This window comes from Hylobates moloch, unplaced genomic scaffold (assembly GCF_009828535.3).
Source record: "Hylobates moloch isolate HMO894 unplaced genomic scaffold, HMol_V3 SCAFFOLD_10, whole genome shotgun sequence".
In the NCBI taxonomy this organism is placed as follows: Eukaryota; Metazoa; Chordata; class Mammalia; order Primates; family Hylobatidae; genus Hylobates; species Hylobates moloch.
In genome coordinates this window covers 15575153-15719331 of record NW_026652285.1, presented here as the reverse complement: position 1 = coordinate 15719331, position 144179 = coordinate 15575153, and the positions used below count along the sequence as shown (strand labels likewise).

General features: G+C 40.7%; 2 protein-coding genes and 1 non-coding gene across 4 annotated transcripts; 2 read left to right on the top strand and 1 right to left on the bottom strand.

Annotated features, from left to right (window-relative positions):
- Nucleotides 1-766: 766 nt before the first annotated feature.
- On the bottom strand, nucleotides 767-19113 carry TMIGD1 (transmembrane and immunoglobulin domain containing 1). The gene is made up of 7 exons (XM_032162590.2): nucleotides 19056-19113; nucleotides 17116-17222; nucleotides 14275-14553; nucleotides 9221-9499; nucleotides 3218-3321; nucleotides 1612-1652; nucleotides 767-1109 (listed from the first exon to the last, which is right to left on the bottom strand). The coding sequence occupies exons 2-7, from the start codon at nucleotides 17195-17197 to the stop codon at nucleotides 1106-1108; spliced, it is 789 nt and encodes a 262-aa protein (XP_032018481.1). The 5' UTR covers nucleotides 17198-17222; nucleotides 19056-19113; the 3' UTR covers nucleotides 767-1105.
- Nucleotides 19114-45537: 26424 nt separating this feature from the next.
- LOC116475979 (U6 spliceosomal RNA) lies at nucleotides 45538-45641 on the top strand. The gene has a single exon (XR_004250067.1). It is a non-coding gene; the product is annotated as a U6 spliceosomal RNA (small nuclear RNA).
- Nucleotides 45642-63545: 17904 nt separating this feature from the next.
- CPD (carboxypeptidase D) lies at nucleotides 63546-136186 on the top strand. 2 transcript variants are annotated; one of them, XM_058445217.1, is made up of 21 exons: nucleotides 63546-64775; nucleotides 70044-70291; nucleotides 89750-89892; nucleotides 90573-90742; nucleotides 91581-91930; nucleotides 92408-92599; nucleotides 96280-96447; nucleotides 100660-100769; nucleotides 108475-108577; nucleotides 109055-109197; nucleotides 110549-110718; nucleotides 112417-112746; nucleotides 116284-116479; nucleotides 118444-118579; nucleotides 122081-122212; nucleotides 123004-123099; nucleotides 123210-123274; nucleotides 128353-128484; nucleotides 129046-129231; nucleotides 129857-129956; nucleotides 130149-130428. In XM_058445217.1, the coding sequence occupies exons 1-21, from the start codon at nucleotides 64045-64047 to the stop codon at nucleotides 130166-130168; spliced, it is 3921 nt and encodes a 1306-aa protein (XP_058301200.1). In that variant the 5' UTR covers nucleotides 63546-64044; the 3' UTR covers nucleotides 130169-130428. The 2 variants fall into 2 exon arrangements, with proteins under 2 accessions (XP_058301200.1, XP_032018994.1); XM_032163103.2 differs by lacking the exon at nucleotides 130149-130428 and adding an exon at nucleotides 132089-136186 and having other exon boundaries at nucleotides 63547-64775.
- The last annotated feature ends 7993 nt before the right edge of the window (nucleotides 136187-144179 follow it).

Here is a 144179-nt window from a genome sequence, read left to right as displayed (position 1 = left end):
GCACAGAAGAGACATCAAAGATGATTCTGGCCAAGGCTGCCTCCCCACAAGCTCCCCAGTTGTGTGGGAAAGAGAAGCATAAACTCTTATGGGGAAAAAATGAAGAAAGAATGGAGATGGGGAAAGTCAATGATAAATTATAAGAGAGCTGTGGTTTAAACGGGAGAGGTATGAGAAAAGTACAGGCTGACTCATAATTAGTACAGATAGTGTGACACAAATGACCATTTTCATTGCTCTTTGAACATTCATTGCCACACAGAGCTCATAAATTTTATGACCATGTCAACTACAATGAAATGAGAAAAATAAGAACATATGCTGAGTTTTTCATAATACTAAATTTATTCCATTTAAAGGAGCATCTTATATTTCAAGATTATAGTCTTCTTTCTTTCTTTAGTCCTAAAACATTTCTTTCATGAAATGACAGTGAAGGTAGACAATAATTGATTTTTTGTTTGTTTGTTTTTGAGACAGAGTCTTGCTCTGGCGCCCAGGCTGGAGTGCTGTGGTGCCATCTCAGCTCACTGCAACCTCTGCCTACCAGGTTCAAGCAATTCTCCTGCCTCAGCCTCCCAAGTAGCTGGGATTACGGGTGCACGCCACTACGCCCGGCTTTTTGTATTTTTAGTAGAGATAGTTTTCACTATGTTGGCCAGGATGATCTTGAATTCCTGGCCTGAAGTGATCTGCCTGCCTCAGCCTCCCAAAGTGCTGGGATTGTATGAGCCACTACAGCTGGCATAACTGGTATTTTTTATATGCTTCCTGCACCAATTTGTGAGACCCAAGTATCTCCTACCTAGAAAAAAACACACTAAACAGTAAATGATTACCAACCTATTTGGAACAAATCTCAATTAATTAACATAGACCTCAATGAGAAGCCTTAACGAAATCTTACTTTTCATTCTTAATAGCTCTTTCCATAAAAATGTTCCACAAGTGTATCAAATTAGTCCTAACAACTACTGTTAAGTGATTAATGAAACAGAAGTGACTGGAGTGAATTTAATAATAGCAATAAATACAGATGGGACTACATAAATTGTGGAGGTCCTGATGCAAAACTCTCTCTGTATTCGATGGCATCTCAGCTTTCTCATCTGAAATGAATGAAGAAATTAATGATAATGATGCTCATAGCAATAAGAAAAAAATTCAAAACAAAACCCATACTCTCTGACAACATGCCTTTGTTCTTATTACCCGCTACCCACTTCACATATGCTAGAAGCGCTAAACGAAACTGCAAAGAGAAGGCAGTATGAGGATGAATGTGGTTCCTGGCCTTGTTGTAAAGCAGTATGGAGCAGTGACTTCCTCCAGAGCATTTGTGTTGTGTGGCAATAAAATGCAGTTGCACAAACGTTGGACAAACTCACTTAAAGAGGGAGCAGGCTTAGGACTAAAGGTGTTCTCTATTCTAGGCAACTTTTCAACCTGTCTTCCTCTAAAGTGGAGGCAAATTTTCCTCCACCTTCTATTCTCCTTTGAACCCCTTCCCCTTCCAGCACCTCCCATCTCTGGAGTTTGTCTAGAGTGATGCATATCACGGCTATTCATCTGCTTATTTAAAAAGCACTGGTCCCGGCCTAGAGTACTTACAGAGCTGTTTCCCTGTGAGGGTCTTTATCCTTCATGCAGCGCTAAAAGCAAACATGGCAGTAAATTAGCCTGCTTTTTAAGGCCCATGGAGAAATATTTTGAATGCATTAAGATGGCTCGAGGACAGGTGAGTGGAAATACAGCCACCTCTGCACTGGCTCAGGTGTCGTTTTTGGGGCCACACTAGTAGTTTTTATTAAACGCAGAGAAGATGTAACTCTTAGTTAAGATGCTTCCAGTGTCTTAGATACTTGAGTGTTTACTTTTTTATAGAAAAAGAATGCGCTGAGTGCAGTGGCTCACGCCTGTAATCCCAGAACTTTGGGAGGCCAAGGCTGGTGGATCACTTGAGGTCAGGAGTTCAAGACCAGCCTGGCCAACATGGTGAAACCCCGTCTCTACTAAAAATGCAAAAAAATAGCCAGGCATGGTGCCGCGTGCCTGTAGTCCCAGTTACTCTGGAAACTGAGGCAGGAGAATGGCGTGAACCTGGGAGGTGGAGCTTGCAGTGAGCTGAGATCGTGCCACTGCACTCCAGCCGAGGTGACAGAGCAAGACTCCATCTCAAAAAAAAAAAAAAAAAAAAAAAAAAATGCTTTGTGGCTGGGCGTAGTGGCTCATGCCTGTAATCCTAGTGCTTTGGGAGGCTGAGACGGGCAGATCACTTGAGCTCAGGAGTTCGAGACCAGCCTGGGCAACACGGCAAAACCCTGTCTCTACAAAAAATACAAAAATTAGCCGGGCACGGTGGTGCGTGCCTGTGGTCCCAGCTATTAGGGAGGCTGAAGTAGGAGGATCACTTGAGCCCAGGAGGTTGAGGCTACAGTGAGCTGTGATCATGGCACTGCACTCCAGCCTGGGAGAGAGAGTAAAGCTCTATCTCAAAAAAATAAAAAAGAAAGAAAGAAAGAAAAGAAACCACAACAAAAGTATGCTTGGGATTGGAATAGGGGGTGGAGTGAATTGCTTCTTGAGAGACATGGCTGCCCTGTTACTCTGTGTTCCAAGGAGAATGCCCCTTGCTGAATGATGAACCCAGCCTAGGGCTTTCTGCCATATTTGCTCTCCTTTGGCACTGAATTAGCTGGCAGAGTCAAATGCATGGCATTAACCTAAGCATGCACGTATTCTGAATCATACCAACCAATGAGGATAACCACTTTATAATTCAAACACCAGTCCACTGCAGCCAGGGCATGTGGCTATAGTCCAGAGGTGAGCAGCCAGTGCCATCTTTTTCATGCAGCTCTCTGAATCTAGAGCAGATGTTCCTCCCTATATTTATTTAGTATACCACAGGTACCATAGCAACAATAAAAGGAAATTTAAAAGGAAGGAAAATCAACCCCCAATTGCCTACCCCTGGCAACACAGCTATTTTCAATTCAGGCTTTGCCCATGTGTACTTCTCTTCTTCGTAAATCTGTACTCATAATATACATATAATTTTTATTCCCTTGAGCAACTGTATTTTAGATCTCATGGCAGAAACATCAGATTCGACTTTGCCAAGAAGGGTTCCTAACTGAAGTCACTTATATTTCTAGCTTTCTGCCTTTATTCAGATGATGGCTTTTTACTTAAATAGCTCAGAATACTTAGATACCTTCATTATTTTCTTTCTTCTAGCAATCAGTCCGAAGCACAATGTCAGAAAGATCACAACACATGCAGCAATAATGGGCTCTACTGGTACACGCACAGTTTTATCTGTTGGAAATGCAAACACAGGGAATAAGAATGAACATTTATATACTTCCAATAAGTCCCAGCAATGGTGCCTTGAACTTTATGTATATCATCCCCTTAATTAAACCTTCTCAACAATCTCAAAAGGTAGGTATGATTGTCCTCATTTTACAGGTGAGGAACCAGGGGATTTGAGGGGTTAGAGTGCTTGTCCAAAGTCATAGAACTAGGCCGGGTGCAGTGGCTCATGCCTGGAATCCCAGCACTTTGGAAGGCTGAGGCGGGCAGATCACTTGAGGTCAGGAGTTCAAGACCAGCCTGGCCCACATGGTGAAACCCCATCTGTACAAAAAAAAATATATATATATATATATATAGCTGGGCATGGTGGCGAGTGCCTGTAGTCCCAGCTACTTGGGAGACTGAAGCAGGAGAATTGCTTGGTCCCGGGAGACAGAGATTGCAGTGAGCCAGGGTCACGCTACTGCACTCCAGTCTGGGTGGCAGAGCAAGACTCTCTCTGTCTCCAAAAAAAAAAAAAAAAAAAAAAAAAAATAGTCACAGAACTGGTAAATGGTAGAGGCAGGTTTTGAATCAATTCCTTTGTGGAATAATAATTTATTGTAATATGAGTAACTCCCCTAAAACAAGTAGACCATTTTGTGCTTCCTTCACCCACAGTTTTTGCCACACACAGAGCAGAAGTAGATTGAAGTCAATGGTTTTGCCTGGATTTTGAAAAGCCCAAAATATATTGGGAAGTATCCGGGGGTGGGTGAGGGAAGAGAGGGAGGAAGGCTTTGAGAGCAAGAAGAGAAAGGGTGGAGAGCTTTCTGGACTAAGAAGGAGAGAGAGGTCTGTGGGCCTCAAAAGCAGTGGGGAGCCTTGTACCTGTACTGCAATGGTGCCCCAAGCAGGTGACAAGACATTATAGAAGGTAGGTGGCTGCATAGTGTCTCAAGGGAAGTAGGACTCTAAGCATTAGCCTTCCCAACCTTGGCAAATGTTTCTGCATCTCTCTAAATGCCATGCAAAGACAGAGAGCCTACTTCTAACTTGGACTAGGAAGAGATCAGCAGCAACCATGACAGCTTGGAAGTGAAAGCCTACCCCTTTATTTTCTAAACGCCAGGTCAATTGAGAGGTATTTTTTTTTTTTTTTTTTTTGAGACAGAGTTTTGCTCCTGTTGCCCAGGCTGGAGTATGGTGGTGCAATCTCGGCTCACTGCAACCTCTGCCTCCCAGGTTCAAGTATTTCTCCTGCCTCAGCCTCCCAAGTAGCTGTGATTACAGGTGCGTGCTACCATGCCCAGATAATTTTTGTATTTTTAGTTGAGACAGGGTTTCACTGTGTTAGCCAGGATGGTCTCGATCTCCTGACCTTGTGATCCACCTGCCTTGGCCTCCCTAAGTGCTGGGATTACAGGTATGAGCCACCGCACCTGGCCAAGAGCTACTTTATTTATCAGTCACTGTAGGCATAGTGCCTGTGTTTGCAAGCTTTCTAAGAGCCTATGAAAATATTTGAGACCCAGAAAAAAATGATTGGCCCCAAGATATGAAAAGAAAGTAGCAAAATTAATCAAAATTAATCAATGTTTCAGCATCTGTAAAATGCAACCTGGCATCAACTCTAACCCAATTGTTAAATAATAATGTTTAAACCTCAAGAACCAAATGAGTAACTTATTTATAACAAAATTCAAAATCTATACAAGTTATAAAAATTCTTTCAAAAATTTTACAGCAGAAAGCACATATAATGTGCTTTGTTTTAATATCTTTGATATGATATGGAATGAAACTCTCAAAAGTAAACGTGAAAGCCAGGCTGGGTGGTATACCTGTAGTCCCGGCCACTTGGGAGGCTGAGGCAGGAGGATTGCTTAAGCCCAGGAGTTCAGGGCTATAGCACCCTATGATTGCACCTATGAATAGCCACTGCTCTCTACCCTGGGCAACATAGTGAAGCCCCTTTTTTTTTTTTTTTTTGGCAGAATCTTGCTCTGCCACCCAGGCTGGAGTGCTGTGGCTTGATCTCAGCTCACTGCAACCTCTGTCTCCTGGGTTCAAGCGATTCTCCTGCCTCAGCCTCCCAAGTAGCTGGTACTACAGGTGTACACCACCATGCCCAGATAATTTTTGTATTTTAGGTAGAGACAGTGTTTCGCCATGTCAGCCAGTCTGGTCTCGAACTCCTGACATCAAGTGATCTGCCTGCCTTGGCCTCATAAAGTGCTGGGATTATAGGTGTGAGCCACCATGCCTAGCCAACCCTACTTTTTTTATTTTTAGAGATGGAGCCTGGGTATGTTGCCCAGGCTGGTCTTGAACTCCTGACCTCAAGCAATTCTCCTACCTGGGCCTCCCAAAGTGTTGCAATTACAGGCGTCAGCCACGGCATCTGGCAGGACCCCATTTCTTAAAAAAAAGTAAAGTAAAAGTGCTTCAAGTCAACAAAGGTTTTAAAGTGACTTTGTCTGAGCCCCATTCTGATGCCACCCAACGAGGGAAAGGAGCTTCAGTCATGGCTTAAGTAACATTTTAGGCATTTAAAGGGAATTGAGCATGTGCTATTTATCGCACAATTGAGTTTATGAATTGAGGTGCACTCAACAAATATTTACTGAGTGACTAATGTGTGTTCAGCTCTGTAAAAAATAGGACAGGTGTAGAAGGCTCCTCTGCCTTCATGGAGCTCATCTTCTAGTGGGGGAGACAGACATTAAACAAACAGATACTACAGATTAAGTATTAGAAAGGAAACAGGGTCATGAGTTAGCAAGTGAAGGGCAAAAGCCAGGGAAGAGGGGAAGAAGTGACTTTAGGTAAATTTAATTTCAAAGCCCAATCCCTATATACCTTAAGATTATGAAATAGGGTTTATCTCCCCTGTCCCCATAACTGTGTAACACACTAACCAATTATTATTATTATTATTAGTATTATTGGAGACAGGGTCTCACTCTGTCACTCAGACTGGAGTGCAGTGGCATGATCATGGCTCACTGCAGCCTCGACCTCTAGGGCTGAGATCCTCCTACTTCAGCCTCCTGAGTAGTCGAGACTACCAGTGCGTGCAACCACACCCAGTTAATTTTTCGATTTGTTGTAGAGCCAGGGTTCCAATACATTGCCTAGACTGTTTTGGAACTCCTGGGCTCAAGCAACCCTCCCACTTGGCCTCCCAAAGTCCTGGGATTACAAGCATGAACCATCCCACCCAGCCTGTAATTACCTTTTTGCCATTTCCTGCTCTGGATGATTTTGGGAAATACATGGATTACATTTTTGCCCCCTCTTAGCTGTTTCTAAAGATTATTCTCACGAAGGTATGGGTCACATCACCCCATGGAGAAACTTTGCTCAGTGAGCCTTTTTCTTTTAAGCCCTGGTTCTGTGCTAGCCAGCTCTGGGACACACCAAAGGCCCCTCAACTTACCGGGGAGGCCCTCTATTTGCAAGATTCAAAACAAAGGGGAAGTAAAGGTGGGACAATAAGAAAAAGAAATCAGAATTCAGTCACAGGTTGGAATATTTTTACCAAGCTAGGTAAAATGAAGCCCCATGTGACAGCTCTTACTCTATTTTTCGTTTTTATTTATTTATTTTTTGAGACAGAGTTTCACTCTTGTTGCCCAGGCTAGAGTGTAGTGGTGCGATCTCGGCTCAGTGCAACCTCTGCCTTCTGGTTTCAAGCAATTCTCCTGCCTCAGCCTCCCAGGTAGCTGGGATTACAGGTGCCTACTGTCACGCCCGGGTAATTTTTTTTGTATTTTTAGTAGAGACAGGTTTCACCATGTTGGTCAGACTAGTCTCAAACCACTGACTTCGTGATCCACCCGCCTCGGCCTCCCAAAGTGCTGGGATTATAGGTGTGAGCCACTGCGCCTGGCCGACAGCTCTTATTCTATACACAAACTGAAGTAAACTACCTTACCCATTGGCTTACTTTGGATTCCAAATTTCTGTTGAAAGTGACTTTGGTCTGGGCATGGTGGCTCATGCCTGTAACCCCAGCACTTTGGGAAGCTGAGGTGGCAAATTGCTTGAGCCCAGGAATTCAAGACCAGCCTGATCCACATGGCAAGACTTCATCTCTACAAAAACAATTTCTTTAATTAGCTGGTTGTGATGGCACGCACCTGTTCCAGCTATTCAGGAGGCTGAGGTGGGAAGATGACTGGAACCTGGGGGGATAAGGCTGCAGTGGACTATGATTACACTACTGCACTCCAGCCTGGGTGGCAGAGCGAGACCCTGTCTCCGAAAAAATCAAAGAAAAAGAAAGAAAAAAAGAGACTTTGGCAAGGGTAATTACATAACTGCGCCTCTCCCCTGATCCTGTTTTATGGTCTCATTTGTAACCAGACCTGATATTTCCCTCCTATATTCATCATGGTTAAATAATCCCAACACATGGGCTAAATCTTGTGCTCAAGAAAAGATCTGTGATGTCATTTGTAGCTTTGCATGGCCTCATTTAGGTACTTCCTCACTGAGCCGTGAAGCCAGGAGAGGACTCATGAAAATCTTGGCATTTAGCCCGAGCCCCAGCAGCAGAGAATTTATGCCACCAGCCGTGGGAAGTAGCTAAGCAAGAAGAAATAAGAAAAACAAGTTGGTTTGGAAGAGCCCCACCCAAAACAAGTTTCTGCCCACCTGAAAGCCAATTTGCTAAGCTAGCATCCTGATTGCCACACAAGCTGTATTTTTTTTTAATGTGACACAGAACAATTACGATTTCTTCTTAACCAGGAGGGATATAATTCCCTGGCCTCCAAGTGTGGTATTCATAGTCAGGATGGCAGGGCATGAGGCCCACCCTTCCAAGCTTTTGTGGTCTTGGGGCAGGTAAATAGCCACAAAGCTTTTTTCACTGCTTCTATCTCATGGGTACTCAGGATATTTGTGGGTTTGGTTTTTAAAACAAGTAGCCCCTGAGCAATTGTTAGTGCTCTGCAGGACGAATTACTGATCATTCCAGGAATCACAGTGATGGGCATTCAACCACCAGTAACTCTTCTTCCCCACTAGCCACTCTTTTCATATCCCATAACCCTTCCCCCCAAGGGGAAGGAAATAAGATGTCCTATGGTTACATCACCACAGCACTTCTGGCAGGGATTCCGTTGGCTTCCTAGGGACTGACAAGACTGGCAATGAGTGAGCACAGGGAGGCAAATGACAAAGTGAATAATGTTCTAACAAGATATTGGAGTCTCAGCTTGTTGGGCTGCTCCTGGTGTGCTAGCATGAGAGCAGACCATGTGTGAATGAGCATTTTTGGCATCTGCTACCCCAGGTATTTTGCTTTTCTCTTTTTGTATGAGCAAGAAATATGAGGAGGGAAAACCCCACAGAGCGTCATTTGTTCTGTCATTGTGGAGGTGATAACCCTGGGTAGACGAGGCATGAATCCAAGAGAAAGGGCTTTTTTTCCCCTTATTTTTTCCTACTCTCTCTGCTGATTACCCTACAGGTTAGAATTTGAGTTAGGAGTGATTGTAGAGATCCATTTTCTTATCTAGTCCTAATTTCTCTTCTCTGTGTGTTTTTTACTTCTCTTTTGTTAGTTATGAACCTGTGAACTCAAAAGTCCAGTTGCTACACACCTTGTTGCCCAGAAGAATTCATGGAAATACTCTTCCCTAAAAGCCAGGCAGAATTGTTTCCTATATTTGGTTCTAAGAAAGGATTCTTGCTCAAAAAACAGTGTCCTGTATGGAATGGGCATGATTTCCCTAAAAGGATGGACTAGAATTCTTAGTGGAAAAATCCTTAGATGGGGATGATTATCCAGAGAAAATCCTGGCCACTAATCATAGCTGTTATTGTCATTTATTGTCACCAAAAATATTCACTGAGCATCTGGTGTGAGTTTTGCACTGTGCTGGGTATTACTTAAAAAGAGTGTTACCTTTAACAATCAGGTGAAAGTCCAAGCTCTCCGTTTTCAGAGATGACTTTGCAATACAACTGTAGGTTCCGTTGTCAGATTTCTCGACTTTGGTGATTGACAGCTGAAAAGACTCACTTGTCTGTTGGATTTGGTGATGGCTTTTCTCTAGATCCAGGAGACTACTGTTTTTGTACCACATCATTTGAGCCTGGGGGTTGGCTTGCACATTGCAAACCAACTTCACGTTACTGCCTTCCTCAACTGTTTGGAAGTCGTTTCCACTTAGGAGAGGAGGAACTGCAAGACTCAAGCATTTAGATTTAATTAGCAGATAAGCAATAGTTCACTGTCAGAGTTCAAAGTCTTCCTTCAGTCTATCTCATGTGGTCATTTATTCATTTGACAAAAATTTATTAAATACGTATGGTGTGTCAAGCACTGGGGTAACAAGGGCAAATAACACTTCCAGTTCCAAATCTCATAGAACTTTTAATGTGATGAAGAAGACAAACCATGAAACAATATATGATTATGAGCATGATATATATAGTAATGATCTATGACAAGCAGACGATTTGTAACACTACCCAAGAGTATAAGCCTTGAGTCTTTCTTCTCTGAGAATTAATAAACCAACCTGTGCTGGTGTTGCACAAAACAGTACAAAATTAAGAAGGCATACATTGCAATTAGACCTAATTCCATCTACACCATTTACTGTGACTTTGAGACAGTTAACTAACTGCTAAGGCCTCTGTTTCTCATGCAAAAAAAAATTGGGATAATCATACATCTCCTGAGATGCTGTAAAGATTAAACAAAATAATCCCTGTAAAGAATTTGCCACAGTGCTAGCCATTATTATTATTACGGTGGTGGTGGTTTTGAGGGTTACTCCCACCGTCTGTTTTTGCATTTTATCAAACCATTGCCTTGGTAACATATTCACCAATGCATCTTTGCGTTTTCTCAGTGGTGCTCTAGAAATAATGTCCTCCTCCCAGAAGGTGTTCTTTTTTTTTTTTTTTGAGACGGAGTCTCGCTCTGTCGCCCAGGCTGGAGTGCAGTGGCGCGATCTCGGCTCACTGCAAGCTCCGCCTCCCGGGTTCATGCCATTCTCCTGCCTCAGCCTCTCCGAGTAGCTGGGACTACAGGCGCCCGCCACCACGCCCGGCTAATTTTTTGTATTTTTTTTTAGTAGAGACGGGGTTTCACCGTAGTCTCGATCTCCTGACCTCGTGATCCGCCCGCCTCCGCCTCCCAAAGTGCTGGGATTACAAGCGTGAGCCACCGCGCCCGGCCAGAAGGTGTTCTAAGCATGAGAACTCTGGCATCTGTGGAAGGCAAGTGAGTCCCTCTCATCCCTCTGTGTGAGCAACTCCTTTTTCCCTCTACAATAAGGGCAGTTGTAGACCCATAGACAGTCAAACACGTATATCACTGTGCATATTCTGGCAGAAGTGCAGAATAGTAATGAAATGGTTGGAGAGTGGGAACTAGGAAAAAGAGACGGAGAAGGAGGAAAAGAGAGCTTGTATAATCTGCACACTGAATAATTAGACCTTGAGTAGGCTGTGCTATTAATAACTCTCTCAGAAGAATGACATTTTGTTGCTCTTTGGAATGAGCTTGAATTCTGTATCATATCCAACAAGGATGTTATATGGTATTCAGATATGCAGGAAGCTGCTGGAATAGAGAACATAATTGCCAAATAGAACAATTCCATTTGTGGACAGATTCTGTTAGTGATTTCTTTTTTATTTAAATATTTGAAATTAATTTAAGCATATCAGTATATGTGAATATCCCCTCTGTAAAAATTAGAACATTTCAGATAAAGCTAAGATCCAAGCTGGTCACTTCCTGATCCCCAGAGATATCCACTACTATGAGTTTGGTGTAAATCCTTCCCTATATTTCTTTTTTCTTAAATAGTTTTCTATACATATAGTGTACCCATAGGAAATATATCATATTATTTTAGGGACATGGGAAGGATTTACATAAAATACTTCCTTTCTCTCAATAACTTGCATGTTTTTGAGATATGTTCATATTGAACCACAGAGATCTAGCTTATTGCTTTTAGAATGCTGTAGTATTATAATGTATGACTTTATTCATTTGATGTAATTAAGTTTTGATGGGCTTTAGGTTGTTTTCATTTTAAAATGTTAAACAATGCTACAATAAACATCCTTGTACATATCTCTTTATGCTCATGTGCATGTATTTCTCCAAGGTTAACATCTAGAAGGAGAAATGCTGTGTCATAGGATATGCACACTTTAAATTTTGGTAAGTATTTTGAAAGAGGTGTTCTCAATTTAAACTTTCAGCAACGATGTATGAGAGGACCTGTTTCTCCACATTCTCCCCCAAACAGTGTATTTTCAAGCTTCCATTTAGTTCTGGATTCTGCTATTTATAACAATAATGGTCCTGCCTTTGAAGGGTACATAATATCCTTGTCACTTTTTTTTTTTTTTTTTTTTTGAGACGGAGTCTCGCTGTCGCCCAGGCTGGAGTGCAGTGGCAGGATCTTGGCTCACTGCAGGCTCCGCCCCCCGGGGTTCATGCCATTCTCCTGCCTCAGCCTCCCGAGTAGCTGGGACTACAGGCGCCTGCCACCACGCCCGGCTAATTTCTTTGTATTTTTAGTAGAGACGGGGTTTCACTGTGTTAGCCAGGATGGTCTCGATCTCCTGACCTCATGATCCGCCCGCCTCGGCCTCCCAAAGTTCTGGGATTACAGGCGTGAGCCACCGTGCCCGGCCCCTTGTCACGTTTTATGAGCTCATTTTGATTTATTGGTTAATGACTTTGTGTCAGTACTGTCATTATGGATTACTGAGCAATTAACTATACACACACACACGCACACACACACACACACTTAGCAACAATGATATTTAGGAGATTGTTATAAAGAGAATTTAAAAAGTGGATTGAGGCTGGAAAACTGAAAACAATTTCTTTGTCATCAAATCACATTGTTGGCATTTCTGCCATGTCTCCCTTAAGAGGGTTCCATCAGCCTGGACAACATAGCAAAACCCCATCTCTACAAAAAATATAAAAATCAGCTCAGCGTGGTGGTGTGCGCCTGTAGTCCCAGCGACTTGGGAGGCTGAGGCAGGCGGATCACTTGAGCCTGGGAGGCAGAGGTTACAGTGAGCTGAGATTGTGCCACTGCACTGCGGTGTAGGTGACAGAGTGAGACCTTGTCTCAAAAAAAAAAAAAAAAGTTTCATGGAATAAGCACTTAAGCACTAGGTTAGAAGCTTGGGAATTAGTGTTTTGTTCTCAGCTGCAGCTATGATTTGAGCCCCTAGTCCCGGCCTTAGTTTCCTTAGCTGTCTTTTTCTTTTCTTTTTTTCTTTTTATCTTTTTTTTTGGGACGGGGTCTCACTCTGCTGCCCAGGTTGAAATGCAGTGGTGCAATCACAGCTTGCTGAAGCCTCAACCTTCTGGGCTCAGGAGATCCTCTAGCCTCAGCCTCCCAAGAAGCTGGGGCTACTGATGTGTGCCACCATGCCCAGCTAATTAAAAACACACCTTTTTTTTTTTTTTTTGGTAGAAATAGGGTCTCACTATGTTATGTTTGTAGAGATAGGGTCTTTCTACCAAATCATACTGCTTCTTTATACCTCACCCATTGCCATACCATCCACACCATTCTCATGCAGAACCAGCTTTTCACCCAACGACCCATGTGATCATCTACATTGTTTCACTTGACAGTCCCCTAAGCCTATACAGTTCCACCAATGGGTTACCAATACCTGGAACCCAGTCATTGAAGAGCTTCACCTTTTTTGATTTTAAGGTGATGTTTAAAGATTCCCTAATGAAAATCTTTTTTTTTTTTTTTGAGATGGGGTCTCACACTGTTGCCCAGGCTAGAGTGCAGTGGTGGCATCTCAGCTCATTGCAACCTCCGCTTCTTGGGTTCAAGCAATTCTCCTGAGTAGCTGAGATTACAGGTGCCTGCCACCGCACCTGGCCAATTTTTGTATTTTTAGTAGAGGCCAGGTTTCGCCATGTTGGTCAGGCTGGTCTCGAACCCCTGATCTTAACTGATCCATTTGCCTCTGCCTCCCAAAGTGTTGGGATTACACGCGTGAGCCACTGTGCCAGGCCATGAAAATCTGTCTAAGCAGAACACAAAAGCTAGGCACTACAAAGGAAAAGACTTGTAGCTTTAAATATATAAACATTTAAAATTTCAGTATGGCAAAAAAGAACTATAAAAATTTTCAAAAACAAATAGGAGAAATACTTACAATTCAAAATGACAAAGGACTAATTTCCTTAATCTACAAAGCCCTTTTACAGATTAATGAGAAAAAGGCATAAAACCCAACGGAAAAAAATGAGTTGAGTATACAAGCAGGCATTTCATGGAAACAAACAAAAAAAAGACCAATATGTTTACACGAAGGTGAACACCTTCATTCTTAATTTAAAAAATGAAAATACGCTGGGCGCAGTGGCTCACACCTGTAATCCCAGCAGTTTGAGAGGCTGAGGTAGGTGGATCACTTGAGGTTAGGAGATCGAGACCAGCCTGGCCAACATGGTGAACCCCCCCGTCTCTACTAAAAATACAAAAATTAAAAATTAGCCGGCGTGGTAGTGGGTGCTTGTAGTCCCAGCTACTCAGGAGGCTGAGGCAGGAGAATCGCTTGAACCCGGGAGGCGGAGGTTGCAGTGAGCCGAGATTGCACCACTGCACTGCACTCCAGCCTGGGCAACAAAGTGAGACTCTGTCTCAAAAAAAAAAAAAAAAGAAAAGAAAAGAAAAGAAAAGAAAAAGAAAAAAGAAAAGAAAAGAAAAAAGAAAAAAAGAAAATAAAAAGAAAAGAAAATTTCAGAGGAGGCTGGCAAATTCTCAGAGTTTGGTGATACTCAGTGCTCATGAGGGTGAGGGGAAATAGGTACTCTCATGCTTTGTGGCGGGAGCATAAATTGGGCAATTCGGCAATACCAAGACCTAGATTTCAACTACCACTTCCTGTGTTACAGACATTACAGACCCACCAGCTATTTCTTTTCCCCTCACTCACAAGTAACATTCAGCACCACCGAAATGGACACGGACTGATCCCTCCCCAGCCTGCAGGTAAAGCTGATTCCGTTGTCATTTTCACTGACGGAAGAGACACAGACAGAGCTGGAATTGATTTTGTTTCCAGATTTCAAATCCACTCTCCCCTCGTCTCGGTACCACAGCAGTTCTTCCTCTCTGGTATGATTTTGAACAGCACATGTCAGAGATGCTTGGGAGCCAGGTGTAGTATCCAGTATATAGTTTTCAGTTTTACCGTTCACAGTTAAAACAGAACCTGGGAGTACAGGGAGAAACTGTTTAGATATACAGAGTAAACAACCTAAATGCTCATGAACAGGGGATTGGTTAAATAAGTTATGTTACATCAGTAGAACAAAATAAACTCTCAACAATTAAAAATAGTCATATTGATCTATATGATTTTATCATGAAAAATATTCATAATGTACTGTTAACTGAAAAAGAAAAAGATTAAAATGTGGTCATCAAATTTTGGTGCACGTTGGAATCACCAAGGGATCTTTTAAAAAGTACTGATGTAGCTGGGTGCGGTGGCTCACGCCTATAATCCCAGCACTTTGGGAGGTAGAGGCGGGAGGATCGCTTGAGCTCAGGAGTTCAAGACCAGCCTGGGTAACATAGTGAGACTCCATCTCTACAAAAAAACAAACAAACAAACAAACAAACAAACAAACATTAGCCAGGCGTGGTGGTGTGCACCCATACTTTTAGCTACTTGGGAGGATAAGGGGGGAGAATCGCTTGAGGCCAGGAGGTGGAGGTTGCAGTGAGCCAAGATCGCACCATTGCACTCCAGTCTGGGTGACAGAGCAAGACTTTGCCTCCAGGAAAAAGTAGTGATACCTGGTTCTCATCCCCAGACATCTGACTAGTTGACATGAGTGCAATCTGGGCATTGTGTTGTGTAAAGCACCCCACCCCCCACCCCCGGGTGATTCTAATATGCAGTGAAGTGTGAGAAGCACCAGGTTAGAAACCAATACATACAGAATGATCACATACATATGTGTGTATGTGTGTATAAATGGAAGTCTTTTTTCATGGAAAAAAGACAGGAAAAAACCCATATATATTGAATACACACACACGCATGCATATATGTATATACATATACACATACCATATTTAATTTGTTTACTTGAAGGGATTGAAAGTGGGAAAACAAGGGAATGAAATGGAAATATATTTAAGGTATAAACTTTAGGCAAAAAGGCAGAATATAAGTTAAAGCTCTAATAATTACTACAAATGTATCAAAATTGCACATGCAGACGAGTAAGAACTGATTTGAAAACATTTTCTGCTTAAATGATAGGATTATGGACAAACTGGGTCTTGCATCTATAATGTTTTAATATTGTTTTGGCAGTGAAGAAAAATAAAAAGATGTTTAAGTAGTTGAGGTTTGTGTGGTAGACCAGTCTTCGTGGGTTGGGTGATCAGGATACATAGCAGGTTTTGTTTTTTGTTTTGTTTTTTTTTTTTTTTTTTCAGCTCTGACTTTTAGAAATTTATTCATTGCATAGTAATACACTTGAATTTCGGTTTTTATTTTTCTGGTTCAGAAGCAAGCAACAAAAGCTAAAAAAGAAATTTATCTGTCATAAACCTGTACCCCAGATAACATTTGTTAATATGTTCTGTAAACACATTAACCTTCCTTTTAAAAAACTTAAGCTGTCCAGGCATGGTGGCTCATGCCTGTAATCCCACACTTTGGGAGACTGAGGCAGACGGATCACCTGAGGTCAAAAGTTTGAGACCAGCCTGGCCAACATAGTGAAACCCTGTCTCTACTAAAAATACAAAAAAATTAGCCAGGCGTGGTGGCAGGCTCCTGTAATCCCAGCTACTCGGGAGGCTGAGGCAGGAGAATCACTTGAACCTGGGAGATGAAGGTTGCAGTGAGCCGAGATCATGCCACTGCACTCCAGCCTGGGCAACAAAGTGAGACTCCTCAAAAAAAACAAAAAACTTAAGCTACTTGTAAAGATAATGGTATTGTTGTCTAGTATTTTATAAAAATATGGAATATTGAGTGGTTGTCATCTCTGGATGAAAGTATTTGGGGGGATTTGTACTTTTCTTTATTTTTTTATAGATTGCCTAATTTATTTTACAATGACTATGCATTACTTTTAAAATCAGAAAAGACTGGTAGGGGAGCAAATGCTGGAAAGATTTTAATGTGAAATGGTATGTTCAGATAAACAGAAGATTATTTGGGGTAACATTAGTAATAAAATGCATTAAAATGTAGGAGGATTCTGGTGGTGGCTCTGGAGAGAATAGAATACTTCACCTTGTCTTGTAATAATAAAACCCTAAAAACAATATTTTTCCATTTGATTTTTTTTTTTTTTTTTGAGACGGAGTCTCTCCCTGTCGCCCAGGCTGGAGTACAGTGGCGTAACCTCGGCTCACTCACTGCAAGCTCCGCCTCCTGGGTTCACACCATTCTCCTGCCTCAGCCTCCCTAGTAGCTGGGACTACAGGTGCCCGCCAGCACACCAGGCTAATTTTTTGTATTTTTAGTAGAGATGGGATTTCACCATGTTAGCCAGGATGGTCTCGATCTCCTAACCTGGTGATCTGCCTGCCTCGGCCTCCCAAAGTGCTGGGATTACAGGCGCGAGCCACCCGCCCGGCCTCCATTTGATTTTTTATTGTTAGCTGACCTCTGTACTGTGAACCATGCTAACTGTGTAGTCATTCCAATTCGGAATTTAAGGATATATCCAATGCCCATTGATAATTTTTCTTAATCGGAAATTTTTCTTTATCTAAAAATAGGCCAAAAAGAACTTTAACTTACTTGTCATCTCACGTGGCAGAAATAAAATTACTAAGAGAAGAAATCTTCCCATTTGCATTATGACACTGCTCTTCCATGCCATCTTTAATGAGTTAAAGTCAGATCTACTAAGGGAAAAATAGTGCAGTTGATTTCGTACTTTGGTCTACAATGAGTTTGTGAACGTTCCTTCTGTCTATTATGCATTTAAAATGAAGTCCCAGATGAATCATCCCAGCTATAACGGTACTACTTCTAGCTTTTAATTAAACAACGCTGTATGACTAAGTTCAAAGTACATTTAGTAGTAAGGAATTTTTTTTTAAAGCAACATAAAGAAAACCACAAGGAAATACGCTATTTCAGATAGAGCAGCGTTAGGGTGCCCTGGTTAAGATAAAACCAGTCTTCCCCAGAGAAACTGATAGAATTTCATTTTAACAGAATGAAACTTGTGTCATTCTCAGACAGTCCCTACTGAACAAAGTAATTCTTGTTCTGAAAGTTTTTCTTGGGTCGTTTTTGTAAAGATGTTCTCTGATAATAGAGAGTTTTTGAGACTACTCCAAATCCCATAGATTCAAATGGTGTGTACTTAGAAAAGACTCGATTGAAACACGGCCTCTAGTTTACACCATGTTAATCTTGGCTTTCTCCCACTATTCTCTTTCTCTCTTCCCCTTGACCCGTATAGACTAAAAATAATAAATAATAAAGGTGTCCCTTCTCCCTTCTTGCTTTTGCTTCAACTCTCCCTCTCCCTAAGATATTCTCCACTTCCATCTGGGAAAAAAACATATATTCATTACTTCCTTTCAAGAGTACTATTATAAATATAGTGAACCACATATGGAAAACTTTCTGTGCAATAGGGACTGTGCTAAACAATTTACATACATCATTTCAGTCACAATTAAGCCTCCTAACAAACCTCTTGAGGTCGTTTCTGTAGATTTAAAGAGATTATGTAATTTGCCCGAGATCCCACAGACAGTAAATGTCAAGGTCAGGATTTGAACCCAGGACTCCCAAGACCATGTTCTTAACCACCCTACTACCCAATCTACTACCTAGATTAATATTCTTTTCCTTTAAAAGCTGCTGTTAGGCTGGTGCAGTGGCTCATGCCTGTAATCCCAGCACTTTAGGAGCTGAGGCAGGTGGATTACCTGAGGTCAGGAGTTTGAGACTAGCCTGACCAACATAGTGAAACCCCATCTCTACTAAAAATACAAAAAAAAAAAAAAAAAAAATTAGCCAGGCATGGTGGCGGGCACCTGTAATCCCAGCTACTTGGGAGGCTGAGGCAGGAGAATTGCTTGAACCTGGGAGGTGGAGGTTGCAGTGAGCCAAGATTACGCCACTGCACTCCAGCCTGGGCGACAGAGTGAGACTCGGTCTCAAAAAATAAAAATAAAAAATAAAAAAATAAAAAGAAGCTGCTGTTAATCTTTTCCAGTCCCTGGCCACTGGGAGTTCTCTCCCCTTAACACCAGTATTAACTTACAAGAGCTGAAATATACTTATACCTACTCCACTCCTCCCCTGTCCCAGGCGTGTCCCGACAGGAGTAAGTTTCATTCATGCCAGGCTCACCCTTTCTGGCAGACAAGCCTGCATCAATCTTTTCGTAAGATGCAATTACTACTAATATTGATTCTTTTGTAATTTTAAATATTTGCCAAAAAGATTTCTATCACAGTGTTGTAATAGTGATGATTGCAGAATGTGGTCAATAGTAGAGTTTTCTCAAGCACTCTCCACTACAAGTACTCAATAAAAACTGAGAGTGCAGGCTTCTCGCCAGACCTCACCCCACTCTATTAAAGGGGCGAATCTGTGTCTTCTCTTTCCCTCCACTCCACGGAGAAAGCAACTTTTCAAAATGTATTTCCCTCACTTGGCTTGTTTTTAATCTGTATGACTCTCTGCTTTCTATATAACACAGTCTTACCACTTACCTCTTGAGCTCTGAGAAGCTGACTTCCTTGGCCAACTCTTCCTCTGCCTGAAAACCCTGAATGCTTTCCCTGTTACAATCCTTTATAATACTTGAATTTGAACACTTTATGACAGCAGGGTCAAATAAATAAGATAACTTGGGTTCAAAGTCTGTTTCTCTTTATGGAGTCTTAGAGAAGGTAGTAATTGGGAAAGACATCTTCTTAAGATCTAAGTTTCTATGTGTACCTAGGTTACTAGGTGGGGCCGGATATTACTAACAGGGATGATTTGTTCCAAGAAAGCTTGAACTTGTGCAAAAATCTACAGCGCATCTCACTGAATATTGTCATATTTAAGTAAGATGGCTGCGTTTTGATCATCTAGCCTGGGGATTGTGAAGGGACAAGTCCAAGGAGGAGTTTGACTTTCACAGAGGTCAAAACATTGGAAGATTCTACACAACTTAAATAATGCTGGAAAAGTCTTAGTTACCGCTAGTAACCCAAGGCCGGTGCATAAGCTGTACCAAGCCAGGCATGGCAGGGAGCCGTTTTTTTGTTGTTTGTTTTGTTTTTTGAGGCAGGGTTTCACTCTGTCACCCAGGCTGGAATGCAATGGCACGATTGTGGCTGACTGAACGTCTGCCTCCCAGCCTCCCAAGGAGCTAGGACTACCGGCGTGAGTCACCATGCCCAGCTAAACTTTGTTAATATATATATTTTTGGTAGAGATGAAATTTTGCCATGTTTCCTAGGCTGGTCTCAAACTCCCGGCCTTAAGCAATCTGCCCACCTTGGCCTAGGGAACAGTTTTATCCTCTTGAGGCTCTCACCTGATTGGGGGATCCTTGCATTACACTACCTTTATGGTATTGTTAACAATGCAAATTTTATCTACCAAGTATTATTGTTCCCATTTACACAAAAATATAACAGAAGAATATTTATAGTTATCCACACATTTTAACACACTGCTGAAGCACACCAGCAATCTGCCTCTTACTAGCTATGTAACTTTGAAAAGTTATTTAGCCTCCATGAGCCTCAGGGTCTTCATCAATACAATGGAAATAGTAATAGCACCCTCCCTATGGAGTCACTGTGAGGATTAAATGAAATGAAGCATGTGAAGCTGCCGCACAGTAAGCTCTTGGTAAACAGTAGCTCTTATTACTATTATTATTAATATAGGCTGAGCAGGGCATCCTAAATCAACACAACCTCACTATAGCATTGTTCAAGCAAAAATCAGAGCTAAGAGCAGCTCCTGTTGGCTGCGTTGCAAGCACCACCTAAGCAGGTTTTGAGTTTGCATCTCCAGGGATCCAAGATCGTCATTTTTAAACGAATTTAGCAATGGAGTGATGTCTTGGTTCTTGGTGCCTCCAAAGCAGACCCTGAGACAGAGCTTTGAGTGCAAATAGTTTATTTAAAGGTGATCTCGGCCGGGCACAGTGAGTGGCTCACTCCCTTAATCCCAGCACTTTGGGAGGCCGAGGTGGGTGGATCATTTGAGGTCAGGAGTTCGAGACCAGCCTGGCCAACGTGATGAAACCCCCGTCTCTACTAAAAATAGAAAAATTAGCCAGGCATGGTGGCGGGTGCCTGTAATCCCAGCTACTCGGGAGGCTGGGGTGGAAGAATCCCTTGAGGCTGGGAGGTGGAGATTGCGTTGAGCCGAGATCGGACCACTGCACTCCAATCTGGGCGAGAGAGTGAGACCCTTTCTCAAAAAAAAAAAAAAAAAAAAGTGATCTCAGGAAGCATAGTAAGGAAGTAAGATAGGGAAGGGAGGAAACTAGTAAAGAATGTGTTAAAAGTTACTACCGTGAGCAACTGTACCCCTGGAGCCTTGGACAAGGTTGTATTCTGTGCAGCACACCTCAGAATCAACTACTGATAGGGAAGGAAGCAACTTCTCTCCATCTCCGGCTGAGGGGCACTCTCAGGGTGTTGACTCTCCGGCACTGTCGGCCTGCCCTGTGAGGGCAAAGTGTACTCTCTCAAGCTGGCCAAGATGTCCAGGAAAACCTGCTCAGGAAGTCACTGGCTATACGGGAACTCTTTGCAGGTAACTTCTAGGTAAGCCAAGGGGATGTGAGCAGAGCACCACCAGCAACTTCTACAACTGGATATTGGGTGATAATTAGGAAATAATTATTAATTATTATTAGTTGTGATAATGGTATTGCAGTTATGTAGAGAATGTTCTAATTCTCAAGGGATGCCTGCTGAAATATTTGTGGGTCAAGTGTCATGATAATTGCAACCACCTTCCAAATGATTCAGCAAGAAAAATAAACACATAAACACAAAGCAAATATAGCAAATGTTAACATTTATTCAATCTAAATAGGGGTCTATAGATCTTCATTGTACTATTGTTTCAACTCTTCTGTATGACATTTTTGTCACCAGAATGTTGGGGAAATGTATTCAGCAGATATTTATTGAGAATCTACAATGTGCTAAGTATTCTAAGTATTGAGGATGCCAGTTGCAGCCAAGCCAATATGGTGGCTTTGTCACGAATTAGGGAAAAGATGGCTTCTCTAGTCACTCTACTGCCATCTGTGGAAAATTGTTATAACAACTCTACAAAGCTTTGATGTCTATAAGATGAATGGTGCTTCCAGCTCTCCATAACATTAAGTGGTGATACATAGATGAATCAAACAAGCTCTGGGCTTTTGAAGGTCTTACATTGTAGAGTAGAACGTTAATGATGATCAGGAGCCAGGCAGAGTGGCCTCAGGTGCTGAGCAGGGATTCCAGATAAGAAAAATGGTATAATGGCCCCCCTGCTGGAGAGTCAAAGAAGTCATATGACTTGTGCAAGGTCATATAAATCCCTGGAACCGTCCTCTTTCCTAGAACTGACAGAGGGGAGAAATCATTTTTCTGTAAGTAGTTAACCATTAAGCCTAAGTAGTTTGGCTGTTTGGAGTATTTACAGAGTCCAATACTTCACAGCTTCCCCAGTGGCTTAGACCAAGAGGGAGAGAGGAAAAGCAGCCTCAAGTCTGAACATTCCTGGGAATAAAGACCAATCTGGCAGGGTGCGGTGGCTCACGCCTCTAATCTCAACACTTTGAAAGCTGAGGCGGGTGGATTTCTTGAGCCCAGCAGTTCGAGATCAGCCTGGGCAACATGACGAAACTTCATCTCTACAAAAAATGCAAAAAAAAAATTACAAAAATTAGCCAGGCATAGTGGCATGTAGTCCCAGCTACTTGGGAGGCTGAGGTGGGAAGATGGATTGAGCCCAGGAGGTTAAGGCTGCAGTGAGCGTGATCGCACCACCGCACTCCAGCCTGGGTGAAAGAGCAAGACCCTGTCTCAAAAAAATAAAACATAAAAAATAAAAAAAAGACAATCTGCTTCCCATTCCTAAGGCCTAGGTACTTCTAGAAGGGTAACAGAAAGGGAGTCCATGACTTTCTTTTTTTTTTTTTTTTTTTGAGACGAAGTCTCGCTCTGTCGCCCAGGCTGGAGTGCAGTGGCGCAATCTCTGCTCACTGCAAGCTCCGCCTCCTGGGATCACGCCATTCTCCTGCTTCAGGCTCCGGAGTAGCTGGGACTACAGGCGCCCGCCACCACGCCCGGAGAATTTTTTGTATTTTTAGTGGAGACGGGCGTTCACTGTGTTAGCCAGGACGGTCTCGATCTCCTGACCTCGTGATCCGCCCGCCTCGGCCTCCCAAAGTGCTGGGATTACAGGCGTGAGCCACCGCGCCTGGCCAGGAGTCCGTGACTTTCTGATTAAGGCAAGTATTAGAATCACCTGGGGGAGGCTCCAGTACCTTTCCTTCCTCAGTCCTGATAAAACTTAGAAATTTCATCTTTAACAAGCCTTCCAAGGGACTCTACACAGTGGTTCGTGAATCTCCTTTTGAGAACCATGGAGTCAAATTCAAGGTGCAAATTGGGTGCTCTGCCCTGGAAGGGGATGCGTGCACAGGGCTGCCTTATGGGAGGCTGGCTTGGTGGGTACACAGGCCTCACAGTACTTTCTCTGGTATGGGAATGAAGAACAGGAGAGAGACAACCAACCAGAATGTGGGAAAGGCCTGCAGGGCAGGGCAGTGATCACTGAGCACTGCCATCCCACAGCCTTTGAGCTGTGACCAAACTTGGTATGACAGAGATAGCAACTCAGGAAATGGCTAGAGGGCCCCAGGGCCATCTGGCCAGGTCACTGGGAATGCCACTGATAGTTTTAAAGTGACAGAAAAACTAGAAATTTGGCAGGCATAGCCTAGCAATGATAGAGTGCTTCTTTTTCTCTTTTTTTTTGAGACGGAGTTTCGCTCTGTTGCCCAGGCTGAAGTGCAGTAGCGTGATCTGGGCTCACTGCAACCTCTGCCTCCTGAGTTCAAACCATTCTCTGTCTCAGCCTCCCAAGTAGCTGGGATTACAGATGCCCGCCACCACGCCTGGCTAATTTTTGTATTTTTAGTAGAAATGGGGTTTCACCATCTTGGCCAGGCTGGTCTTGAACTCCTGACCTTGTGATCCACCTCACAGGATGAGTGTCCTTTTTCTTCTAATTGTTTTTTTTTTTTTTTTTTTTTTTCTTTTTTTTTCTTCTTCTTCTTCTTCTTCTTCTTCTTCTTCTTCTTCTTTCTTCTTCTTCTCTTCTTTTTTTTTTTTGAGACAGAGTCTTACTCCATCACCCAGGCTGGAGTGCAATGGTGCAATCTCAGCCCACTGCAACCTCTGCCTCCTGGGTTCAAGTGATTCTCCTTCCTCAGTCTCCTGAGTAACTGGGATTACAGGTGTGCACCACCATCCCCAGCTAATTTTTGTATTTTTGGTACAGACAGGGTTTCTCCAGCCCAGGCTGGTCTTGAACTCCTGATCTCAAGTGATCCTCCCTCCTCAGCCTCCCAAATTACTAGGATCACAAGTGTGAGCCACCGCACCTGGCCTGGTCATAGCTTAAATGACAATCAGTGATTCTCCAACCTCTCATTCCCCATTATTAGGATTCCTCTATCACCAGAAATCTTAAACCTTAAAGCAATACCTGAAGGGCTATCTGAATAGGGTTGCCAGATTTAGCAAAGAAAAATACAGGGCACTCAGGTGAATTTGAATTTCAAGTAAATAACTAACAAATATCTTTTTAGTGTAAGTATGTCCTAGGTAACTACTATGTGCTAATTCATCACAAGCAAATATTTTGACTTATATGTTAAAACATCATTGTTTCTCTGGAATTCAAATTTAACAAGACATCCTGTCTTTTATCTGGCAGTTCTCCAACTGTCTTCTCCCTTTTTTAGTACATGAAGAAATGAGGTTCAAGGAAGTAAAGGGACTTGTCCAAAGTAACACAGCTATTTAATGGCAGAGCATGGATTGGAATTCTTTCAAGACGCTTGGCTGCCACGTGGCATCTTTTTCCAAGTGTCTAACTTCAGAGTTTTAAAATTTGGCTTCTTGAACTACTATGGATGAGCTTTAGAGTGTCAATGAAACCGCTGAAATTGTAGGCAAAACTGTGTGTGTGTGTGTGTGTGTGTGTGCATATGTGTATTTTTCTGGGGAGATGGTCTCCCGTCTTAGCCTGAGTGGACTCAGATGTCATCCTATGCTCTACAACCTACCTATATCAAAAACAAAAACTCCCCTGAGCTACCCTATATCCTCCTTCCTTCTTTGCCCTCCATGAATTTTTCATTTGAAGGGAGGAGTCGGAGAACTAACTTTATTTATTTATTTATTTTTGAGATGGAGTCTTGCTCTGTCACACAGGCTGGAGTGCAGTGGTGCAATCTCGGCTCACTGCAACCTCTGCCTCCCAGGTTCAAGTGATTCTCCTGCCTCAGCCTCCCGAGTAGCTGGGATTACAGGTGCACGCCACCACGCCTGGCTGATTTTTGTATTTTTAGTAGAGACGGGGTTTCACCATGTTGGCCAGACTGGTCTCGAACTCCTGACTTCAGGTGATCTGCCCACCTCGGCCTCCCAAAGTGCTGGGATTACAGGTATGAGTCACCACGCCCAGCCAAGAGAACCAACTTTAAACAGATACCTATTATACGCTTAGCCCTTTACACATGTTCTACCATTCAACCCTCACATCCACCTAGAAAGTGCCTATGATGATCCCCATTTTACATGTGAGGAAATTAAGGTGTAGCCAGCTCTCAGGGTTAAGATGATAAAACTAATAAAAGAGTAACCCAAGTGAGAATGCTCCCAAAACCAATGCCCTTTCCCCCAAAGCTTCCTGCCTCCAGACTGACAGCAAGCAGGAAACTATCTGTCAGTGTTTAATTCCTCCGCTTCCTCCACCTATTGGGACTGACCCAGAGTTGACAGCGGAAACACCTGTACGATAATAGGCAGAAGGTAGCAGAGATGTGACCTTTGCAATTGACCACTAGAGGTCCCTTTTCATACATAGGGATTTTGAAGTTAGATTGCTAGGGTTTAGAGAAGATATTTCCCTGTTACAGACTTAACTGGTCTATTTCATACCAGGCAGTCCAGGAGTGGCTGTGGGACACAGCAGGAGCAATACAGAATAAAATGGCTCCCTCAGAAGAAGGCGGGTGATGTCCCCCAGGATCAGTCTTGAAGACAGGGTTTTCAAGTGGGAACACAGCAGGGTTCTAAAGCTTCCTCCTCATCCAAAAGGAAAAACACACAGGACATTCCACCACCCACCGTCATCAGGCAAACATCCAATTTCCTCTGGAGTGTAGTCTGGCTCCAGGGACATATTTACTGGAAGCTAATGAAGCTTCGGCTTCAGGGACCCTCATTTGCATAGGCCTGTTCTAAAGGCCCTGACCTTAGTCACTTTATATTTGTAGTTTTGTATTTTTTTTTCCTTAAAGGAATTCCCCACCACTACCACCATCAACTGTAAAAACATCAGGCCGCATAGGGCTTGGGTCTAGTCCTCTCTGGCTCTAGGTTACAGGATTTCAGAGAAGAGAAAAGAGAATGGGGAGAGTTTCAAAGGGAAGCCCCCCTCGAAACTAGTAAGATAATTTCCTGTGGGATGACAAAAAGCTCCAACATGGGCCAAAGAACAAGGTAGTTACTTGATCTCCAAAGAGCTGGAATTATGGGGGCACCAGACGTGAAGGAGCCCCCTCTTCTTGCCTGCTGGGAGCTTTCCTGAGCCAGCAGGAGTTTGCCAAATCTTTAGAAACAGGGTGGTTCACTGACAGCTCTGTAGCATCCTGTTCACTGCTTTCTGAATAAACAAATGGTCTTGCCAACAATTGTGTAGATTTTGAGGGGGGAAATCACACTGTAGTTCCAGAATTTTTTTATTTTTTATTTTTTTTATTTTTGAGACAGTCTGCTCTGAAGTGCGGTGGTGTGATCTTGGCTCACTGCAGCCTCCACCTCCCAGGTTCAAGGGATTTTTGTGCCTCAGCCTCCTGAGTAGTTGGGATTACAGGCACATGTCACCATGCCCAGCGAATTTTTGTATTTTTAGTAGATATGGGGTTTCACCATATTGCCCAGGCTGTTCTCGAACTCCTGGCCTCAGGTGATCCACCCACCTTGGCCTCTCAAAGTGCTAGGATTACAAGTGTGAGCCACCACACCCGGCCTAGTTCCAAAATTTCTATGAGTTGTAATGAGCTACAAACTTCACAAAGGAGTAAATAACCAAGGTGGAAATAACAATTCTGTTTGGGAGATATGAATGGATTCTGGAATAAAAGCAAAAGCAATATCCACACCTTTAGAAGCAGATGCGTGGAAGGAGCTGGGAGGTTTTCCGTTTCTGAAAGAGGGCAGTGCTGGAAACTTGCAACCAGCAATCTTCTGGAACTGGCTTGCATGGACTGGTGGGAGCTGACTCTGTGCCTCTTCCCAGCTCTGCACTCAGTGACTTCAACTTGATAGCTTGAAATCAGCCACAGTGGGAGTATTTACACCATTGAAATTGGCAATTGGTAAAAATCAGGGCTCTCCCCACTACTGGTTGTTAACCCTTTACCAGCACATCATTGCCTGAACCTCACCACTGACATACATGCGCACACACACACACACACGCGCGCGCGCGCAACACAGAACCTGCAAGCACTCCTCCTGCATATTTATGTGTATGCATAAACACAAAAAGAATCACATATGTACACTTTCCCTTTATAGCCAGCTTGGATCTCCCCGCTCCGTCATGCTGACAGCTTTAGTGTTTTCCTACTATTTACATCCTGATCTCAGACGGTGATCTCTCTCTTTCTAGAATTCATGGTTGTTCTTTCCCTTACATCATGAGACCCTCAGTGTTTCCGGGATTAAGTACCTAATTGTGAAACCTTCTGAGGCAATAATAGAGTCAGGCCAGTAGATTACCCTATATATCCCCAAGTGAACAGCAAAGACGATAATACAACAATTGAATGGTCTCCTCCAAATGGAAACCATGTTAAGATGTGGCCAGTGTTCTCTCAAGAAGTTCAAAGGCCTCCCTGAGTTCTCACCAACCTACACCTGTTCCTCTGGCATATGGAGAAACTTGAGATGAGCATCTTTGTGTCAGATGGACAGAAACAGGTCCAAAAAAGTCATGTGACTTGCTGAGGCCAGACCCAACAATGGATGTCACTTCTCAGCCTGAAAATCTTGAGCTGCAAAATATGAAATGAGAAACATCAGGAAGGGACTGACGTTTGTGTGTCTACTTCAGTCTTTAGTCCTTTTTTTGTTTTTTTTTGAGATGGAATCTCACTCTGTCACCTGGGCCGGAGTGCAATGGCACGATCTCAGCTCACTGCAACCTCCACCTCCCAGGTTCAAGCAATTCTGATACCTCCGCCTCCTGAGTAGCTGGGATTACAGGTGCACACCACCACACCCGGCTAATTTTTGTATTTTTGGTAGAGACAGGATTTCACCATGTTGGCCAGGCTGGTCTCTAACTCCTGACCTCAAGCGATTCTCCTGCCTTGGCCTCCCAAAGTGCTTGGATTACAAGTGTGAGCCACTGTGCCGAGCCTATGAATAGTCTTTGAGGGAGACATTATTATCCCCAGTTTCCAGGGGAAAGAACTAAAGCCCAGGGAATTTCCATAATCTATTTAAGGATATACAGCTAGTAGGTGGTAGAATATCTTGTTAATAATTTAAATCAAATTAAAAAAAATCAAATAGAATAGCAGGGCTTGTTGGGAAAAACAATCCTTTGCCCTGTTTCTCTCTCCTCTTCCTTCCCCTAAGTTTGCTCCCCAAGACAATTATTTTAAGACTTTTAACTAGTTCTTCTGTTAGTCACCTTAATAGTATTCACCAATCAGCTTATTACTAGAATAAGGAGTGCAGCAACTTTGTTTTGTTTATTTTATGGCTATATCCTCAATGTCTAGTACAGTGCTTGGCACATCATAAATATTTGTTTTTAAAGAAAACTTGCCGTATCTTTTTTTCTTTTTTTGAGACAGAGTCTTGCTCTGTCACCCAGGCTGGAGTACAGTGGCGCAATCTTGGCTCACTGCAACCTCCGCCTTCCGGGTTGAGCGTTTCTCATGCCTCAGCCTCCCAAGTACCTGGGATTACAGGCACATGCCACCACATCCAACTACTTTTTTGTATTTTTAGTAGAGATGTGGTTTTGCCATGTTGGCCAGGCTGGTCTCAAACTCCTGGCTCCAAGTGATCTGCCCACCTCAGCCTCCCAAAGTACTGGGATTACAGGCATGAGCCACCATGCCCTGCCTGTATACCATCACTTATTGATTTATTAATTGACCTCCTGCTATGAAAGATGAGGATCTAGTACCCTAACATTTTCCTTTTACCTCCCCAACTGCTTTCCCTTAAGGTTTTATCAGTATTTTAAATTCCTCAGCTACACCTTTGTAACTATAAGTAACGCACATACACCTTTGTTTTCTGTTCTACAACTACAGATAATATCTTTGGACTTCAGTGTGGAAGTCTTGACTTCATTACAGGGATGTCTAACTTGAGGGTCCACGACCTTCCAATCCATACTGATCCTCCCACACTGACCATTTCTGGGCCAGTGAGTGCCCTTCTGCCTAATATTGGGAAATACGGATTTTGAACTAGAAGCATTCTTGGGCCTGCATCTACTAAAGGAAATTAGACTGAAGTTAATGGAGCGAGTCCTAGCTAGTGTGTCAAATTAAAGTTAAAGTTAGTTCAGAAGCATTTGAAAAAATGTCCACAGTCCAGATTTTTTGCTGACAATTTCTTGTTCTCTAAGGTGAATTCCTGCCGTTTCCACAAGGCAGGGAATGTATTTTACAATAGGAACACTTTGGGTCTAAGAAATTGGTGGATACCCTTGGTTCTCCACTGCTATAATTGGCTCAAAATACCCTGGAAATGCCCCATGGGTGCCCTGAGGCAAGTGATTTTCTTGGCATGCTATGAAAAGGAGAGTGGGAGCTGAGCACAGCCCTGGTGTAAGCCTGGGTATGGGTTTCACTAGATAAAGTCACTGCCACCCCGGAGCAGAGGCAGTGAAAGAAAACAGTCATGGCCTTTGTTTTCCCAGGGCCTCTGGCTGGCATTGCACACACAACGCAAACACTGTCCACGTTGGTGCTTTATACAGATTTTTTTTTAAGGCCAGTCAAGTGAATCAGTGGGAATAGGGAAGGAACAAAGAAATCTGTAACTGGTAGTGATCGATTCGTTGTAAACACCACTGCACTTGCACCAGCCTATATAGATTTTTTTATTTGTGTCCATTCTCTGCCTACTTTCAGAACTCATTTGTCTTTTATCTGCACTTCCTCATCCCTGGCCACTCCTACTCCTTGTTTTTAAAGCTACCTGCTGGATCTGTGGATCTCAGTTAGACAGGGACTTGATGCACAGGTCTTGTAACTGTCAGGCCTTTGGACTTAGGCAGCAACCAGGGCAGATGGCAGGAGAACTTAGATCAGGGCCCCACAGCCTCTTGCTCGTCCTGTTACCTGAAGAGGAACCAGAGGACTAGCCCCTGCCCCACTCCTGGGCCATCCCTGTGGTTCAGCGGGAGCATACAGCTGTCTGCAAATTGCAACATACTCTGGACACAGTCCATCAACACATCCTGGTCCTTACACGTTATCAGTGGAAACCTGGCACTGTTTGCATAACTTTTGTCCTACACTGAGAGACAATACATCTTCCACTAGAAGCAGCATCTAGGAGGAAGTAGTGGGGCAGCTCAGGACACAGCAAGAATAGATTCGAATTGCATAAGTTTAGGATTTGGACTTGAACAAAGCCACATCATTAGGTAGGATTACATTCACTTAGGCATAGTAGAAAAATGTAGAAATGGCTTAAACAAAAATGAGAATATATTTTCTCTCTTATACTCAAGAAGTCCAGAGATAGTCAGCCCAGGGCTGGTATGGCAACATTTGTCTCTACCATGGAAGGAAGAACAAGCTTACAGCCATACCAGCTGAAAAAGGCCGGGCGAAACCCACCAGCTCTGTAGTAGATGTGTACCTGAGGACACCAGACTTTTAAGTCACTTAGACGCTGTACCCATCTCTTTTATTTTTTTTAATTTTTAATTTTTTAAAGACAGGCTCTCTCACTCTGTCACCCAGGATGGAGCACAGTGTGTGATCATAGCTACTTGCAGCCTTCAATTCCTAGGCGTAAGTGATCCTCCTGCCTCAGCCTCCCAAAGTGCTGGGATTACAGGCATGAGCCATGGAGCCCAGCCCTTGCACTTACCACCTAACACCTAACATGGCTGGTCAAGTTCTGCCTACTGGATCACAGAACACTGAGGATGCCGGCCATGCCGGATGGAGGGGCCTTTGAAAGCTTCACTGACTAAGACCTGTTGTATCTTAGTTCACCTGGTTCACAGAAGTATATGGATACTGTGTGAGGCAGACTCTGAGAGAGCCCCAATGATCCTTGCTTCCTAATATTCATGCCCTAGAGGTAAGCTCCTCCCCTTATGTGCGGGCTGGACCTAGTGACTCATTTCTGACAAATAGAATGGGGCAGAAGTGATGCGCTATCAGTTCTGAGATGAGGTTACAAGACTGTTTTCTCTTGCTCTCTGGCACACTCGCTCTGGAAGAAGTCAGCTGCCATGTCGTGAGGCCCACGTGGCAAGGAACGGACTTCTCCAGACAACATTGAGGAAAGACAGCAGATGGCCGCCTGGGCGAGCTGGGAAATGGATCCCGCTCCTGTCAAGCCTTGAAATGATGCAGCCTCAGCTGATGGTTTGATCACAACCTCATGAGGAATCCTGAGCCGGAGTCACCCGACTAATAACCTGCACCCAGATTCCAAACCCACAAAACCGTGAGATGATAAATGTTTGCTTAAATCTGCTAAGTTTTGGGATACTCTGTTATGCAGCAGTACATAACTAATACAGGTTTATATCTTCTTTAAAAAATTCTGCTAGTTTATTCTCATTCTTGACTTTTAAAATTCATTGCTCAATCAGTCCTGAAGTAATAGGTTCAGGTCATGCAGGAATGTGACTACAGAGCTGAGCTAACTCACATGAAAGTAGAGAAACATGTTTACAAGCATCATGAGTGTCTACAAAGAAATACTATAAATCACTTCCTTTATTGAAAAAATTTGTGAGAGTGTCCTGGTAACATGCTTCCAAGGCGAAAAGCAACATTTTGTGCTCACTGCCTGTTTCCTCTCACAACATGCTGAAAAGTCGTTTAGTGGTTGTGTACTGATCATATTTGCAAACTTCAACCCTGGTTCCAGGTCAAGGTGCTTGCCCTCTGTGAATGAAGCAGTGTGTGATTGGCATTCAGGCACAAACTTTTATTCCTAACTAGGAATGTTAGGGTTACTAACACCCTTCTTTGCTAAACACACGGCCAGGGTTCCATCAGTACTGACTCCAACATACATTTTAATTGTTATAGATGAAAAATCTCTTCTCCCATAGCATGAGTCTGCAATGATAAATAGAGTGAAGCATTATTGCATACTTTTCTCTCATATATGTGGGACACATATCCCAAAGGCTGACTTATGCTCAGCCTATCAGCTGTTTCCTTCCTATGTGAAGGGAAATATCTTCTAGGATGTACATACGATAGTAATTGCTGCTTGTGATATTATGAAATATATGGTCATCCCCTTTCCTGGCATACATCTCCTACAATCCTTGGACTCTCCAAAGTGATGTGTCTTCTTGTATGCTAATGAGATAACTGGTAGCTGGCAGCTACTTGGTAGCTTCAGGTTGGGAGCTGATCACCAGAAAGACCAAGGTAGGATTAGAGGGTTGGGACTTTTCAGTCCCACCTCCCAACCTGCAGGGAGGAGATGGGGTTGAAGGTTAAGCTGATTACCAATGGCCAATGATCTCATCAATCATGCCTACCTAATGAAGCTTCCATAAAAACCCCAAAGGACAGGGTTTGGAGGGCTTCTGGATAGCTGCACACGTGCAGTTTCCTAGAGGATGGTGCCCAGAGAGGGCATGGAAGCTCTGTACCCACTCCCCCAAACCTTACCCTATGCAGCTCTTCATCTGCTGTTCATTAGTACCCTTGGTAATATCCTTTATATCAACCAGTAAATGTAAATATTTCCCTGAGTTCTGTGAGCCACTCTAGCACATTATTCTAACCCCAGGAGAGGACGGTGGAAATCCTGATTTATAGGCAGTTTGTCAGAAGCACATACAGAACAATGTGGGGCTTGCAATTGGCATCTGAAATGGTGGGCTGGCTTAGGGACTGAGCCCTCAATCTGTGGGATCCGATGCTATCTCTCCAGGTTTGAATTGAATTAGAGGACACCCAGCTGGTGTCTGCTGCAAAATTGATTGCCTGCTTATTAGTGGGGAAACCCTTCCCACATTTGGTCAGAGACGTCTTCTGTGTTGACTACTAAGTGAGAGTACAGGCGAAACGGAGTTTGGTTTTATCCTCTATGTTCTTAGACTCTTTCACACTGTATGTTGTTGAATTTTTGCAACAGCTTAGACTGTCACCAGATAAAGGACTTCTGTTTGCTTTCTCTTCAAGCATAAAATGTGTCATTAGCTTTGTAAATAGATTTATACTTTTTTAGCACTAGAGTGATTTATAGCTTTGTTTTTCTAAAGAAATATAGATATCAATGATGTGGCTATACTTTTGGTCTTGTCTTTGCCTTTAGATGTAAAATTTTCAGTTTGAAAAGTGTTATTTTGTTCTTATTCTAGGGAAAAAGTATCGTTGCTTTTCGGAGAGGTCCCTGTATTTTGTTTGAAAATGACACTAAAAAAGGATGGGTGGCTTATGAACAAATTCATTATAAACAATACACTGGGCCAGGCGCGGTGGCTCACGCCTGTAATCCCAGCACTTTGGGAGGCTGAGGCGGGCGGATCACGAGGTCGGGAGATCAAGACCATCCTGGCTAACAAAGTGAAACCCTGTCTCTACTAAAAATACAAAAAAAAAAAAAAAAAATTAGCCAGGCGTGGTGGCGGGCGTCTGTAGTCCCAGTTACTCGGGAGGCTGAGGCAGGAGAATGGCGTGAACCCAGGAGGCAGAGCTCGCAGTGAGCCGAGATCGCCCCACTGCACTCCAGCCTGGGCGACAGAGCGAGACTCCATGTCAAAAAAAAAAAAATACACTGAGCAGCCGGGCATGGTGGCTCTGTAATCCCAGCACTTTGGGAGGCAGGAGGCGGGTGGATCATGAGGTCAGGAGTTCAAGACCAGCCTGGCCAACATGGTGAAATCCCATCTCTGCTAAAAATACAAAAATAGCCAGGCATGGTGGGGGGAGTCTGTAATCCCAGCTACTCTGGAGGCTGAGGCAGAGAATTGCTTGAATCTGGGAGGTGCAGGTTGCAAGGAGCCCAGATCACACCATTGCACTCCAGCCTGGGCGACAGACTGAGACTCTATCTCAAAAAAAAAAAAAAAAAAAAAAGAAAGAAAGAAAAAAGAAAAAAAAGACACTATAAAAGGATGGATGGCTTATGAACAAGTTCATAATAAACAGTACACTGAGCGGCCGGGCGCGGTGGCTCACACCTGTAATCCCAGCGCTTTTGGAGGCGAGGCAGGCTGATCACTTGAGGCCAGGAGTTCGAGACCAGCCTGGCTAACAGAGTGAAACGCTGTCTCTACCACAAATGAAAAAATTAGCCACACGTGGTGGCACACACCTGTAATCCCAGCCACTCAGGAGGCTGAGGCAGGAGAATCCTTTCCACTTGGGAGGCAGAGGTTGCAATGAGCTGAAATTGCACCACTGCACTTCAGCCTAAGTGACAGAATGAATGAGACTTTGTCTCAAACAAACAAACAAACAAACAATACACTGAGAAGTAGAGATGAATACATTGCTAGCCCAGTGTATCAGTCAGGGTTCCAGAGAAACAGAACCAACAGGATCCCTCTCACTCCCTGTCTCTGTCTCTATCTATGAATGAAGAGACTTATTATGGGAATTGGCTCATGTGATGATGGAGGCCAAAAAGTCCCATGATCTGTCATTTGGAGATCCAAGTTGGAGAACCAAGAAAGCTGGTAGTGTAATTCAGCCTGAGTCTGAAGCCCTAAAAATCAGGGAGCTGATGGTATAAAGTCCTGGTCCAAGTCCAAAGACTTGAGAACCATGAGTGCTGATATCCACGGAGAGGTGAGATGTATGTCCCAGCTCAAACAGAATTTGTCCTCCCTCCACCTTTTTGTTCTATTCCGGCTCCCAGTGGGTTAGATGATACCCATTGAATTAATGAGGACAGATCTTTACTCAGTCTACCGATTCAAATGCTAATCTCTTCCAGAAACACCTCACAGACACACCCAGAAATCATGTTTCACCAGCTATCTGGGCATTTGTTAGCCCAGTCAAGTTGACATGTAAAATTAACCATCACACACAGTAAAATCCAATTTTTGGACACTCATCAGCCCTTTTACTACTATACTGTTATTTTTGAACTATTTATATAAAATAATCATATTTTCAGAGGCTTATCCTATCACATACAGGGTCACACTACAGTTTAAGTAGAGTCCTGTTTGTTCACTATTTGACTCTTTTTTTTTTTGGAGACAGAGTCTCGCTCTGTAGCCCAGGCTGGAGTGCAATGGCGTGATCTCAGCTCACTGCAAACTCCACCTCCCAGGTTCAAGCAATTCTCATGCCTCAGTCCCCTGAGTAGCTGGGATTACAGAGCCATCGAACCTGGCTAATTTATGTATTTTTAGTAGAGGCGGGGTTTCACCATGTTGGCCAGGCTGGTCTTCCTGGCCTCAAGTGATCCACCTGCCTCTGCCTCCGAAAGTGCTGGGATTACAGGCGTGAGCCACTGCTCCTGGCCAACTTGTTTTTTTGAGACAGGGTCTCACTCCATTGCCTAGGCTACAGTGCAGTGGCTTGATCATAGCTCAGTGCAGCCTGGAACTCTTGGGCTCAAGGGATTCTCCTGCCTCAGCCTCCTGAGGAGGTAGGACAACAGGCATGCACCACCATGCCCACCTTTTTTTTTTTTTTAAGAGATGGAGTCTTGCTGTGTTTCCCAGGCTGGTCTCAGGCTCCTGGCCTCAAGTGATCCTCCTGCCTTGGCCTCCCAAACTGTTGGGATTACAGGTGTTAGCCACTGCATCTGGTCACTATTTAACTTTATAATGCTGTTATGATTTGTGGTGTTTATATTCCTATGCTCGTGATTTTTAAAAAAACTTTAACAGATTTAAGATACATAAAATATACCCTTCTAAAGAGTACAATGCTGTGGTTTCTAGTGTATTCACAGAATTGTGCAAGCATCCTGACTAGTGTTAGAACATTTTCATCCCCACAGAAAGAAACCCTGCATCCGTAAGCATTCACTTCCTATTTCTCCCTCTGCCTTACAGTCCCTGGCAATTACTAATCTACTTTCTGTTTCTATGGGTTTGCTTATTCTGGACGTTTACTTTAAATGTAGTCACACAATATGTGGTCTTTTCTATCTGACCTCTTTTTTTGTTTTTTGTTTTTTTTGAGACTGAGTCTCACTCTGTCGCCCAGGCTGGAGTGCAATGGCACGATCTTGGCTCACTGTAAGCTCCGCCTCCTGGGTTCACACTATTCTCCTGCCTCAGCCTCCCCAGTAGCTGGGACTATAGGCACCTGCCACCACACCTGGCTAATTTTTTTGTATTTTTAGTAGAGACGGGGTTTCACCATGTTGGCCAGGCGGGTCTTAAACTCCTGACCTTGTGATCCACCCGCCTCGGCCTCCCAAAGTGCTGGGATTACAGGCATGAGCCACCATGCCTGGCCTTTTTTTTTTGGAGACGGAGTCTTGCTCTGTCGCCCAGGCTGGAGTCCAGTGGCATGACCTCGGCTCACTGCAACCTCCGCCTCCTGAGTTCAAGTGATTCTCCTGCCTCAGCCTCCTGAGTAGCTGGGACTACAGGTGCGCACCACCATGTCTGACTAATTTTTGTATTTTTAGTAGAGACGGGGTTTCACCATATTGGCCAGGCTGGTCTCGAACTCCTGACCTTGTGATCTGCCCACCTCAGCCTCCCAAAGTGCTGGGATTACAGGCAGGAGCCACTGCTCCCAGCCTCTATCTGACCTCTTTAAGTTAGCATGATGATTTCAAAATTCATCCATATTGCAGTATGTGACTTCCTTCCTTTTTATGGCCTAATATTGCTCAGTGTAGGGATATAACACATTTTTGTTAATTTGTGCATCCTGGATGTTTGTATTGCTTCCAGTTTTGGCTATTTTGAATAATGCTGCTATGAACATTCATGTACAATTTTTTTTGTGGACATGTGTTTTCATTTCTCTTGGGTATATAAGTGCAATTGCTGGGTCATATAGTAACTCTATGTTTAACATTTTGAAGAACACCTAACTTGTTTTCCATAGTGACTGTACCATTAACAATTCCATCAGCAATGTACAAGGGTTACAATTTGTCCACATTTTCATCAACACTTGTTATTGTCTCTTTTCTATTTTAGCCATCCTTGTAAGTATAAAGTGTCGTCTCACCGTGAGGGTTTTTTTTTTTTTTGGTACAGCTTTATTGAGATATAATTTACCTACATACTGAGATATAATTTACCCATTTAAAGTATACAATTAAATGGTTTTTACTACATTCACAGTTGTGCAACATCATTGCAATCAATTTTAAAACATTTTCATCATCCACAAGAGAAACCTTATACCCTTTAGCAATCTCGTTGAGGTTTTCATTTGCATATCCCTAATATGTAATAACATTGAACATCTTTTCATGTGCTGCTTGGCCACTTGTATACCTTTTTTGGAAAAATGTCCATTCAAATCTTTTGTCTATTTTTAGTTTTTTTTAAATTGTTGAGTTGTAAGACTCTATATATTTTAAATACAAATCCCTTATTAGATACATCATTTGCAAATGTTTTCTCTCATTTTGTGCGCTGTCTTTTCTTTTCACTTTCTTGATAGTGTCCTTTGAAACAAGTGATGCCCTGTCATCCAGGTGGAGTGTAGTGGCACGATTACGACTCACTGCAGCCTCGACCTCCTGGGTTCAAATGACCCTCCCACCTCAGACAGTACCTCCCACCCCCCAACCCCCAGTAGCCGAGATCACAGACATGCACCACCATGCCCAGCTAACTTTTTTTTTTTTTTTCTGAGACAGAATCTTGCTCTTTTGCCCAGGCCGGAGTGCAGTGGCACTATCTCGGCTCACTGCAAGCTCCGTCTCCTGAGTTCACACCATTTTCCTGCCTCAGCCTCCCAAGTAGCTGGGACTACAGGCGCCCGCCACTGCACCCAGCTAATTTTTTTGTATTTTTTTTTAGTAGAGATGGGGTTTCACCGTGTTAGCCAGGATGGTCTCGATCTCCTGACCTCATGATCCGCCCGCCTCGGCCTCCCAAAGTGCTGGGATTACAGGCGTGAGCCACCGCGCCCGGCCAACCCCAGCTAACTTTTAATTTGTTTTGGTTGAGATGGGGGGTCCCCCTAAGTTGCTCAGGCTGTTCTGGAACTCTTGGGCTCAAGGTGTCCTCTAGCCTGGCCCTCCCAAAGTGCTGGGATTACAGGCATGAACTACCATGCCCAGCCTGATAGAGGCTTCATAGCACAATCTTTTTTTTTTTTTTTTTTTTTTGAGACAGAGTCCTGCTCAGTCACCCAGGCTGAAGTGCAGTGGCACAATCTTGGCTCACTGCAACCTCCACCTCCCAGGCTCAAGCCATTCTCCTGCCTCAGCCTCCTGAATAGCTGGGATTACAGGTGCCCGCCACCATGTCCGGCTAATTTGTGTGTGTGTGTGGTTTTTTTTTTTTTTTTTTTTTTAGTAGAGATATGGTGTCACCATGTTGGCCAGGCTGGTCTTAAACTCCCGGCCGTAGGCAATCTGCCCGCCTTGGCCTCCCGAAGTGCTGGGATGACAGGTGTGAGCCACCACGCCTGGCCTGTAGCACAATTTTTAATTGTAAAGAAGCCTAACAGTTATTTTTCCTTTTGTCATGTGTACTTCTGGTGTCATATCTAAAATACCATTGCCTAATCCAAGGTTATATTTTCTTCTAAGAATTTTGTAGTTTTAACTCTTATATTTAGGGCCAGATTTATTTAATTAAATTAATTAATTAATTTATTTATTTTTTGCGACGAAGTCTCACTCTTGCGGCCCAAGCTGGAGTGCAATGGTGTGATCTCAGCTCACTGCAACCTCTGCCTCCTGGGTTCAAGTGATTCTACTGCCTCATCCTCCTGAGTAGCTGGGATTACAGGCGCCTGCCACCATGCCCAGCTAATTTTTGTGTTTTTAGTAGAGACGGGGTTTCACCATGTTGGCCAGGCTGGTCGTGAACTCCTGGCTTCACGTGATCCACCTGCCTGGGTCCACTAAAGTGCTGGGATTACAGGCGTGAGCCACCATGCTTGGCCCAGAATTTATTTTGAGTTAATTTTTGCCTGTGGTGTGAGATAGGAGTCCAAATTCATTTTTTTGCTTGTGGATATCCAGTTGACCCAGCACCATTTGTTAAAAAGGCTATTCTTTCCCCCATTGAATGGTCTTGGCACCCTTGCTGAAAATCAATTGACCAAAAATAGTAGGGTTTATTTCTGAATGCTCAATTCCATTCCATTGATCTATATATCTATCCCTATGCTATTAGCACACTCTTGATTACTGTAACTTTATACTAGGTTTTGAAATCAGGAAACATGAATCCTTCAGCTTTGTTCTTCTTTTTCAAGGTTGTTTTGGCTTGAGTCTCTTGCATTTCCATATGGATATTAGGATTCGTATGTCAACTTCTGCAAGAAAAGATGCTGGTATTTTGATAGGAATTGCATTAAATATATAGATCAATTTGAAGTATTGGCATCTTACAATATCAAGTCTTCTGATCCATGAACATGGGATGTCTAGGTTTTCTTTAATTTCTTTCAATAGTGTTTTGTAGCTTTCAGTGTACAAGTCGTGCACTTTTTTGGTTAAATTGATTCCTAAGTATTTTATTTATTCTTTTTGATGCCATTATAAATGAAATTGTTTTCTTAATTTCATTTTTGGATTGTTCTTTGCTAGTATTTATAATTAAAATTAATTTTTGCATGTTGCTTTTGTATCTGGCAACCTTACTGAACTTGTTTACTAGTTTTAATAGGTTTATAATGGATTCCTTAAGGTTTTCTATACATAAAAGTAAATCATGTCATCTACAAATAGAGATAGTCTTATTTCTGTCTTTCCTATCTGGATGTCTTTCTTTTTTTCTTATCTAATTGACCTGACTGGAATATCTAGCACAATGTTTAATAGAAAGTGAACATTCTGGCCAGGCACGGTGGCTCACACCTGTAATCCCAGCACTTTGGAAGGCTAAGGCAGGTAGATCACGAGATCAGGAGATCGAGACCATCCTGGGCAACATGGTAAAACCCTGTCTCTACTAAAAATACAAAAATTAGCCGAGCGTGGCGGCATGTGCCTATAGTCCCAGCTACTCAGGAGGCTAAGGCAGGAGAATCGCTTGAACCTGGGAGGTGGTGGTTGCAGTGAGCTGAGATTGCACCACTGCACTCCAGCCTAGGTGACAGAGCAAGACTCCATCTCAAACAAACAAACAAACCAAAGAAAAAAAAAAAAAAAGAAAGTGAACATTCTTGGTTTGTTCCTGATTTTAAGGGAGCTTTCAATCTTTCACCATTAAGCGTCATATTAACTGTGGGTTATATTAATATTTTAATGAACTACTTTTGAGCTACTAGTCCATTTTTTAAAAATTGGAAATATGATGCACTGTGATAGTAATATTGAAAATGAAAATTTAATCATTTTCCAGTCAGAGTTTTTAGTTGGAAGTAACAGAAACTAACTCTAGCTTATTTAAGCACGAAGGAAACTTACTAATGACATATCATGGAGAAGGAGAGAGAAACAGGTTCAGTGAAGGATTGGAACAAGAAGGTCCCAGTAGCAACCAAGACCACAGGCTAAACATTGCCATAAACCCATCCAAGAAGACCATTACTGATGAACCACTAAATGCCACAGCTTGGAATGGGGGCCCCAAAACACTGAATACTGCCCCATTGCAGAAACTCAAGTTGCCCCTAGAAACAGATGTTTCTGCCACCACTGCCACCACTAGGCATCATAACCAATTCCTGATTCTTTGTGTGTCTTGCTCTCAATTGGAGTTGGAGGAAGAAGACTGTAGATGTATTTTCACCCTTGTCTTTCTTACCCTTTGATCTTCTCAGTGATGAGGAGGTATACAGATCCATCGTTAAGAGCCCACCTTTGTAATAAGCCTAGGGCAGTTCAAGTATGCAGCAGTGTAGTTGGAAGGAGGTCTTGTGCTGAAGTTGTGTTTAAGAGTTAACACACTGCTTTTCCTCAAATTGTATATTTATTTAGGGTGGCTATATTAGTATGTTTTCATGCTGCTGATAAAGACATACTTGATACTGGGAAGAAAAAGAGGTTTAATTGGACTTGCAGTTCCACATAGCTGGGGAGGCCTCAGAATTATGATAGGAGGCAAAAGGCACTTCTTACATGGTGGTGGCAAGAGAAAATGAGAAGGAAGCAAAAGCAGAAACCCCTGATAAACCCATCAGATCTTGTGAGACTTACTCACTATTTCAAGAATAGCACGAGAAAGACTGGCCCCCATGAATCAATTACCTCCCACTGGGCCCCTCCCACAACACATGGGAATTCTGGGAGATACAATTCAAATTGAGATTTGGGTGGGGGCACAGCCAAACCATATCAGTGGCTTTGGACAAACTAATGGAAATCCTATAGAGGCTGATGACTGTAGCACCTTTCCACACCAAACATAATTCAGATATACCAAGGTTCAGATCCTAGCGGAACCACTTGATTTGATTATGTGAGCTTAGGAAAATTACTTAGATTTTCTGAGCTTCATTTTCTTTTTCCTTCTTTCTTTTTTCTTTTTCTTGTCTTTTTTTTCTTTTTCTTTTCTTTTTTTTTTTTTTTTTTTTTTTGAGTCTTGCTGTATCACCCAGATTGGAGTGCAGTGGCGTGATCTCGGCTCACTACAACCTCCACCTCCTGGGCTCAAGTGATTCTCCTGCCTCAGCCTCCTGAGTAGCTGGGATTACAGGCACCTGCCACCATGCCCAGCTAATTTCTGTATTCTTAGTAGAGACAAGGTTTCACCATGTTGGCCAGGCTGGTCTTACACTCCTGACCTCAAGTGATCCACCTGCCTCCGCCTCCCAAAGTGCCGGGATTACAGGCATGAGCCCATGCCTGGCTTCAGTTTCTTTGTCTAGAAAACGGTGACACACTTTCACAGGGTCATTGTGAGAGTAAAAGGGACAATGAACATAAGGCAAATAGGACAGTGTTTGGGACATAATAAGCATTAATAATTAGTGGCTAGTGTTCATATTCTCTGTCAGTCTACTTCTTGGCTACCAGGTCCTTTTCCTTGGAATCAGCCCAAGTCTCTCTTTTTCACTCTAACCTTTGAACCACCTATAGCTCCCAGTCATCTTTCGTATGTCAGCTCCCAGCCAGTGCCAGTGTTTTTTACCTTGAGTATCTGATCCACCCCAAAACATACTGAACTTGGCCATGCTTTTGGCCAAAAGCTAGAAATGCTGTTGGCTGAGAGGCTTAGAAATGCCTCTCCAGCCCTACCATAATCAGCCATGGCAAGTTGACATGAGGCAGGCCAGAATAGCCAGGTGTTACAGGCTCTAAAGTTAGGCTGCCTAGAGTCAAACCCACTCATCTCCGCCACTTATCGTTAGTGACTTTGGTGAAGTTATGTAACCTCTGTGTCTCAGTTTCGTCTTCTGTGAAATGGGGATATTAATAGTATTATTTTGTAGAGTTATGAGGATTCAATAAATATGTAAAGCATTCAGAACAATGGTAGGCAAGTAAGCTCTCTAGTCTTTGCTATTATTATTATTATTATTCAGTCTGGTACTCAAACCCAAGCACTGGAGAATGAGGGTACAAGGCAGGAAGCCTGTAACTGGGAATTAAGATGCTAAGATCGAACTGTACACAGCAGAAAGATTGACTGGCTCAGGTTCAAGAGTGAGCTGCCAATGTTGGTCCCTCAAAGTTCAGAAGTGGGGCCAGTCTCCAAGCCTGAAGTGTGGCTGTTACAAAGGGCTCACCTGTGCCAGTGAGAAGGCAGCAGGGGGATGGGGGCAACCATGTTATTGAGAAAAAGAGAGCATGGGCTTTATCAATGGATAAATGGCCAATGGATAGATAACGAGGGTTTGCTGGCAAAAGAGTAAAAGGATCAGAGCGATGCTTTATAACAGTGGTCTCCAAAGTGGGGTGTGTGCTAATTCCTGGAATTCATTAGAAGCTGGCTGCCCTGAGCTGCAGAAAAAATATTAGAATTTATATTTATTTTTCTTTAAGAGAATTAAACTTTACTGATGCCCAATATATCAACTGATGCTGGAAGCCACATTTGTCTGAACATGAGTCAAGTGTCATAAATGGTAAGAGAGATCTCCCAAGAGGAATTTGTGTGCTGTAGGGTGTCATTAGGCTATTTTTATTTAAAACAAAAACAAAAACAAAAAACAAAAAACAAAAAAAACCACCAGACCTTTAAACTTTAGATAGTAGAATCTTGGGTGGAAGTTTATCTCAGTTGGTTAGAGCCCAGTGTTAATAAATCACAGAGTCCTTATAATACTGTAAAGTGAGTTGAAGAGTGACCATCAAAATCAATTCTATCAAATAGGATTATGGGCCATTGGGGGGTAAAGGACTTAAAAGAATTGTCAATTTAAAAAGATGAACTGTGAACTGCACAATTTTTCTCTTACAAAAAGACTAGTGTTCAAAAATTTCTGACCTTTTCCGTTATGACAAATGAATTTAAAAACTGTTCTACCAGGAGATATTACAATAATCAATCAACTAATTAATAATAAAACAATTAAAATAATAAGCACATTTAATTAGTATCCTTAAGGAAAAAATAGTGTTTAACAGTGAATGAAAAGTCACTGTTTTGGGGGGCCAAAGCAGGAGGATCGCTTGAGTCCAGGAGTTTGAGACCAGCTCCGGCAACATAATAAGACCTCATCTCTACAAAAAAATTAAAGATTAGCTGGGCCTGGTGGTATGTGCCTGTAGTCCCAGCTACTTAGGAAGCTGAGGCAGGAGGATCACTTGAGCCCAGGAGTTTGAGGTTACAGTTTGAGTGCAGCAGCCAAGCTATGATCACACACAGCTCCAGCTATGATTGGGCTACTGTACTCCAGCCTGGTTGACAGAGAGAGTTTGTCTCAAAAAGCAAAGAAAAAGAATAGAAAAGTAACTGCTCTTGCAAAGGAACTCTTTTTTATTAAGAAAGCGTTTTGAAAATGGATGTCTGGAAGTCAAATTGTCTCTGTTTGCAGATGACATGATTGTATATTTAGAAAACCCCACTGTCTCAGCTCAAAAATCTCCTTAAGCTGATAAGCAACTTCAGCAAAAATCACAAGGCGTTCCTATACACCAATAACAGACAAACAGAGAGCCAAATCATGAGTGAGCTCCCATTCACAATTGCGACATTTTTTTATTCCTGAAAATGATATAACTTTATCATTACTTATGAAACATTTATACCTGCATGCTTTACAAAAAACTTGGAAATAGTCTTTTAATCGATTAATATTCCAGACATAGATTTACAATACTTTTCAATAGCTTGCAAAAATAACTCTTGGACATCAGTAGATTTATTGGCTGAATTTCAATAAAACTTTGTATAGTTGCTGGATAGAAATGAATATTAGGATTTAGCAATGTGTTTGTGGTGCATTTGGCATTGTGTAAATTTGAGACTATATTTCTCAGCTATGATGGCAATTAAAACATATTTTCAAAATAAAGTTAGAAACACACTTGTGAATCATTTCATCACAAATTGTTAAGCCAATTTTTTTTACAACAGTGGAATTTACTCAATTATAGAGAGAACAAAAATGTTTTTGTACCTCAAATATATAAGATAAAAATTTAAATTAAAAATATTCATTTCTTCTTTATCTCCTTTTAATTTCTATACTTGTGTACATTTATAATATGTTATAGGTGGACATCATTTATAAATAATATATAATATATAATATACATGTACATCAATATATACAATATGTAAATATATAATACACACGTATATATGTAATATATACATAGTCATAGGTGGACATCGTTTAGAAATAAATAAATTGGGCTGGGCGTGGTGGCTCATGCCTGTGATCCCAGCACTTTGGGAGGCCAAGGTTGGCAGATCGCTTGAGCCTAAGAGTTTGAGATCAGCCTGGGAAACATGTCGAGACCCTATCTCTAAAAAAAATACAAAAATTAGCTGAGTGTGGTGGCACATGCCTGTAGTCTCAGCTACATAGGAGGCTAAGGCCGGAGGATCACCTGAGCCTGGGGAGGTCAAGGCTGCAGTGAGCCATGATCGTGGTACTACACTCCAGCCTGGGTGACAGAGCAAGACTCGATCTCAAAAATTACAATACAATACAATACAATACAATACAATACAATACAATACAATACAACACAATACAATACAATGCAATACAATACAATAAATTAAAATGAATATACTAGAGATTCATGGTCAAGCATTTGTATTGATATGGAGTGTTTTCAAAAGGGTTTGGAGACCACTGCTGTAGGAAGACAGGTCTGAGCCTATATATGAGATAAAAGAAGAGAAAGGAGAAAAAGATGAGAGGACAGAAGACTAGTCAGTTACCTCTGCAATACAATATTCCAGGCCGGTGTTAATAACAGGCTGAATTAAGGTGGTGACATTTTCAATGGAAAGGAACAGACTCAACGGGATGAGATAATGAGAAGACAGAAGTAATAAATGTTGACAACCAATGACACATAGAAAGCAGGGGAGAAGGAAGGGTCAGTAACTTAATTGAGAGAAAGACAAAGTTACTGAGGAATAAAACAATGAATTTTGTTTTAAATATGTTGAACTTTAGTGCCTTTGGGAATATTAAGTGAAAGGACCTATGGACCAGTTGAAAAAAAGAAACTGGTGCTGGCTTCAGCAGCACGTACACTAAAATTGGAATGATACAGAAATTATCATGGCCCCTGTACAAGGATGACATGCAAATTCGTGAAGCCTTTTGTGTTTCTTTTTTTTTTTTTAAAGAAAAAACTGGATGACAACGGCTAACAATTACTTTTTAGAAAAGTTCATATGTTTTGCAATCTAATGTACGTTACCGTAAAGATAACATGCCTTTGTGGAAACCAACAGCTTTGACTTCTTAGAAAATGAACACATTTTGGAGGCATCCACAGCTTTTTTTTCCCCTCAGGACTTCCCACTGTAGCAGAAGACAAAGAAGAGAGAGAATACAGTGGATTAATATGTGGCCATTGCTTTGGGAAACTCAGGTTCCAAACCCATTCTACCATTTTGTAGTAACGAAACTCTGGAGATTTATTTAACACTTCTAAGGTTTAGTCCCCTTATTGTTAAATGATGGCATAATAATAACTTATTTTATATACTTATTGTGAGAATTAAATGAGCAAATATATGCAAAGTGCTTATGTCCTTGCCTTGTATAGTTAAGCATTAAATAAAAAATAGTTCTAATTATTATCTATTCACTATAGCTCTTGGAAAATAAATTGACTACTATATTGTCTCTGATCTTAGCCTACTATATCACATTCTACGTATTCACATAGGAGTGCGCATACGTACACCAAAAAATAAAGCTCATTCACAAAGTTCTTAGTGTTTGAGACCTATGCTGAGAAAGAATATTAAAATTCTCATATTTGGATCAAACCTATAATAATGTTATCCTTACATCTACATAGAATTTTTCAGTCACAGAAATTACATACATTCATAAAGCACAACAGAAATCCACCATATCTATACTTGGTGTCCTTTAGGCAGAGAGCAGAGCAAAGTGGAGAATAAAAATATTCAAAAAAAAAGTATACTTTCCTGAAATGAAGAACAGAAGCTACAAATTTAAAAGATACAGGCCAGGCGTGGCGGTTCACGCCTGTAATCTCAGCACTTTGGAGGGCTAAGGCGGGGAGATCACAAGGTCAGGAGATCGAGACCATCCTGGTTAACACAGTGAAACCCCGTCTCTACTAAATATACAAAAAAAATTAGCCGGGCATGGTGGCGGGGGCATGTAGTCCCAGCTACTTGGGAGGCTGAAGCAGGAGAATGGCATGAACCCGGGAGGCAGAGCTTGCGGTGAGCCGAGATCGCACCACTGCACTCCAGCCTGGGCAACAGAGCGAGACTCTGTCTCAAAAAAAAAAAAAAAAAAAAAAAAAGATACACTGTGTTGTAGAAAAAATTAGCACAGCAGAATAGAACTGTGACACAGCTACATGAAGCGACTAAACTTCACAAACTAAGTGAATAATCTTATGGGTATCTAGGTGGAAAACACAAGCCACTTGTAATAGGAAGATGTAAAGCTGAGCTCAAACTCATTCACAATAATCATCCATGCCAAAAGATTATAGAACAATGTTTACAGAGTTCTAAGGAGAAACGAGTGTGACCCAAGAATTTTATACCTAGCTAAATTTCCACTTGTGTATAAGGCCATCAAAATATAGTCTCAAATGACAAAGGCTTACTTCAGGTAAAACACATATAAACACTGGTTGAAAAAGCTACCTGATGATAAAGTCTAGCCAATTAAGACATTTCCAGGCTTGGCACAGTGGCTCAAGCCTGTAATCCTAGCACTTTGGGAGGCCAAGGTGGGCAGATCACCTGAGGCTGGGAGTTCATGACCAGCCTGGCCAACATAGATGAAACCCTGTCTCTATTAAAATACAAAAATTAGCTGGGTGCAGTAGCACGTGCCTGTAATCCCAACTGCTCGGGAGGTTGAGGCAGGAGAATTGCTTGAGCCCAGGAGGTGGAGGTTGCAGTGAGCCGAGATTGCACCCCTGCACTCCAGCTTGGGCAACAGAGCAAGACTCTGTCTCAAAAAAAAAAAAAAAAAAAAAAAAAAAAAAGACATTTCCGAATGAAAAACTAGAAAATGGGAACTATTTAATAAGGCTAATCATGAAGTCTGAATCCATATAAATCTAGAAATAAGGTAAAACAACTATAGATATTACAAAATAGGACCTACATATGTGAATAAGGAAGCAGAGCTGCCAAGCAAAGTGAGGTGGACATCTGGGTGGTGGTGTGACCCAGTACAGGGTGTCAGAGCCTAAGAGGGCATCATCCACTCAGGGGTGCAGCCCAGCATAGGGTGTCAGAATCTAAGCAGGGTACCTATGTTGGAGGGCTGCTTGAGTGCAAGGAGTGCCTGCACAGGGTGAGACAGGTGTCCACGTAGGGTAGTAGTGGTGGCTCAGTGCACAGTGTCAGAGTCTGAGCCAAATGAGGAAGGTATCCATGCATGAGGGTGACCTGTTGATGGTATCAGAGCTCAAGCAAGATAAGAGGGGCATCCATGTGGGAGCATAGGCTGGCACAGGGTAAAACCTTGAGCAGCATGTAGAAGGACTACCGATGCAGGGTAAAAAGGTTTTTCGTACTTATTCGCCATTTTTTCTGAAAGTATGTGATTTTTTTAAAAAAGTGCCCTAGCATAGATTTCCCCCTGATATTACAGACAATTACCTGTGGGGAAATGACATAGAAAATATATTTAAAGTATTATTTGATGTATATGTATACAGATACTAGGAGTATCACATTAATCACATGACACTGATTCCTTTCAACTGTCTTGCTTTTCTAATACATAAATAATTTTGGATGTGTCATTAAGAAACTTTCTCATGCTGATTTATTAAAGCATTTTAACGCTACTTAAAGAACATGAAGTGTGGCCGGGTGTGGTGGCTCATGCCTGTAATCCCAGCACTTTGGGAGGCTGAGGCAGGTGGATCACAAGGTCAAGAGATAAAGTCCATCCTGACCAACATGGTGAAACCCCGTCTATGCTAAAAATACAAAAATTAGCTGGGTGTGGTGGTGCATGCCTGTAGCCCAGCTACTTGGGAGGCTGAAGCAGGAGAATCGCTCGAACCCGGGAGGTTGAGGTTGCAGTGAGCTGAGATCACGCCACTGCACTCCGCCCTGGAGACAGAGCGAGACTCCATTAAAAAAAAAAAAAAAAAAAAGAATATGAAGTGTGACGCTGGGTGCGGTGGTTCACACCCGTAATCTCAGCACTTTGAGAGGTGAAGGTAAGAGGATCACTTGAGCCAAGGAGTTTGAGGCTGCAGTGAGCTATAATCACAGCACTACGTTCCAGCCTGGATGACAGAGCAATACCTTGTCTCTTTCTCTTAATTTAGAAAAAAAAAAAAAAAAAAAAGGAAGTGGGTAGACTGCAAGTAAACCCTGAGAACTCCTAGACCACCTCAGTTTGCAATATCATTCGCCTCTTTCCTCACCACTGCCTAAGAAGGCACATGAAGCTTAGTCACAGTGCAGACTCTCAAAACTTTCTGGAACTTCATGCAAAGGTTAAGCCTTGGAACCAACTCTGAATTTCCTTGTGGTTTCACACTTGTCACATTTTCTTCTCACCTTGTCACCACCCACACAAACTCAGCCACCTGGATGCATCACGCTTGGGTTTCTTCACTTCCTGGCTCCTGGTAAGCCACAATTGCGAGAGCTATTGCTAAAACTGGTGACCCATTAAAGGCACACAAATAAGAACATAGGTGCAGGGGAGCCACAAGTGCACCATCTGAATGTGTCAGGGTGAGAACATTATGTTTCCTCAGCTCTCACTCATCCTCTGGTGGAGAGGCCTCTTTGGTCTTCAGTCTTCCAATAACTGTCTATAGAATATTTTTGCATGCTATTCATCTATACCTGAATGCAAGCATGCTTTCAGGACAGAAGAAATGTCATATAGGTCAGAATAATGTTTCGATGGGCTCAGGGTTTTTATCCCCAGTTGTCCTATCAACCAATTTTGTACTGTCTACTGGTAGTAGTTCCAAATTCTGGTCTCCAAACTGGTGCTGATAAGGAAATAATTTTTTCATTATTATTAATCTGTCATGAAAATTTAAAAATAAGAATAATGTGGGAGAACAGGTCTAAATTTCATTTGGTAAAAAACGAACTCTTTTTTTTTTTTTTTTTTTGAGACAGGGTCTCACTCTGTTGCCCAGACTGGAGTGCAGTGACACAGTCATGGCTCACTGCAGCCTCAACTTCCTGGGCTCAGGTGATCCTCCCACCCAAGCCTCTCAGGTGGCTGGGACTGTAGGCATGGGCCACCATGCCTGGCTAATTTTATTTTATTTTTTATTTTTTGTATTTTTTTGTAGAGATGGCGTTTTGCCATGTTGCCCAGGCTGGTCTCAAGCTCCTGGGCTCAAGCAATCTGCCCACTTCCCTTGGCCTTGCAAAGTGTTTCTTTTCTTTTTTTTTTTTTTTTTTTGAGACAGAGTCTTGCACTGTCGCCCAGGCTGGAGTGCAGTGGTGCGATCTCAGCTCACTGCAACCTCCACCTCCCGGGTTCAAGCGATTCTCCTATCTCAGCCTCCCAAGTAGCTGAGATTATAGGTGCCCACCACCACACCCGGCTAATTTTTTGTATTTTTAGTAGAGACGGGGTTTCACTATGTTGGTCAGGCTGGTCTTGAACTCCTGACCTTGTGATTAGCCTGCCTCAGCCTCCCAAAGTGCTGGGATTACAGGTGTGAGCCACTGTGCCCGTCCCAAGAACTCTTCTTTATCCTGAGACTATGTCCTTATATTTTTAGTTTCAAAAATAGCTCTCCTTTCGGGGCCAGGTGCAGTGGCTCACACCTGTAATTCTGTAATCATGCCTCTAATCCTAGCACTTTAGGAGGCCGAGGCAGGCGGATAACTTTTGTCCACCAATCTCAGCCTCCCAAAGTGCTAGAATTACAGGCATGAGCCACCGCGCCTGACTATTCTTCACATCTTGAAGCACAGCTACCACGGCTGACATAATAGTCCAACAATTTTGTCAGCAAACAGGCTGATCCTTTTTCAAGAATATCAATTCCTCCCCCTTTTGCCACCCAACATCCTTCCATTCATTAACAACCACACTGGCTACCAGAAATTGGGAAAGAGAAGAGCAGCCACAGTAGCCAGAAAGTTAAGAATTGTCCTCCCCTGAGTCCTCGCTTCTTCAAAGGCAGAGGAAATGTTTATAGCTGGGTCATTCCTGAAGGCACTAGCAAAGCAGGGATACCAGGATGAGAGTGACAGTGAGAGAAACACTCATCTTTAATTAATGAAATCTGAATTTTGTAATCCCCAAGTCTAGAAAGAAGCTATTTTAATGTTAGCATACATGCAAGGTTTATGTCATCTTGAAAAATCAAATTTAATTTTGAGTTTTCTTTTGGGACAGGGAAACCCTCATCTTTTTAGTGCTTAAGGTCTCTAAGTCTCTCTCTCTCTCTCTCTTTTTTTAAAATTGAGACACAGTCTTGGTCTGTCGCCCAGGCTGGAGTGCAGTGGCATGATCTCAGTTCACTGCAACCTCTGCCTCCTGGGCTCAAGCGATTGTCCTGCCTCAGCCACCTGAGTAGCTGGGACTACAGGCGTGTGTCACCACGCCTGGCTAATTTTTGTATTTTTAGTAGAGACAGGGTTTCTCCCTGTTGGCCAGGCTGGCCTGGAACTCCTGGCCTCAAGTTATCTGCCCACCTCAGCCTCCCAAAGTGCTGGGATTACAGGTGTGAGCCACCGCACCCGGCAAGGCTCTTCTTTATCTGGCCTTAATTGTGTTTTCTTCGCTTCTGCATGCTTGCAGCCTTGTACTGGCATAAAGACCATGCTTAATCGAGGTCTGTTGAATTAACTAATAAATGAACGAAAGACCTTGCAGAGCAGAACCAAGTGCTGGGAAAGGGACAAAGATAGGGAATGGGGAGCAAGGTGGCATTGGAAAGCACCATTAAAGAACTTGCCTGGAACATCTGCTTCAGATTTGCTGTAATTTCTACCAGTTTTATCTTATCTTTGGTTACACTAGTTCACTCTCTTTTATGTGGCTTCATTGTTCTTTCCTTGAGTGTTTCCCTTGAGCTAGTAATTTTTTCTTATGAAGGTCTTTTGCAGACCCACTCTCCTGTTCTGTGTCCCTCCCGTGTAGGGTTTCCCAGGGAGCTTTGGTTCATATGTGGGCTTGCAGTATTTGGGTAGCTGCTTTCTCCAGCACTATAATTTCCCTTGTACCATTTTTTTTCACCCAGGCCTATAACAGAGAGATGGCTGCAGATTGTTCCCATGAATAGCATCAATCTCTTCACCTTCTGGAGCTTCAGCTTGTACTCTTAAGATGGAATCCAGCTGGCTGGGTGTAAATATGCTTTGTTTGTGCCAATTCAGTCTCAGCAAGTGTTTTCATCAAAATTAGAGGCTGAAATTGCTGGCTGCCAGGGCATTCCTGGTAACTGAACATTTTTCTGGTTGGAGATGGGGAGTCATGCCCTAGGCCCTTTATGCAAGAGTGCACCATCCCAATTTCTTGCTGTTTTTACTGGAGGATGTCTTCAGATCTGGCACACCATACTACATCTGAGCAAGAGAGTATTTGGTCCCATTCAAATTTGTTGCTAGAATCTAGGGCCAGCCTTGGTCTAACCTGTAAAATAGGTATAAGGTAGAACCCTGGTGAAACTAAGCTATATTGCCCTGTCTCAGCCCAGATTCACATCCAAAAGAAATCAAAGACCAACTCCTATAAAAGCCTTGAAAAGTAAAGTATGTAAATCTTCACCATTCATTGTTCACCTGAAGTGATCTTGAGGGCATCTAGGAGAAAGTTGCTGAGCTCATTATAGAGTTACACCATCACTCTACTAAAGTCGCACACTTCTCAAGAGCTGCTTCCATCCTCATATAAGCTCATTATTACCCTCTTCCCTCTCAGGGGATGCCAATATTTTTTTTATTTAAGGCAAAATTCACATAACAGAAAATTAATCATTTTAAAGTGCACAATTGGCTGGGCATGGTGGCTTATGCCTATAATCCCCACACTTTGGGAGGCTGAGGTGGGCCGACCTCTTGAGCCCAGGAGTTTGAGACCAGTCACGGGCAACATGATGAAAACCCATCTCCACACAAAATACAAAAATTAGCCGGGCATATGATGTGTGCCTGTAGTCCCAGCTACTTGGGAGGCTGAGGTGGGAGGACTGCTTGAGCCGGGGAGGTCAAGGATGCAGTGGCATTTAGTATATTCACAAGGTTGTACAACTATTGGTTCTATCTAGTTCCCTAATATTGTCATTACCCAAAAGGAAACCCTGTACCCATTAAGCAGCCATTCCCCCCTGCACCAGTATATTTTGTTATTTTTAATATATTTAAAAAAAAAACAACAACAAAAAACAGAGACAGGGTCTCAGTATGTTGCCCGGGCTGGTCTTGAACTCCTGAGCTCAAACAATCCTTTCACCTCAGCCTTCCAAGGTGCTGGGATTACAGGCGTGAGTCACCTCTCCTGGCCCTCTTCCAGTGTATTTTAAAGCCCCCCTGGGCTATTCAAAAGGGTAGCCAGGGCCAGGCGCAATGGCTCATGCCTATAATCCCGTACTTTGGGAGGCCAAGACGGGCAGATCACCTGAGGTCAGGAGTTCGAGACCAGCCTGATCAACATGGTGAAACCTCATCTCCACTGAAAATACAAAAATTAGCTGGGGGTGCACTCCTGTAATCCCAGCTACTCGGGAGGCTTAGGCAGGAGAATCACTTGAACCTGGGAGGTGGAGGTTGCAGTGAGCCAAGATCATGCCACTGCACTCCAGCCTGCACGATGGAGCGAGACTTCATCTCAAAACAAAAAACAAAACAAGAAAAACAAAAGGGCAGCCAGGGCTGAGAACCATTAGCGTCATGCAATCTCATTTCCCCTGTGCCTCTCCCTACTTAGAACGCCACTGTTTATCCAGGTGGCCAAGTAGCTAAATCAAAGATTCTCTTTAGAAATGTGGGGGCAAGTTCTGGTTTTTTGCCCCAGTCACACAGGTGCCACTGGTTTTGGCAACCTGACTCCTCCTCTTTCAGTATTTTTCTCCAGCATCTGCACTTCATTCTCACTGGCCTTTGCTCTCCAAGAAGCCTGTTAAACAAATCCTCTCTAAGGTAAGAATTCCCACTCTTTCTCCCCATTCCTTAAGGGTCAGCTGATCTCAAGATGCCTTGATGTTTGCCTTTTAATTGACAAAAAAGCCTTTCAGACTCAGAGAACCCCTCTCTAATGGTGCATTTTAGGCACTAAACAGATGGGTAGAGGAAGGAAATGTTTTAGGAATGAAGGAAACTTTTCCAGTTACTCTTCACCTAAGAATGACACATACACTGAACAAAGGATGGGGTTTGCAGTTGGAAGATAGCGTGGTCCTGGGCACCAGTAACCTAATGTCTCAGAGCCTGTATCCTTACCTGTAAAATTATGATAATATTGACCCGAAAGAGTTATATTTCCATTAGTTGCAGCCATAGGAACTGAGTCTGGTTGAAAATGAATTTATTAAAAGGATATTGGTTGGTTCACAGAATTGCTAGGAGAGTTAGCAAATCAGGGGTTATAAACAGAAAGGAAGAATGCCACAAAGCAAACAGCAGAACTTAGGAGACCGCTCTACTGTCACCAAGTACCAGCTGCTGCAGCTCATCCTGCCAGCACCACTGGCACTGGAGGCTGGGTGTTCTGTCTGCTCCGTCGCCCCAGAATCTATACATTGCTGCCATTTCCCCCACCACCGCTAGAAAGAATTATCCACAGCCTATGCCTCTTTGTGTCACTAGCTCCCAATTCAAAGTCTGTCACAGGTTTGTTTGCTTGGTTAAAGCTAGACTATGTGTCTCATGTCCTGTGAGAGCAAGCACCTGGCATTTTCAGCCTGCAGAGTGGGAGAAGGCCCTGCCTTCCACCACGACAACTCCTAAGGTGGGGAGGGTTCCCCAGATGAAGGGACAGAGTTCAGACGCCGGGCATCCAAAAATAAAGACAAAGAGTCCTTTTCCAATTGTGGGGGTTAGTGAGACAAAGTGTATGAAAAGCATAAACACTGAAGTGCCATGTTGGTATTGGTTAGCAACACTTTGTTCACACTGTCACGTATTGCACTGCATTTCCTCTTTTTCCTCCCTCTCTTCTTCCTTCTGTCTCACGCGCAGTTATGTGCCCTCCAGCCCGGGACAGGGCACGCTCATAAATGCTGAGTGAATACAATATTCTGTTGCCTTTGCTTGTTTGATGAAGCAGGTTGCTGTTTATTGGTTTGTCCCCCTTGCCAAAGGCCCTGATTTTCATTTGGGGATCCATGTAGTTCCTGGGAATCAGATTCCGATCCCAGCACCAGCAATAGGGTTCATATCCTAAACTAAGTCGATCAGCATATTCCATCTCCCTGGCCATAGCAATTGGTTCAGGAGCAGGCAGGACCTAAGCAGTTCCAATCTGAGTTACGCTTGGCAATTTTGCAAGGACGAGGACATCCTCTGTTTTCTTGCTGAACTAGGAATGAGAATGTGTGTAGCACTGGGAGCTTCTGGCAGCCCTCTTGGAATCACCAGGGGAGTCAGACTCAGAATGAAGTGAACATTGTAGAAGGCAGGGCCACAGGACAAAAAGAAACCAGGTGTTTTGTGCCCATTTAGCCAAAATGGGCACAGGATAAAGCTATGGCCAAATCCAGACTTCTCCTTTGGACTTCTCAGTTATATGAGCCAATAAATTCCATTTATTATTTAAGCTAGAATGAGTCAGTTTTCTGATTCATACAACTGAAAATATCTGATACCTGCTTTGCTCCTTCCCTGCCTCATGATAATAGAATTACTGTTTATTCAGTGCTGGCTAAGAGAGAGTCTTTTGGAAATACAGATCAAAATTACTATCATGCTCTCACGATTGGGAAACAGCATAATATATGCCCTAGAAACAGAACTAACTAAAATTTAAAATAGAGTAGCTCTACCTAGCCTCGGCCAAATTTTAAAAGAAATTTCAGTAAACATCTTTTATTACTCTTTGGCCTAGAAAGATGAAAACATCAAGGAAGTAAGAGAAAACTCTGTTCAACAAACAAAATTAAACAAAACAAGAACGCTACACCAGGCCAAGCACAGTGGCTCATGCCTGTAATCCCAGCACTTAGGGAGGTAGAGACAGGAGGACTGTGTGAGCCCAGGAGTTTGAGAACAGTTGGAGCAACAAAGTGAGACCCGGTCTCTACAAAAAGTTAAAAAAATTAGCCAGGCATGGTGGCGCCGCCTGTGGTCCCAGCTATAAGGGAGGCTGAGGCAGGAGGATTGCTTGAGCTCAGGAGGTTGAAGTTACAGTGAGTCGTGTTCATGCCACTGCACTCCAACCTGGGTGATAAGAGTGAGACTCTGTCTGTTTAAAAAAAAAAAAAGTCCACCCCCCGCCCTAAATAACACCTCCCCACACCTAAACACCTAAACCAAAACAAACAAAAAACATAATGCAAAGAAAGCAAAATGTATTCTATCTAACCTATAGAGGGAAGTACTATGGAGTGATATCCTACCTGGCTGTCCTAAGGCAGATTCCTAAGAGCATAGCCTGAGACAGGGATGCTTACGTTAGTGATTTATTGAAGAATGCCCTTGGGAGAAACCTGAAAGGGATTAAGGGAAGCAGATCAGAAGATGCGAAGCAAGAATGAAAAAAATAACTCTTACCTCAGCCTGATTCTGCAGAAAGCTCTGTCTGGAGCATAAATTGCTCCAAAGTTTGTCTCATCTAGAGGCAAGGAGGCCTGTATACCAGTAGGATGACCCTAGAAAGAGGTGGGGTGGAGGCAGTGTGTGTAATTTCTTAGGCATTTCTGGACAAAGTAGCTCCTGTCAGCCAAGGGAAATCTTCCCACGAAGATGCAGATGTAAGTAAACATCAGCTAGGAGATGGGTGCACGAGCCTGGTAGAGAGAATCCGGGCAGACAACCAACAGCACTTGTAAGAACTGATATGGCCAAAGATTCTCTTGAAAATTCCCTTAATTTGCCCATTTTGAGACTTCATTTAAAAAAAATTTCAGAAAATCATTCTTTTATTATTATTATTATTATTTTGCTGCTTGTAACACATTAGCAAATTTATGAAAATTCTAATTGGATGCCATTTCGTGTTTCCATCGTCCTTGTCTTCTACGGACAGCTTCTTGTCAGTTCCTCTAATTCTCCTTTAAGTTTATGTGTCTCTGGCTGGGTGGTGGCTCACACCTGTAATCCCAGCACTTTGGGAGGCCAAGGCAGGTGATCACTCAAGGCCAGGAGCTCGAGACCAGCCTGGCCAACATGGCGAAACCACGTCTCTACCAAAAAAATACAAAAAGTAGGCAGGTGTGGTGGCGTGTGCCTGTAGCCCCAGCTACTTGTGAGGCTGAGGTGGGAAAACTGCTTGAACCCAGGAGGTGGAGGTTGCAGTAAGCCAAGACCGCGCCACTGCACTCCAGCCTGGGTGACACAGCAAAACTCCATCTCGGGAAAAACAAAACCAGTTAATGTGTCTCTATGGCCCTCAGTTAATTCTTCAATTTCTTCCTCCGCAGGTACTAACCACATTACTGTTCACCTGTATATTGCATTTTATTTTTGTTAATGGTCAGTAAACCTTTAAAGTTACTTACACATCCTTTCTGCAGTTTTAAACCAACATGTGCATCTGGTTTTGGTTTTGTTTTTTTGTTTTTGTTTTTGAGACAGAGTTTTGCTCATCACCCAGGTTGGAGTGCAACGGTGCGAGCTCAGCTCACTGCAACCTCTGCCTCTTGGGTTCAAGCAATTCTCCTGCCTCAGCCTCCCGAGTAACTGGGATTACAAGCCCCAGCCACCATGCCCGGCTAATTTTTTGGTATTTTTAGTAGAGACAGGGTTTCATCATATTGGCCAGACTGGTCTTGAACACCTGACCTCACGTGATCCACCTGCCTTGGCCTCACAAAATGCTGGCATTACAGGTATGAGCCACCGTGCCAGGCCCTACATCTGTTTTAAGTTTGGTTGTTACTTTCATTCTCTCACTTTTTCTCATTGTTAGTTACATGTGCGCACAATGTACATACACCCTAGAGTGAGTTCAGTGCACTGAACCCCAGCATGTGATGGCAGGAACTCCGGACAGGTTTTGCACACAGCTTAAGTTCCCAGCTGTTCCATGTCCTGCTATTTGACTTGCTTGAGCTGGTGGAGCTTAAAACTAGAAGCTTTCTAGGCTGTCCTGATACTCTTCAGAGTTGTGAGCATTGTGTGAGATAACATACCTGAAGGCACACAGAAATATAAGGTGATAGTATTATGCACACTGTGATTGATATGATATTTATATTTCAAATTCCAAATCTGCTTTCGGATGGTTGCCTTTTGGGTTCTGAGATGACTTCATCTCTTACCAATGTTTCTTGGGCTGTAAGTTGCTAGGATTTGACTTTCTCTTGCAGAGGTGACACAGAGTGAGTAGTCACTTGTCAAGGTGAGTCAACACTACGGGGACCCAGGCATGGAGCAAATTGAAGTGGAGGTTTTCAGTGATGCCATCTCTCTTCTTCCTTGTCTATGTTCATCTTCTCAGGAGCCTCCTATGCCCTCAGGGTGGCCGCTGGATTTTCAGAGCCCAATTCACTGGGCTGTAACTACATTTTCCATGAGCTCAGACAGACAGCCTCCTCAACAAAGAAATGAACTAAACAAAGCCAAAAACCTTCTGTTCTATGTCCCATTAGCTTTCAGGTCTAGATGACATGTTAGAAAACTGCTGGGCTCTATTAAGTGTCAATGGCTGGAAACTGTTCTTACCCTCCATTTCTCTCTCCCACTCTTTGAGATGATTATTTCACACCTTCCTCTCTTTTCTCAAACCTCCAACACCTACTCCAACATCCTTACTCTCAGCTAGTGGCCTCGCTTTCCATTTCATTAAGAAAATAAAAGCAATCAGCAGAGAACCTTCTCCCAATACCTCACCTACCCACTTAATTGTACCTATGCCCATATATTCTGCCTTCCCATTTGTGACTATTGAAGTGTCTGTATTTCTACCTAAGACCCATCCCTCCACTGGTATATTATACTATCCCTTCCCAATTACTCATACTCAAAGGCATGGCTCCAGCAATTCTCCCTTCTCTCTAATGGGTCATCACATTTTCCCTCTTTACTAGATCATTCCTATCAGTATACAAACAACCTGTAATTTCTCCCATGTTTAAAAAACAAAGACCTTGAGCGGTGGCTTGCACCTGTATTCCCAGCACTTTGGGAGGCTGAGGCAGGCAGATTGCTTGATCCCAGGAGTTTGAGACCAGCCTGGGCAACACAGTGAAACCCTGTTGTCAGATCCTGGGGTCTGGGTCCAGCCTATGCTGAATACAAGGGCAGTGGGTGGATGGGCAGAAAGAACACTTGGGGGGCTGTAGGCAGGTGAAAGATGATTTTATTCAGCAGCAGCTGTCATCAACAGCTTTCTCATACCGTCCACCTTTATCTCGGCTGTCTGCTCTGGCTCCGCGGCTCCTGCCACCCTCACAATGCGGTTGCATGGCTAGCTCTCCCTTGCCTTCAGGGTCAGCAGCTTAACTCTTTCTCTCTCCGGGCTCCAGCGCGAGCCATGCTGTGGCTCCCCTCTGTCTGTCTGCAGGATGGACAGCTCTGGTTCTCTCTCTCTTTCTTTCTCTGGGCACCAGTATGCCCGCCATGTTAAGCCATGTTGAGCCGAGCCGAGCCCCAAGAGCCATGTCTGTCATGCACAGTGTCAACAGGGCAGTTACACCTTTTACAGAAAACAGTGGCTCAGGGCCATGTATGAACTTACACAAACAGGTTACATAGCAAGTGGAGGGGTGCCCGTGTGCGCCAAACTCACCAAGTCATGCAGGCCTGGATATCCGCCTTGGCCTATTCCTTGACCGAAGCACATCCATGTACCTTACACCTGTCTCCACAAAAAATACAAAAATTAGCCAGGTGTAGTAGCGTGTCCCTGTAGTCCTAACTACTTGGGAGGCTGAGGCAAGAGGATCGCTTGAGCCTGAGAGGTCAAGGCTGCAGTGAGCTGTGATTGTGCCACTGCACTCCAGCCTGGGCAACAGAGTGAGACCTTATCTTAAGCACCAACAAACAGGACAACAACAAAACTGTTCCCATTACCTAGACATACCTGCCGCTGGATTTCATACAGGCATCTCAAACCTAAAAGTTCCCAAAATCCAATACCTAATCTCTTTTCCCACACACTCCAAGCCCCTCCATTTAGCATCTTTTCTCCTGCCTTCTTTGTCTTGGATAATGGCAAAGCCACCTACCTGGTCACCCTCACTAGCTCACGAAGTCATCTTTTACTTCTTCTTCCCTTTTACCCATGCAGTTGCTAAATCTTGTCAATCCAACAACCTAAACATCTCTAAGTTATCTTCTTTTAATCCTCACTGAACTTGCCAGAATTAGCTCTTGCCTGGATGGCAGCTATCCCTTAGCCTTGCCCACATGGTTCCTGGAATTTTCTTGCTAAAAGACAGGTGGGATCCACACCATTCCTCCTCACGAACAGCTCTGTAAGTTTTCCATTTGCTTTGGAATAAAGCAAAACCCCATTCGTGTGGTATTGAAAGCCTTCATCTACTTCTAGTCTTTGCAGGCATGGCTTCTGCTGCTCCTCCTAACACATCTTGTATTCCAGCCACCAGTCATGAAATCCCTCTCTGTGCATCTATCCTTGCTGGTCTCTCTGCCTGGAGTGCTCTTTTCTCCATTTTTACCATTTGAGAATTTCTATTATTAAAAACAATAGAAATAACGGTGATTTCTGAACACTTGTTATATGCCAAGTATTATATTAAATGTTATGTATGTATTATCTCTTTTAATTTTCAGAGAAATGAAATAACTTGCCCTGGTTAAAATGGCTGAAAAAGGACTGATCCAGGATTTGAACTTGGTTCTGATGTTGAAGAGCATGATCAAGCAGTGTTGGTGAACTTTTCTCTGACTCTTCATTATTTTTATTTTTATTTTCTTTTATTTATTTTTGTATTTTTAGTAGAGACGGGGTTTCACCATGTTGACCGGGCTGGTCTTGAACTCCTGACCTCAGGTGACCTGCCCGCCTCGGCCTCCCAAAGTGCTGGGATTACAGGCTTGAGCCACCGAGGGAGGTGACTCTTCATTATAATGGCTTTTGTGTGTTCCAAAAACAAGTTTTTGTTTTTTGTTTTTTAAGCTTACTATATAGAAACAGTTTTATTACAGAAGTTAAGCACACAGACTCTGAAGTCACACTCTCCAGGTTTGAGTCTTGGATCTGTTGGTTGCCAGCTGTGTGACCTCATGCCTCCTCTCTTTATCTTTGAAATGGGAATGATAATAGCACCAGCCTCATAGGACTATTGTGAAGATGAAATGAGTCAACCAATGTCAAGGGTTTTGCACAGTGCCTGTTATGTAACTCTTGTCCAGCAGACACATCCAGTCCTGTGTTGTGTCTATGTTCTGTGTCCCTTCCTAGATTCTGTCCTCTGGGAGGGGAGAGATCCCCTTCATTCATTTTCCAATCCTCCTGTACCTCGCACAACAGACCTTTCGCCAGATTGGGTGCTCCACAAACATTTGTCAAATTGAATTTGTAAATCTGCATGTGTTTGTGCTGGACAATGAGACACTTACAAGTTCCTGGTCTACGCTATGCTTTAATTACCTACGAATCTTGTAAAGAAAATGCTTCTTGGATCAGTCTGGTCATCTAAAAGCTTTTGCCCTGTTTTAAAAAAATCCACATCAACTCTTTGTCATTTCTTGGTGCTAGAAACATTTCAAATCTCTTCTAGCTAAATGTTTGAGGTGATGGCTATCTGGAATGCCTTGGTTTGATCATAATATATTGTATGCATGTATCAAAATATCACATGTATCCCATAAATATGTACAATTATCATGTATCAAATACAAAAATTAAAAAAAAAATCCAAGCCATTGCCACTCTGCTTCTGTGAAGAGGAAGCCTTTTTACCTTCAAGCCTTTCCCAAGTCCCTTCCACTTGTAAGGCCACACCTTTTCCTTAGGGAAAGAGGAAAGAAACACCTGTCGCAAGGTTCAAGACTTCTCAGATACAATTGGAGGTATTCAGCTGTAGGTAAACACAAAGCTGTAGGTAAACACAAAAGTGACTGAGGTCTGGAGCTTTGGGTTTCACTTCTAACCATAAGCAACTGTGTACCTGCTAAGGAAGAAGGCTGCAGACTTGAAAGAAGCCTGGAAGGCACCACAGAAGGCTTGGGGATTTCTGAGAGGGCGCCGGCTCAAGTTACATTCCCATATTATTTCACTACCCTCATGCTTGTTTATTTACATTTCAGGCTGCCTCACTAGGTGAGGCTGCAGGAGTGAAGGGGCTGGAAGAGGTTTCAAAGGAGAGTGAACGTGGTAGAAAAGGAAATATTTGATTAGAAGTTAACATGTCCTCTGGGGCTTCTTTGACTTAGATTACTGTAAAAGTGCATAGTGTAATAGTTGAGCACTACCGGGGGTGGCAGGCGGTCTCTTTGTACAGAGTTGTAGCTTTGTTTCTGATGAGTTGCAGCTGCTGTGCATAATGTAGACTAGATCAAATGGGGCATGGAGGAGAAGAGACATTCACAGGACCAGAGTGACGGTGCTCGCTCTCATGGCAGAATACTAAATTAATCATCTTCACCTAAACCTGTGCTTTCTCCCGGCCTGTACTTCGGTGAATACCTGCAAGTTGCTTAGGCTGTAACTTGAAGTCACCCTACAGTCCTCTTTGTCTCCAGATCCTGTCCACTTTCCTTTCCGAAGGTCTTTCAGATCCATTTCCTTCTTTCCACCTCCACTGGCACTGCCCTCATACAGAGTCTCATCATGTCTTCCTGGATTGCAGCTTCCTTCCAGGTCTCTCAGCCTCAAGTCTTAGGCCTCCCATTCAATTTTCCGTGTTACTGTCAGAGGGATTTTTCTAAACTAGCTTAAAACCCGTCCGTGGTTCTCCATGGCCTTCCAGATCAAATGTGCTCCCTGAAGACTGGCCTGTGAGCCCCTTCACACCAGTAATCCTAACCCTGCATGCAATTCCCAGAACACAAGGCATTTGTTCTCAAATCCTGCAGCTTTCTTTGCTTGCTTCTCCTTCTGCCTGGGATCCTTCCCATCCTCCATGGTTTCTCTCCTCCTTTCCTCCTCCTCAAGTTCAGATATTTCCCTCACCTGTATCCCTCTGTTGTAGGATTCATCACAAACTACACTGAATCTCTTGACTGTGCAGAAGAATGAATTGTTTCCCAGCATCTAGCTTTGACATAAAAGTTGCTCAATAAATACTTGACAAATGAATGAACTCTATTAAAGTAGAGTTCAGTCATAGTTCAGGGAAGCGGCCCTGAAATAGCTGGCTCTGAAAGAAGGAAATACCAGTTATTGCGATTATGTTGTTAGATGGGTAGAATTTCGCATTCGATTAAGGGATACAGTTTTGTGTTTCTTCAAGCTAAAGAAACTAAAGCCTATAAAGGCTGATTTAAAAGACCTCTTCTCTAGACTTGATGAAACGCTGTAATTGCAATCTTTGGCTAACACTGAGGAGTTCAGGAATGCCAAGCAAGTGTTTCCAGAAATGTCAAACCTGCTGTTTTAAAATATGTCATTCCAGGGCACAGTTAAATATAAAACTTGCTCCGATGAGGTGTGAGAAGTGGGCCGGTGAACTGTGAAATGAAATCTGCCTAATGAGGGCCAAGGCCAGCACACACAGGGACCTATTTGCAGTAAAACAACGTGGGGTGACGCCTAAGAAATAGACAACATTAACACAAAGGGAGCCTACTACGTAGCACATTTCCGCTAGACATAAAAGAGACACCTTTCCAGGCAGCAACTCTAAAAATGAATGCACCACCTAGTGAGGTGCGAGCCTTTCTCCCCACGAGGCGTCCGGTGCAACCGCATGCGGACAGCGGGGCTCCAGCAGAGGCGGGGCGGATGCGGAGACAAGGCGCCTAGGAGACTGGGCTAAGGCTTTGACTGTCCGAACGAAGATTCTTTCGAACCTATTGATTTTTTCTAGTCTTACGATTCTTTCGAACCTTTTCATTCTTTCCATTCTCGGTTCTAAGCATTAAAGCGCAGCTGAGAAAGGCAGCAACAAAGATGGGAAGGGAACTAGCAGGAGTTCTCAGAGAAAAATGGGTGATAATTTAGGGGAGAAGCCATAAACAAGAGACTGAGCGAGAAGCGGAGCACACGCAGAAGACGAAACAAGGAGGAGGAGAGGAGAAGAAGAACCTTGGCGAAGGAAGAGGGTGACCAAACTCGTCCTGGACTGGAGGAGGGCAGGCCCGCCCAGAGGGAATCGGCTGCTTTAAGGGAAGCCCCGCCCCCTGGTGGTGACGCTCCACCAGGCCCGTCCGCGATTGGCTGCGGCCGGAGGGCGGGACGCGGTTGCTAGGCGAGGAGGGGATCCGGCTGGCCCCCGCCTCCCGGAGCGCGGAGCCGCGGGAGCGGAGCGGAGCGGAGGTTAGCGGCGTGGCTGGAAGATGGCGAGCGGCCGGGACAAGCGGCCGCCCTGGCGGCTAGGGCGGCTCCGGTTGCTCCTGTGCCTGCTGCTGCTGGGGAGCTCGGCCCGGGCGGCTCACATCAAGAAGGCGGAGGCGACTACGACAACGACGAGCGCGGACGCCGAGGCGGCCGAGGGCCAGTTCGACCGTTACTACCACGAAGAGGAGTTGGGCTCGGCTCTGAGGGAGGCGGCGGCCGCGGGGCCCCCCGGCCTGGCCCGCCTCTTTAGCATCGGCCGCTCGGTGGAGGGCCGGCCGCTGTGGGTGCTGCGCCTCACGGCCGGCCTGGGGTCGCTAATCCCTGAGGGCGACGCGGGGCCCGACGCTGCGGGGCCGCTGCTGCCCGGCCGGCCCCAGGTGAAGCTGGTGGGCAACATGCACGGCGACGAGACCGTGTCGCGCCAGGTGCTGATCTACTTGGCCCGCGAGCTGGCGGCCGGCTACCGCCGCGGGGACCCGCGCCTGGTCCGCCTGCTCAACACCACCGACGTGTACCTGCTGCCCAGCCTCAACCCCGATGGCTTCGAGCGCGCCCGCGAGGGCGACTGTGGCCTCGGCGACGGCGGCCCGCCCGGTGCCAGCGGCCGCGACAATAGTCGCGGCCGTGACCTCAACCGCAGCTTTCCCGACCAGTTTAGCACCGGCGAGCCTCCCGCCCTGGACGAGGTGCCCGAGGTGCGCGCCCTCATCGAGTGGATCCGCAGGAACAGGTGAGTGTTGCCTGCCCCCTCCCCGTCCGTGTGAGCCTCCAAGGGCCGAGGCTGGTTCCGGCACCCAGTAGGCGCTCAAACAATGCTGGCATAAGGGGTTGCGGTGGTGAAGGTGAAGGGAGACACCTTGTAACGGGGACAGGGCCCAGAGGCCGCGTAGCCTCCCGTCCTGCTAATCATCAGAGAGTTGCCTCCTAGAGGCTGTCATTTGTTCAAGGGATGGCTGGAGGGGACACTCCTTTCTGACATTCTGGTCCCTATTCTTACAGGGGCATAGAATATGAGCGAGAAGAGATCTTAAGGATAACCTAGGTCAGCTCACACATTTTATAGATAAGCTGTCAATGTTGTTATCTTCTATCAAAAGTGCCTAATGTTATAGGCGCTGTGCTAATTTTTTCTGTGACTGCAGTATCTCACTTTATTTTGGCCACAACCTGATGTCATAGACACCATCAGTTTTGCATATGGGGAAATTGAGGGTCAGATTGGTTAACTGATTTACATAGGAGTGTGGCTGGGACTTAGAATTAGGCAATCTGATTCCCGATAGTCCTCTTAGCCACGGAGGGAGACTGGAGCCCAAAAATGGCAGATGATATTCCCAGGATCTTCCCCTTGCCTATTTGAGAGAAGCTGGTTTTTCTCCAATTTTTACCTCTGACTCAGCTTAAGAAGATATGGACTTAGCTGGAGAACTTGCACAGATCTGTGAGCCGCTTCATTTTAGACTTTGAGAGGTTTGCGATGTCATTTGTGCACCTTATTAGCCTGGGCAGAATGGCTAATGGTCACACTTTTAATACACACTTTGTTATTAAGCATTGCGTGAGGTTTAAAAAATTACAAAGTAGAAGAATGAGGACCTCAAGAAATTAGTATAAAACAAGAGAATATTATAAATATTTATGAGGTATGTTGGCGTACCCAGTTAAACTTTATAGGAATTGTTCCCACTGGCAAGATGTGTGTGGGCTGCAATAACACGGACCATCTCTGTGGAAGAGGTAGAGCTTGAGCTATCTCCAGAGATGGGCAGGATTTTCAGCAAAAAGGAGAGGAATAAAACAAGAGGGAACTCACTCCAGATGGCATAGTGTCTGAAGTGAGCAGGCATCTCTTCCCCTTTTCTAGCATCAGCTTTCCCCCATTTTTGTATCTTCATAAGGCTTTTGAAGCAATAACTGATCATTCCATCTGGATTAAAAGAAGATTTCTGAGGGACTGCTAAGATGAAGAAGTTTCCCTGCGGGACTTGGAATCATTTCTTCTGCAAGATTTCTGTCATATATAGAAGATCTAGAAAATTCTTGGGTGTTAGGACAGTTCCTGAGTCTTTTCGTCTTCTATCTTTTACTTTACTCCTCTTGATAAGCTCTCTTGTAGATACATAAATTCACATAGACTTTCTGGGAGGATTTTTTTTTTCTTTTTTTTTTCTTTTAAATACGATCGTGTCATGACCTCTGAACATCTGCATAATAAATATGACTTTGACATACACTTACTGACAGAGCTGTGATGGCCAGGGCTTTTTGGAGATGATACATCAAATGCACCGTTTGCATTGCTTAAATGTTTAAAATGCTCTGTCCTTGCACCTTTAAAATGCTGTGATCCTTGCAGGGATGTAAATTCTGTGCCTGGATTTTTCTTTTCGGTATTAGTTGTGCCGTGACCAAATATGAAAATAAGCTTTTTCTTGGTGCAAGTCGCCTTGAGGCTATACAGAGTCATTTTGGTCTGTGGCTGTGGACTACCCTAATCATATCTGTTCTTCAAATATGTAACTCTAATTAATCAAAAGGGAAAGTAGGTGATCATATATGGTGAAGAGTATATCCATCCTAACTCAGTCTTCAAAAATTCACTCAAAATGCGTACTCTGTGCTATTAACCAATGACAAAGGACACTGATATGTGAATAAAATTAACAACACAAGCACACACACAATTTGATATTGATGCCTAAATGTAGCGTCAACTTTATGGACAGGATGTTTTTAAAAACTCAAACATTAGTCTGTATGGGAAAACTACCTTTTTCAGTGTATTTTGTGAGGTAAACCATTTGAGTAATTTCGTGATATCCTATTCACTCAGCTATATTCGAATTAGATTTTTGTTATTTTGAATATGTAAAATTTTAAGGCTTAATTTCCTCCAGCTTAGGAAAATGAAGTTTATTTTCTTTGTTTCACTTTATACTTCATCCAATGGATGTTGAGGCAAATACTTAGGAAAATATATAAAAAAATTAACTTTATCATTCACATGAAGATTTTATAGTTGACCCCTTTTTTTATAGTTGACCCCTATACTTCTTTAAGTGAATATACCTACTTAAATTTTCATAGAAGATTAGCATATAAATGATATTTGGATGTGTTTGTGAAAAGCATTATCACAGTGTTGAGAGTGGGTGCAGATGATTTTTTCGGGGGGCTTATATATACATATCTATGATTGTCTGAATCTTTGAAATTTAGTTTGTCTGATATCAAGTTATCTTAATTTTTTTCGAGTTATCTACAGGGTTACCTGGATAGCGTTTAATAGAGTTAATTTAGAGATTAACTGTTTAATATTTATAAACTCATTTCTAATATCTATAATATATTTACCAGCTACTTTAAATCTTATGCCAGGAATGATATGTGATACTGAAGTCAAGTATGAGAAACATTTGAGAGAATTGATTTGAATGGAAACCATAAAGTACCTTTCAAATAAGATTGGAGTTGATTTGCAAAGTTGATTTGACAAAAACTCAAAGCATAATCTTACAGCCATTGTAGTCACTTTCTTTTGAAATCTTCATTATAAGAGTGACATTGGTACTTTCAAAACTGTGTAATTACAGTAGGGAAAATCGAAGTGAATTTTATTACTCAAGTAGATTGCAAATATTTCATTGTTCAAAAGTATTTGATTAGGCCATTTTGACAATATTTCTGAGAAGTGTTGGAAGAAATGTTGAACAAAATGAAAAACAGCATTTTGTAGAGAATCTTGAATTTTAAAGGTTTATTTAAAATGTGTAATTAAAGTAGCGTGCTTTACTTATTTAGAATATTTAATTATCCATTTTATTTTACTAGAATATGAATGCCCAGAGGGCATTTGTTTGGTTCACAGATGTATCTATCCCTGGAATGTCGTTTGGGATGTATCTCTCCCTGGAATGTCGTTTGGCAAATAGTTGACACTGAAGAAATGTTTGTTGCCGAATGGATTACCTGACCTGCCCCAGCCTTCTTATAACTTTCCCAGTGTCAGTGGGGGAAAAATACTTAAAAATTGTTTTAGAATTACAAACCAGAGAGTAAATTGTTAATACCTTAGCTATAGGGGAGAGGTGGTTAGAGTGGAGTTAGAAAGTTAGAATGTTTACTTAGCTTTTGTTTCTGTGTCATTCTATTACCCAAGGACTGGCAGTGGAAGTGGGGAGTAGAATGATAGTTTGTAAGGCAGTGTTTCCTTAAACAGGATGCTAGATATCTCCAAAGAAATGAACATTTGTTGAGCAGGGGCTATAAAGCAGTCTTTATGCCAGATTATGTTTCATGTGTGTTATCTTAATTTTCATAACAACTCTGGGAAATAGGTAGCATTAATCTCCATTTTACAAATGAGAGGAAAACTGAGGTTCAGTGAATTTAAAAGCAGTAACTTCTCCTGATTATGTTATATTACTGGTGAGCAACAGATCTGGGAGACGGAATGTTCTTACCCAAATTTGTCTGTCTCCAAAGCCTGTGCCATTGCCACTACACCAAATGGCATTCTTCTCTGGTGTCTGGAAGGGTGCTAATTATAATTATATTAGTTTTTAGCTAGTTTCTTTTCATAGTCTATGCTAGTGTTTAATCAGTGTCCTTATTGGCAAAGATCTATCTTCTGATGAACAGATTTTGTGTTGCAAGTGATTTTCATTGTTTGATCTTCTCTGGGATAATACTACTCATCATGCTTAAAATAATCTTTCAAATTAGACATGATAGGTTTACTTTTTTTTTCAAGCATATAGAAAAATGTTATATATCAACCCCCTTTAGAATTTCTGTAGGTCAGTTAATTTCAACAACAGAAAGGCAGAAGCAAGAAAATCCAATTTAGAATGGAAAAATAAAAGTATTTAATCTCTACTGATAGTAATGGTTTAAGCTGTTATATAAGGGAAAGATGCTTAAATAGGACTTTAGCATTTTTTTTTTTGCCTTTAGGTTTTAGCTTTTACCATAAAAGGAATTCTTCAGTATTTCTATATAGATAAGTTTGACCAAATTGTAAATTGGTTCACTTAAAAGTAGAAGCATTAAAAAAATTGTTTCTTTTACAGGAGCAGCCTTGTCTCCATGTCAATTTATTTTTTTAATGGCCCAATCAGAAACATTGGGCCTTGGAAGAGCTGCTTCTACAGTGATGCAATGGAGGACTAGTCTTTGATATGGTGTATTGTTTTTCTCTTTAAGCAGCTCACTGAATCAGGTTGTTTTCTTTGTTTGTTTTTTCCCGAATCTTCTCACCTATGGCTTCTCTCTTGAAAATGTGAATTTAGTATATTGTGAAACTGGAGTGAAACACAAAATATCCTTTTAAAAATTAGACTTCCTATCTTAAAAATTCTCTTTGGACGGTAAATGTAAAAAGCATAAAAGTTATTAACCTCATATATGTGCAATGAATATTTATATATACCAGCCATGTTTTCTGTGGAATTTACGTATTATGAAATACAAGTCATAGGCTGAACTATATGAAATTGTCATTTTTGTAGGTTAAAAAAATGGGTGAGGGCAAGGCACAGTGGCTCATGCCTCTAATCCCAGCATTTTGGGAGGCCTGGCAACATGGCGAGACCCCATCACTACCAAAAAGAAAAGGGTGAATATTGGCAAGCTCAAAGCTCGTATAGTTCAACCTAATACATGAATTTGGAATTCCCTAAATAAGACATTTCCTGAAATATTAATTTATACTGTGTTATCCAGCTATTTTTTCAATGAAGGAAAACTCTTTAAAGTTAGTTTAGGTTAACCTGAATTGTTAAAGCTGTTTGAAATCTTAAATTGATAATACTTTCTTTCCATTTTCTTTTTTTGTTGTTGTTAGTCTCCTTATAACAGATAACAGCTGATAGAGTTGTTTTCTAGGTCTCCAAGAAAGATATTGGAGTTTATTTCTAAAAGATTTTGTAGAATTTTTTTAATGCATGGTGTTTTGTGTCCTTTTTTAGTGATACGTGATTTGGTTGTATTTTCAAAGGTTTGTGCTTTCTGGAAATCTGCATGGTGGCTCAGTGGTAGCAAGCTATCCTTTTGATGATTCTCCAGAACATAAGGCCACTGGAATCTATAGCAAAACCTCAGATGATGAAGTATTTAAATACTTGGCAAAAGCTTATGCTTCAAACCACCCCATAATGAAAACTGGTGAGCCTCATTGTCCAGGAGATGAAGACGAGACTTTCAAAGATGGAATCACAAACGGCGCACATTGGTATGATGTGGAAGGTATGCAAAGCATTGAGTTTGCTACATTTTCCCCCTTGTTCGTTGAATTTTCTTATGTGTATTCTGAGCAAAAAAGAAGAAACTTTGTAGAAATCTAACTTTAAAAGATAATATTTCTTTTTATTTTGAAAATTTCAAACCTACAGCAAAATTGAAGGACTACATGAAGAGCTATCTGTCCTTCATTTAAATTCACCACTGTTATCTTATCCCAGATGCCTTGCCTCTCCCTCTGTCACTTTTTCACTCTCTCTACATGCACGTGTATGTGCATGCACACACACACACACACACACACAATCACACAATCTTTTGCCATACCATCCAAAAGTAGGTTGCAGATTTCACAACACTTTACCTATAAGTTCCTCAGCATGTATTTCCCAAGTACAGGGACATTTTCCTGTTTAACTGTATTCTGTTACCATAACTGAGAAATCAACGATAATTTAATATTATCATACCACATGCCGTCCGTAATTCAGATTTCCCCCATTATGTCCAAAGTAGCCTTGGTAGCCCTTTTTTCTCCAGATCTAGGATCCAATCAAAGTTCAAGCATTGCATTTGGCTCTTGTAAAGAGACCATGCTAATAGTCCTATGGAAAAATTCCATAATCTAGATGGTCACTTTCTTCATGGTAAGATTAGGTCAGATTTCCCAGCAAGACTATTATATAGGTCATGTTGCACATCATATCAGGAGACCCATAACGTCAAGCTGCAAGTGGCCAAGTTGGACAGCTTGGTTAACATGATGACCACCAGCAACCAGGTCTCTCCATTTAATTTTAAAATACATATATTTTTTAAGAGATAGGGTCTCACTCTGTTACCCAGGCTGCAGTGCAGTACTACAATCATAGCTCACTGTAATTACAAGCTCCTGGGCTCAAGCAATACTCCTGCCTCAATCTCCTGAGTAGCTGGAACTATAGATGTGTGCCACCATGCTAGCTAATCTTTAAATTTTTTGTAGAGATGGGGTATCACTGTGTTGGCAAGGCTGATCTCAAACTCCTGACCTCAAGTGATCCTCCTACCTCAACCTCCCAAAGTGCTGGGATTATAGATGTGAGCCACTTCACCCAGCCCGGATCTCTCCATTTTACATAAAGGCACATTTTCCTTTTGTATTTTAATCTGTGAGGTGATCATGGAATGCTGTTTTTTTATTTTTATTGTGGTAAAACATATATATATATAAAACATGAAATTTGACAGTTTAACTGTTTTAACATTTTTAAATGTAGAGCTCAGTGGTACTAATTTTCACAATGTTGTGCAACCATCACCACTATTTCAAAAACTTGTTCATCATCCCAAACAGAAACTCTGTAAGCATTAAATAATAGTTCCCACTTCCATCTCTATCCCTTACCCCCAGCCATTGGTAACCTCTAATCTACTTTCTATCTCTGTGAATTTGCCCATTTTAGATATTTCATATAACTGGAGTTATACAATATTCTTCCTTTTGCATCTGGCTAATTTTTCTTAACATAATATTCTTAAGGGTGATCCATTTTGTAGTAGGTATCAGAACTTTATTTTTTATGGCTGAATAATATTCCTTGAATGTATATGTTAGTAATACATTTTGTTTATCTGAAACAACCCCCATTGTTGTTTCCACCTTGGCTACTGGGAATAATGCGTAATGAACGTTGGTGTTCAGGTATCTGTATGAGTCCTTATTTTCAATTCGTCTGCATATATACCCAGGAGTAGAATTGCTGGGTCAAATAGTAATTCTATGTTTAGCTTTGACAGACTATTTTCCATAGTAGATATACCATTTACATTCCCACCAGCAATATATAAGGGTTCCAATTTCTTATGAAATGTTATTTTTTAAAGAATTGTTTGTTGTTGTTGTTGTTGTTGTTGTTGTTGTTTTCAGATGGAATTTCACTTTTGTTGCCCAGGCTGGAGTACAGTGGCATGATCTTGGCTCACTGTAACCTCCGCCTCCTGGCTTCAAGTGATTCTCCAGCCTCAGCCTCCCAAGTAGCTGGGATTACAGGTGCCTGCCACCATGCCCAGCTAATTTTTTGTATTTTTAGTAGAGATAGGGTTTCATCATGTTGGCCAGGCTGGTCTCGAACTGCTGACCTCGAGTGATCCACCCACCTCAGCCTCCCAAAGTGCTGGAATTATGTATGAGCCACCGTGCCTGGCAAGAATTGTTAATACAAGCTCGAACTGTTTACCTTTTCTCTTTAAATGCTATGAAAACAGCTATTACTCTTTTTAAACTTCAGGTATGTTTTGAATAATAACGTTTTTGTTTTTATGCACAGATGTAGATGTAGAGGGAACTTAGAAGGAGTAAGTCAACCAATGGAAATGTCATCAGTGTAAATTTTTTCTTTTCTAGGAGTCTGCCCGTGATGAAATGCCTTAGGTCTTCCTTACCTTTTTATTGGCAGTCACATTATAAAGTGTCGTATGACATGTCTCTTAATGTGTATTTAAACCTTTGAATTACGCTTTTACTTTTTATATCAAGCCATATGTACCCAAAATGGGTCATAAGTTTGAGAACTTAATACTTTTGTTACGGGATCTTTGGGGTGTTGCTTTTCTGGCTGGAAACCTCTGTGCCTGGTGGTGCCTTTGCCCAAGTTCTTGTCCTGTATCCAGGAAGAATGAGGTATGCAGACAAGTGGAGGGTGAGCAAGACAAAGAGGAGCTTTATTGAGCTCAGAGGAGACTGGCAGTGGGCATCTCCTCTCTAGGCAGGTCACCCAGTCAAGTGTTCAGCCCTCAGCACAAAGGAGGCCCTGGAGTGGGTGGCTCCTCTCTACAGGCAGGTCATCCTGATGAGTGTTCAGCTTTCAGCAGAGAGGAGCTACCCTCTGTTGTCCCATCATCTCTCCATCCTCTGCCTTGCTCTGGCCTAGGGCTTTTATGGACCTCAGAGGGGAGGAAGTGTATACCGATTGGTTCATGGGCCCCACGGGCAGCCTGGAAAAGGCACCACAAGTCCCCACTCCAGTCTATGGGACTGGCAGCCTGGCCCCCAGCCTTCAGGCCCTCCCTGGCCTGAAGGTGGGGCCTCACCAGGCACCCCCTCCCTTATACCCAGGAGCTGGTCTGCCTCTCGCTGCTTTCAGTGGCACCCCGGCTGCTCGTGCTAAGGGGCACCTGCAAGCCAGTGCTGAGTTGCCCTCAGTCCCCAACCTTGGTTCCCTCTTCAACACTTGTCAGTGCCCAGTCCGGTGAGGGCCCAGGCAACAGGGCCCAAGCATGTGCATATCCCTCCGGGCTGTGACAGTGCGCCACCTCAGCTCCAACCCCAATCCCGGATAGGAGCAGACGCAAGAATGGGGAGAGGCCAGGCAGCAGGAGCAGGCATCTCCAAGCCTGCAAGGGTAAGGGGGGCCTAGGAGGTCGGGGGACACAGCTGCTGCTAGCTGCCAGCTCTGAGCTCCTGCCGACTCAGTGGAGCATGCAGCCCCAGCCGTGCCCCCTGGGAGCCTGTGGGGGGTGGCTCCTAATCCTCGCTGGGCCAGTGTCTGGGCCAGGGGTGACATTGCCACAAGCTTCCCTGTTGCCCTGGGGCTAAGGAGTGGCCCGGAGCTGATTGCGGGCCTGGGGCCTGGCTGTCAGGAGTGTCAGGCTGGGAGGTCACCCCACGTGGGGCGGACACCGGGAACTTGGCCCCAGGTGGCCCACGCAGAGGCTCCTCCCGAGCCCAGGAACCCGGGACCCTCAGTGGGGTGGGCGCAGTGGCTGCACTTCTGGCCAGGTCCCCAAAGCTGGAGCCGCTCCTGCCTTCCGCCCCGCACCTGAAGCACGGCCCCAGCTCCGCATAGGGGTTCCTCTCTGCTTGAGTACATTACTCCCCCGCTGTGCTGCTCTGGGCCTGACCCCATTACGGCAGCCCCCAGGGCAGCGGGCTGTGGGGGGTGGCAGCGGGCTGTAGGGGGTGGCTGCAGAAGGGGTGGCTGTCCGCCTCCTTCCCGCATCCTCCGGCCTGCTGCTGCTATCACTTTCTAGAATTTTCTGATCCTCCTATAGTTTCTACGAGTGTTTCTTTTGTATCAGAAGCATTCAAAAAGAGGTTTGACATACTATTTAGAAGTCAAACCTTCTTCCCATAACAATTAGAGGTGATTTGAAAATCATTAAAAAATTTTTTATAGATAATGGACTTAATATGTAATTTTTACATTTCAGTCCTTAGTAAATATATTTAATAAAACCTAACTTTGAACTGGTGGTTTTGTAATCTAGTCAAGTTGCTTCATTAATTTGAGATGATGTTACTTAAAATAATGGGGTAAATACTTAACTTTGCCTTTTTGGAAAAAGTTGTAAAAGGTTAGAAAGTAATTTCTAACTGACAATTAATTGAGGAAGGTAAATGTATCTCATACTACTTAAAAAATAAATATCCTGCCTCTACAAAACGTAGGTGTACTTTGGTATTAAGGCCAGAGATTATTTGGTGAAGCTAGTTATCATCAGATTTTTCTGATTATTCAAACATCTGAAGAAGCTACATTATACTGCTGTCATTTTTATTTTTATGAGCGTCAACTTTTCTCTTGTTTCAGCTGAATGTCAGATATGTCTTATTTCTACAATAACTGGCTTATTTCTCTTCGTACCTCAGCAAATATTGAGCAGTTTCCCCTTGAAGAGGGGGCTGTGATGGTTTTAGTTTCAACAGGCTGAATTCATTGTGTTTAGTGAGTAAGATATTGTGAAACCTTGTGACTAGGCACATATTCAAAAAACCCGGATGTCCTGGAGTAATTTTTTTTTTTTTTTTTTTTTGAGACAGAGTCTTGCTCTGTTGCCCAGGCTGGAGTGCAGGCATGATCTCAGCTCACTGCAACCTCTGCCTCCTGGGTTCAAATGATTCTCGTGCCTCAGCCTCTTGAGCAGCTGGGATTGCAGGTGTGTGCCACCATGCCGGCTAATTTTTTGTATTTGTAGTAGAGACAGGGTTTTACCATGTTGACCAGGCTGGTCTTGAATTCCTGGCCTCAAGTGATCCGCCCGCCTTGGCCTCCCAAAGTGCTGGGATTATAAACGGGAGCCACATGCTCAGCCGAGTAATTTTACTGATGTTCTATGTGATATATTTAGGAATTCTAGCTTAAAGAAGTATAGACCTTTAGAGCTGAAAGTGAATATATTGATTTAGTTCAACCCTTTTGTTTTGGAGAAAATCAAGGCCTGAGAGAGGAACTAACTTGTGCGATATAATGTATTCATATAGCAAATATTTACTGAGTTCCTGCCGTGCCACATACACTGTATTAGGTGATGTACTGGTATACAGTGAGAGCAAAACAGAAACAACTCCTGCTCTGAGGAATCAGACAGTATATTAGTAGTGTGGAATGTGGGGTGGTTTGGGCCCTAGTGCCTTTGCCTTCATTGCCAGGGCTGGCCCAGCATATCTAGCTGCCTATGTGGGTGAGCCTTGCTTCACTCAGCATGTCTCACAAACCTCCTCAGGATGCATTTGGGAAATGGCTATCCTAATAAGGCTGAATAGCCACATCCCTTCCAAAGCCTCGTTATTATGAGACCTACTCTGGACTTGTTCATGGAGCAAGATGCCTTTTCTTTTTTTTGAGATGGAGTTTCGCTCTTGTTGCCCAGGGTGGAGTGCAATGGCGCAGTCTCGGCTCACTGCAACCTCTGCCTCGTGGGTTCAAGCGATTCTAGTGCCTCAGCCTTCCGAGTAGCTGAGGTTACAGGCATGTACCACCACGCCCGGCTAATTTTTGTATTTTTAGTAGAAACAGGGTTTTACCATGTTGGTCAAGCTGGTCTTGAATTCCAGACCTCAAGTGATCCACCTGCCTCGCCCTCCCAAAGTGCTGGGATTACAGGCCTGAGCTACCGCGGCTGGCTGCCTTTTTTTTTTTTTTTTTTTAAATCACAGTGCGCTGATTTGTATGCCATTTGCCTACTGTTCTTTCTTCACAGTTTTGAAGACATTGTAAAAATCATATGATGTTTTAGTATGTTTATTCCAAAGCAGATTTAATAAAAACTGAACTGTAGTTTTAGGTCAACTTTTAAGCCATGGCGTGTGCTTGTAGTCGCAGATACTTGGGAGGCCAAGGCGGGAGGATCTTGAGTTCAAGCCCAGCCTGGGCAAAATAATGAGACCCTGTCTCCAAGAAAACAAATAGACAAAAAAGAATTGCCTTCTTTCAAATTACACGATTTAAGAAAGGGCAGGCAACTTATAATTGAAATTATTTGATCAAAGATCATAGTTTTATGTAACTTTTAGAAGTTTTCTTGGGCAGAACATTGTTGTATTTTATTTTCTTGCAGATAAAGAACAGTAGAAGGCAGTGCAGTGTAGTGGCAAAGAGAGAGCTTTGGAATCGTTGCCTTAGGGTGGAATCACAACTCTGCCTTGACTAGCTGTGTGCGTGTGTGTGTGTGTGTGTGTGTGTGTGTGTGTGTGTGTGAGATGTGGGTGAGAGACAGAAATAATCTTGGACAAGTTAATGAATTTCTCTAAGCCTCAATTCCCACTTATATAAAATTAAGATAAATACTATCTACTCACAAGATTGGGAGGCTCAAGTGAGAATGTGTGTAAAGCACTGTAGCCTAGCATCTGGTGCCATGGCTACTTATCTCTGCTAGAGTTTAAACTTACTGTTGAAGGTAGGGACTTTGTTTTATTCCATTTTCTATTTCTAACACACACAACCATGCCTGGTATATATAAGGTAAATAATAGTCTTTTTGGAATAAATGAATTTTTGCCATCTGAAACATAAATACATAGTTATTTGATCTTTGGATAATTTTTATTTATTTATTTATTTTTTTTGGAGACAAAGTCTCACTCTGTCACCCAGGCTGGAGTGAAGTGGTGCAATCTCGGCTCACTGCAGCCTCTGCCTCCCAGATTCCAGCGATTCTCCTGCCTCAGCCTCCCAGTTAGCTGGGATTACAGGCATGCAGCACTACGCCTGGCTAATTGTTGTATTTTTAGTAGAGACGGGGTTTCACCATATTGACCAGGCTGGTCTCGAACTCCTGATCTCAAGTGATCTGCTCGCCTCGGCCTCCCAAAGTGCTAGGATTACAGGCATGGGCCACTGCACCCGGCCTAAAATCTTAGATCTTTAGTTAATCTTGTAACAATTTATAAAAGTATTCTTCCTAGTTTTGCTCCTACTCTGAGTAAATAAGCTTGCCTTACTGGTAGATCCTAGATCAGTATTATTTGAAATTTTTTTTCTTACTTGTAACCTATAATATGAAATACCTTTTAGTTGTGTATGTACATTTCATATATATGTGTGTAAATAAAAAAAATTTCATGGAACAATACTTTTACTATACATTCTGGTATTTTTTTTTTAGTTTGTTCTATATCATTCTTTAAAAAATATGTCTGAACCCACTAATATATCTCTCACAACCCACTAATGGATGATGACCTGCAGTTTGAAAAAACACTATTCTTGATCACTCTGTGGTAGAATTCATTTATTTTCAAATTCTAAGTAGGAACAAAACACCTTACGAGTTGTGTGTGATAACTTATTACTTGGGTTTTTCCTCCCAACTTGTTTATATGTTTCAGTTATTTCCAGTGAGGACTGGGCCACAGTATTTATCTCAGATGTTCTACTTTTAGATTGCCTTCCCTAAAATACGAATGAGTGTTGAGTTAGGAAATTGGTCAGAAATGTAGTTGTCAGGCCTATGTATTGCTCATGTGAGTCTATGGATTCTATGATTAGTTAGGACAGCTGCCATAAAGCTTTATATTTGTCTTCTTAAGCCACTATAAACTTGAGTCTGAGCCTTTTCAAACTAGTAATTATGATTGTTTTCTCCTCTGGAAGAAGAAGAAACTGTTCTTTGGATTTATCAAGCTTTCTTCCCTCTCCTTTTATACAATGGACAGAGTTATGAAATGTGGCCAGAAAGCATATAATGTAACCAATTCAGTTTTTTGTGTGAATATCAACTCCTTTTATCATGCAGACAACTATTCTTTCCCCAAACTGGAGTTCAGACTGAGCAGTAGCAGTGTGCTTTAAATATTGAAGTATGTTTGGCTGGAAGTAGATTGTTGATGGAAAAGGAAGAGCATGGGGAAAATAATTACCCACCTATTTTCAACAATGCTGTTGAAAGTTTAGATTTGGTCTAGAAATGGACCAGAAAGCTTATTTTTGAGGAGTATTTTCTGTGTCATTAAATAGGATATTATGAATTAACCCATATAACACCAGAAAATTGTAATCTAAAACAAAAAGGGATAAGATGAACAGTATATAACTGTAAAAATACAATATCTGATATTAAGAAACAGACAAATCCATAAATATAGTAGGAAGTTTAAAATAGGCCTCTTTCAGAACTGATAGGTCATAAAGATCATAACTGTTAGATCACAAAAATGTGAGTAAGGATACAGTGGATTTGAATAACATGAATAAACCAATCTGACCTAATGAACGTTTACAGAATACTGTCCTTATATCTAATTTTCCTGCAGTCTGTTTACTAATTTCAGGTGTGGATGGCTAAGAAACTAGCTGTCACACTTAGGGAAGATGCATCTGGTTCTGTTAGAGCTTGTGTTACTTTGTTTTTAAGATTATATATTAAAAACTAAACAACAAAGATACACAGGTAAAATAGGCCCAGGAGCAGTGGAGCACACTTGTAATCCCAGCACTTTGGGAGGCTGAAGTAGGAGGATTGCTTGAGGCCAGGAATTTAAGACCAGCTTGGGCAACGTGGTGAGACCTCATCTCTAAAAAAATACAAAAATTAGTGGGGCATGGTAGTGCACCTCTGTAGTCCCAGCTACTTGAGAGGCTGAGGCAGCAGGATAGTTTGAGCTCAGGAATGTGAGGCTGCAGTGAGCTATGATTGCGCCACTGCACTCCAGCCGTGTTTTGTTTTTGTTTTTTTTTTGGCAGGGCAAGACCCGTGTCAAAAAAAAAAGCTTATAATACAGGGTTCATAGGATCAAGTCTAATACTTCTTAGCATGGGAGCGAAGATCCCACAGTCTGACTCAAGCCTATAAGTTTAGCCTCAGCTCCTACCTCTCCTCTGCCACCGGACTACTTGTCCTTCCCAAATGTGAACCTTCACATGTTAGGCTATTCTCTGTCTGAAATGCTTTTCACCAGTTTAGCTGTAACCTCTTCTGAAACCTCTCCTGTAATAACTGTCACTATCCTGCCTTAGCTTTTTGTTTGTACAGTACCATCAGTATAATACTTATCCACTTATGTCGTTAATAGTTTTTTTGTTTCCTGTTAGTGTATGAATTCTTTGATGATAAGGACAGTGTAGTGCTATTCGTTTTGGAGTCATCTTTGTGGAAAATGTATTGGCAGGAAAGAGTCCTAGAGGAGGGAAAACTAGAGAGGTGTTTACAGTCATCTGGAATGAGGTCTCTTTGGAGATAAGGGCTGTACCTAGAGGGCATGTAGGGGAATGAAAAGGGAGTATAAGATACATATATAAGAAATTATGCAAGAAGAACTGCAGAATTGACCATCGTTTAAATGGCAGAACAGAATGTCAAAGAGAGGATGTCAAAGATATGACTTTGAGGATTTTGAGCTTGGATTAGAAAAAATGGGAGTGGGAAAAACTAATTGGATGGTGGGGATTGGGAGTCAGTGAGCGAGCGTGTGTGTGTGTGTGTGTGTTCGTTCAGGTGAGAGAGGAGTGAAAACTGGAAATATTAATAGTACTTGATGTACTAGTCACAAGTATCCAATGGGCAGTTAGGAAATAGGTTCTAGAGCTTGGGAGAGAGGTCAAGATGAGAAAGAGATTTAGGAGTTTTGAGACATTTGGAAAGCATATGGCAGTGTACATGATTTTGAAAATTGAATTGATAGTGTTTTCTGGCATAATTTAATTGCGTGGAGCTGGAAGTTCAACCAGAGCATATATATAAATGAACAGATGGGTGCTTTTTTTTTTTTTTTTTTTTAACCTCCAAAGTGAATGCATTTCATACTGGGATGTTTTCCTTAAGGAATGCCAACAATTCAGATATTAATCCTCAGCCTGATCATATTTTAAAGGTACAGTTGCTAATCAAATGTGCATTAGTAAAGTGCTTTTGGTCTTACCTGATCTTGCACATTAAAGAGCTGTTGAGGCTTTTTCTTCTCTTTATTTTCTCTTTTAAAATCTGAGTGCTGCCTAATTTAAAAGGAAAGCAAAAAGGTAAAACAATACTCTAAAACAGAATATTTGCTTGGAGTCATGAGTTGGCTTTAGTAAATTGAAGCATAATCTAGTATAAAGACTGACCTTTAGGAGCAGTGCGGTTGTGTACTTTGTAACATGATAATAGGCCTAAATGAAGAGAACCTAACGCTCCTTTAGGATTTGGCCCCCGGTCTTTAGATCTAATGTGTATAAATTGGATGTACTTTTTTCTTTTCCTTTTTTCTTGTTTAACTCAGGTGGTAGAGAATGGGAGAGTACATTAAAAAAAAAAAAAAAAGGAAAATACAGTTCAAAGAGCTATGTGGGAGACAGTGTTAACCAAGTTAGACAAAAATGAAAACAGATGCAGGACTGTGTAATTTAGTTTAACTCTGTAGAATCATGTCATTAGCAAATATATATTCAATGGGAGTGGTGAAGGAAATAGATTTTCACAAGATAGGTTGCTAAGAATACAAAGACCAGGTTCAGTTAGTTAAGATTTTTTTTTTTTTTTTTTTTTTTTTTTTTTGTGACAGAGTCTCGCTCTGTCGCCCAGGCTGGAGTGCAGTGGCGCAATCTCGGCTCACTGCAAGCTCCGCCTCCCGGGTTCACGCCATTCTCCTGCCTCAGCCTCTCCGAGTAGCTGGGACTACAGGCGCCCGCCACCACGCCCGGCTAATTTTTTGTATTTTTAGTAGGGACGGGGTTTCACCATGGTCTTGATCTCCTGACCTCGTGATCTGCCTGTCTCGGCCTCCCAAAGTGCTGGGATTACAAGCGTGAGCCACCGCACCCAGCCTCAGTTAGTTAAGATTTGATCAATGTGAACTTCAATTTAAAAATTAGGAATTTGGGGAATTTTTTTTAAGAGCAACCTCTGATTTTTCCATTCATTTGGTCCAGATTTTCCACCTAAAATTTTTTACGAACATTATGCTCATTAGCTTTTAAAAATATCTCAGAACGTACAAAATTATCACTTAATAACTCACTTATTGCCTATAAAAATTGTTCAGGAAATTCAAAGTCGTGAGAGAATTTCTCACTATCCTTCAAAGTAGTTTTAATAAAGTAGTATCATTAAGCTCCAAATTGAAATATAGGGTAGAAATTGTCTGTCTATATACCTAGACTTTAAAATGCTTTTCCTATTTAAAAAAACACATTGTAGTTTTCTTGTAAAAGATTAATAGGGTTCTTGTGTAATGCAGTTTGACACTTTATAGTTGGCCTGCAGAGGCGAGTAAAAAAACAAAACAAACTTGCTGTTTCTTAACACTGAAGCATTGACTATATTTTTTCTGTTGGCTTTCTGTTTGAGACAGAAGAGTGAATCTTTAGTATCTTTGAATGAAGGATTGAATTTATTAATCTCCCCTGCGCTTAAAAGCTAGATCTTTCTGTGGTGAAAAGAGTGATAAGAGACTTGTTTCCTAATCAAGATGGATTGAATATCTTAAAACATATGAAGATTAGTTGTGCTACAAATCAATTGAAAGCATTGAATGGATATGAGTAGATCACTTGATCAGAAGATTTAGCTACCCATAACAATTAGCATTGGTATTGATCACAATTTGCAGTATTACTAGACAGATTCCTAATGGTTACACTTTGAGTCTTGTTCTTTGATACTGGTAAATGAATGGTAGGTTTCTTTCTTTCCTTTCCTTTCCTTTCCTTTCATTTCCTCTTCCTTTCTTCCTTTCTTTCCTTCTTTCCTTCCTCTCTTTCTCTCTCCTTTCTCTCTCTCTCTTAATTTTTAGATCTCAATTTTCATACATATTATTTCCTAAAATTAATCTGCCTGAGAAAGATACTTGCTGTGGAGGTTCTATCTCATATTCTCTTCTCCCAATTGACCGAAGACAGGCATACTTTTCTACCCATCTGAATCACATTGTGGTGTATTGCCTTGGAGTTTTACAAACTTCCAGGGCACTAAAACAAAAGGGACAATTTGGTGATTACATTAATAGTTAAATGGTACCATAAAAGCATCACCCCCAATTTTTCTTTGAAAGATATATTTTCAGTAATTATTTCTTATATTTACTATTTTATTATTTAACAAAATTTGTAAAAAAACTATGCCTTTTTGATAAATTATGTGCTAGTGACTATTGTAATAATTCAATTTAGAGGACACAATGCTTAGAGCATTACAGTCATTGGAAATTAAGAAAAATTTAGATACACATGCATATTATGGATTGAAGAATTGTAGAATGGTTGGCGAAAGACTTTCAAGCATGCAGGTATATCACATTCAAATAGCATTCTGTGGAGGAAGTAGAATGGAAAAAAAGTTCAAAGAGAAAAAGGGAAGATGTGGCTGGGTATGGTGGCTCAGGCCTGTAATCCCGGCACTTTGAGGGGCCGATGCAGAAGGATTAGTTGAGCTGAGGACTTCAAGACCAGCCTGAGCAACATAGTGAGATATGTCTCTACAAAAAGTAAAAATAAAAAAATTAGCCGGGCATGGTGGTGCACATCTGTAGTCCAGTCTACTCAGGAGGCTGAGGTGGGAGGATCAGTTGAGCCTGGAGGGCAAGGCTGCAGTGAGCTGTGACTGCGCCACTGCGCTGCAGCCTGGGTGACAGAGCAAGACTCCTGTCTCGATCTCCTGACCTCGTGATCCGCCCGCCTCGGCCTCCCAAGGTGCTGGGATTACAAGCGTGAGCCACCGCGCCCGGCCGACTCCTGTCTCAAAAAACAAAAAACAAAAAACAAAAAAGAAGATATAAAATTCCTTAAAGAGGCATGGTCAGGCAGCTTTTAAATAGATATTTCTAGAAATCAAATCTTTGGCATTTTTATTTGGATATATTTAAAATAATAATATGAAAGTTTTATTTAAAAAAAACTGGGCATGGTGCAGTGGTTCACACAGTATAATTCCAGCACTTTAAGAGGCCAAGATGGGAGGACTGCTTGTGCCCAGGAGTTCGGGACCAGCCTGGGCAAAATAGTGAGACACTGTCTCTACAAAAAAAAAAAAAAAGAGAAAAATTTACATTATGCAGGATATTCCTTTGTTTACAACTATTTAAACTTAAGATGAAAACTTGTGAATACCAACTTAAAAATTTGTGAAGTGTTGCATATTTTTTCAGTTATTTTAGTATTAACAAACAAATTGAAGATCATTGGTTTATATAACCCCCGAGAGACTAATAGAATAGTAGAATAGAATAGAATAATAATAGAATAATAGAAACTTGCTTCTTTATGATTGTTAATAAGTAGGATAAATTGCAGATCATTTATACTATTAAAGTGCTTTATTGCTTTGAGGTGTGCCTATAACTGAATGTTTTACTTCCAAAATTAAAATTTTCTTTGGCTGAATAAAGATATTCTGAAACCTGACATTTTTCCTTTAATCTTTGTTGAGCCAAATGACGTATCAACTTAAAAAGATAAGCAAATATATTAACTGAATCTGGCAGTAGCTGCAGCTGTTATTAATGTCAGGCCTATCTACAGATCAGTGGCTACTCCCTGTTTGGGTGAAGTCTAGCTTTGGGTAAGTAGGTTTTGTTGAGAAAAAAATAATTAAGACAGCAAACCTGAACCAGCTACTTAGTTAGGATTACTTATTATACAGTCTTTGACATTTGGTTTCAGAAAAATAAATGTTAAATTTAACATAGATGGCAAATAATGCCTATCTGTGACATCTCACAAAAAATTCTTGAATTATTCATAACTTAATGTCCCCATTTGGTTCCATGTTTTAAAATAATTAAAAAAAAAATTTTTAAATTTAAAAAATTTTTTAAAATAATTAAAAAAAAATTCCTAAACCAAAACTTGAAGTTGATGAATAAAGACGTTTTGATATTCTAATGCTAGGATAGTTTTTTTTTTGTCTTATGAAATAAAAATTAGTTTGCTACTCTTCTGACATTTATGAGTTTAAAGAAGATAAAGGTAGACATCACAACTCATTAATTGCCTTTTGAAAACAGTTCATTATTATAGACTCAGAGGAAACGTGCTTTACTTTTATGAGATTGTATCAAGACAGAGATAAATATTTTATAATATATTTATGTTATTGATTTCAATATAATTCCATCGTGGTCAGAGAACACCCTTTGTATGATTTAAGTTCTTTTAAATGTGTTAAGTTTGACCTAGGATATGGTCAGACTTGGTGCATGTTCCATGTGTACTTGAAAAGCATGTGTATTCTGCCATTGTTGGGTGGGGTATAGTATAAATATCATTTCTAGATCTAGTTAGTTGATAGTATTATTACATTTTTCTCTATCCTTTGCTGATTGTCTTTTCTGCTGATTACTGAGAGAATGTTGAAATGTGCAACCAAAATTGTGGATTTACCCATTTTTCCTTTTAGTTCTATACATTTTTGTTTTATATATTTCAAAATTCTGATTGTTGCATGCACATCTAGAATTATGTCGTTTTGGTGAATCTACCCTTTTATCATTATGTAATGTCCCTCTTTATCTCTGGCATTTTTCCTTGCTCTGAAGTCTGTTTTACCTGATAGTCATATAGCTACTCCATCTTTTTTTTGATTTGTGTGTGTTTATGGTGTATTTTTTTCCATTCTTTTAACTTACCCATACCATTATATTTAAAGTGAGTTTCTGACCTGGTGCGGTGGCTCATGCCTGTAATCCCAGCACTTTTGGAGGCTGAGGCAGGTGGATCAGTTGAGGTCAGGAGTTCGAGACCAGCCTGGCCAAAATGGTGAAACCCCATCTCTAATAAAAATACAAAAATTAGCTGGGCTTGGTGGCAGGCACCTGTAATCCCAGCTACTCAAGAGGCTGAGGCAGGAGAATGCTTAGGAACCCGGGAGGCAGAGGTTACAGTGAGCCGAGATCGTATCACTGCGCTCCAACCTGGGTAATAGAGCGAGACTCTGTCTCAAAAAATAAATAAATAAAAAATAAGTAAATAAATTGTATTTCTTGTAGTTGCATAGAGTTGGGTCTTGTTTTTTAATTGGGTTTTACAATTCCTGTCTTTTAGTTGGTGTGTTTGCACCATTTACACTGAATATAATTATTGGTATGTTTGGATTTAGGTCTACTTTCTAATTATTTTTCAGTTTGCCTCTCTCATTTTAATCTCACTGCTTCTCTTTTCCTGCCTTCTATTGGATTGTGTTTTTAACTATATCTGTTTAGTTGCTCTAGTAAATACAATTTACTACTTAACTTTTCACAGTTCTACCTAAAATTAATATTTTACTTCAAGAGGAATGTACAGGCCGGGCATGGTGGCTCACGCATGTAATCCCAGCACTTTGGGAGGCTAAGGCGGGTGGATCACTAGGTCAAGAGATGGAGACCAGCCTGGCCAACATGGTGAAACCCCGTCTCTACTAAAAATACAAAAAATTAGCTGGATGTGGTGGCGTGAGCCTGTAGTCCTAGCTACTTGGGAGATTGAGGCAGGAGAATTGCTTGAACCTGGGAGGTGGAGGTTGCAGTGAACCGAGATCACGCCACTGCACTCCAGCCTGGCAACAGAGCGAGACTCAGTCTCCAAAAAAAAAAAAAAAAAAAAAAAAAAAAATTCTGCATAGCACTTCTCACTATCTGATGTTTTTCTTATTTATATTTGTTTACTGTCTGCTTCCCCTATGTAAGAATTTTATAAGCTTTTTATATTTTAGAATTTAAAGTTTTTAAATTTTAAAAGAATGTTAGGAGAAAGCAGGGACCTTGTCTGTTTTGTGCATCACCGTATCCCCAAGCACCTGGAATAGTGCCTGGCATATAGTAGGTGCTCAATAAATATTTGCTGAATGAAAACTGAACTTCCTAGTCTTAAATGATCATTTCTTGAAAAGGACTACTCTTCTCCCCAAGCTCCAGACCTGTCTTTTTGAATTCCTTCTTGGGTATTTCTGTCTAAATATTCTACAAATACCTCAAATTCAGCATGCCCCTTTCTGCTCAGTTACTCTTACAGACCTTATTTTTTCTCTGTTAATGGCATCATGAGCCCCATTGATCAGGCCAGAGATCCTCTTTGATTCCTTTCTTTCTCTCACCTCCCACTATCTATCAGATCCTGTCAGTATCTTATCACACATCTTTCCCTTCTCTTCCACAGAGTTGCCACCACATCATTTTAGGCCTAATTACTTTTTACTTGTATCGTTGTAAGAAACTGCCTAACTGGGCTTTTTGCTTCCAATCCCCCATGCCTTTCCAGACCGTACTGTCTTCTATTCGTCATACTACTTTTCTGTTCAAAACTAACAAATGAAATACCATTTTTTTAATGCCTTGGAAAGCCACGGAAAGCTTTATCCTCAGCCTCCTTTAGACCCCACTTACCTTTCCAGCCTCACCGTTCGTTATATCCCTGCAGCTCTGTGCTGCTGCCCTCATTCTGTGGCCTTATCAGCCTCATAGCTGGTGGTCAGCATACACCAGCAGCCTCCACCTTTACAAAGCCATTTCCCCTGACTGTAGTGCTCCTGAACCCCCACATCCTTTTGGCTGACTCATAGTTTTATCTTTAAGATATAACTAAAAAACTTCCTCCCCAAGAAGCCTTTATAGATCTTCCCTCAACTCCAAAATTGAAATTAGTGGCATAGACCCATAATATCTCTATTATTAATATCATCTTTTTCTTTTTTTTCCAAGATAGGTCTTACTTTGTTACCCAGACTGGAGTGCAGTGGCGCAATCTTGGCTCACTGCAGCCTTGACTTCCTGAGCTTAAGCAATCCTCCCGCCCCAACCTCCTAAGTATCTATGATGACAGGCATGTGCCACCATGCCCAGCTAGTTTTTTTGTATTTTTTGTAGAGATGGGGTTTTGCTATGTTGCCTAGGCTGGTCTCAAACTCCTGAGCTCAAGCAGTCTGCCCAGCCTTCCAAAATATTGAGCATCTGCTGTATGCCAGGCACTATTCTAGGTACTGCCCTCAGCCTCCCAAAGTGTTAGGATTACAGGCATGAGCTACCTCTCCCAGCCTATTTCATTTTTTAAATTGTGGTAAAGTATACATAATATAAAATTTACATTGTAACTGTTTTTAAGGGTACAGTTCCCTTGCATTCAGTACATTTACATTGCTGTACAACATGCACCACTGTCCTCTGCTATCATATTTAATTATTTATGGGTGTAGTTGTCCCCTCCTCTGATTGGAAACAAACGCTTGGCGTTATTTGTAAGTGCTGAATTAACATGGATGAACATGAATATAATTAGATCATCTCCTGAGATGAGATATCACGTCACCAGCATCCTTGTGATCTTGCTTGGGTAACTTTAGGATTGTGTTCAGTTTTCTTCCTTGTACTTATTCAAAATGGCATTGGTTAGAGTTCACGGAGACCTGGATTTTTAAAGGTTCTTTGCCCAATTTCTTCTTTACAAGTTTTTGGTGTGTACACTTAACCTAACTTTTTTGTCTTACCAATATCTACCCTGTAAATGTGCCAGGGAAATGGAGCATATTGCGTTAGGTAAGGTGTGCATATTTCAAGAACTAGATGTGTTTCAAAGCACATAATGAAACTTCAGCAAAATGAGGTTGAGTTTAGGCTCCAATAATATTGCTGCGATTTTATTTCTGTCAAAGTTTTGTTATTTTTGCTATATTGTTTGCATTTCTTCGATGTTTTATAAGCCCCGGTTCTTTGATGAACCCCTAATAAGCTGTGCTTAAAACTATGACATTGACCTTTCTCCAGAAACAGGTTTCAGAATTGTCTGTTTTTCATGTTCTCTCCCTGCCTTTTCTCTTATAATCAAATCAGCATGTTTTTGTTTTGGAGACGGAGTCTCACTCTGTTGCCCAGGCTGGAGTGCAGTGGCACTATCTCTGCTAACTGCAACCTCTGCCTCCTGGGTTCAAGCGATTCTTCTGCCTCAGCCTCCCGAGTAGCTGGGACTATAGGCACGTGCCACTACACCCAGCTAATTTTTTGTATTTTTAGTAGAGACAGGGTTTCACCATGTTGCCCAGGCTAGTCTCGAACTCCTGAGCTCAGGCAGTCTGCCCGCCTCCACCTCACAAAGTGCTACGATTACAGGCATGGGTCATTGCACCCAGCCTAAATCAGCATGTATTTTTAAACATCATAGAATGCGAGGGTTTGAAATGTCTTTTGTGATCATCTAACATTCACTTTGCATATAAATAAATAAATAAAGACCCATGTTAATGCCAAAGGGAGTAAGTGGCAGAAGAATCTATGATGGAAGCATATCTTTTGGTGCTGTCAATGAAAGGGAAACAAATGCTTGGCATTATTTGTAAGTGCTGAATTAACATGGATGAACATGCATATAATCAGATCATCAGTTATTCTCCCTCCTGATCTGAAGGATCCTGTGTGACATCATCTGAGATACACTGGGGGTTGAGGAAAGATGACCCTTAAAATCCACATTTGTACTTTGCAAGAGCAAGGCAAGATCATAGAGAAGTTACACCCGCTCCTTTCTCCACTTTTTAGTCTTTATCCACTAAAAACAAGATGTGAGAAAATCAAGTGACAAGAATGATAGGGTAATAGGCTGTCAACAAAATGAGTGTGTGGGCTTATATAGGTATAAACGTGAAGGTGATAGACCATGGGTGCTTATTCCCTTTTAAGTTCCATCTTCCATTTAACACATTTTGAAAGAATTTATTATGTCTTATTTTCCCCTGATTTGTGTAGCTGTGCCACCCTAGATACAGTCTTTTTTCTCTTGCCACCTTCTTGATAAAGGGAAGTACAGTTAGAATCGTAGGTACTTAATAATGCTTCAGCATGAATATCCTTCACAACTTTGAGATGCGTACACTTTATTATCATTCTGTTATAAATCTTAACTTCTTTGTGCCCTACTTTTCATATCTGTGAAATGGATGAAATAGTAGTATCTGCCTCATATAATTGCTGTAAAGATTAAATGCTAATACACATAAAGCTCTTAGAACAGATCTGATATATAGTAAACACACCAAGCTGCTATTATTATTGTTACTGGTATTAACTGATATATTCATACTTTTTATAACTGCTCATCCTATTAATTAAATGTATTTTTTCACTATATATTCTTTTTCAATGTATATTCCTTTTAATCTTCCTTCTTAGCCTCCACTATAGTTCAGATGCCTTCTCCAATTTCAAACAATTTAATGAAAAGAGAAGAAAATTTATACATGCAGAGATGGCTGATTTAATTTCTTCAGTCTTTTGGAGGGTAGAATTATTTTCCTTCTGAGAGTAAACTTATTTTTTCCATGTTACAGGTGGTATGCAAGATTACAATTATGTGTGGGCCAACTGTTTTGAGATCACATTAGAACTGTCTTGTTGCAAGTACCCACCTGCTTCACAGCTTCGACAGGAATGGGAGAACAATCGTGAGTCTTTGATCACATTGATTGAAAAGGTAAAAGTAGATGACTGGAAGGTTGGGGTATAGAAACAGCATTAAATAAGGGAGAAATTTGGATGCATGTGAATGATAATCTATATAGTATTAGATGTCCTTTATCTGTTTTTATTACTTAAGATTATAAATTATCTTTAAAGATTATTAGATTATAATCTATTAAAACATATTCTAGCTCTGCTTCCCCTGCCCCTTACCCCCAGCTCTCTGGTCCATAGGGCTTCCTTTTCCTATCTTGGAACACTTACTTATACAAACTGAAATAATTAGCCAAATTTGTACTCTCAGGTTCTTACAATGTCATGTGATCATATTTGCTAGTGAGCCTTTACCACTATATGAACCACGGACATCAGTTTAATTTAAACATCACCCAGACTAATACAGCAATTGACTACACCAGCAATTACACCTTGTTGAGAAAATTAGAAATCCGGCTTTGAGGAGAGGGAATTTTAAGAGCACCTTACTAGTGTCAAGTTCAGACACATGACTTAAGTTTAAGGATTTAATACTTCTGTCTGTGTTTTATTTAAACTTCAAGGGATTGAAAATGTTTCGGGGGAGAGAGAAGAGTCACTTTATTTTTTAGAAATTCTAGTATCAGTGCAGAGAGAAATTATGCCCTCTTGCCTTCCAAATTCACCGTCTCTGAGCTTGGATTCTTGTCTCCTTAGGTTCACATTGGAGTGAAAGGATTTGTTAAAGATTCCATAACAGGATCTGGTTTAGAGAATGCAACCATCTCAGTGGGTGGTATTAATCATAATATCACAACAGGCAGATTTGGTGATTTCTACCGATTGCTTGTTCCTGGAACTTATAACCTTACAGTAGTTTTAACTGGGTAAGAATTTAAACTATGTAGACTCTTAGTTAAAATGTCAAGTCTCTGTTTTATATCTAAGACAGAAATATAGTCTAGTATATGTTGTTTATTTTCTGTGGCTTTTATTTTTCCTTATTTTCTGACTTTTCTCCTTTTATAATAAGAAGATACCATTGTGGAGTTTGTGTCACATAGTCTAATAGTGCAATGGGATGTGAAGCATAGTTGTAGCATTAGAGGAAGGACAGTTTTTAAAACTTGAGAAGATATTCAGCTGTGTAAAGCATTGCCTTAAAGCTAACTGAGTACCAGAGTAGAAGAAACCCATTGCTCTGTAAATGACGTTTTGAAGAACTGTCTTATCAGCTTTCTAATATATTAAATGAGTGGTTTCCCACCTCCCCTGGAAAGCGTCCTGGAAGCTACTTTGATAAGGATTTAATTGATAACCTTTAATCTTGAACTTTCCTACTTGAAAAAGAAGTTGGAATGTCAGATTGATGAGACATTGCAAAGAATTGTATAATTTATCCCTTCTTTGAGTACTGTAGCAGTGGTTACAATGGAGTAACAACCGCATCTTTCAACATGTTCTTTCCCTTGAATGTAATTTTTTTGGTATACATTCTACTGTGTGGTACTTGAGAAGATTTGGTGAGAGAAATAGTTGTTCGATCTGGGGTTCTTTGTGAGATAATGTACTAAAACTCTTAAATCTACACATCTCTCTTTATTTAGTTTGAGTTTTGATAGATTGCTAAGTGTAAGAGGATGAAAAGGCTACTGTGCTTTTGTAATATTAAAGCATTGTATGTCTTAACTATAAACCATTTACTTTTTCAAATTTTTTTTTCAGGTATATGCCATTGACTGTTACTAATGTAGTGGTGAAAGAAGGACCAGCCACAGAGGTGGATTTTTCTCTTAGGCCAACTGTAACTTCAGTAATCCCGGACACAACAGAGGCTGTAGCAACTGCTAGCACAGTTGCTATACCTAATATTCTTTCTGGAACATCATCCTCCTACCAGCCAATTCAGCCGAGGGACTTTCACCACCACCATTTCCCTGATATGGAAATCTTCTTGAGAAGGTTTGCCAATGAATATCCTAACATTACCCGGCTTTATTCATTGGGAAAATCAGTAGAGTCAAGAGAACTTTATGTGATGGAGATATCTGATAATCCAGGTGTCCATGAACCAGGTAATTGGTATGGTCTTACACATAATTTCAGTAGTGCCCCTCAAAGCCATGTTCAATATTGCTATGTTTCATTCAGAAAGGTTGCCTACAGTTTGTATAACTGGCATTAAGAAAACCTAACTAAAATTAAAAGAAAGCAAAAAAGAAAATGTAACCAATCTTTTCCCAGAAAAGAAGGAAATCCTTTTGCTAACCCATATTAGGCATGGTATTTAATATGTGCATAGATTAGATTTATTCTGCTAATAGTGTTTTATTTATTTATATTATATGGCATATATATGCTTTGAGCCTGCTCAGACATATGTATTAGTAAGGAAGCTGCCTTATGTTTCCGAAGGTTTTTTCTGCCTCCTTTGCCAAAATACATGTTTAAAAAATTTTTTAGTACAGAATTTATATATGTTGGGGAAAAAAACAGAGTCCATGATGATTAAGAAGGAAAAAAAGCCTTCCATGTAATTATTTTGTTTTCAGGTGAACCGGAATTTAAGTACATTGGAAATATGCATGGAAATGAAGTGGTTGGAAGAGAACTGCTGTTGAACCTCATCGAATACCTTTGTAAGAACTTTGGAACAGACCCTGAAGTCACAGATTTGGTTCATAGCACTAGAATTCACCTTATGCCATCCATGAATCCTGATGGGTATGAAAAGTCCCAGGAAGGTAAAGAATAGCTATTAATTCTTAATCATTTGATCATCATGTAGAATGATTATTTTGATGTAGAAGAGAATTTGGACTGGCTCTTTTGGAATTTCTTCCAATTTTTTTTCCTTTTAATTTATAATTGATTTTAGCTCTTGTGTTCTTATATGATGATCTGGTCTGTTCAACAATTGTGTGATCGAATTTATATATTTAGTGGTGTTTTCTACTTGGTAATGGTTCTTATTTACTAGAAATAGAGTATAAGACTTTCACAAATTGTTTTATTTTAGCAATAGTTCTGTTGACAAAGAGTCAAACTCTGTAAAATATTTGAAGAGATTTATTCTGAGCCAAATATGAGTGACCGTGGCTCATGACACAGCCCTCAAACCCTGAGGACATGTGTTCAGGGTAGTCAGGGTGCAGCTTGGTTTTAAACATTTTAAGAAGACATGAGACATCAGTCAGACACATTTAAGATATACATTGGTTTGGTCCAGAAAGGGGGCGAGGGTTGAAAGATTTATTATCAATCGAAAAGAATGTCTGGGTTAGGATAAGAGGTTGTTGTTACCCAAGTTTGATCATGCAGATGAAGCCTCCAGGCAACAGGCTTCACAGAGAATAGATTGTAAATGTTTCTTATCAGACTTAAGGTCTGTGTTGGTATTAAATGCTGATTGACTTTTCCTGATTTCCAAAAGAGAGGAGGCATAATGAGGCATGTCCGACCCCCATTTCCCATCACGGCCTGAACCAGTCTTTCAGGTTAACTTTGGAGTGCCCTGGTCAAGAGGAGGGAATCTATTCAGATAGGCCCTGCCTATTGAGCGGGGCCTTAGAATTTTATTTTGGGTTTACAGTTCTTATTAAATCATTATTTTGGGAACCTTATTTCATAAGTGAAAAATCAAACCAGATATCTGAGTTAGTGACTCTGTTTTGACTGTCAGTTCTACTCCCTGTGCATATTCCAGACTTGCTAATTTATTGACTTCCCATTTCTTTGCCTTCTCTGGGCAAGTCCATCTCTCCTGGGGCGTTACAGTGTGGGATGGGACAGCAGACCCTTATGCACAACACTAGGGGAGTAAGAATTCATCTTTTCCCAGCCCATGATTTCTTTCAGGCAGTGGTATCTATCAGGCACCATAGTATAATATGGAGCCTCATGACTTATTACTAGCATTGACCTGACCATTGGGAGGATCAGTTGGTCATTAGTTGGTCATTAGTACCCAGAAGTTGGTCATTAGTACCCCAGAAGCTCACTTGAACAAATAGGCACAAGATCTTACTTATATATGTATATATTTCCGATTTTCCCCCCTAAGGTTCTCATTCTTTGTCAGTGCCACAAATCCCTCCTACATACTCCCCAGACCTTTCTGAAAGGTGGAACTAATTACACTAGTGAGCCCTCCAGTTTTCTTCAGTCTCTTGCAATTTTTCTTATAATGACAATAGTAAGGCTCCCACTCCCTATTAAAATGGAATATGGACAGTTAAGCTTAAATTGAACTTTCTCCTCCATCAGGTTAAACTTCCAGCTGTGCTCTTGGCTAACTTTACCTTTTTGTGATCAGTTTGATGTGAGCATATCACAATTTTCTTTTTATTTGCTCTATTTCTTACAATGTCTTAGTGAGCTTTATACAAGTACAGAGAGGAGTATAGAGTTCCTGGCCAGGTGCGGTAGCTCACGCTTATAATCCCAGCACTTTGGGAGGTCAAGGTGGGTGGATCATTTGAGGCCAGGAGTTCAAGAGCAGCCTGGGCAACATGATGAAACCCTGTTTCTACTAAAAATACAAAAAATTAGCTGGACGTGGTAGCACACACCTGTAATTCCAGCTACTCGGGAGGCTGAGGCACAAGAAATGCTTGAACCCGGGAGGTGGAGGTAGCAGTGAGCCGAGATGGTGCCACTGCACTACAGTCTAGGCCACAGAGTGAGACTCTGTCTCAAAAAAAAAAAAAAAAAAAAAAAAAGAGTTCCCCTCTAATCAGTAATTTCCACTCAACATTGTGATCATGTCATTATATGTGGATTATTGACACTTAAACAGTGCTTTAATATAATTTGTCTAATTGGAATTTTTTCCTCCCAGATTATGAGCAGAGGGCAAAAATAAAAAGATAATGGTTTTACCTCTCTGTTCAAAATATCTGGAAGAGATACAGTTTTTACACACGCCATGTGAAAAAGATGTGTTTTAACTGTAATGCCTGACCAGGCGCTGTGGCTCACGCCTGTAATCCCAGCACTTTGGGAGGCCAAGGTGGGTGGATCACGAGGTCAGGAGTTCGAGACCAGCCTGGCCAACATGGTGAAACCTCATCTCTACTAAAGATACAAAAAATTAGCTGGGCGTGATGGTGCACACCTGTAATCCCAGCTACTCGGGAGGCTGAGGCAGGAGAATGGCGTGAACCCAGGAGGCAGAGGTTGCAATAAGCCGAGATTGCGCCATTGCACTCCAGCCTGGGTGACAAGGCGAGACTCCGTCTCAAAAAAAAAAAAAAAAAAAAAAAAAAAAAAGTAATGCCTGATAGGTTCTTCCTGCCTGCTGCACAGGCAAAACAGTTCATTGAGACCCTGGTATCACAGTAAAGAGTTTAATTAATGCAAGGCCAGCCACGCAAGAGAATTGGAGTTATCACTCAAATCAGTCTCAGAGGTTAGGGTTTTTCAAAGATAGTTTGATGGACAAGGGACTAGAGAATGGGTTGATTGTTTGGGGATGAAATCATAGGGATGTGGAAAACAGTCCTCATGTGCTGAGTCAGCTTCTAGTTGGGAACCACAGGACCAGCTAAGTTACAAGTCACTGGTCTAGGTGACGTCAGCTGGTTGTCAGAAATGCAAAAGTCGGAAAAACATCTCAGAAGGCCAATCTTAGGTTCTACAGTAGTGATGTTATCTACAGGAGTAGTTGGGGAAGTTACAAATCTTACAACTTCCAAAACGATGACTGGTTATCCTTTAATAACATATACATGTTAGCCAAATTCAGGCCTGTCTTATAATCCCAACCTTGTGACCTTTCATTCGTTTTACAAAGGTGGTTTAGTTTTGGGAAAGGTTGTTATCATCCTTGCTTTAAGATTAAACTGTAAGCTAAATTTCTCCCAAAGTTAGCTTGGCCAATGCCCAAGAATGACCAAGGACAGCTTGGAGGTTAGAAGTAAGGTGGAGTTTGGCCAGGTGTGGTGGCTCACCCCTGTAATCCTAGCACTTTGGGAGGCTGAGGGGGGCGGGTCACCTGATGTCAGGAATTCAAGACCAGCCTGGCCAACATGGTGAAACCCTATCTCTACTAATAAATACAAAAATTAGCTGGGCATGATGGCAGGTGCCTGTAATCCCAGCTACTCAGGAGGCTAAGACAGGAGAATTGCTTGAACCCGGGAGATGGTGGTTGCAGTGAGCTGAGATTGCGCCACTGCACTCCAGCTTGGGTGACTGAGTGAGACTCCATCTCAAAAAAAAAAAGAAAAGGTGGAGTCAACCATGTCAGATTTCTCTTACTGTTATAATTTTGCAAAGACAGTTTCATAATCGTACGTGATTGATAATAGTGTAGCCTGATGTGTTCACATTTGACTTGAGTTAAGGTATCTGAAGTAGTACGTGTTGGAATAAAATATAAGCGAACATGGCTTATATTCAAATCCTTTATCATATCATACAGGAGATTCAATAAGTGTAATTGGCAGAAACAACAGCAACAACTTTGACCTGAACCGAAATTTCCCAGACCAGTTTGTTCAGATCACAGATCCTACACAACCAGAAACTATTGCTGTAATGAGCTGGATGAAGTCCTATCCATTTGTACTTTCAGCAAACCTGCATGGAGGTATGGCAACTTTATATTCTACTAATTAGTTCTTGTTGAGAGCATTTGGAAATCTTGGTGGAATTTTATCTGCTTGTAGCGTTATGCTTTCTTAAAACAAGTATCCTGTTACTGCTTTCATGGCAGACAACAGTAAAGGTCTTTTCTCATTGCTTTTTCAGCCAGTGTCCTGGCTGTTTCTTTCCTCCTTCTTTCTCTCTTTTTTTCCCTCCTCTTCTCTTCTCCTTCTACTCCCATCTCTTCTCTCCACCCCTTTCTCCTCTCTTTTCTCACCTACTACTTCTCTCTCTTCCTTCTGTTATCTCCTCTCCCCTTTCTTTTCTGTCTTGTCTTTTTTCTCCTCTACTCTCCTTTTCCCCTGCCTGTCCCCCTACTCTGCTCTTCCTCCTCCTCTCCTCTTCCTCTCATAGTTCTTCAGGTATTTTGTATTTATCTCTCACACTGGGAACTTGGTAACATATTCTTTGTCATTCATAAAAATTGATCTGAATGTTTAGTTCTGTTTTCTCCCTGAAGTTTAATAAACTCTTTTATGTACATTTAGATTTTGATATTCTCTTTTTTACTTGGTATATCCTTAACTGCAGCAGAATGACCACATTCTCATGTAGTACCTGAGCTCATATACCTCCATATAATTTAGCAGGGATGGATCGGTTGAATAGGATGAGTGTCAAGATTAAAAATCGCCACAATGTCCAACTAGGGTTGCGAACAAGAGTGAAGATATCAGTACCCAAGAGAACCAAAATGTGTCCACACATAAACTCACTTGAACAAAATGTTCACTCATTTAATGTACAGCGCTCATGTATATGAATGTTCAATGTACATGAACGTTCATTCAGGATTATTCATAATAACAAAAAAGTAGAAAGAACCCAAACAACCATCATCTGATAAATGGATAAATAAAATGTGGTCTGCCCTTTCAATGAATATTATTTGGCTCAAAAAGGAATCAAGTGCTGGTACATGCTACAACATAGATCCTTGAAACCTTATGCTAAGTGACAAAAGCCAGTCATAAGTGACCACATAGTGCATGATTATTATTTTTTTCTTTATCAAGTTAATGATTATATTTTTATGAAATTTTTAGAATAGGCATATCCATAGAGACAGAAAGTAGATTAAAGATTGCATTGGGCTGGAGTGAATAGTGGTAGGAGGTGATAGGGGAGTGACTGCTAATGGATTTTGGGGTTTCTTTTTGGAGTTATGAAAATGTTCTATAACTGGATAGTGGTAGTGGTTGTACAACCCTATGAATATAAACAACTTTAAATGGGTGAATTGCATGGTATTTGAATTACATCAGTAAAACTGCTAAAAAAAAAAAAAAAAAAAAGTGACAAGTATTAGCACCAGGGGCAATGCGGAAGAAATTTAGTTTCAACATTTATTGGAATATCCAGAAGTATCATAGTGGAGACTTTATGTCATATAGAGTAGCCTGCCATTTTAGAATGACAGTACATACTGATGGATGTTTAGATTTAGGAGGTTAATTGAGATTCTCCAAAAATTGCTTTGAAAGATTGCCAATAGTAGAAAAAAGTACTTCTACAGTTGGTAATCGTAGATTGTTCTCAAAGAGTCAAATAAGAACTATGAAGTTATACCCTGGTTGGCAAAATAAATTTTTTGTTTTATTTTATGTGTTTAATGCTATGTTTGATAGAATTCACTTATTTAGAGCTTTAAAAATATTCTCATAATAAATCATACATCATGTTGGCTAAATCTAGAAAGTTAATAATAGTTATATTCCAGTGAAAATAAGTCACAGGTTTACAGATGTGGTATCCAGACCTTGGCATGGTAAGAGGTACGAATCTTCAGTCATGCAGACATCTTTCTTTCCATGACATATTTTGTTTTCTCATCTTAAAATCCTTATTTAAATGGAGTTTGAAATCTTGGCAAAGCAATTTGAAGGAGAATTTCTTTGTTGCTGTACAGGAGTGAAAAACCTCATAGATTCCGCAGCTGGAGCTTGTGAATTAAGCTGACAAAAGACAGATTAAAAGAAAAAGCATACGAATTTTATTTGATGTTTGTTTGTGGCACAGGCAACAGGCAGTGGGGGAGTTCATAGGAAAGACTTGAAACCCTCAAAAAAGCAGTTAGTGTTAAGGACTTAGTGCTCTTATAACAAAGGGTAATACCTTGTGGAAAAGTGACTACACAAAGGAAGGGGTTTAGACTTCTAGGGGTAATAAATTGTGGGAAAGTGACTAGGAAATATGCGGGGGAAACTAATGAAAGATGAGGGTTATTTTACTAAGGTTTGTTCGTGTCAACTCATCTTGGCGTTGACTATCCCATCTCTGATGGTACCAGGAAGGTGCCTTTCTCACAGGAAATTTATGCCCTAATTTTAGGCAGAAAGAGGGAGGGTAGATAGCCTTTCCTGCATCTGCTGTTCCTCAGTTGCCTTCAGCTCTAAATAATTAATATGCTAAAGAGTCATATTCTGGGGCAGAATGTTCTGATTCCTTTCACTGCCATCTTTATAATTTAGAAGGATCTTGAAAGAAGATGGGGAAAGCAATATTCTTTTTCGTAAAATTTCAAAAATTTTGATACTAATTTTTTTATTGAGGTGAAGTTTACATAATTCCAGTGGCATTTAGTGCATTCATAGTGTTTTGCAACTGCCCCCTCTATCTTGTTCCAAAACATTTTTATCTCCACAAAAGGATACCCTACACCCATTTAACAGTGACTCCCCTTTCCCTTCTCCCCTCAACCTCTGGTAACCACCAATCTTTGTTCTGTCTCTAGAGATTTACCTATTGTGGATATTTCATAGAAATGGAATCCTATAACATGTGACCTTTTGTGTCTGGCTTCTTTCATCCAGCATAGTGTTTTCAAGGTTCACTCATGTTGTAGCATATATCAGTACTTCATTCCTTTCTATGGTTGAATAATAGTACATTGTATATACATATGTATATATCAATATCACATTTGCTTTATCCATTTACTTACTGACGGACATTTGGGTTGTTTTGACTTTTTGACTACGATGAAAAATGCTTCTATGCCCATTGGCATTCAAATATCTATTCAAGTTCCTGTTTTCTTTTCCCCGTGCCCCCCTTGTTTTGAAACAGAGTCTCACTCTGTTACCCAGGCTGGAGTGTAAGTGGTGTGATCATGGCTCACTGCAGCCTCAAACTCCTGAGCTCAGGCAATCCTCCCACCTCAGCCTCCCAAGTAGCTGGAACTGCAGGCATGCACCACCACACCTGGCTTATTTTAAATTTTTTGTAGAGACAGGGTCTCCCAATGTTGCCCAGGCTGATCTTGAACTCTTGGGCTCAAGCAATCCACCTGCCTTGGCCTCCCAAAGTGCTGAGATTATAGGCGTGAAGTACTGTACGCAGCCCCTGTATTCAGTTCTTTTGGGTGTACACCTAGGAGTGAAATTGTCATATGATAATTCCATGTTAAGCTTTTTGAGGAATTGCCAAACTGTTTTCCACAGAGGCTGGACTATTTTACATTCCCACCAGCAATGTATGAGGTTCCAGTTTCTTCATATCCTCACCACCACTTATTATTTTCTATTTTTATTATTATAGCCATCCTAGTGGGTGAGAAGTAGTACCTCATTTTGGTTTTGGTGTGCATTTCCCCGATAACTAATGATGCCGAGGATCTTTTCATGAGCTTGTTGGCCATTTATCTATCTTCTTTGGAGAAATATCTGTTCAAGTCCTTTGCCCAATTTTTAATTGAGTTTTTGTCTTTGTTGTTAAGTTGTAAGAGTTTTTAAATGGACACTGGAGCCTTATCAGGCTTGCAAAATATTTTCCCCCATTCTATAGGTTGTCTTTTCTCTTTCTTATGTCCTTGATGCATAAAAGTTTTTGATTTTGATGGAATCCCATATATCTTTCTTTCTTTTGTTGCTAGTCCTTTCTGTGTTGATGCTAATTATTTTTTTGAGGTAGACTGGTAGAAGTACTGTAAATCTTTTTTTTGGCTTTAGAAAATTAGCCATTTGAAAGATATTTCCTCACTTACTCACTTTGATTTTCTATTGAAGAAATTAGTGTAATTTTCACTTCTGTTGAGGAAATTCTGCTTGGCAAATTTTATTGTTTTCTCTTCTCTGGCAGTATTCTGAAAAGCTTTATGTTAATAATCCATCTTGAAACAGACAACATGATACATTTTCCTCTTTTTCCCTTATAGGTTCTTTGGTGGTTAACTACCCGTTTGACGATGATGAACAAGGACTTGCCACATATAGTAAATCACCAGATGATGCTGTGTTTCAACAAATAGCACTTTCTTATTCCAAGGTAGGCTTGTCTTTGAATATAAAATGTTATATAATTAATTCTTTTATTTAAAAATATGCTTTAAAGTCCTGCAAGACTCAGGTCAAGTGCTTCCATAGTTAATAAAGCATGACTTTTTCAGCTGTTTCCGAAAAACATTTTTTCTCCTGTTTCCCACCTAACTTTTGAATACACTACATGTCTTTCTCCATTGGCCTTTTATCTATGGTTTTAGCACAGTACCTGGAACATCTACATGTCAATTTATTTCATTTGACAAATAAGTTATAATTCCAGTAAAGTAGGCCAAGATAAGGGCTTAATGAATTATAGCTCTGGAGCCAAATCTTGCCCACCACCTGTTTTTGTAAATAAAATTGTATTGACACACAGCCACGGCTGTATTTTTATATATTGTGTGTGGCTGCTTTCTCCAACATTTCAAAGCAAGTCAGTATAATTTACTATATTAACAAACTAAAGAAGGAAAATCCAGTGATCAATGGGCAAAGTTGAGTAGTTTCAACAAAGACTTTTGCATCTAAAAAGTCTGAAATATTTACTGTCTGGTTTTTTACAGGAAAAAATTGCCAAACTTTAGTCTAAGGTATTTAAGATCCTGTAGTTACATATAGCAAGGAAAAGCAGGCAGAAATTTCTGTATTTTCCAAACTTCCTATAATAAACATGGATTACTCTTACAATCAGGAATGTTAAAATGTATGTGTGTGAAAATTTAATGTAAAAATCGTTCTTAGGACCAGGCGTGGTGGCTCATGCCTGGAATCCTAGCACTTTGGTAGGGCAAGGCAGGAGGATTGCTTGAACTCTCAGGAGTTTGAGACCAGACTGGGCAACATAGCAAGAGCTTGCCTCTACTAAAAATAAAAATAAAAATAAATTAGCCGGTTGTGGTGACACGCATTTGTTGTCCCAGCTACTTAGGAGGCTGAGGTGGGAGGATCGCTCTATTCCAGGAGATTGAGGTTGAAGTGAGCTTGATCACAGTACTATACTCTAGCCTGGGTGACAAAGCTGAGACCCTGTCTCAAAAAAATAAAAATTGTCTTAGAAAACATGTTAAAAGTTGAGGCTTGTAAACTAGGCTTGTTAGTTTCAGTGTTTGGTGTTACTACTGACTTAGTATTATTATTGGTTATATTGGTACTATTATTGGTTATAGGTAATTAATATTATTACTATAACTGTGTACTCTCCAGTCACAGGCCTCTATCCTTCCACTTTTCCCATTCCCTCATCCTCTGCAAATGAATCTTGTGAGATTGTTCAGAGTTTCTACTAGAGGAGTACAGCTGTTCATTTCACCTTAGAGAATTATTGCTTTCTGTTTGGACATATATGTTTTTTTGAAGTACATACATGGAGTAATAAGAGAATGGATAGTGTCCCAACCATCAAAATAAAAATTAAATGGTCAGATTTTGCATATTTTCTCACCACATTCTATGCTCATTCTCATGATTTCTGCTTTTCACTTTCATTTTGGCTTCTAGTTCCTTATCTTCTCTTTGTTTTCTTAGACCATTAACCCTTTTGATTTGATTTACCTTACTCTGTAGTGTAGACCCATGGACATACCTTTTCAGTGATTCTCCTAAGGGTCTTGTACACCCCTTTGACATAACTGCTTTGCCCTCCAGTCCTCAGTAATTACCATTATCTCTTTTCTCCGTACCAATATTACAAGTACAGCCTAGAGTGGTCACACAGTCATGGCAATTTGCTATAGTCCATATGTGTGCTCTCCAACTTCAGCTGAACCCTCAGTCCTACATGGCAACATTTCCTGTTTAGCTACTTGACTCCCTGGCTCAGTTCCCATTATGGTGATTCAGAGCCTTTATCCTCTATCTGAGCCTCCTATTCCAGCTCCATCCTTCTTATTCATAGTAGATCACTTTGCATTGAACTAAAGTAGAACTTTGAGTAATCTGATGTGAGTTCACTAAGATTCTGTCTTCTCAATTGTTACTCATGTGTGTCTTAACAATATTCTCCTCCATTTCTTTATCCCACTGCATTCTGCCTCCTGGAATCTTGTGTCTTCATATCTTATTTTGTAAATGGGGAACGTGATAATTAAACTCCCCAGTCTTCACTCACAGCCTTTTTTCTCTTGGTCAATAAGCAGCTCCTCTAAAAATATTGTCTTCTGCTAACCTTAGTAAGCCCCCATGAAGCTACCATTCCAAGTTTCTTTATTTTTTACTTTTCAAAACTTCTCTTTCTTTCTTTTTTTTTTTTTGAGATAGAGTCTCGCTCTGTCACCCAGGCTGGAGTGCAGTGGCGGGATCTCGGCTCACTGCAAGCTCCGCCTTCCGGGTTCACGCCGTTCTCCTGCCTCAGCCTCCCGAGTAGCTGGGACTACAGGCGCCCGCCACTGTGCCCTGCTAATTTTTTGTATTTTTAGTAGGGACGGGGTTTCACCGTGGTCTCAATCTCCTGACCGCGTGATCCGCCCGCCTCTGCCTCCCAAAGTGCTGGGATTACAGGCGTGAGCCACCACGCCCGGCCTTCTTCAAAACTTCTCAAAAGTAAATAGTCTTGGGAGACATCTGAGCAGCCAAAGACAATGATGGCTATGTGATAACCTATCTCCCAGGTTTTTATTTAAACAATATAAAACAAGTTAAAAACTACCAAATTTTACACAAAACCACACTGTTGGCGTCACAAAAGATCCTGAAACTGCAAAATAACTGTAAATTTTTTAAAAATCAAGAAATCTCAGCATGATCTATCATGCACCTACCCCACCTTCGCCCCACCACAAGGCTTTGTGGTGAGGTAAAGCAGACCAAGAAAACTTATGGAAAAGACAGAAGTGGGTGCCAGTGAAGGGCAGCTGTGAAGGTAATTTGGAATGACCACGATACATCACATATGCACTAAATCCAAAAATACTAAAAGAGTAACTGGGCAGATGAGAGCTCTGGAATACAGGGAAGAGATTTCAAAATGCACACAACTTAAAGGATCTGGTGTGATTTAACGGGATAAGTACAATTTAAAAGGAGAGGATGGTTACAGGGAGATCTTCCAAACTCATAGCTTCCAGAGGAGGAAAAAAAGAGGCAAAGATAGAAATGAAGAAGTGCTCCTTGGCAATTAGATGGTGAATGGGAAAAGGAAAAAGTGAGGAGAAATGTAAGGTTTTACAAGACAGAAAAGAACTTTAAAATCAGAAGATTCTCAGCTCCACCCTTACCAGCAAGACAAATAAATAACCACATTGAGGTACCTGGATTTTGCTAGACTGACAGAAAAGTGTACCATTAAGCTAGGAATAAATTAAATGCCCAATATCATAAAAATAAAGAGGAAAATAAAGTCCATGGAAAATGATTGCAGAAAATTAGGAAATGGAACTTCACATATAGACACTAAGGAGACCCTACCATTAGCAAAAAATAATCAAGAAGCAGAAGAAAACTGTTCAATTGGCATTCTAAACAGATTAAGTATACCCAAATATACGCTGAGAATATGAGAAACTACCTCAACTCAGGTAGTCAAAAAATAAAAACAGAGGCCAGGAAACAAAAAAACAGGGATAAATAAAATAAAGTTTACAGGACTCAGGAAAAAAATGGAAGAAAAAGACAAAATTATCTCTGAAATGAAGAATAAATGACAAAAGTTGGGGAACTCATACATCCAATTTCAAACTTACTACAAAGCTACAGTAATTAAGACAGCGTGGTACTGGCATAAGGACAGACATATAGATCAATGAAATAGAACTGAGAATCCAGGAATAAATTCTTATGTTGATGGTCAGTTGGTTTTTTTTTTTTTAGAAAAGGATGCCAAGACAACTCAATAGGAAAAGAATAGATTTTTTAAATAAATGGTGCTCGGACAATTGGATATTTATATGCAAAAAAATAAACTAGATACCTTCCTCACACCACACCCCAAAATTAGCTTAAAATAGGTCATAAACCTAAATATAGGAACTAAAACTATAAAACTAAGAAAAAATAGGATTACATTTTTGTAATTTGGTTCTCCTCTAGATATGACATCAAAAGCACAAGTGACAAAAAAAGGTTGATACATTGGACATAATCCAGATTAAAAACTTCTTTACTGCAAAGAAAACTGTATTTGTTTTCTAGTTCTGCTGTAACAAAATTCCACAAACTGGGTGGTCTAAGACAACAGGAATTTATTGTCTCACAGTTTTGGAGGCCAGAAGTCCAAAATCACAGTGTTGCCAGGGCCATTCTCCCTCTGAAACTGTGGAAGAATCCTTCCTTGTTTCTCCCTAGTTTCTGGTGCTTTGCTGGCAACCACTGGCATTCCTTCACTTCTAGGTGCATCACTCCAACCCTTGATCATCACATGGCATTCTCCCTCTGTCTTTGTATCCCAGTTTCCTCTTTGTACAAGGACACCATCATATTGGATTAGGGCCCATGCTAATCATCTTATTTTAACTTGATTGCCTCTGTAAGGAACTTATTTCCAAATAAGATCACATTTTGAGGTACTGAGGGTTAGGACTTCAATATATTTTTGGAGGACACAACTCAATCCATAGCATGTAACATCCAGGAAGTAAAAAGACAACCCACAGAAGGTGGGCATGGTGGCACGTGCCTGTAGTCCCAGCTGCTTGGGAGGCTGAGGCTGAAGGATTGCTTGAGCCCAAGAAGCAGAGGCTATCGTGAGTTATGATCATGCCACTGCACTCCAGCTTGGGTGACAGAAGGAGACCCCAGCCCCCAAAAAATAAATGAATAAAAAGATGACCCACGGAATAAGAGAAAATTTTTGTAAATCATATATTTGATAAAGGTGTTATATCTAAAATATATAAAGAACTCTTATGGCTAAATAATAAAGGGACAAATCATCCAAGTGAAAAATAGGCAAAGGATCTGAATGGACATTTCTCTAAAGAAGAGGAAATGGCCAATAAGCACATGAAAAGATGCTCAATATTATTAGCCATTAGAGAAATGCAAGTCAATACCACAATGAGATACCTCTTCTTACCCACTAGGATGGCTGTAATTTAAAAAATGGAAAATATGCATAGGCAAAGATGTGGAAAAATTGAAACCTTTATACGTACATTGCTGGTGGGGTGTAAAATGGTATAACTGCTTTGAAAGACAGTCTGGCAGTGCTTTAAAACATTAAATATAGAATTGTAATATGACCCAGCATTCCACTGCTAGGTATATACCCAAGAGAAATGGAAACATGTATTCACACAAAAACTTGTACATGAATATTTGTAGCAGCATTATTCATAATAGCCCCAAATGGAAACAACCAAAATGTCCATCAACTGATGAATGGGTTAACAAACTGATAAGGGAACATACAAAATCATACAGTGGAATATTATTCAGCCACAAAAAGTAATGAAGTAATGATACATGGTACAACTTAAATGAACCTTAAAAACCTGCTAAGTGAAAGAAGTCACAAGAGGCTACATATTGTATGATTCAGTTTATATGTAATGTTCAGAGTAGGCAAACCCATAGAGACAGAAAGTAGATTGGTGGTTGCCTAGGGTTTGGAGTGGGGGTGGGGAGTAGGGTTTGGGGAAAAATGGAGTATGCTTATTAGCATAGAGTATAGAGTTTCTCTTTGGGGTGATGAAAATGTCCTAAAATTTATTATGGTGGGTGGTTATACAACTCTATGAATACTAAAAACCATTGAATTGTACACTTTAAATGGAGTCATTTGTGTGGAATGTGAATTATATCTCAATAAAGTGGATTTTGAAAACCTAAAGAAGACTGAGGGGTGGAGGATCCATTCTATATTCGTATATAAGTTAAAAAAAAATGAGGTCTTGGCCGGGCGCGCGGTGGCTCACGCTTGTAATCCCAGCACTTTGGGAGGCCGAGGCGGGCAGATCACGAGGTCAGGAGATCGAGACCACAGTGAAACCCCGTCTCTACTAAAAATACAAAAAAATTAGCCGGGCGTGGTGGCGGGCGCCTGTAGTCCCAGCTACTCGGAGAGGCTGAGGCAGGAGAATGGCGTGAACCCGGGAGGCGGAGCTTGCAGTGAGCCGAGATTGCGCCACTGCACTCCAGCCTGGGCAACAGAGCGAGACTCCATCTCAAAAAAAAAAAAAAAAAAAATGAGGTCTAAAAGTTATATACCAAGCCCGGTGTGATGGCTCACACCTGTAATCTCAACACTTTGGGAGGCCGAGGTGGGCAGATTCGTTAAGCCCAGGAGTTCGAGACCAGCCTGGGCAACATGGTCAAACCCCATCTCTACAAAAAATACAAAAATTAGCTGTGTGTGTGGGTGCATGCCTATAGTCCCAGCTACTCAGGAGGGTGAGGTGGAAGGATCACCTGAGCGTGGGGAGATTGAGGCTACAGTGAGCTGTGTTTCCACTACTGCACTCTGAGCTGGGTGACAAACAAGACCCAGTTTCAAAACCAAAGCAAAAGAGCATGCATATAATTATTACAGTAATCTAAAATTAATGGTTTTTATTTGATAAGAGAGTGATGGAATGATAAGCCTATAATTGGCATATTAAGTTTCTAGATGGGGATTGTTTATTTTATTTTGTTTTTGTTAGGACAGAGTCTTGCTTTGTCACCCAGGCTGTAGTGCAGTGGTGCAATCATGGCTTACTGCAGCCTCAACCTCCTGGGGTCAAGCTATTTTCCCGTCTCAGCCTCCCAAGGAGCTGGTTCTACAGGCATGTAGCACCATGCGTGGCTTTTTTTTTTTTTTTTTTTTTTTTTTTTTTTGGTAGAGACAAGGTCTCACTGTATTGCCCAGGCTGGTCTTGAACTTCTGAGCTCAAGCAATTCTCCAACCTTGGCCTCCCAAAGTGTTGGGATTACAGGTGTGATCTTAACTTGTCCTTGTTTATATGTTTTAAAGTTAAATGGTTAATTCTCTGTGGTAGAAAAATGGGAAATTATTCTTTTTTTCTTCACACTTTCAGTACTTTTTTTCTGTTTCAAAAAGAGATAAATGAAGTTTTGACCATTTTTCAAAGCTCAATTTCTTCTAGGAAACTCCCCCTGCCACTCTCATCAGATGTAATCTTTCTCTCCTCTTGCTTTCAATGGCATGCATTTGTGTCTCCATGGCAGTTTTTCTTACCCTTCATTGAGTTATCAGTTGGGCACCTACTGTATGCTAGATGCTGAGGACACAGAGACACAAATGTTTCAAGGAATAGTGTATTGTCTTTAGGGAAGAAAAAGGTGCAACTAGTTGTAATAGGGTAAGATAATTGTACAGAGGGCAGTCAGAGCACAGAGGGGCCATCTTATTCCTGCTAGCAGTCAGGGAAAGCTACTTACTTTTATTGTGTATGTATTATCTTTTTTGGACTTCAAGCTCCTTGAAAGCTTGAAATGAAAGTATAAATATGAGCAGAAATTTTTTTAGAGAGGGGTTCAGCTGGGTTTTATATTACTTGTAATTACGAGTAATAAATGAAGTCAATATTTTCTTACAGAGCACATTTAATTTTGATTTTTAAAAATAGATAAGTTCAGATAGTGAAAAATCAAAATGGCATAAAAAGCTATACACTGAAAAGTCTCACTGCTCATAGCCCCACCCCACTCCTACCTCCACCCTTCACATACCCTGTTGGAAGCCATTTTTGTTATTTTCCTGTATCTTTCCAGTACTTTTTTTTTTTGATGGAGATACAAACAAATACAAGTAAAGATTCTTTTCGTTTTTCCAGGAAAATTCCCAGATGTTTCAAGGTAGACCTTGCAAGAATATGTATCCTAATGAATATTTTCCTCATGGAATAACAAATGGAGCTAGTTGGTATAATGTCCCAGGTAAAGATTCTTTTATATCAAGGCCTTACAACTTGATGGCCTTTCTGCTTTCCTAGATGGTGCTGCTTGTTATTATCTTTTAATTTTGAGTAATGATCATTATTTTTAAAACATAGTTTAAATAGTTTAAAATATTTAAATAATCTTTTCAACTACTTTTATGTTTGATGTACATTGAGGGTTGAGTAAGAATAATGCACTAAAACTTGATTAAAGGGTTACATTCTACTTCTGGCTATTACAAAGAATCTTACATGTGCTAATAGAAGAGGGTAAGCTGTATGTGAATTCTTAAACATGAAGGTATAGATGTTTTGCTTGTATTGCAAGCATCAAAGTGCCCTCACATGAACACATTATCTTATCAATGCTGATAAGAGATAAATTTGGCTTTTTACTAGGAATATTGCTTACCTTTTGGGATCTGAGCTGTTTAGAACTTCTTCAGAGTGACTAATTTTAATTTTTATCTTTTAGGAGGAATGCAGGACTGGAACTATTTACAAACAAATTGCTTTGAAGTGACTATTGAACTAGGTTGTGTGAAATATCCATTTGAGAAAGAGCTGCCAAACTTTTGGGAACAGAATCGAAGATCACTAATCCAGTTTATGAAACAGGTGACTATTCAGGAGTGAAGTATGAAATTTCTCCCAAGGGTGAAAAGATTTTTGTGTGTACACGTGGTTTTCTTGAGGTGATTTTGGAATACACTGTTTAAAATTTCAATTTGTTTTAGTATATTTAACCAATTTGTATATTCCAAGGTGTTTAATATATTTATCTAGAAAATTCGTGGATGGAAATGAGTTTATTTGTATATGTGAGGAAAAGTTGAAGAAAATGATTGAACAAGGTAGTGATATTTTGCTCTTAAGGGTTAGTGGTCACTTTTTACCTGTGTTTAAAAAAGACCAACATAAATTGGATACACACCTAATCATTGGCCAAGTGATAGAAAGATGGGCTGTGGAGTAAATGTTTTTATTCTTTTTCTTATTGCCAGTGATTTACTGTGAAATGATTAATTTCCTTTTGTTTGGATATGCGTGGTGGCCAATAGGTAAAGATTATAAGAAATACGCTAATGTTAATTAGGATAATCAGACTAATACTTTTTGCCAGTACATTTCTGCATTTTTCTTTTTCCTGAGTGCTGTGACATAAAGTCTGTGAGTTTTTTTTACTATATTTAAAGACATTTTATTCTGAAAAATTTTAAATATACAGAAAAGTTATGACTAGCCAATAATTATTCCTATACCTAGATTTAACATTTTTAACATTTTGTTATATTTGCTTTATTTTAATGTAATTTTTATTTACACACTCACATACACATACATATTTTTGACTGAACTATTTTAATATAAATTGCAGGTATGGTATTTTATCACTAAATATTTCAGCATCTATCTCCTAAAAATAAGGAGCTACTGCATACTATCTCTAAGTGCTACTATCCTACCAAAGAAAATTAACAGTAATTCCCTAATATTATCTAATACTTAGTTTATATTTAAATGTCCATATTTTCCCCCAAAATGTAATTTTACTGCTGTATTTTATGACCAGGATCTAGTCAAGTTTCATGCATTGCATTGGATTATTATATCTCTTTACTATTCTTTGAGCTAGAAGAGTCCTTCTGTTTTTAAAAAATGCCATTTCCTTTTGAAAAGGGCAGGTCTGTTTTCTTGTAGAATGTCATATATTCTGAAATCATCAGAATGTGCTGAAGTTTAAACAGTGTTATTTATATTCTTCATGATAAAGAGAAACAAAGCCTATGAAAAATTAGTCTTCAGAAATATTTTAATGAATACTTACATTGAACTTTACTCTGAACTCCTAAATTCCTGTTTGTTCCATTTATTTGTGTTAACAATCTGTTATTTTGAATATGACCTCCCAAGATAATTAGATGATGATGTTTATTATTGAAATCTGGTGTCCTTGTACTTAATCCAGGTTCATCAGGGTGTCAAAGGATTTGTTCTAGATGCCACAGATGGCAGGGGTATATTAAATGCCACCATTAGTGTTGCTGAGATTAATCACCCAGTGACTACTTACAAAACTGGAGATTACTGGCGTCTCTTGGTTCCAGGAACTTATAAAATCACAGCATCTGCTCGAGGGTGAGTGACTGAATGCTTTGAAATAGAGTGCTTGGAGGACAGACAAACATGGCTCCATTCTGGAGGATTATTACTAGAACGTTCTAGAGAGCCTGTTAAGCAACTTTGAATGGATTGCTGGGAAGTTTAGGGCTGGTTATACCTTTGACTCTCCTTTAGTGGCAGATAGAGTACATGAAAAAAAAAAAAGGAAAGATTCCTGTGATAAATATTCTAGTTATTGCTTAGTTGACTCATAGTGACATGCTTCCAACCTGGACATTAAACAAGACACCTTAGAATACATATCAAATCCTGATCCTCATGGCCTTAGGTTTTTTATTTAAAAGGAGAGTTAGGCTGAAGTAATTCTACAAAGTCAGTTCCAATTTGTAGTAGAATTTATTGGAAATGTGTTCAAGATAGTTTTTCCTTTAAAGGATAACAAAAGTGTTAGTTGATGAAGCACAAAGAACATAGAAAATGCATAGAAAGAACATTTCTCATTCTCTTTATTTGCTAAATACAGGCAAGCCCAAAGCAATGCAGTCTATTTAACGTGCTAGTAACTTGTGTGTGTGTGTGTGTGTGTGTGTGAGAGAGACAGAGCTTCTCTCTATCGCCCAGGCTGGAGTGCATGGCACTATCTCAGCTGCCTGCAACTTCCGCCTCCTGGGTTCAAGGGATGCTTGTGCCTCAGCCTCCCAAGTAGTTGATATTACTGGTGGGTGCCACGTAGAGACAGGATTTCTCTTGTAGTTTTCTTTTTTATCTTTTGATAAGTATAGATGTTACCACAGGATATTTTCCCTTCCTCCTGCTAGGTAACTTATTTCTGAAGAGTTAGTTTGAATACCCATTGAAGTAAGGGTAAAATATGAAAACATTTTAGTCGTTGCCTTTGTTTTTTAATGGTTTTCAGATATCTAGTGGTCCATAAATGAATGGGTTAGAACCTCACACTAATGAGTAATGAGGTCTTTTCTGTGATTCTTCCATTTTTGGCAGAGTGTTAACTAAAGCAGCAGGGGATCCGAGAAACAGGGTGAGAAGGATGTGTTTGGCAGAGAATGTCGTAACTTAGCACCTCTCCAACTTTTCCACCCATATACCCTGATAGAAGACAAGTGAATTTAAGTTCCAGGAGACATGGTAGTATCCACTACAAGCTCTAAATTTCTTTTGAAGCCATATATTTAATCTTAAAAACCTAGGCCAGGTCCGTTGGCTCAGGTCTGTAATCCCAGCACTTTGGGAGGCAGAGGCAGGTGGATCACTTGAGGTCAGAAGTTTGAGACCAGCCTGCCCAACATGGTGAAATCCTGTCTCTACTAAAAATACAAAAATTATCCAGGCGTGGTGGTGGGCACCTGTAATCCCAGCTACTCAGGAGGCTGAGGCAGGAGAATCACTTGAACCCAGGAGGCGGAAGTTGCAGTGAACTGAGATGGTGCCACTGCACTCCAGCCTGGGTGACAGAGCAATACTCTGTCTTAAAAAAAAATTATGAAAAAAAATCCGTTCGTATTTTGTAGTATACCCATGTCTATTTATTAATGTATTAAAAATAATAAATTACTCAACATTAAAATTTTGTCTCTTTAGGAAGCTGCACCACATTTATCCCAAGGATTCTCATGTTCTCTGCACACCTGCCTTCCCAGGGTTTGGGTACTCCAGCTGCAGAAGTGTGGTTCTGATCTGTCTCCTTTATCATAGGTATAATCCAGTTACCAAGAATGTGACTGTCAAGAGTGAAGGCGCTATTCAGGTCAACTTCACACTTGTTCGATCCTCAACAGATTCAAACAATGAATCAAAGAAAGGAAAAGGGGCTAGCACCAACACCAGTGGTGCCAGTGATCCAACTACTAAAGAGTTTGAAACTTTAATTAAAGACCTTTCAGCGGAGAATGGTTTGGAAAGCCTCATGTTACGCTCCTCCTCAAATCTGGCTCTGGCTCTTTATCGATACCATTCCTACAAAGACTTATCAGAGTTTCTGAGAGGACTTGTAATGAACTATCCACATATTACAAATCTTACCAAGTAAGTGTCACTTTCTACTGTCTTTTTTTTTTTTTTCTCAAGAGAGTAAAATCAGCATTAGCCATGTTGAATAGTAGTTGTAATTTATATAGAAATATTTGGGAACAGAATGTACAGAGAGTTGGAGTTTACTTATTTTACAACACGTATTTGCTTGGAGATCTTTTTTTTTTTTAATTATACTTTAAGTTTTAGGGTACATGTGCACAACGTGCAGGTTTGTTACATATGTATACATGTGCCATGTTGGTGTGCTGCACCTGTTAACTCGTCATTTACATTAGGTATATCTCCTAATGCTATCCCTCCCCCCTCCCCCCACCCCACAACAGGCCCCATGGTGTGATGTTCCCCTTCCTGTGTCCAAGTGTTCTCATTGTTCAATTCCCACCTATGAGTGAGAACATGCAGTGTTTGTTTTTTTGTCCTTGCGATAGTTTGCTGAGAATGATGGTTTCCAGCTTCATCCATGTCCCTACAAAGGACACGAACTCATCATTTTTTATGGCTGCATAGTATTCCATGGTGTATATGTGCCACATTTTCTTAATCCAGTCTGTCATTGATGGACATTTGGGTTGGTTCCAAGTCTTTGCTGTTGTGAATAGTGCCACAATAAACATAAGTCTTTATAGCATGTGTCTTTATAGCAGCATGATTTATACTCCTTTGGGTATATACCCAGTAATGGGATGGCTGGGTCAAATGGTATTTCCCATTCTAGATCCCTGAGGAATCGTCACAATGGTTGAACTAGTTTACAGTCCCACCAGCAGTGTAAAAGTGTTCCTATTTCTCGACATCCTCTCCAGCACCTGTTGTTTCCTGACTTTTTAATGATGGCCATTCTAACTGGTGTGAGATGGTATCTCATTGTGGTTTTGATTTGCATTTCTCTGATGGCCAGTGATGATGAGCATTTTTTCATGTGTCTGTTGGCTGCATAAATGTCTTCTTTTGAGAAGTGTCTGTTCATAGCCTTCGCCCACTTTTTGATGGGGTTGTTTGTTTTTTTCTTGTAAATTTGTTTAAGTTCTTTGTAGATTCTGGATATTAGCCCTTTGTCAGATGGGTAGATTGCAAACATTTTCTTCCATTCTGTAGGTTGCCTGTTCACTCTGATGGTAGTTTCTTTTGCTGTGCAGAAGCTCTTTAGTTTAATTAGATCCCAATTGTCAATTTTGGCTTTTGTTGCCATTGCTTTTGGTGTTTTAGACATAAAGTCCTTGCCCATGCCTATGTCCTGAATGGTATTACCTTGATTTTCTTCTAGGGTTTTTATGGTTTTAGTCTAACATGTTAGTCTTTAATCCATCTTGAATTAATTTTTGTATAAGGTGTAAGGAAGGGGTGCTTGGAGATCTTTGTAATAGTGAATCTTGGGAACTTTAAGGAGAATTACTTGTTAGATTAGAAGTAGATATAGCCTGTGCTTCCAGGAAATGTAAAATTGCTCTTCCTGATAATTATTTTGACTGATTGTAAAACCCTTTCCATCACTCAGCTACAGATCTATTAATATGTTCTGACTAAATATTGTTTAGTTTGTTTATTTTGCTTGGGGCAAGGGAGGAATTTAGAACTATAAGCTCACCTGTTAGGGATTATGTGTAACTTTTTTTTTTTAATTAGAAGATGAAGCCTAGTTGCTGTTCTAATTCTAGTCTCTATTCACGGTCTCTTACTTGAAGCCTTAGGGACATGTGTGATCGTGGGTCCCAGGGAAAATATACAGTACTGGCTTATATAAAACTGATAGCTGAGATAGCCTTTACCTTCACTTTCTGGTGGTTGCTCTGCCTCACTTGCACTGCTTCATTTTAGATTTTGCTACAGTTACTCCAAAATTATTTCTATGATTTGTTGATTCCTATGGTCTGCCTGTTGTAGGTAAGGTCTTTACATTTTGCCTTGAGCATATAGTTCTCTGCTGCAAACCTCATGAACATTATTTAGCCTTTTACCTTTTTACTTTGTCTTTCTTCACTGGTCCTTTTAATTTCATCAGAAAACTTAGTTCCTCAAATTCTGATTTATAATATTCATAGATGCAGAGTGATACTTACTTTCTTTGGCAATACCAATTACTTTTCTTCCTTAACTGATTCTTCAATATTTCTGGCTATTTCAGGTTTTAATATCATACAATCTCAGTGCCATAGAGTTCATATACTTTTTTATTTTAAAATAAAACCAGGCTGGGCACAGTGGCTCACACCTGTAATCCCAGCACTTTGGGAGGCCCAGGTGGGAGGATTGCTTGAGGCCAGGAGCTCCAGTTTACGTTGAACTATGATCACACCACTGTACTCCAGCCTAGGTGACAGTAAGATCCTGTCTCTAAAACAAACAAAAATTGGGCATTATTTTGCTGTCTGTTTACTTAATTGATTTAATTTTTTTAACCTCCTAATTCAAGACATACTTTTTAGTTAAATATTTTCTCAAAATATGCCACACATGCCAGTGGTGGGGCACAAGAGAGTTTTAGGTGGTACACCAACAGGCACTAAGTACCATTGAATAGCATCATGAGAAAGCAATAAGGTTTCTGTTAATTTTTCTCAATTTAATATGATTATATTTTTTCTGTCCAATTCTTGTAAATCTCCCTTTATGCTAAAGAAAGCAGACCTTAAGCTCAAAGCTCTTGGACAAGCAGAGTATTTGACCATTGTTTAATTTTCATTGAATTATTATTTTTTTCCCCACTGACAAATTATTTTTACTGTGAAACTGGTGTTGCATTTGTAGTAAAATATAACATGACTTATTTACAAATATTAATTTAGATTTAAAAAGGGAGGGCCAGGGTGGTGGCTCATGCTGTAATCCCAGCACTTTGGGAGGCTGAGGTGGGAGGATTGCTTGAGGCCAGAAGCGCTTGAAATCAGCCTCAGCAATATAGCAAGATCCTGTCTCTATAAAATTTTTTTAAAAAAATTAGCCAGGCATGGTGGTGCAAACCTGTAGTACTACTCCCTTAGGAGACTGAGGCCAGAGGATCACTTGAGCCCTGGAATTTGAGGCTGCAGTGAGCTATGATCAAGCCATTGCATTACAGCTTGGGTGACATAGTGAGACCTTGTCTCTTAAAAATATAATGATAATAATATAAATAAATAAATAAATAAAGGAGGTTATCTACGTTCATACATACTTAAATATTTCTGTAATAAAAATTTAATTTGTGAGTTAGTACAAAAGATATATATTAACTAAATAGTAGTGTAGATTAAAGAAAATAGGGCAAATATTGTGATGATTGTATGAGAATGACTGAATTTGGAAGGATGGTAAACTAAATCATAATCTTTCCTAAATCTTTCCTAAATCTGATAATATCATCTATTTGATAAATGTTCTTTGGTCAAGGAAAACTAATTTTCTTAAGGTTTTCTGATACAGTGATTCACTCTTTAAAGACTTTTTAAAACTTTTTGTGTTTTATTTTCATTTCTATTTTTAAAGTCCATAAGTCAACATTAACATAGTGCTTGATTACTTGCTGATTTTTTTGTTTCTGGTTTTTGAAAGTTTGGGACAGAGCACTGAATATCGTCACATTTGGTCCCTTGAAATCTCCAATAAGCCCAATGTATCTGAGCCTGAAGAACCAAAGATTCGTTTTGTTGCTGGTATCCATGGAAATGCGCCAGTTGGAACTGAACTGCTTTTGGCTCTGGCAGAATTTCTCTGCCTGAACTACAAAAAGAACCCAGCTGTTACCCAAGTAAGAGAATAGCCGAGGTTGACATGCTTTAAAAGGAAAAAGCTCAACATTAATATCAGGGCACCATTTTTAAAATTTTTAATTTCTTGCTAGATTTTACAGAGTCACTTGTAGTACATTATGAACTTTACTCTTTAAAAATGAACCATCTTTGTAGTATATACCCTTTGTTAATAGTGTCTTTCTATTTTATTTCCTTGTCTTAAGAGGCATACAGGAAAGAATACTAAAAATTCACATTCAATTTCCTACTCCATCATTTAATAGCCACACGACCCTTCCAGTCTTTATTCACAGTTCTTTACTTTTTTTTTTTTTTTTTTTTGAGACGGAGTCCTGCTCTATCACCCAGGCTTGAGTGCAATGGCACAATCTCGGCTCACTGTGACCTCCGCCTCTTGGGTTCAAGCAATTATCCCGCCTCAGCTTCCTGAGTAGCTTGGACTACAGATGCCCACCACCACGCCTGGCTAATTTTTTTATATTTTTGGTAGAGATGGGGTTTTGCCATGTTGGCCACGCTGGTCTCGAACTCCTGACCTCAGGTAATACACCTGCCTTGGCCTCCCAAAGTGCTGGCATTACAGGCGTGAGCCGTGGCGCCTGGCCAGTTTTTTACATTCTGACTTGAGGGACTTCCATTCTGAATTACTTATCACTAGGACACTATATTGAAAAATCTAGTGAAAGCCTAGTTTTTCAATATAGTTTTCTTTTTCATGTAATACATAAAAATTATTGGACATCTTGGCTGCTAAGATATTTTAGAAAAAGCAATATGGTATTATCTACTGTAGCCATCTGTGACTACAGAAAAGAACTTTGACGGGGGTGTGATGGCTCATGCCTGTAATCACAACACTTCAGGGGGCTGAAGAGAGAGGACCACTTGAGGCCAGGCATTTGAGACCAGCCTGAGCAACAGAGTGATACCTTGTCTCTACAAAAATTTTAAAAATTAGCTGGGCATTGTGGTGCACACCTGTAATCCTAGCTACTTGGGAGGCTAAAGTGGGAGGATCGCTTGAGCCTATTAGGTCAAAACTGCAGTGAGCTGTGATTGCACCACTGCATTCCAGCCTGGGTAACAGGCTGGAATCTCAAAAACAAACAAAACAAAACTTTGACCCAGAGGCTTGGGCACGTATGATTAAGCATCCTAGTTGTAGGTTGCCTCAGAGAAGGGAAGGAAAGACTGCATCCATCTAAAACACTCACTAATTGGCACTGTCCATAGTGGACTTAGGAAAGGGAAAAAGAACTGATATTTATTGAATACATATTATGTGCCGGGTAATATACCAGGTATTTTATATACATCATTATATTCTCAACTCTGTGATAATGATTATCTCCATTTTATTAATGTAGAAACTGAGGCAGTCCCACAGCTAGAAACTGGTAAAACTAGAATTTAAACCCAAGTATGTCTACTTCGAAGCCCAGTGCAGTTCTGCCTCCCCAAAACAAATTGGGAAAGAATTGATGTCATGATTAGGATCAGAAGGGACCTGTGTAATTAGGTGACACGAACTTAAATCTGACCAAAAATTATGTTCTCTTCCTTTGTGGGACAGGTGCTCTGTGTTGCGAACTTACTCAGCTCTGCCATTAGAGCATAAAAGCAGTCATATGTAAATGAATAGTCATGGTTATGTGTCAGTAAAACTTTATATACAATAGCAGGCACCAACTGGATTTGGCCTGCAGTTAGTGGTTTCTCACCCCTGTTCTAAGTCACTGGAAGGTCTCTGGGAACATTAGCTGTACAGTAGTTTTTTGCTTATTTTTAATATATTTGAAGCAAAAGGAAATTTTATTTTTTATTTTTTCATTCATTTTAGTTCTGCCTTTTAAATTAACTGTGTGTAGAATAAACAATAGACTTTCTGTTTGAGGCATCAGAGGGTACCCATTGATTCTACATGCAGCTAGTAACTCGTTAATTTCTGTTTCTGCCTTAGTTGGTTGACAGGACTAGGATTGTGATTGTCCCTTCTCTAAATCCAGATGGGCGAGAGAGAGCTCAAGAGAAAGACTGTACTTCAAAAATAGGACAAACAAATGCTCGTGGCAAAGATTTGGATACAGACTTCACAAGTAAGACTAATTTTTAGGCTATTAAATTACTTAGGAGATAATTTTCTCTTTGCTAGAAGCTTGGTTGATCCTATTTTGTCAGTGAATAATGGAGTACTTTCTTGTCTGGGTTATAACTGTGAGGTATAAATGTATACAGACATCCGGAAAAGTTTTTGAATTTTTCTCCTTTATTATTTGCAAAAATAATTAAAGTTTTTCATAGAAATTCAATCCATTATATTGGGATGTTTCTTCACTAGTTGTGTAGAGATGTGTATTCTCTCTCCCCTCCTATGTATGTGTATACACACACGACACACACGTGTGTATATTGATTTGGAGAGCCCTGTTTCTTATTTACTTAAATGGGATCACCAACTGTATGCATTATTCTATAACCTTTTTCATTGAATATGTATCATTGACATCTTTCAATTTCAGTACTTACAGATCTCTAACATTCTTTTTTATTTTTTATTTTTTATTTTGAGACAGAGTCTTACTCTGTTGCCCAGGCTGGAGTGCAATGGTACGATCTTGGCTCACCTCCGCCTCTCGGGTTAAGCAATTATCCTGCCTCAGTCTCCTGAATAGCTGGGATTACAGGCACCTGCCACCATGCCTGGCCAATTTTTGTATTTTTAGTAGAGATGGGGTTTTACTATGTTGGCCAGGCTGGTCTTGAACTCCTGACCTCAGGTGATCCACCTGCCCAGCCTCCCAAAGTGCTGGGATTACAGGCATTAGCCACTGCGCCAGGCCCAACATTCTTTTCTAATGGCATCTAGTATGCCATGAATCTATGACAGTACTCTAATTTATTCAACCATTTTCTACTGATAGATATTTACTTTATTTCTGACTTTTTGCTTTTGTAAACAGTGCTGCAGAGAACACCCGGCTTTCTGAAACTCTAATTTTCTTCCAAAGATAACGTATTTGTCCATTTTCACACTGCTGATAAAGGCATACCCAAGACTGGGAAGAAAAGGAGTTTTAATTTGACTTACAGCTCTACATGGCTGGGGAGGTTTCACAATCATGGCGCAGGATGAAAGCCACTTCTTACATGGTGGCAGCAAGAGAGTATGAGAAGGAAGCAAAAGCGGATCTGATAAACCCATCAGATCTCGTAAGACTTACTCACTATCACAAGAATAATACGGGAAAGACCCGCCCCCATGATTCAGTTACCTCCCACCGGGTCCCTCCCACAACAAGTGGGAATTCTGGGAGATAAAATTCAAGTTGAGGTTTGAGTGGGGACACAGCCAAACCATATCATTCTGCTACTGGCCCCTCCCAAATCTCATATCCTCACATTTCAAAACCAATCATGCCTTCCCAACAGTCCCCCAAAGTCTTATTTCAGCATTAACTCAAAAGTCCACAGTCCAACATCTCATCTGAGACAGGTCCCTTCTGCCTCTGAGGCTGTAAAATCAAAAGCAAGTTAGTTACTTCCTAGATAAAATAGAGGTACAGGCATTGGGTAAATACAGCCATTCCAAATGGGAGAAATTGGCCAAAATGGAGGGGCTACGGGCCCCATGCGAATTCAAAATCCAGCAGGGCAGTCAAATCTTAAAAGTTCAAAAATTTTCTCCTTTGACTCCATGTCTTGCATCTAGGTCATGCTGAGGCAAGAAGTGGGTTCCCATGGTCTTGGGCAGCTCCACCCCTGTGGCTTTACAGGGTACAGGCTCTCTCCCAGCTGCTTTCACCGGCTGGCATTGAATGTCTGCGGCTTTTACAGGGGCATGGTGCAAGCTGTCGGTGGATCTACCATTCTGGGGTCTGGAGGACGGTGGCCCTCTTCTCACAGATCCACTAGGCGGTACCTCAGTAGGGACTCTGTGTGGGGGCTCTGATCCCACATTTCCCTTCCACATTGCCCTAGCAGAGGTTCTTCATGAGGGGCCTGCCCCTGCAGCAAACTTTTGCCTGGACATCCAAGCTTTTCCATACATCTTCTGAAATCTAGGTGGAGGTTCCCAAACATCAATTCTTGACTTTTTTGCACATGCAGGCTCAATGCCACATGGAAGCTGCCAGGTCTTGGGGCTTCCACCCATTGAAGCAACAGCCCGAGCTGTACCTTGGCCCCTTTTAGTCACAGCTGGAGCAGCTGGGACGCAGGGCACCAAGTCCCTAGACTGCCCCCAGCATGGGGACCCTGGGCCCAGCCCACAAAACCAGTTTTTCCTCCTGGGCCTCCAGGCTTTTGATGGGAGGGCTGCCGAGAAGGTCTCTGACATGGCCTGGAGACATTTTCCCCATGGTCTTGGGGATTAACATTAGGCTCCTGGCTACTTATGCAAATTTCTGCAGCTGGGTTGAATTTCTCCCCAGAAAATGGGTTTTTCCTTTCTATCGCATAGTCAGGCTGCAAATTTTCCAAACTTTTATGCTTTGCTTCCCTTATAAAACTGAATGCCTTTAACAGCACCCATGTCACTTCTTGAATGCTTTGCTGCTTAGAAATTTCTTCCTGCAGATACCCTAATCATCTCTCTCAGATTCAAAGTTCCAAAAATCTCTAGGGCGGGGGCAAAATGCTGCTAGTCTCCTTGCTAAAACATAACAAGAATCATCTTTGCTCCAGTTCCCAACAAGTTCATTATCTCCATCTGAGACCACCTCAGCCTGGACCTTATTGGTCATATCACTATCAGCATTTTTGTCAAAGCCATTCAACAAGTCTCTAGGAGTTCTACACTTTCCCACATTTTCCTGTCTTCTTCTGAGCCCTACAAACTGTTCCAACCTCTGCCTGTTACCCAGCTCCAAAGTTGCTTCCACATTTTTGGATATCTTTTCAGCAACACCCAACTCTATTGGTACCAATTTACTGTATTAGTCTGTTTTCACACTGCTAATAAAGACATACTCAAGACTGGGAAGAAAAGGAGATTTAATTGGACTTACAGTCCCACATGGCTGGGGAGGTTTCACAATCATAGCGGAGGATGAAAAGCTCTTCTTACATGGCAGTGGCAAGAGAGAATGAGAAGGAAGTGAAAGTGGAATCCCCTGGTAAACCCATCAGATCTTGTGAGACTTACTCACTATCACAAGAAAAGCATGGGAAAGACCCGCCCCCATGATTCAGTCACCTCCCACTGGGTACCTCCCACAACACGTGGGAATTCTGGGAGATACAGTTCAAGTTGAGATTTGGGTGGGGGTACAGCCAAACCATATCAGATAGGTTATTTATATAGTCCCTAAATTATTTTGTAAAGCAGGATATGCTTATTCTTTTTGTTTTTTTAATGAGATTTTTCTTTAACTTGCTTAGAGTCATTAGTATATACACATCCTGAAGTACGTAATAAAACTTAGACTAACCTACCTTCTGTAATGTATCTTTCTTGCTTGAGATAGTGGCTTATGGAGAAATAAAATATTTATCTACAAATTTTTAAGTTAGCATTTTGATTGTATTCAAGTAGAGAATATTTTCTTAGATACTCATACTAAGATTGATATTTTATATTTGACTTTTCTCTTTTTTAGATGATGCTTCCCAACCTGAGACTAAAGCCATCATTGAAAATTTGATTCAAAAACAGGACTTTAGTCTTTCTGTTGCCTTAGATGGTGGTTCTGTGCTGGTCACATATCCTTATGACAAGCCAGTACAGACAGGTATGTAGAATGTCATTTCATATATATACTATTTAAGCTTAGGTAGCAAATCCCAATTAAGTAATGTCCCTTCCACATTTTTATAAATAGTGAGCATTTGAGCACACTCTGTCAGCAAATTACCAGCCAAAGAAGAGTGTACATACATCAGCAGTTCTGTTACTTGGAGAGCTCAGATCTAATGGTAGCCCAGCCTTACTGAGTCTAGCTATCTTGTTCCATCTGTTCCATTTAGTCCACAAGCATTTACTGAGCAATTATTATGTCTGTAAATATTGAGAATATAAAAGTGAGTATGACACGGTTTCTGCCTCATGAAACTTGTATGTAACCAAATACTAACAGTACAGATTTGTCCTCGCCTGTTTTAAACTTTGACTAAGTGGTTGCACCTTATGGTGAGTTAAATAGTTGGTTGTTTAATCTCTGTGGGATCGCAGTATATGGAGATGGTTTGGGTGGTTTTCAGTGCATCTTACAAAGAATATTGTTATTAGGCTACAGTTGTCCCAAAATGCAGTAAGACATGCCAAAACAAGTTTGTATTTTAGTGTGATAGTCTGTTGTGAAAACTCACCATTAGAACCTTTTCATGTAAGGAGGATGTTTGTCTTCTTCGTGTGATTATCTTGGGCTAAATAAAACCTTTTAGGGTTAATTATAGTAACAGTATACTTAAGTGGAGTGCAAAATTTATTAGGAGAAAAAGATGACTTGTATCCATGAAGGTTAACTTGGGGGAAAAAGTCATTTGGATTTCTCCACTGACTTCTAAATTTTTCTTTCTATAGTGGAAAATAAAGAGACTCTGAAGCATTTGGCATCTCTTTATGCAAATAATCATCCATCCATGCACATGGGTCAGCCCAGTTGCCCAAATAAATCAGGTAGGTGTTTTCCATACATTTTGTTATTGCTGTTGTTATTGTTGCTTTTGTGGGGAAAGGAGTTTCACCTTAAGGTCTTCTTGATTCTACATTTCTTAATGCTTTTATAGATGAGAATATTCCAGGAGGAGTAATGCGTGGAGCAGAATGGCATAGTCACCTGGGCAGCATGAAGGTATGCTTTCTAGAACATGGTTAGAATGGAGTTACGGCCAGGCACGATGCCGTACGTGTAAGTCCAGTGCTTTGGGAGGCCAAGGCAGGTGGATTATCTGAGTTTGGGAGTTCGAGACCAGTCTGGCAAACGTGGTGAAACCCCATTTCTACTAAAAATATAAAAATTAGCTGGGCATGGTGGCAGACGCCTGTAATCCCAGCTACTTGGGAGGCTGAGTCAGGAGAATCGCTTGAACCTGGGAGGTGGAGGTTGCAGTGAGTCGAGCCAAGATCACACTACTGCACTCCAGCCTGGGCAACAGAGCAAGATTCCATCTCAAAAAAAAAAAAAAGAATGGAGTTTATGAATATCAGCCATTGAGTGCAAGAATAGGTGACTCTTCTGGTATTGTAAAGTGAATGTCATCTGCCTCATGGCTTTCTTGATATGTTTAGCCCTTAAATTAACCTGACAGTACTTTTTTGGCCATTTTAACCATTTTTAATTGTACAGTTTAGTGACATTAATTAAATGTTGTGCCCCCAAAACCATATCTATTTCCAAAACTTCATTTGCCCCAGACAGAAACTCTGTACCCACTAAGCAATAACTCCCTATTCCCCTCTCCCACGGCTCCTGGAAACCCTGTCTACTTTCTGTCTCTATTAATTTGCCTATTCTAGGTATTTCATGTAAGTAGAATCATATAATATTTACCCTTTCACTTAGCAAAATGCTTTTAGGATTCATCCATTTTAGAGCATGTATCATTACTTCATTCATTTTTATGGCTGAATAATATTCTATTTATATTTATACCACATTTTTTTGTTAATTCATGTGTTGATGGGCACCTGGATTTCTACTTTTTGGCTACTGCAAATGATGTTGCCATGAGCATTGGTATTACAAGTATCTGTCACTTCTTTGGGATAGATACCTAGGAGTGGAATTGCCTGGTTATATTGTAATTCTATGTTTCACCTTTTGAGGAACCACCAAACTGTTTTCCACAGCAGCTGCACCATTTTACATTCATTACCAGCAATGTTTGAGGTTTGCAATTTTCCCATATTGTCTCCTCACCAACACTTATTTTCGTTTTTTTTTTTTTTTTTTTTTTTTTTTTTTTTAAACAGAGTCTCACTTTGTTGCTAAGGCTGGAGTGCAGTGGCTATGGCTCCTTCACAGCTTATTGCAGCCTGAACCTCCCAGGCCCAAGCTATCCCCCTACCTCAGCCTCCTGAGTAGCCAAGACCACCTTCATGCACCACCATGCCGGACCAATTATTTTTAATTCTTTGTAGAGACAGGGTCTCCCTTTGTTGCCTAGGCTGGAGTTCTTTATATATTAATATAAAAGGCTGAGCATGGTGGTGGCTCATGCCTATAATCCCAGGACTTTGGGAGGCTGAGGCGGGAGGATCACCTGAGGTCAGGAGTTTGAGACCAGCCTGGCCAACATGGTGAAACCCGTCTCTACTAAAAATACAAAAAAATTAGCTGGGCATGGTGGCAGGCGCCTGTAATCCCAGCTACTTGGGAGGCTGAGGCAGGAGAATCACTTGAACTTGGGAGGCGGAGGTTTCAGTGAGCCGACATTACACTATTGCACTCCAGCCTGGGCAACAAGCACGAAACTCTGTCTCAAAAAAAACAAATAAACAAAAACCATTCTGGATGCTATGTATTCTAGATAGGAAATTCTTATCAGATACATGATTTGCAAGTATTTTCTCCTATTCTTTAGGTTACCTTTTAAATTTCTTGGTTATGTCCTTTGATACACGAGTTTTTAATTGTGATGAAATCCAATGTACCTGTTTCTGTTGTTGTTGCTTTTGCAATTGTTATCCTATCTAAGGATCTGTTGCTAAATCCAAGGTCATAAAGATGCCCCGCCCCGCCCCATTTTTTTTTTTTTTGTATATGCTTTTATTTTTCCGTGATTACAAACACAACTGAATATCAAATGCACAAAGTAAGAATTATACGGGGAAAAAAAATCAGATACGTTCAAATATATATCACCTTTTCAAGGCTATTTCCATCCAGAATAACCTTGGTTTGCCAGGGCCAATAGAAAGAAGTCACAAAATCGCCTTTAGTCAAATTTGTGTGTTTGCTTTCTTCTATAATTCCAATACCTCCACCACCAACGACTTGAGATAGCTGCCAAGGTGTTATATAATCAGTGCCAGTGTCTTCATTCATTCTACAACGAAGGCTGTCACTTCACACTTGGAAGGTTGCACAGCGGCCAGGCAGAGGCACTCCTCACTTCCCAGCTGGGGCGGCCGGGCAGAAGCGCTCCTCACTTCCCAGACGGGGCGGCCAGGCAGAGACGCTCCTCACTTCCCAGACATGCCCCATGTTTTCTTTTCTTTTTTTTTTGGAGGGCAGGTATGGGATGAGTGGGAGAGGCAGGGTGCATGGCCCCACCCCCTCCCACCTCCCTGCTTCCTGCAGCCTCCTATCCTTGTGTTTTCTTTGAAGAGTTTTATGGCTGGGCATGGTGGCTCAGGCCTGTAATCTGAGCACTTTGGGAGGCCAAGGTGGGTGGATCATTTGATGTCAGGAGTTCAAGACCAGCCTGGCCAACATGTTGAAACCCGTTATACTAGAAATACAAACATTAGCCGGGCTATAGTGCTGCGTGCCTGTAATCCCAGCTACTCCAGAGGCTGTGGCAGGAGAATTGCTTGAGCCTGGGATGGGGAGATTGTGAACAGCCGAGATCTCGCCACTGCACTGGAGTCTGGGCGATGGAGTGAGACCCTGTCTCAAAAAAAAAAAAAAAAAAAAAATGTTTTATGGATCAAGCTGTCGTATTTCAGTCATTGATGCAGTTTGTTTTTTACAGTATGAAGTAGGAGTTCAACTTCGTTTGTTTGTATGTAGAAATTCAGTTGTGTCAGCACTATTTGTTGAAAGACTATTCTTTCCCCACTGAATGGTTTTGGTATCCTTCCCCAAAATGAGTTTACCATAGATGTGTGGATTTATTTCTGGGCTCTCAATTCTATTCCATTGGTCTATATGTTTGCCTTTATGCCAGTATCACTGGTTTTTTTTTTTTTTTTGGTTGTTGTTTTCCTTTATTGTTTTTTATTTATTTATTTTATTTTTATTGATTTATTTTTTATTTTTTATTTTTTTATTATACTTTAAGTTTTAGGGTACACGTGCACAACATGCAGGTTAGTTACATATGTATACATGTGCCATGTTGGTGTGCTGCAGCCATGAACTCGTCATTTAACATTAGGTATATCTCCTAATGCTATCCCTCCCCCATCCTTCCACCCCACAACAGGCCCTGGTGTGTGATGTTCCCCTTTCTGTGTCCATGTGTTCTCATTGTTTAATTCCAACCTATGAGTGAGAACATGCGGTGTTTGGTTTTTTGTCCTTGCGATAGTTTGTTGAGAATGATGGTTTCCAGCTTCATCAGTATCACTGTTTTGATTAATGTAGGTTTGTTGTAGTAAGTTGTAAAATTGGAACGTGTGAGTCTTTCAACTTTATTGTTCTTAAAGATTGTTTTGGCTATTCAGGGCCCCTTGTCATTCCATTTGAGCATTGGCTTTTCTTTTTCTGAGAAAAGGGGTGTTGGAATTTTGTTAGAGGTTGTGTTGAAACCGTATATCACTTTGTGTAGTATTGACATCTCTACAGTATTGTCCTCCTATCCATTATTTAGGTCTTCTTTAATTTCTGACAGCATTTTAATTCATTGTCCATCCACTTCAAATTAGGCAGGAGTTGTTAGCAGATGGGTGGTTGGCTGATCATTTTATTCACATGTGCAACCAGAAAATTGACTTCATTCCCATTTCTGCCTGTCTTCCCTCCTTTATTTACTAAGAACTTACTACTGGGAGGCACTTTGCTATATTAGTGATAAATAAAATATATTGCCTGGCCTATTGTACGAATTAACTGTGTTACATAATTGATTTGATCTGGAAGAGAGCAACTCTCAACAGGCCGTGAGAAATTAAAGACACAAAAAATTATATCTAGTCAGAGATACAGCCTTTTCTCTGTAGAGGAGATGGCATTTGGGCTGCAGAGATGGTGAAGCAGAACATTACAGAAAGAGGAAGCAGTACATAGCAGAAGTCTAATTTAGTTAGAATATGGGGTGTAATGCAGAGCCACAGAAGGTTAAGAATGGAAAGAGTGCTTGTTGCTTTGAATGCTTTGTTTTAATAAGAATGGGAAACTGTGAGGTTTTGAGCAGGGGTAACAATATTGACATGATCTGAGCTATGCTATGGGAAAACTAATCTCTAAATAATCAGTTAAGATAGTTTGGAGGAAGGAGAGACTGGTACAGGGAGACTGGTTTGGAATTGTCTAGACAAAAAGTAATGAGGGCCTAGGTTATGCTAGTGGCAAGGAGAGTAGAGTCAAAGGATGACATTTTAGAGATTCTATAGAGGTAGAATTGACAAGATTCAGCAAATTATGGATGATAGTGAGATAGAGAAGTCAAAGACAAGAGGTTTCATGGCTATGTGAGAAAATGAGTCAGTACCATTAACTGAGTTAGGAAAAAGAAGAGATTTTGGGAAAAGGTGGTAAGTTGAGTTTTTGAACCTGTCTGCACAGGCAGTTCCTGTACCTTGATAATATCAATGCTGTATTGCAGGGAGTGGATATTGTCACTAGCAGGGGTCCAGGTTGAGGGTATGAGAGGGCTAATGATCATTATCTCCATAGCTTCAAGAACAACTGTGATGTTTCTGGGTTTTGAGGGAAGCTGACCCTCTTCTGCATGTACTCTTTCATTCATTTCTTCAGCAAACCTGAATAAACCCCATCTACCTGGCACTACCAGGCACTGTGGGAAGCACGGAAGATAGGAAAATAAATTCGACATAGCCCCTGTCCTCAAGGGCTCTCACAGAGTTTGTGATTGATTATAATACAGAGAGGTTCATTTATATTTGTCATAAAATGCTTTACAGCTTCTTTGTTTACATCAGCTACACTTTCTTTTCATTTACTCCATTTGTTGTATTACAAAGCCTCATTCTTTCTTTTACTTATTAATTTTCCCACATTTGATTTTGAACTTTGTATTCTAGGATTATAGTGTCACCTATGGCCATTGTCCGGAAATCACAGTATACACAAGCTGCTGTTACTTTCCTAGTGCTGCACAACTCCCTTCCTTGTGGGCAGACAATAAGAGATCTCTTCTTAGTATGTTAGTGGAGGTGAGTCTTTTCCTTTTAACTAGAGGCAAACTCCCAGGAATATGTTCAGTAAAAACCTTTATCAAAACATTGTCTTTTACCAAAAATGTATATTATTTATTTTAAATTTATATAGAAAGAAGAGTTTTGGTCATTTTATGTTTCCTAAATAAATGCCATTTATTCACATCTCTGGAATCTGCTATAATTTAGGTAATTTGACCTTGCAAGATGCTGCAAGTTCTTTAATTTGAATATCACAGAGTTACTGGAGTCAGTATACCATGGTAGGAAGGAAATCACTCAAGGCATTAGAAGATTGGGTTCTAATGCTTTAGGCTATGACAATATCAGAGTTCTCTTTTATGTCCAGCTCTGTGATCCTGAACATTGAATGAATAGCAAACAAGGTCAGAGTCAGTGAGGAGGGAAGAGAAGAAGCAGGCCATACAGAGTTTGATACTTGTTTGTGTGTGGTTTTTGTTTTGTTTGGTTGGTTGGTTTTGGTCATGCCTCAAGCTAGTGCCTCTACAATGTCTGGCATTATGACAACATAAATTTATATTTTAAACATTTTTTCAGGTTCACAAGGGAGTTCATGGATTTGTTAAAGATAAGACTGGAGAGCCAATCTCTAAAGCAGTCATTGTACTTAATGAAGGAATAAAGGTACACACAAAAGAGGGAGGTTATTTCCATATACTGTTAGCGCCAGGTGTCCATAACATCAATGCCATCGCTGATGGGTACCAGCAACAACATTCACAGGTGAGAAACTCAAATTGAGTAGCATCATGTAAATTTTTATTCTTAATAATACTTCTATTTTATTTTGAAACTCTAGTTGGAAATCTTGAAGGGAGTGGGCCGGGCGCGGTGGCTCACGCTTGTAATCCCAGCACTTTGGGAGGCTGAGGTGGGCGGATCACGAGGTCAGGAGATCGAGACCACGGTGAAATCCCGTCTCTACTAAAAAAAAATACAAAAAAATTAGCCATGCGTGGTGGCGGGCGCCTGTAGTCCCAGCTACTCGGAGAGGCTGAGGCAGGAGAATGGGGTGAACCCGGGAAGCGGAGCTTGCAGTGAGCCAAGATTGCGCCACTGCACTCCAGCCTGGGTGACAGAGCGAGACTCCGTCTCAAAAAAAAAAAAAAAGAAAAAGAAAGAAATCTTGAAGGGAGTAAAGAAATTAAAAGTGTGACTGCCTCTTGATTATGATATCTTGTTATCCTTGTACCCCTTGCCAACAAACGAGAAAATTTTCTAGCATTTTGTATACTTTAGATGGCAATGCATCATCTCCTTAGTTTGCTCTGTGGGCCCTAATAATATAGCAGAGATACAGTACACCTTAAGCAGAATTTGTCATGATTCTTACTCTTTCTCCTTCTAGGTCTTTGTGCATCATGATGCAGCTAGTTCTGTGGTGATAGTCTTGGACACAGATAACCGGATATTTGGTTTGCCAAGGGAGCTTGTGGTAACTGTATCAGGTAAAGACATTTTGATTTTTAGTAGTAAAAGTTAAAAACGATCTTGACATTTCAATATGAGAGTGGGTCACCTCCATAATCCTGAAACTAATCACTTGTCTTCTAATGTCTCCTTATCTAAATGTGATTTTCCTGGATGGATCTCTGTTCTCTCATATGTTCTCCTGGCTTGCCTTTCTCTGCCAAGACCAGCTCCATCAAGGAGACCCTAACCCAGCGGTGCTAGAGGAATTAAAGACACACACAGAGAAATATAGAGGTGTGAAGTGGGAAATCAGGGGTCTCATAGTCTTCAGAGCTGAGAGCCTCAAACAGAGATTTACCCAGGTGTTTATTAACAGCAAGCCAGTCATTAGCATTGTTTCTATAGATATTAGATTAGCTAAAAGTATCCCTTATGGGAAACGAAGGGATGGGCCAAAATAAAGGGACAGGTTGGGCTAGTTATCTGCAGCAGGAGCATGTCCTTAAGGCACAGATCGCTCATGCTATTGTTTGTGGTTTAAGAACGCCTTTAAGCAGTTTTCTGCCCTGGGTGGGCCAGGTGTTCCTTGCCCTCATTCCGGTAAACCCACAACCTTCTAGCGCGGACATCATGGCCATCATGAACATATCACAGTGCTGCAGAGATTTTGTTTATGGCCAGTTTTGGGGCCAGTTTATGGCCAGATTTTGGGGGGCCTGTTCCCAACACTTCTTTTTCTTCAGGTCTATACTCAAATGTCACCTCCATGGAGAGGCCTTCCCTGATCACCCTAGCTACCCCGTCACTATCTGTATCCTGCTTTTTTTCATTATACCACTTGTCACTAACATTATATTATATATTTGTTCGTTTATTTGTCTATATTCAATCTTTCCCACTAAAACATAAGTTCTGAGAGAGCGAGGAATCTACCTGCATCCTCCAAGCCTAGAACGATGGTTAGCACGCAGTGGGTCTTTATGAAAAGTTGTTGAATGAATGAATGAATGATTTGCTTTATATTAAAGTCATAAGTTCCTAGGACTTTGACTTATATTAGTTCTGCTTTTTCAAGATCCAGGAAAGAGGAAATGTTTGTTTACGCTGGAACTAATTCATGTCATTGCTTGGATTACTGAAAGGTTAGGAAGAAAAAAATATGTGGTAAAATGAATACTCTGCTATACTGTATCTATTTGATGCAGACAGCCTTAGTTTATTTCTAAGTGCAACTTGGATGAGGCAGAATAACCAAGTTTTATCACAGGGTTCCTGTGGGAGAGACCCTTAGTTGAGAGAAAGTAGTGTATTGGAAACATGCCCCAGTCATAGATCCTGTGTAGTGTGTTTAAAGAGTTCTTAGCTTTTCTCAGATTAAGTGTAAATAACTTAGTGGTTAAAAACACAGGAGGTAGAATTCAGCCATGGTTTAAATCTGACTCTGTCACCCATTAGCTATTGTGAACTTGGTTTTTATTATTTTTAGTTTCTAACACTTTTATTTTGATAACCTCATGTACAAATTTAAAATAAACAAGGAGATTTGGATGAAATGAAAGTTTACTGGAAAGGAAAAGTATAATAGAAGTCATAAAAAGCAGGTTGCAGAACAGTAGACACAGTACAATTTCATTATGGTAAAAGAAAAAAATACATGTACATGCATATGCATAAAGAAAGATCTGGAGCCAGGCATGGTGGCTTACGCCTGTAATCCCAGCACTCTGGGAGGCCGAGGCAGGTGGATCACTTGAGGTCAAGAGTTCTAGACTAGCCTGGGCAACATGGCAAAACCCCATCTCTAGCAAAAATTAAAAAAATTTTTGTGTGGTGGCGTGCACCTGTGGTACTACTCGGGAGGCTGAGGTGGGAGGATTACACACACACACACACAAAAGATCTTATAACTAAAAATGATCTCTGGGTAATGGAAATGTAAATATAGGAGGTTTTTTGGTTTTGGCTTTTGTTAGTTTGCTTATCTGTATTTTTAAACTTTGTATATTGTACATATACTGCTTCTATAATAATAAAAGGGTTGTTCTTAAGTGCATGAAATAGAAATAAAATAAATGAGGGGTATATTATTAAAAGTTCCATTGTAAGCGGCTGCTTATTAATATCCTTAAAGTATAATATCACCCACGTGATGGTTTTCGTTTGTCAGGTGCTACTATGTCGGCATTGATCCTAACAGCTTGCATTATTTCGTGCATCTGCTCAATCAAGTCTGATAGACACAAGGATGGTTTTCATCGGCTCAGGCAGCATCATGATGAGTATGAAGATGAAATTCGCATGATGTCTACTGGCTCCAAGAAGTCCCTCCTAAGCCATGAGTTCCAGGATGAAACAGACACTGAAGAGGAAACATTATATTCTAGCAAACATTGAAAAACACATTTTGCATATCTCCCAGCATAAGTACCAAGCAAAATTACAGTTCCTCTTGGGAGAACACTGCATTAAGAAGAGAGACTCTTGCTTCTTCAAAGAGCTTTGGGAAGTTAAATTGCTAAATTTGTATTCTCTGTGAATTTCACTGGCAGTTTTGAACTTCCCTTCCTTAAAGTACTCTTAACCTTTAAAAAAGAAATCTGATTTCTGTTTATGCAGCAGAGATGGGACAGCCACTTTTTCTTTTTAATTTAAGATGAGCTATTTGGAGCTTATGTAATAATGGCATAAAGCCAACTAGAGGATGTTATATTTTGCACATCAGGTGTTTACTAGCGGCTTAAGTATTTTTCTTTGTTTTAAATGGCCAAAAGAATCCAGAAACATGAAGGCAGGGACAGCAGTCAGAATCTACATAAAGCTTTAAAAACTCAAGGTTTTTTCAGCCTACTGAGGAGTACTTTTCTCTAGTTGTTAAATAGCTGGAGTTTCTCTTATTCAGGTTTAATGGAGGTTGAATTGATTTTTAAACACATATAACAGTAGGAAATGAATAAATGGGCTTCTGCATTTGGCTTTCTACCTGTTCCAAGGCTAGGTTGGAACTGGTAGACTACGCTGTAAGCAGGATTTCACTACCTCTCTTAAGGTTTAGCAAACTTCTAAATAGCCCATTTTAAGGGAGAACTTACTAACTTTGTTGTGAAAAGTCTAAATGCCCACTTGAATGAAGCTGAGAGAGATCTAGCAAAAGTTAAAACTCATGTTGCCTATCTTCGAACTTGGTAAAAAACCCACAGGTGCTGCTGCTTATATCTGTGAAGCACTAGCTTATTCTAGGAATGCCTGATTCTTTAATATTGCCTAAATCGGAACCTTTTTCTATGTTGCACACATGGTTTTCAGATGACCCAGCCATCTACAAGATCTGAATTCTACTGAAAATATCTAGAAATGTGGAAGAGACCTACTTGCACATTCTTAACCTGTATTTGAACACAAAATATCTATACTTCATGCTCCAGCCAAGCCTATACCCTGTAATAGCATACTATTACTGAAATTGCTTGGCCGGTCTTGTTCACATGGGCCTCTGGGAGTGATTTGGTTCTTTCTCCTAATGTTTCATTTGACAGTCTCTTTTTGATCAACCAATTTTGCTAAAAGTTCAGTCGAAAGCTTTTAAGTATAGCTTCCTCCCTTGAAAAAAATGTAAACTATGACTGCTAAGTGATAAAACACTGTGGTGTGAAAGTGTCATCTTCACTGCCAATCAGGCAAAGACCTGAAAGATTTGCATTTTATTGTGTCTGTCTTATGCAATGGAAATGATGCTTTTTGTAAGTATGCATCTTACCAATGATCTAACGGTTTAATACCTTTGAATGTTTTAATGACCAAGTTGCTGCTGAACTTATACTAGATCAGGGGATCAAAAAACTTGCTCTCATCTTCTCAATTGTATTCTATATCCATTAATGTATCAGTTATCCCAAAGCCTTCAGGTGGAGTGGTTTACCACCTACCTAGGTCGTTCAACCAGGTTTTGTGAGGAATGCATTCAAAGTGGCTTTATAAAAGAAGATTTTGTTTAGCAAGAATAATGAGGTCATGTCATTTGTTAATAAGTATCTGTGATAAATCTGTGGTTCAAGGTTAAGCCATTCTGGTATTCTGGTATTAGCAACTGTAAATTCTGCCACCTCATACATGGAACAGGGCTTGTGGGATGCTAATAGTGAAGTATATATGATTTAATTTCTTCTAATAATCTTTATGTTTTCTTTAAGGATGGTGGTGTATTGCTCTTTTTCAGCTTTATTTTTAAGAGTACAGTCAGGAAACCAACAAGGGGCCTAAGAGTGGCTGCCCCGCTTGGAACATTACAGCAAATGAAACAAAGTTAATGTGACAGGCTTTGCTTTGTTATCATTGGTCTTCACTAGAGGATACCTTTTACATTTACTTCTCTCTTGGATCAAATATGTCTTTAACTGTACATCTCAGTGGCTAGAGGCCATGCCTTTTAAGCGTGTGTAAAATTTTTAAAGAAATGAACATACACATAGTTATTTTAGTAATATTTCCTGAAAGAAAAACCAAATTCTGCTATAAATCTTGATCTTCAATGAACTTTTAAATAATGCATTTAGCTGGAAAACAAGACTTTCCCAGCTTGTGTTACCTAGAAGCGTGAATGTATAGGATACCTGACTACTAAGACTATATTCTCAGCCCTGCCCTGTCTTTTATTTGCGGATCTAATCTAATATTAGAACATATTAACCGCTTAAGGCATTGAAGCCATATGGGATGGGGAATGCATTTCTTCAGTGTTTCTCCGAGAGACTTTCCATTTCCTTGGAGTTACGGAGGCAAGTAGGTATCATAGTATTAAGAAATCTGCCTAAACCTGAGTTGTGCCTTTCTTTACTCACAAGGCATGGGTTTTGTCCTGGTGATCAGTTTGTAAGCCTTCTTCCTTCCCAGCTCGTTAATAAAAGCAAAGTGATTGAGTAGGTAATGTTCAAAGTGTCTGCCTGTGTACATGTACATGTATTGATTATGTAGTTCAGTAAAATGTGCCCAAGTCATTTCAGAAAGAAAGACCCTTTGGTTCTGATGCATTTTGCTGAACACTTGGGTAGTGAGTGGGATCCTATCCAGTTGAAGAACGCTTGCAATGCTCATTGAAGGGATTTACTTTGGGACTTTGTCATCTTCCAGAAAGGAAACATATTGTATATTTGGCCCAGTGTAATTGATTGCTTAATCTTTGGTAACTTTTACTTGAATGGGATTTGCTGAATTAATGACTATTGAATTTAAAACTAATTATGAGTTGACAAATAAATAAAAGGTAGTGTTTATGTCTGAGCTTATTGTGTTTGAGCTGACACCAGGTTACTCAGTAACCATGACCTGCTCCTCCATTTCCATTTATTCTCAACATTGAATAGTTTTATCTTGTTGTTGCCAGAAATGCATTTGTGCCAGGTATTGTCCCTGCTGTATGAAAAGCTTCTTGGCAATGAATTCTGTAATAGTGCCCTACATTATGGTTTTCTGGTGGAATTGTTTTAACAGTGACAACCCAGCATTTCCAATATAATTTTTCTTTATTGTTATTACCAAAAATTCCACTATGATTGATGTTCAGTGATTTTCTATAGCAACTTTTTTGGTAACTCTTTGGGTTTCTGATTTGTTTTAGCTAAAATCTTGGGGGGATGATTTGGGTCTTTGATTAATGTTAACTGAACTTGGATTTCTAGTTCATGAAGAAATCTCTCCCAATACCCATTTATCCTATTTTTAGCAATAATTCGTTAATGATTCCACTTGATTTTCAGAATATTGTCCTGATTGATTTTGATTTGACAGAGTACATTATGAAATTTGAAAATAGGTTACCATTTTGAGGCAGTTGGATATAAATTATGTAAATATGTATGATTATGACTTTTATAAATGGCATAACATGAGTGTACTAACTACCTTCTATGCTGGCCATGCTACAGATTTTCTGGAGGTATGACATAATAGTATTTTTTTATGCTTAGATTAAAAATCAGCTTTTCACCTCTCCAGTTTTTCCAAGTGATACTCCCAGTTCTAGAGCAATCTACAGCTGTTTCTATGAGGTGCCCAACACCCATTCATCTCAAGTGCTTCAGTCTTTGGTTTATTTCATGCACTGTGCCTTCAAAATGAAATTTTTAAAAGGGACTTTAAATGAAGTTGAATAGTAGTTTTTAAAAGTCAATGTGTAATTTATGTGAAATCTAACTGTAATGAGGTCCTTTCTGTTTTTTATATGTAAACAGATCTACTAATCCTGTATAAAAGTTATTTTACGATGTTTGTCTTTCTTTGTGTTTTGTCTCATAATCTTTTTTCAGATGGAATATGCCAGAAAAAGTTATAGGTCCAGTTTGAAAATTATTTAGTTTTTCTACCTATGCTAGTGGAAAAATAGTACCAGGATCAGAATACAGGGTATCACCTATGGAATGTTTCTGTATTTATGAATTGACTCAAAAGAAAGCTTTGTTTCTGAAATCACATTATATATTAGCCACAGTTTTCTGTTTTTAGCTCAGCTAGATTGTTATATATGTTCAATCATTTCACAACAACAACACAAAACTGGTCATTGAAAGGTTTTTATGTACCCATTTTAAACTTGTTGGTTAAAAATTTCGTCCTTTTTCCAGGTGAGGCCCAGTTAGAATAATGTGTCCTGGCACTTTTAGGCACAGCAAGGATGAATTCAATATCCCCTTTTTCACTTAGCAACAATGTGTTACTTCTACCCCGATAGGAATTGGGAAAGCAAAGTTATATGAGAAACAGACTCTGCTGATAAAGAACTCATAGTCCAGACCAGAGAAATAGAAATGGAAATAAGTTATATTTCAATAGTGATTGGTTCATCTAAAAGTCTCTGCTGTAAAGGAAATAAAGCATAGAGGTTTGAGCATGGACTTTGGAGTTGGACCAATCTGTGATTGATTCTTGGTTCTGCTACTTGCTTCCGATGTGACCTTGTACAAGTTTCTTGACATTCTCTGAGCCTCAGTTTCTCTACTGGTTAAAGAATAATCCTTGATAGGATTGCAGTGGAAAATTAAATGAAATAATGTTAGCAAAGGTCCCAACATAATATTTGACTCGGAATTGAATGCCCATGGTAACCAGCATCATTTTCCTTCATGTGATGTCTTCTTATGCCTTTGAAAGAAAGTTACTTTATCAAATGTATAAACAAAGATCTGTTTATAGGTGATCTTTTTAATTTAGAAGAAATTCTGAGACACAAATACTAAAAAAAAAAAAAGAAATTTTTTATTATGTGGTTCAATAGATTGTCTAAAGCATAGCATAGTAAAGTTTTAATTATGCCAAAATGCTTCATATTTGTTTTTAAATGAAATTAAGTTGTATTTATGCTTCTTTAGTGAAAACAGCCTTACTTAACTGCTACAGGAAGTGTGAATAGTGATAACGGTTCTTCTTCTCTCAATGTTTGAAACATTTTCCTGAATTTTCTTAGTTTTCGCATACCTGAATCAAGAACCCTTTTGGTTTGTTTCATAAACAGTAATCTAGTTATTATGTTCAGCTTTTCAGATTTCTAATAGCTGATTGTTTTCAGCAAAGTAAACATGATGGTCAACGCTAATACTACTCAATTATGAATAAGTGCCATTGTGTGGGTCTTCATGTCTTAGTCTCACTTATAGTTAGAATACCAACTGATTCTATGCTATTTATTGCAAACCTCAGATAAATACACCATTAATTATTACACACAACTTAAAAGCAATAAAATCAGTAGATAAAGCCCAATTTTACCTTTCTCTCTCTCTCTCTCTTTCTATATATATATAAAATACATATATATATATATATTTTTTGAGACAGTCTCACTCTGTCTCCCAGGCTGGAGTGCAGTGGCACGATCTCAGCTCACTGCAACCTCTGGCTCCCAGGTTCAAGCGATTCTCTTGCCTCAGCCTCCCAAGTAGCTGGGATTACAGGCATGCACCATCACGCCCAGCTAATTTTTGTGTTTTTAGTAGAGACAGGGTTTCACCATGTTGGCCAGGCTGGTCTGGAACTTCTGACCTCAAGTGATCCTCCCACCTTGGCCTCCCAAAGTGCTGGGATTACAGGCGTGAGCCACTACGCCTGGCCCCAATTTTAACTTCAATATCACAATTTTCACCTACATTAGTAGAATATTAAAAGCAAACATGCTATTTCTTTGGCATTTTAGTTGAGGTCAAATAATCATCTTCCCTAATTACTGTGTAAACAAATGTAGACAAGATAAGCAAGAATGAGACAGGATGGCCTATATGGAGTAGTAAGGTGTTGAAGTTTAGAGGCCAGCCTGGAAGACTGAGGAAAAAAGGGTGAGAATTACTTGATGAGATTGAAGGTATGATAATTGGAAGTGGGAGTATACTGAGATGGATATTTCAAATTCAGCAATATGAAGAGGCAGTGATCAAGTCAAAACTGTAGGTGGAAAATCAGCAAGTGGAGAAACTTAAGACAGAACACGGAGGAAATAGAGTGCAGATTAAATAGAAATTGCTATGATAACATGGATTATATTCTGTGATTGCCATTGAGGTTGAGCCAAAGTGAAGGAGTAATGGGGAATTACTCAAATATTTGAGGTTATTCCAGTATATATATTGTTATTTATTATTTATTTATGTACATATGGTTCCTAGCAGAGATTTTCAAGACTAAACAGGCTTTTGATCTAGAGTCAAAAGCATTGATCCTGCTGAGAGGGAATGGAACAGAAAGGGACTGGGCAAGTTACAGTAATGACTGAATTTCAGGACTGCTATATTTTAAAAAATAATAATTTTAGATTTATAGAAAAGTTGCAGAGATCATACAGAATTGACTCCTGGGTTTTGATTTGGAAGATGTGAGTGTTGGGAGGACAAACGAGGAAGGATTATACACAGTTTTCTATTTAGCAGAACGTGAATGGAACACATTGGAAAGAGGGCCTGGGCATAGGAAATAAGATATCTAGAATCTAGGCAGCCATGCACAGCCTGGGTACTCCAGGTGTCAAGCCATGTGGCTCGGCTTCTAGGTGACCAAGTTCAATTGAAATCTCTAGTGGAAGATGTGTCCCTCCTAGAGTTGGAGCAGACCTCGCAATTTTTCACAAGTAAAAGAAGAGCAGAAAAAGTTTTATACGGATTTCAGATGTTTATATTATTGAACACTGTAAAATATAATTATTGTTTTCAAATAAATAAAAGATAAACCTGAGACTATCACAAAGATCTATAAGATAATAGCAGAATTTCTGGAAATGAAAGTACAGAAACTAAAATGGATAGTTGGAGTGGCAGATTGGGCACAGAGAAGTAATTAACTAGAAGACAGATCTGTAGAAATTCTTACGTAGCATGGAGACAAAAAGGTAGAAAATACAAAGGAGAGGGTTAAAATGTGGATTTGGCATACAACTAATACCACATGTTTGATAACCACAGTTTTAGAGGAAAGAAAAGAAAGAGCATAGGAAACTAAGAGACAATGACTGCGAATCTTCCCCAAGTTGATAAAGATAGCAACCCATAGATTAAAGAAACTCAATCTAAGCAAGAAAAAGTAACATCCACACTTAGATCAGTGAAATTGCAGATCAACAAAGACAAAGACAAAAGAGATTAGCAATTAGACACTCTCAACAATAGAAACCAAAGTACATTGAAATTATACTTTAAAAATGCGGGGAAAACATTAAATAACTTCCAACATAGAATTCTGTATTGAACATACCTTTCAAGAATGAAAGCATACTTTCAGGTCACTGAAAACCTTAGTGGCAGCCTAACTACCTGTCTCCCGATATTTCATTGTAAAATAATGCAAGCACACAAAGGATAAAGTATACAGAAATCACACTCTCAGCATAATTTGAAGTCAGAGAATTTTGAAACTTCAAACTGAGTAAGATGAGCAAAATCAGCAGATCACAACATGGATTCTCACAGGCCCACCCCAGCAGCATTCCACAGGCTCTGTGGAGCGAAGGCAGATGGAGATAAACTGCAGGGAAGTCAGGAGACGGACACCAGAAAAAGAAAGTAATGTTCTAATCTTGGCCTAAAACTACTGCCAGAAAGACTAGGTCCGCCTAACTCTCAATCTAAAAAACAGGTCCAAGCAGATCTGGGCAGAAACCAGAGGCAAGGGGCTTCAGAGTGAGCGCAATTTAAAGGGGGCAGGTGTGACTTAATGAGGCAGTCTTTGAAACACACAGCTTCAAAAGAAAAGAAAAAAAGGGATTCTAGTGAAGGGAAAAATGAAAAAAGGAGAAGCACCTTTGACAATTAGGTGATGAAAAGAAGAAAAGGAGGAAATTCGAGTCCTGCTAGTCAAATGAGAACTGCAAAATCAGAGCACTTACAACTCGTCCCCGAACATGTCAACAAAAATGCCTACTAAAGTATTTAATACCTTAGCTTTGCTCTATTATCAGAACAGATCTTATCAGAACAGATCTCAGCCATGAAACATGAAAATATAAATAGCAGATATGAATGAATATTGATAAGCAATGAATTTGTCATTATTAACAGATGATATGATTATATATGTGGAAAATACAAAATGATCTACAGATAAATTACAAATAATAAAATTTAGTTCCACTTCCAGCGATGAGTGGATTGGCTTGAAACGGAAAGACTTCTCATCAAGAGCAATTAGAAAAGCTAAATTTTATTTTAAAAAAAAAAAAACTGTTTGAAGGATTGGAGAACTACTAATGTAGTAGTAGACTTATGGGATCAAGATCCCGGAACAAAAAGAGCTGAGAGGTGAGCATGATGGTAAAACATTCACCTCCAGGCATGTTTCAATTCATAAGTGACAGAAGAGAGGCCAGGCAAGAGGCAGAGAACTCAAACAGAAGTTTTAGGCAGTATCACTGGGTGGGGGAAATATGAGGTTAGCACCTGTCAAGGAAGTGGCACTGGTAAACAGTCTTTCAGTTAGGAAACCTCAATGGCTACACATTAGAATTAAGGGCTAACCAAAAATAGACTAATTTTAACAAACACAGAATCCCGCTTGGTATTAGTTCCATGCCATACTGGATTAAGCTGATCTGCCCCTACCTGAACTGCCTGCAAGAAGAGGCAGTAAATTATTTCTGGAGAAAGACAACATCATCTAGATCCTCAAATGATTAATACAAAGTTTTATCTATAATATATAACATCCAATCAAAATTTCTTATTATCAAAAGACAAGATTAAATTGTGAATAATCAAGAAAAACAGAAACGATCCTATGGGAAGTACAGATTTCTCAGTTATCAGAAATTTTTGAAGAATGATGATGGGCCAGATGCGGTGGCTCGCACCTGTAATCCCAGCACTTTGGGAGGCCGAGGTGGGTGGATCATCTGAGGTTGGGAGTTCGAGACCAGTCTGGCCAACATGGAGAAATCTCATCTCTAATAAAAATGCAAAATTAGCCGGGCGTGGTGATGCATGCCTGTAATCCCAGCTACTCGGGAGGCTGAGGCAGGAGAATCACTTGAACTCAGGAGGCGGAGGTTGCAGTGAGCCGAGATTGCGCCACTGCACTCCAGCCTGGGCGACAGAGTGAGACTCTGTCTCAAAAAAAAGAATGATGATGAATGAATTCAAGAAAGTAGAAGACAAGATGAAGAATTTTAGCAGGTTTTTGGTTTTTTTTTAAGACAGGGTCTTACTCTGTCACCCAGGCTGGAGTGCAGTGGTGTGGTGATGGGTCGCTGCAGCCTTGACCTCCAGGGCTCAAGCAATCCTCCCACATCAGCCTCCTCAGTAGCTGGGACTATAGGGCGCATCACCACGCCTGGCTAATGTTTTAATTTTTTGTAGAGATGAGGTCCTACTGTGTTGCCCAGGCTGGCCTCAAACTCCTGGACTTAAGCAATCCTACCACCTCAGCCTCCCAAAGTGCTGGGATTATAGGCATGAACCACTACATCCAGCCCGATAATTAAAACATTTAAAAATTAAATCAACAATTTCACTTCTGGACAAGATGGATTAGCTGTATTTCTTTCTATTCCTCCCGCTAAGCACAGCAAAAAAAAAAAAAAAAAAAAAAAAAAAATCATATATATATTTTTAAAAAGACTCAAAAAGGTGGAAAGAAGAAGGTAGACCAGCTAGAGACCTCAGGATGTAAAGAACATGAAGGTGAGTTCCCTGGGTTTCCTTTTTGTTTCCTATGTCCTATACTGGGTGCTGGAGAAGCTGGCAACCTAGAAATGCCAAAGGGTGCAGACAAGAAAAGTCCAAAGGAAAATGGAAAGCCTTCTCTCTCCAGACAAGGGACCAGGAAACAGGTATCCTAACAAGACAGAATACTTTTGGACAATAATTTCACCACTCTGGACAAATGCCACAGAAAAAACTGAGGCCCATCTTCACTCCTTGCCATCAAAGGCTGAGTGAGGAGGCTAGGCTTCCACACTCACCTGGCTCTAATGAAGCACCCCACCCACCCCCTACTTGGACTTCTCGTCCATTGCACAGCAGTAATGAGGCTCCCTGCCATAGTGGCAGTGGGGACCACATGCGGAGCAGTAACAAGGCACCCCCTCCCTGGGGAATCAATGGAGGCCAAGGGAGAGCCTGAACTTCCACTGCCACCCGGAAGTAGTAAGCATTTCCCTATGTCCCCCAGCAGCATAGTGTCAGAGCAAGTCTGCTTAAACAGAAGACTTAAATAAGATCAGAATCTCATAACAAATACCTGAAACATCAGGATACAATGTATAAAAATTGTCATTCCAATAGCCCAGAGAATTTCGACTTGAGTGAAAAAAAGACAACAGACCCCAACATCAAGATGACACAGATGTTAGAATTATCTGATGAGGACTTTAAAGCAGCTCTAATAAAAATACTTTAGTGAGCAATTACAGACAAACTTAGAACAAATGATAAAACGAGTCTCAGCAAAGAAACAGAAGATATAATGAGGAATTGAACAGAAGTTTTAGATACGAAAAATGCAATAATTGACATGAACTCCACGAATGGGCTCAACAGCAGAATGGAAGGAACAGAGGAAAGACATACTTTCTGTCAGCAAATCTGAAGACAGAATAGTAGATAGTACCAAATCCGAATCATGGAAAATAGACTGAAAAAAATTAGCATAACTTCAGAGCTATGTGGGACATTAACACAAGATCTAGCATTCACGTCATCAGACTCCCAGAAAAAGAAGAGAAACCGTATGAGATAGAAAAAGTATTGGAAGAAACAATGGCTGAGAATCCCCCAAATTTGGCAGAAGACATAAATGTCAGAATCAAGAAGCTGAGGATATCCCAAACGGGATAAATCCAAAGAAATCTACACCAAGGCACATCATAATTTCTGAAAACTAAAGAACAGCTCTTGAAAGCAGTGAGAGAGAAAAAGTATTTTAGCTACAGTGGAAAAACAATTCCAATTGTAGCCAATTTCTTATCTGAAACTATGGAGGCCAGAAGGAATTGGCACATTTTTCAAGTGTTGAAAAAAGAAATTGTCAACTTCAGATTGTATATCTGGCAACAATATCCAATCCCCCAAGAGTGAAGGGAAATCAAGACATTCTCAGACGAAGAAAAACTAATAGAATTTGTCACCAGCTGACCTACTCTTAAAAAAAAAAAAAATGGCTGAGGGAAATTCTTGCAACAGGAAGGAAAAGATTAAAAAAAGGAATCTTGGGACACTAGGAACAAAGAAGAGTAAAATATGCATAAATCAAGTAAGCTTTCCTCTTCTCTTGAATTCTCTAACTTATGCCTGACACTTGAAGCAAATATTGTAACATTGACCGATGTGGTTCTCTTAATGAATGCAGAGGAAATACTTAAAAACAACTATATTATAAATGAGTGGGGGAAAGAACTTTACAGGAATTAAGGTTTCTACGCTTCACTAGAATTAAGTCAGCACCAGTAGACTGTGACAATTTATGTATCTATGAAGTGTGGGTTTGGACAGCAGATTTTAGCAGGTTGAGGGCTCAGGCCGAGAGCATGTAGAAGCAGTTAGCTCACTCTTTCTAGATGTGGCGGCTGACAAGGACAAAGAGGGCTGGGACTAGAACTGCTGTAGACAAGGAAAGCAGCCAGTGGAGAAGAGCGCATACGCCAAAGAACGTGGATGATGGAGCATAGGCGGGGAGGTAGGATGGAGGAAATCGCTCTGGGAAGAAAGGGTCTCTGTGTCTGAGAAAGGAAGAAATTGGCTGAAGATACACATTAGAGACAAGGTGAGGAAAATAGAGGGAGTTGCCTGAGGATGATT

What these genes read in the sequence shown, in the direction of transcription:
- TMIGD1 (XM_032162590.2), bottom strand. Translation starts at nt 17,197, where the DNA reads ATGGCATGGAAGAGCAGTGTCATAATGCAAATGGGAAGATTTCTTCTC. An exon ending in TCTGCCACGTGAGATGACAA is followed by an intron (nt 14,554 to 17,115) that starts GTAAGTTAAAGT and finishes CTGTACTCCCAG; the next exon opens with GTTCTGTTTTAACTGTGAAC. An exon ending in GAAGAAAGAAAATAATGAAG is followed by an intron (nt 1,653 to 3,217) that starts GTATCTAAGTAT and finishes GTTTGCTTTTAG; the next exon opens with CGCTGCATGAAGGATAAAGA.
- CPD (XM_032163103.2), top strand. Translation starts at nt 64,045, where the DNA reads ATGGCGAGCGGCCGGGACAAGCGGCCGCCCTGGCGGCTAGGGCGGCTC. An exon ending in CTTACAGTAGTTTTAACTGG is followed by an intron (nt 90,743 to 91,580) that starts GTAAGAATTTAA and finishes TTTTTTTTTCAG; the next exon opens with GTATATGCCATTGACTGTTA. An exon ending in TAGCACTTTCTTATTCCAAG is followed by an intron (nt 100,770 to 108,474) that starts GTAGGCTTGTCT and finishes TCGTTTTTCCAG; the next exon opens with GAAAATTCCCAGATGTTTCA.